The following is a 144,179-nucleotide window of genomic DNA, read 5'->3' on the forward strand; positions in this document are numbered from 1 at the left end:
GTAAGCAGAAGAAAGAAATAATATGAATTAGAGCAGCAATCAATGAAGTGGAAAGACAATGAATAAAACAAAAAAGCTGGTTCTTTAAAAATACAATCAAATTGATAAGGATCTAAGCAGGCTAACTAAGAAAAAAAGAGAGGACACAAATCACTAGTGTTATAAATGAAAAAGGAGACATCACTGTAGGCCCCACGGACAGTAAAAGGATAATAAAGGAATATCGTAAACAACTCTTTGACCACAAATTTGATGACCAGGATGAAATGGACCAATTCTTTGAAAGACAAGATCTCCTAAAACTCAAATAAAGAAGAAATAGACAATCTGAAAAGTCCTCTATCCGTTAAATTGATAGTAATGTAGATATATAATAGGTTAAATACCTGTTAAAGAAATTGAGTCAATATTAATAAATCCTCCAAAACAGAAAGCACTGAGCCCAGATGGGTTCACTGGTGAATTCTACCAAACAAAAATATACAATTCTCTTACAACCTCTATCAGGACAGAAACAGAGAGAATACATCAAACTCTATCCAAATCAAAGATACTAAAGAAAAGGAGACTACAGACCGACATGTCTCGTGAACATTGTTGTGAAAAATCCTCAACAGAATATTACTAAATTGAATCCAACAGTGTATAAAAAGAATTATATCCCATGACCGAGTGGGATTTATCCAGATAGGCAAGGCTGGTTCAACATTGGAAAAGTCAATTATTAGAAAGAACAAAATCCAGAACACTGACACCACCATATGCTGGCGAGGTGGAGCCGGAATGTGGAGGCTGACAAGGATGTAGAGCAACAGAAAGTCTCATTTACTGCTGGTGGGAATGCGAAATGCCACAGCCACTTCGGGAGATGGTGTGGTAGGTTCTGACTATATAAGCTCTTACCATGTGATCCAGCAGTCGTGCTCCTCGACAGGCACCCAAAGGAGTTAAAAACTACGTCCACACAAAAACCTGAACACAGATGTTCATAGCAGGTTTGTTCATATTTGCCCAAACTTAGAAGCAGCAAAGATGTCCTTCAGTAGGTGACGAGTGAGTAGACAATGGAATGTTATTCAGCACTAAGAAGAAATGAGCTATCCAGCAATGGAAAGACAAGGAGGGACCTTAAATGCCTATTACTAAGTGAAAGACGCCAATCTGGAAAGGGTACATACTGCACGCTTCCAAGTACATAACATTGTGGAAAAGGTGAAACTGTGGAGATAGTAAAAAGATCAGTGGTTGCCAGGGATTGGAGGAAGGAGAGTGATGAACAGGCAGACACAGAGGATTTTTAGCACAGGTAAAATACTTTGTACGATATTATAATAGATCCCTGTCCTCACACATTTGTCCAACTCCCTACGATGCACAACACCAGGGAAGGATCCTAAGGTAAACTGTGGCCTCTGGGCAGTGATGACTGTCGGAGTAGGTTCATCAGTTGTAACGGAAGTGCCACTCTGGTTGGGGGTGGCCAACAGTGGGGGAGGCTGTACGTGCATGGAAGAAGAGCCTATATAAGGAAATCTCAGTACCTTACCCTCAGTTTTGCTGTGAACCTAGAACTGCTCTAAGAAAATAAAATCTTGGGTCACCTGGGTGGCTCAGTCGGTTGAACGTCCGACTTCAGCTCAGGTCATGACCTCATAGTCAGTGAGTTCGGGTCCTGCATCGGGCTCTGTGCTGACAGCTCGGAGCCTGGAGCCTGCTTCGGATTCTGTGTCTGCCTCTCTCTCTGCTCCTCCCCTACTCACGCTCTCTCTCTCTCTCTCTCTCTCTGTCTCTCAAAGATGAATAAATGTTAAAAAAAAATTTTTTTAAAGAAAAGAAAATCTTAATTTAATAAACAAAAATACACCCAGCTGTATATCCACCACGAAGCTTTGTCAAATCTTTGCACTAAGAACACTTGCACTTGCTCAGATGTTAAATAATAAATAAGTAAATGGTCAATGTGGGGGAAAAAATCCATCTGGAATTTTGATAGGACATCATAGAATTGACCACACAAAATGTGGATAATCGTCATTTAACAATACTTAGTAACTAATAATAATACCAAGTAATCGTGGAATGTCCCTCCATCTTTAAGTTCCTTCAGTAAATATAAATGTTTTCTCCAGAGAGAGCTTTGTCTTCTTTCTTCAGTCAGTACTTTGAAATGTTGTATATTTTAGTGCTAATGGAGATATCTTTAGTATTATATTTTCTACTTTTTTACTGCTGGTGTAGATGATACCATATTTTTTGTAACTTTATTGCTAGGCAACATTGATAAACTCTTATTTGTTCTAATTTTTGTTTGACTATTTGGCTTTTGTATGTGAAGGACCATATCATCTCCAAATAATGGCTGTTCTAACTTCCTTTCTATCACAGAAGCAGTGAGAGTGAACAGTTTTGACTTGTTTCTAATCATAAAGCAAATAAGTCAGATGTTTTGCATAATACATAATATTTACTGCAGCTTTTTTTTGTTGTTTGTTTATATTGAAGGAATTCAGGAATTTCCAGAACCTTGTCATGAGAACGTATCTGACATGACCGAATTGAGGGGTGTTCTACAAAAATAACTGTCTTCTATGCGTTGAGAACTGTGAGGGTTGAGATTCTACCCACAAGCTAAGATGTTAGCCTTAGAAGACAGAAGCCTTCTGGATCCAGAAGGGTTTTTTAAAACGGTCTTTGATGCAAACTGCAAAACCGCTGTATAACTGAGATAATAAGTATTATGACCTTATTTCACAAAGCAATTTGAGTTGCTATAAAATTACAGATTCAAAGTTTTGCCTTTTCCTTCCAAGTTTTAAAATGTCGCTTCATTATTTTCTTGGCTCCTGTTTTGTCAATCTGATTTTCACCTTTATCGGTGGTCATTCTTTATCTCTGAAGCATTTAAATGATTGTTGGAGAATATGTTCTTCAGTTTTCTTTTAATGTGTTCTTAGTGCAGATTTTTTTTTCAGTTCTCCTTAGTAATATATAAGCCATTTAAATCAGAGAACTTTCACCTCTTTTGAAACAGTGGTTTTCAAACTATGGTCGCCAGAAGGATTCAACTGTCCTCCAAATGCAAATTCTTGGGCCCAAAGACAGACCTACTGAATCAGAATCAGAAACCTAGGGTCTGGTGCCTTGTCGATTCGAAACCCACTATTTGAAAAGCCAAGAAGCCTGTCGTCCTATTGTCTTCAACTATTTCCTTTCTTCCTTTTCTTCCAACTTTACTGAGAGATCGATGACAAAGTTGTGTATATTGAAGGTGTGGAATATGATGCTATAAGATGCAGGTATACACACACATAGAGCCAAATGATTACCCCAAGCAAGTCAGTGAACACAGCCGTAAGAGAGAAGGATATCCTGTCATTTGCAACAGCATGGATGGATCTGGAGGGCACTGTGTTAAGAAACAAATCGGGGGGCGCCTGGGTGGCTCAGTCGGTTGAGCGTCTGACTTCAGCTCAGGTCACGATCTCACAGCCCGTGAGTTCGAGCCCCGCGTCGGGCTATGGGCTGATGGCTCAGAGCCTGGAGCCTGCTTCTGATTCTGTGTCTCCCTCTCTCTCTGCCCCTCCCCCCGTTCATGCTCTGTCTCTCTCTGTCCCAAAAATAAGTAAACGTTAAAAAAAAAATTAAAAAAAAAAAAAAAAAAGAAAGAAACAAATCGGATAGAGAAAACAAATACTGTGTGATGTCCCTTGTTGGTGGAATCCAAAAAAGTGGAACTCGCAGAAGCAGAGGGTAGAATGGTGGTTATCAGGAGATGGGGGGAGGCAAGGGGGAGACGTTGGGCAAAAGGCACAGATCTCCAGCTCCGACACGCGTGAGTCCCGGATCTAGTGTGCAGCATGGGGCCTTTGGTCAACGGGAGTGTCCTGTGTGCATAGCGGAGCTTAACTCTGCCTCTTTGCCTTAGTGTTTCTTTCTTTCTTTTTTTTTTACAGGACTTCTCTTACTAGATGTTGATGTTTCTGCTTGGGAACGTTTATCCCTTTTTGCTGCTTTATTTGAGGATTCCTCAGTTGTGTGCTTCACATCAGTCATTCCGCAGCTTTATCAATCTTGCTTTTGCCCCAGTGCGTGCTGTTTTGATTCCAGTCCCTATACATTGTGCTTAATAGTTCTGTTTGATACTTGATAAACTCTTATTTCTTCTTCAGATGAAAAATACCCATCTTTACTTTGCAAGGAATTTTTTTTATTCTAAACTGTCTTGTCTTTTACAACCTGCCAGGCTTATAGACGTATGTGGTTCACGTATTGTCATTTCCATTATGGTTGTCATCCCCAGATTTTAGCCATGGGCCTGTGAGCCCATTTTCTCTGGGGCTCTCACCGCCATGTCTGGTAAAGTATTTGCAGGAGGGACAAAGGCAGGCCCCAGTCTGTGTGCCTTCAGGTGAGACCCAGTAGAATGGAGAGAATGTGGCCAAGGCAGTATGTGCCAAAGAACACAGAGCGCTGCTGATAACTTATCTCTGCTATGGTGTATCCGTCTAGCCAGTGTGTTATTTTTAAACTTTTAAGGGGATGCAGAATTGACAGGCAGATTTTTGTTTTAGTTTGTGTTCCTTCAGCGTTTTGCCTTTGTGGGGGGACATTTTTCAGGAGGACCTGTCCAAAGGCAGCTGGTCAACCTGTCTTCCTCAGCAGCTTACCCTAGGGTGACTTCTTCTTTCCAATTCCTGTAATAATTGGATACCAATAATCATCCCAATGTAAGATTCAGGCCAAGTAAGAGTGGATTTTTTTTTTTATTCTGCAATTTGTCTGCTCTGTCTAGCCAACAAATATAACACCTCGTTCCCTGCAATCCATACACACAACAGTTTATGCCGGGCTTTCTTCTCCACCAGAGTTTGTTTTTCACTATGTGTGTGTGTGTGTGTGTGTGTGTGTGTTGCCCAGACCATGTTGTTCTCTAACTTTGTAGCTTCTTCAAGCTTCATCTGGGGGTAAGAACCAGTCTAGCAGCATGTGCCAATTCCCCATTTTGTCCTGGCGTTATCTTCTTGAAATATAGATTCAATTATTTGACTCTCCTATCTAAAAACATCCAAATACTGCCCTTCCCCAGTGAATCCAAACTCCTCAGCATGGAATGTGGGGGTTGTCATAGGCTGGGCCAACCAACTTTTATGCTTTATGTCCTGCTACCCTCCCTCATTTGTCATAGAACCTAGCCACCTATATTTTCCTTCATTCCCTGATACGCGATAGTCTGTTAAATCTTCATGTCTTTTCAATCTTATATCTCTCTTTATTTGGCAAAATTATATTCAATACTTAAGACCAAACTCAAAATTTTCATTAAAAGAAATACCACGTCTTAGAGTACTGAAGCGGTTCAGAACGAACATCCCCAAAATGTGCCACTTTGGTGTGTGGATTATTTTGAGCTGAAGATAATCAAAGCCCAAAAGACTCAGGAAAAGCTTTTACCTCCCCCTTAACTGCCCCAAAGGATTTAGATAGGTAGCCTGGCTCAAGAAGAGAGATAGCACCAGAGATGTCTATAAAGAGTCTGGACCAGTTGTGGTAATCTGGGGGCAGCTGGGCAGGGCCTGGAGTTCAAATTCTTCTGTGTGTGTCACTGTCTCTGCATGCATGACAAGCATCAGTTTGCCAAACACCCGCTCTTCCCATCTTCCTGGGAAGTGACTTCCTTTCCTTTGAAGCCAAAGACCCCTGCCCCCTTCTCCTTAGCTCAGAATGGAATACAAGTCTCAACTGCCTGACTTGCCTGTGGGGCTAGTTTTATGGCTCTCCTGTATGTACAAAGTTGGTTTTTCTCCTGTTAAATGTCTGGTGTCAGTTTAATTATTAGATCAGCCAAAGAACCTAGAAGGATAGAAGAAAAAATTTTCCACGCCTACAGTAGACTTATCCTTCTCTTTCTTCATCTGGTCAGGAATTGGGAAGAAGACCATGTCTGGCTTTCTTGGTTTTGTAGCTCCTGCTGAAATTGAACTATAAATTTGCATCAGCACTAAGTAGATTCAGCTCCTAATTCATAAGTGCTGTTATATAATCTTTTAAGTATTTGTTACTTCGGCGTGAACCCAGACTAACTTATCAATATGTTTCTTAAAGTGGATAGACATGGAAAAACTAGGCAAATGTTGGATGACCGAAGGTAGTAGCTCATTCAAGTAAAATAACTATTTAAAAAAATTGAAGTAGGCCTCTTGAGTGTCGAGTTGCCTCAGTAACTGATATCAAGTATAATTCCCAATAAACTCCCTTCGCTATGAATCTCTGCTAATGCTAGATGTAGCCACTGTCATCTCTTACCTGTGCTACATAAAACAGCCGCTGAATGGTGTGTCTGCTCCTCAAAATTCGTCTTTGACACAGTAGACGATATGAGCTTCCCAAAAGAAAATTTTCTATTTTTCTGTGGTCTCCAATACATCGAGAATAGAATCTTTGAGGGCCCCGAGTGACTTGAACCTAGACATACTGGTTTACGCCCAGTTTCTCAGAACTTCTAGCAATTTTCTGCATTTAGGGCCTTGGTACTTTCCGTTCCTTCTATCTGGAATGTTCACGTGCCCAGACCCTCATTTTACGTCAAGTTTCAGTTCACATGTTTGCTTTTCCAAGAGGCTCCACTGGAAATAATATTGAGTCTGGAGTTAGTCCTTTGGGACACTTTGTACTAATTTCACAGCCCACTGAGTCCCTTCATTGTAGTGCATCCACGTTACATGATGGCCATCCTGCTTCCTTGTTAATGTGTCTAGGCTTGTCTTCTCAGTTTGGAATAGACCATTCACAGAGGCAGAGAAGAGCTCATCTGATTTCTTCATTATTTTAAACCCAGTGACAGTCACAGGAAACAGCACATATATAGTCCTAAAGTCTAATTAAATTGTTTTTTACTGAATAAATATATGATACTTAATTGTTCAGAACTTTTGTGAAACTAACTTCCCGCTATCTTTTCAATATATTTGATGAAGACCAGGTTTTACCTTGTATGTTATCTATTGTAATTTCTGGAGCAGCAAAAAAAAAAATCCATTACTTTGAGTCTTTTTTCAGCTGAGTCGTGAAGAGCTGGTGAATAATGAAATATCGTGACCGTCTTATGTAGTGATTTGTTTGAAGGTGCTTAGCACACTCTCTTATATGTGGAAAATATTATGTGAATAAATGTGAAATGTATTATAGATTATTAAATATTCCTTTTTCAGCATAGTATAGAATTCTTGACCAATAATAATCACTTCAAATTATATTTGCTCAAAACAACAGCCACGGGTTTTTAGAGACCGTTATGTGATCTCATAAAGTTCTGCTCTTTTGATTAACTGTCCTGTTCAGTGTTGCTTGCTTGTCACGCCATCCAGACCTTTATTCACTATTACTTCATTTGCTATTAAAAGATGCATCTCTGTCTGGTGTATGTCACATTTGAAACAGAAATACAGCCACAGTACTCTCTTTTTCCTTCTTTGGATTACGTAAGACCAAAAACTGCCTGAGCACACCACACGCTTTTGCACGTAGGTGGAAATGATGCAGGAAATCCAGTGGCTGACAATTTCTGTTGTTTCTTCCAAGTTTTATGTCTTTCTAGGCAGGGACTGAGAAGCCAGAGAGGTGCAGCCCATTGGAACTAGTTCCCAGTTCCATGTGGTGGTAGCAGCCCAACGAGACCCAGGGGCTGTGATGGAGAAGGTGTCTTCCCTTAGGAATGCAAGAGCATGTTTAACATTTATAACTTGGGAGTCACTTTTTCTTTAACATACAGAATTCTTTATTGATGCACTTTGGACATAGAGAAGGCTGTTCATTTATCTTCAGTAAGTCCGTGATTTATTGAGAGGAATAAAATACTTATTAATCATTTGAGTTCAGGATATGAAATAATTTTTCAAGTTGTCCAGATGAGCCTGTCCGGTAAAATTCTATCATCAATTGTAGGCGATGGTAGAAACTTGGCCTTGAATGTCAATCTGTCTTCAGACGCGGTTTTAATTTCAGCCTCTACCAGTGCATCAGTGACTTGACAGTGAGTTATGAATTCTCACTCGCTCAGCTGGACAAGTCGCTCTCAGATTTTCTGATAACATGACCGTATTCTGGAGGAATATTCTTAGATAAATGTGACTTTTTAAATGAAAATAAAAATCTCTCTTCTTCTGTACTACATGAAGATTGTGAGTGTAAAATGAGTCATGAGACATATAAAATGGTAATTGTATTCACTGTGCAATTCTCTCTTTTGAAAATCCTGCACTGCATACTGAAAATCAATTTTCATCAGTGAAGAAGAAAATCCGTGTAACAAAGTAACATCATTCTACTGACAATCCCCACGGGCCAAAGGCAAACTCCATTGTCATTTTACTTCCTAAAGTGACAGTTTAAATGGCAAGAATACATTTAAATACACAAGTTGACGTCCACAGAAAAGAAAATCAATTAATTGCATTGCCCAACACTGATGAGAACACAGGAAAATCCAATAAAATGGCAGGACTTATTTCAAAGAAGGAATTTAAGGTAAGTATCATTTCATGACTACCCATTCTACTAGAAATCAATGGCGGAAAATATTTTTTAAAAAAACAGATCAATTGATTGTGAAAAAAGTGAGGAAAACATATGAGGGTCTGCCAATGGATGCGTCATGTAACTTCTAAGCCGACAGAATTTGAAGTTCTCTGTACACCCTGCCTAGATGTATATATACCTGTGCAAGGCATTTAAGTGTTCTTTTAAGGATAAAATTATGTATGTGCAGAATGTGGCATAGTATGTTGGGCATGGCAGGTGCTCGGGTGAGTGAGCCATTGTAGTTACTGGTAATCATAAATTATTTTCCATACCATCTGATACCAAGCTGTTCAAGTAACTACATGTAAATATATCCTTTCTGAATGTCATTTCTTTACTAGCAGACAATGTCTCTAAACCAGCCATTCTCAAGCGAGAGGGGGTTTTTGTCCACACACATGAGAGTGACAATATCTGGAGACATCGTCTGTTCCCGTGCTGGGGGAGGGGGCTGTCGCAGACGGTTAGCGGTAGAGGACCGGATGCCGCTAAACACCGTACGGTACACGGGACACCCCCCCCCCCCACACACACACACACACAAAGAATCACCCGGCCCAGAGTGTCAGTAGTGCAAGGTCGAAGAATCTTGCTCTAAACCATGTATGTGATTCCCCGGCTTTCCTTAGCTGTTGAGAAAACAGTCATGGTGAAAACTGGTGCGTACCACTTCGGTTCTCCCTCTCCCCGTGCACGCTATGGGCAAGCTGGGTGAGAGGATGTAGCAAAGGAGAGCGGACAGAGAGAAGCAACTTGAAGAGAAGAGAAGCTAACGAATAAACAAGTCGGTTTGCCAAGAAAATTCCATTAATACTTCTCCCTCCAAATTATGGTGGTGAGGGAATGGGCTGAAAGTGAACTCAGACAACTGAAAAGCAAAAATTCAGCAATGATAATAATAAGGCTCAACACAAAGGTGATACCCCACCATTGGCCAGGAGGGTCTGAGAACATGGAAGGCACAGAGATGGACACATATAATTGGAAAATACGCAAATAGAAACCCAAACTAGACCACCAAGGTGATAGTTTTTTAACGTCTCCTGCCTACTCCTCCACTCAGGCTCTGTCACAGAAGACCACAGACTGGGCACAGCAGAGGGCTGTGTGGCGCAGCAGTGGGGTCCAAGCAAGGTCACAGCAGCACCGTTAGTGATGATGCCCCAACGGATATTGACGTGTTCGAACAGATCTTGACGGGGTTTTGGAGTGATGGGGATCCAGAGCTGATGGCCAAGGAAGAATTCTTGAGGCGTCTTTGGTGCCAAAAAACAGGTGATTTTATTAAAGCAGGAGACACGACCCGTGGGCAGGAGAAGCTGCCCTGGGGTTGTGCACAGTGACTGTTTACATACTATGGAGTTGGAGGAGGTAAAGGCCAAAGGGAGGCCTCCAGAAGGACTTTCATTTGCTAAAGAGGACTCCTAAGAAACTGGAGGTCGAGCTATTATCAAACTAAGGTGTTTTTTTCTGTAGCAAAGCATTAACATTAAGACGGTAGGAGTTTCTGGAAGAATGTGTTGCTCTGCCTAGCTCCAGTATTTGTCAATGGGCTGCAGGTTATAAGGAAATTTAGTTTTACCTGCCACTACGCTCTAGTTTGTTCCTCACATCACTATGGAGGGGATGGTGATGCCGGGGCTCCAGGAAACTGAGTCTATAGGTTTTTGGAGATTAGGCTATCGATAAGACTGCCTTTTTCTTGTCACTTATTAAGACATTTGTAAACTGATGGAGACCCCCGTCCTGCACGAGATCGCTATCAGTTAACCATTTGTTTTCTCTCGGTTCTTCTGCAGCCCGGAGAGCCTGAGGGAAGTCACACATCTCCCACCTGAGGGGGTGGGGGTGTTGTTAGCTTGTGCTTTACTGTCAGGTTTCCTTATGCTCCCTCATCAGATATGACAACATGTACTTGGGATAAATTCCCTGGTTTTATGGATTCCAAACACCTGCCCAATTCCACTGTGGCTTCAACGTAATAAAATATTGCATAGACTATTAACATGCTTGGGTGAGATAGTAAATGAAGGACATTTTTAAGATTTAAACATTGGAGATGGATTTTGAAGATTTGTTTAAGTTATGGACACACCCACATATATATATATTTAACCTTCCCTTCATTCCAAAAGATGATTTGTGGTGGAATGAGCATCCACACAGTGGTGTTCCTTCTCCGTGCTCTGGTGGATTAGCACACAGACCTGGGCCGTGTTGTCAGAGCTGATGAGATGCTCAGAAGATACGGCAGTGATGAAGGAAATGCCGAGGGGGCAGAAACAAAAGCTGGCTAGAAGCTCTCCAGTTTTTTTCTTCTTTGGAAGGAGGTCAAGAAGTCTATCATGCATGATTAAAACTTTTAATTAAATATGTTGAAATTCTGGTTCGAAATGTAGTTTCACTCTGCATCGAACACTTTGAATTCTCCAAGAAGATAGTAAATCTCAGTTGCCATAGGAATTTCACTTCCAGAAACGTGATTAGAAGTGGTTTTTGTTATCCAGCAGAACTCATTGTGTGGATTGGCTGTCAATAATGATGGGGAGATTTCCTGCTAAGGAGGAAGGAAATTAGCATTTGTTAAGTCACTAGTATGCCACCCGCTGTTATTTGTTGTTTTTTTTTTTTTTAGGCGTGATCTCCTTTACTTATTTATTATTATTTTTTTATTTTTTGCCAAAATTACAGGTGAGCATTAACACCCCCCATTGTATAGATGAAGACATTGAAACACATAGATAAAGCATTTTGTTCAAAATCACATAGCCAAGAAGGCAGGAAGAACCAAAATCTGTGTCTCTGAAGGCTTTGAACTTTACATGCAACTAACTGGGTTGGTCTCCAATAATACTGAGAAGCACACATGACTTATTTTCTACAGTGGAACTATCAAAATTTAAACATACTATGTATTGAAGGTTGGAAGGATGCCATGCAGCAATACAGTCTTTAGGAAAAAATGAAATGAATTTTTAAAATATTAAACAGATTTTTTCCGGAGGCTATAACTTTGTTGTAGCCTTACTGGGAAATAGGACATCGTGCGTAGACATGTCTGTACACAAGGGATTTGGCCTCAATCGAAGGGAGTTCCAAGAGAAAGGAATCCTGGGAATGCAGTCTCTGGTTCCTTGGTCCAGGGGTGTTTGCAGTTTCTTTTCCTTACAGCCCATCCCTGACATCATCCTCGTCAGAAATGAAAGAGCGCCTTGCCAAATTCAGAACGTACTTGAACTTTATGATTTCATACATGAGAAGTAAATGCCAATCTTTAGAAGTCAGTTTGTAAACTATAAAATAAAGGAACATGACTTCCTTTTTCCAAGAAAAGTGCCTCCCAGCGCCTTCTTGGACATCACATTTCCTCCACAAAACCAGACTCCAATGAGCTAAGTGCGAGTCAATTAGAAACACATGTACCAAATGGTCCCTGGATCTAACAGTCACAAAGGAAACACTCCAAAGCTCCCCTAATAAATACCCAATCTGGGGAGTTCGGTACACATCACACAGGGTTGAAAAAGAACAAGTTGGGGCTCCATGGTGGCTCAGTCAGTTGAGCATTGAACTCTTCATTTCACTCAGGTGATTCCAGGGTCGTGGGATCAAGCCCACATCCAGCTCTGTGCTGAGTCTGGAGCCTGCTTGAGATTCTCTCTCTTTCTTTCTCTCTCTCTCTCTCTCTCTCTCTCTCTGTCCATCTTTAAGATAATAGTTTAAAAGTAAACTAAAAAGTTAACACCCTTATAGGAGTAAAAGTTAGTTGCATTCACCAATCTAATGTTCAGTACTTGTGCTACAGATTTTTCTTAAAAACAAGTCTAAATATAACTTAAAATAAAACATAAAACATTCCCTTGTGACAGTTCTTCCAAGCAGCAAAGCCACCCCAGAATGGGAAAAAACAAAACAATGTGAACATGGCGGGGGCGGGGGTGGGGCTCGGTGGGAAATCCTACCTTTCATGTAGGCACTTGTGTTGAGGCTTATCTGAGAGGTGAAGCGTGCTGGGTTCATTTTACGTTAAAAGTGATGATTAAGATTTTATGTGTGTCTTTGAGAAACTGAAAAAAAGTTGTTTTGCCCTTGATAAATAAGGTATAACACTGTACAAATACAGTAAGAATCTTATAATGCTGCTGTGCTTAAACATCAACACTTTATCAGTGCATCACCTCGTCTCCCAAGGAATTTGCACACTTGACTGATTTCCATGTTGTTGGGAACTGACTGTAGTTCTTTTTGTTTGTATTTGAGAACCCGTGTAGTTCCAAAAGATTTATCCTGGAATCTGTATTTTCAGAGAATTTGCAGTGACAATAGCTGTCATTGTCTTGCTTTTATTTTTATGCATAATTTTATCCATGATCAATAGATCCGAAAGCTATCCTAGGTCCCATTTCTCACTGCATAGGAGTCAGCACACCCAAACGTATGATAGCATCTTTGACAAACCCTGGGTTTGCCCACCTCAGGAGGCATCATCTCAGAAGGATGCAGCCAGCCTGGTGTCTTGCCAGCTGTCACAGATGGGTAGGGTCCTGGGGCAGGTTTGAGGTGTTGGGGCACAAAGGATCGAAACCTTGAGTATGTGCAGGATTTGGAATCTATTTCAGCTCTCATAAAAGCACCAATTTCCCTTTTATTTCTTAAGGGATAAAGGATGGTTCTGGAGCTGAACATAAAGGCATTGGAAGATTGTTTTTCTAATTAGTGTTGTTTCCTTCTAAATGCAGGCACTAGTGTTTTCTTTTGATTGGAACAGGACCTTTCCTTAAGTGGAAGGGAGGGAAATTTGAGAGCCACGGTTCCCGCACGTTTTTGTGCACCCTGACTTTGTCAACATGGGATTGTATTACTGTGACATTTCAGGAGGAAAAAACAGGCTGCTCTGAATTGTGTGCCTCACTTGTATTCTATTTCTGAACGATGTACTATAACAATATTCCTGTTCACAGGGAACCAGTGATTTACCCTCTGGTGGATTCTACCCTTACAGCTGCTTGGCAATAAATACAGTCAGAGCAGAAAGAGAGTATAATTAAAAATTAACTGTACCCAATTGGCTCCACACTGCTTTCATTTTTGCATGCTTGTTTGATGAGGTATTCTTCAAGTCTTTTTAATTGCAATATAAAATTAGGTCTCTGGTGATCAAACGCTCTAAATAAAAGGGAGGGGTGTCGTCCACTTCGGTTGCCCTCAAATCTTCCTTCCTGGATTTCTACTTCTCAAACTTACTGCGCGGTTCATAACTCCTGGGGGAGATTGGTCTAACAAAAAGCTGGTGCTACCATGACCAGATCAAGAATCTAGGCACTCAGGGGCATCTGAGTGGCTCAGACGGTTAAGTGTCCGACTTCGGCTCAGGTCGTGATCTCACAGTCCATGAGTTCGAGCCTCGTGTCAGTCTCTGTGCTGACAGCTCAGAGCCTGGAGCTGCCTCAAGATTCTGGGGCTCCCTCCCTGTGCCCCTCCCCCCACTCACACTCTTGTTTATTTATTCAAATAAATAAGCATTAAAAAAAGAATCCAGGAGCTCCAATTTTTGTACTAATCCTTAAATTGCTGTGGAAGCTTTCTGACAAGGTTAGATAGCTTTCAGAGAAGTGCTTTAACAATTAAATGAAAAGAAGAGGGCGAGTCGGGGGAGGGAGAGGGAGTGGAGAGAAAGAGAAGCATACAAAAGAGAGAAGCAATTGAGTTACTTATATCCATTTCTAAGATAATGGCCGTAAATGTATTCAGTTTCACTCACCAAGGTTGATGAGTTTTAAAGGAGAGACCAATTCTGAGTGCCCTGCTATTACACCATTCCACGAAGGACCAACCATCGACTCTGTGTCAAGTTGATTGCACTGGACTCTTCATAATGAAGAGAGAAACTTTAGTTTATAATATTGATAGAAATTTTCCTTCACTCGCCACAACACTCAAGAATCAACATTCATAGACCTTCAGAATGTCTTGTTAATCACTACCAACAAACACCTCATTTTATAGCAGAGGAAGGTGACAGGGGGCTCACACCCATAGCATTGGCTCGTGTTGTCAGGTGCCTTGTTGTCTAAAACAGCTGATAGAATGGTGGACGGCATGTGGAAGGCTCAGAGCCAGAAGGCAACTCCTCTGAGTTTGGGTTTCAGTCCCCAAGAATTCTGTTTGACTCTCAAGTTCACAGCCAGTGTATTCTGCAGTCAACACAGTAGTAAGACCTGGGAAGCATGGGGCCGAGTAAGAGCAGCCTCTCACACAGTTACATTAACTCTCTAGGAAGAGAGTTATCTCTAGGAAGATCTCTAGGAAGAGTTTTGCTTCACAGCCCCGTAGCCTTGGGCCTTAGAGGCTCTGAAGGCTAATAATGACCAAAAGAACAACGCTTCGCCAGAGCGTGCAGCCACAGCCCATCAGAGCGTGAAACAGGACAGCCCGCGTGGCAAGGCTGGGCTCCTCATAATGTTGAAACCCAGATGGAGGTGGATTTGTACACGATGTTTTTTGTCAGTGTAAATACAGACACATGTATGTAAATATAAAGACATGCAAATTATATGTATATATGTATATATGTATTAAATATGCCTTGGAAGAAAAAGTGAAATGCATCCATATCAAGTCATTTGATTAACTAAATTTTAAGAACACAGTTGGTCCCTGAACAACATGGGTTTGAATTGCACAGGACCACTTACAATGCAGATTTTTTTTAAATAAACACAGTACGGTACTGCAAATATACTTTCTCTTCCTTATGACTTTCTTACTAACATTTTCTTTTCTCTAGCTTACTTTATTGTAAAGATAATGCATATGACATACAAAATATGTGTCAGTCGGCTATGTTATTGGTGAGGCTTCTGGGTCAACAGTAGGCTATTAGAAGTTAAGTTTCTCCAGAGTCAAAAGTTACATGTGGATTTTCAACCGTGTGAGGGGTGGGCACCCCCCCAACCCCTGTGTTGTTGAAGGGTCAGCTGCAAAAACACAGTACTTGCTGCATAAGATCTGTGTCTCCAGTAGGGTCTACCATTTCTTAATAGTCTGGTTCTGGACAACTCACTCAATCACTTTTGACTTGATTTCCTTGACTGCAAAATGGGAGAATGGTAGTAGATATCTTAGAATTGTTAAAAAGATTAAATGATGTAATTTATATAAAGTCATCGTTCATGTGAAGTGCTTAGCACCCCTTTCTGAGGAAGTACTCAGTAAAAATGGTCTGTTATGCTCATATATTTATAAAGATATATTTATGTACACATATGTATATACATATCAAACAGATGATAGATATAGATAAAGTGACCATATATCATGTATTTTTTTAATATTTTATTTCTAGGAAAATCACAGTGGAATTATAAACCTTCCTCAATACGTTTCAATTTACAATTTACAATTTAAGAATGACAAGCATGAAAATAACAAATTGTTCTATCGTATATGTAATTCATTCTCCAAACAGTATCAAGAGGAACAACCAAATATATCTGTGTTTATGAAATTGAAACTTTAAACTTTTGATACATGCTTAACTATTTTACATTCCCCATGTTATCCGCAGAATGATTTTTCATTCCGCTCTGTAGATTCTTGTTAAGTATTAGTAACGACATTAAAATTACCATTCCTGAACGGTTCCTAAGGTTATACATTTTGTCAGCCTTCAGCTTTCAACCACATTTTTCTCATTGTTTTAGAATTTATAGGGCAGAATTTGCTACGAACATATCTAAGGCCATTTTTCTTAATGCTTATATGGCTTTTTAAAAAGTTTAGGTTGAAATTGGTACAGATTTTGTTTGAGTAAATCACTCCCCTTGAATGTCATGACTGGGATGACAATTCTCTCAGCCCAACCTTCTAACCCACAGACTGCTTTCATGTGGGAATTGTAAGGCTATAATTAATCCTGAAGCAAACTGAAATACCCGTGTTCATTTCATGGAATGTTTTTTAGCTGTGTAATTCCTCCCACACTGGTGCTCAATCTGTGCATTTTCCAAATATGGTTGCCAAAGAGAAACACTTATGAAAATAAGCTTCAAATAGACAAGGGAACAGGAAAGTAAGTGAATTTAAAAGTTTGATGAGAACCAAAATAAGCTTAACAGGGTTAAGAATTCTTTGCCAATTTTTGGCTAATTGCGGTTAATCAAGCTGGCTGTTATTAAGACTGAGAAGGGGGAATTTCCTCTCTTACAGATCCTTTAGGCCACACAAAGACTGAATTTTTTTTCAAGAGCTATGGGCTATTAAAACTAAAAGGAAGCTTTAATATTAAACAGCCCAAAACACTGATTGGATAAGTACAAATACTAAAACTTAGAGATGTGAGTGATTTCCCTAACTAACACATCCCCTGCATGTTATCAGTAGAACCAGGACTAAATTCAGACTGAGTTGTCCATCTGGGGTCCACGTGACACAACTCATGCTTCAATGGTTTGGTCGTACCCATCCATCCAGGCATAGATCTACTGTCTGTCCTGGTTTAGCCATAGCATAATCTTTATGAAACTGATTAAGTTTTATACACTATCTTATAATTTAATTTTACTAAATTATCTTCAGAAGGTGGAGGTAGGGAGAGAAAGCCTTCCTTATTCATGGTAGAATTCCAGCTAATAAATGCAGAAGGAATGATGGCGGTAGTCGCATTGCCCCTTAGCAACCACAGTAGAAATAATTGATCCGGGCAAGAGTAATCAATGAATGCTGAAACCACTGGGTAAAATTGGTTGGGAACAGGATAATCAAAGAGCCTCAAGTTGTCTCCCCAGAGATTGCTTATTCATGCACCAGGAACTGGTAACTGCACTGGAGAACACTTGCAGACAGCACCACAGCCCAGAGCCTGAAGCTAACCTCCCACGCCGAATGGGACAGTGGGGTGTCTCTGGTGAGACGGGCTGAGTGCACACACTTCAGGGAACATCACTGCCAGCAAAGCAACAGCCCCTGAGTCTAGTCAGAAAGAAGCAATCGGAGATCCACGAGTCTGTGGACAATTTGCAAATACGCCCCGAAAGATGTGAGTGTCAGGAAAGGCAGAGATGGAGGGGTTGTCCCAGGAAAAGACTAGAGAGACGTGGTGGCTTCAATGAAACAGGTGATACCTGACTGCATGTTGACTGGAACAAAATGCCGGCGAAGAACTTCAATAGGGCAACTAATGAAATACAAATGTAATCCTTTATCACATACTAGTACTGTGTCATGACCAGTTTTCTGAATTTGATAACCGCACCGTAAGGCTTTGTTCTTGGGGGGTTGATGAGGCAGTGTTCAGGGTTGAAGGGCCGTGATGTCAGCAACTCATGCTTCAGTGATTTGGCGGTACCGATCGTAAGAATGAGACCGTACGTCACCTTGGCTGGGCCTCGATGCCCAGTTATCTGGCAGACGTTGTTTCGCGTGTTTCTTTGAGGGTGTTTTTGGATGAGATTTTCGTTTAAACTGGTGGACTTGGAGTAAAGCAGCATCAGCTGTCCTAGATTCTCTAGCAGACTGCCTTCGGACTGCAAACTGGAGCTTTTTCCTGGGTCTCCAGCCTGCTGCCCCAGCAGATTTGGGGCTCACCAAGACTCCACAATCACGTGAGCCTTAAATTCCTTAAAATAAATACTCTTTTTAAACAAATATACACCTCCTGTTGGTTCTGTTTCTCTGAAGAGCTCTGATGAACATGGCTATCTAAGTCACTGGAGTCAGTGCCAAATCTATGTATCATGACTAAATTTAAAAATGCCCAAAAACTACCAAAAGAAAGAAGAGAAAGATGGGGAAATGATAAAAAAAAAAAAAAGGAAGTAAAGTTCAAGTATTTTTATAATACCATTTGACTGTTTTGAATCTTGCCAATATGCTGTTCAAATTAGCCCTAACCTTCCCAAGACGGTCTGGTTTTCAATTCATATAAAAACACACGTCCTAATGTTCTTCAAAGAGAGCAATCTTGATCTCAAATAGAGCAGATGATTTATTTCTTCAGCCACCTTTTCTTCAGCACTCTTTTCATCAGGCGATATTCTGGATGTCCCTGTCAAAAATGGGCACGAGTACTGCTTTAATGAAAAGCCCAGTAGAGTGGAAGACAGGAAGTTTGAATGCGCAAGACTTAGAATAAGAATTGGGCGAGCAATACATTGGGCAGAGTAAGGACCATGGATAAGATGGTGCAAAAAGAAAGAGCTTTATGTGCTCCAAATAGTAATAACAGAAATGGTACATCATGTTTGCAACTATGGGACTCAGGTGATTTGGGAGAACTTGGTTCCACTTCTAGAAAAGGCTCGGTCCCAGCTACGCTGCCAGCTTGTCATTAGCTACTTTGACTATTGTGGTTATCTCCTGAGTGCAGTGGGAAGCCACGGAAAAGGTTTGGGACAGGCCCGTGGAATGGCGATCTGCTTCCAGACGAAGAGTGACTCCCTGAGACGTAGAAACGCAAGGGTGTTGCACAGGGAGCACACAGAAAGGAAGGCTACATGGAATGGGGTTGGGTGAGACGCAGGCGAGTGATGAGAGGAAACAGATTTTAGAGATGACCGAAGAGAGCTCCAGTGGAAGGGTTAGCAAGGGGGATATTCACAGGGGAAAGCTAACCAGGCTCTGAAAGAAAGGTGCACATGGGGTCAGGGTTTTGAGTCATTGCATGTCAGAAGAGATCTTGATTTTCTTCTCAGTCTTCACATCTCATGAGCATAAACTTCCAGGATGAAAATGATTTTCTTTCCCAATGTGAAGGGCATATTCCATTGTATTCTTGGCCACCAGTATTTTTGAGGCATGAGAGGAATCCGTTATTTCCCTTCTATTGTGCATTGACTTGTATGTTGTATGTTGACATGAACATGTTTTGAATTGTGTGTTTCTGCAGGAAAACATATTTTTCTTTCTATAATCTCTTAGAGTCTTTTCAGCCCTAGTGTTTTCAGATTTCACAAAGGCACGCCTCTGTTTAAACCATCGCGTTCATTTTGCTGGGGGCTGTGTATGGTTTTAATGGGGCGGTTTTTAATTTTTCCGTTCAGTGATTTTTCTCGTGTGTTTTCTTAATGCATTTGTGTCCATCTCTATGCCCACACACATACACACAGAGGCACAGATAAGCAGGATTCTGGATGTAACTGCTTAATACTCCTATTTTATTACATACATCTGTTTTAAAAATAGTTCTCCTCTTCTTTTATTTTTATACTAATTCAGAGAAATCGTCCTGATTTTGTCAGCCCACCCTTGTATTGAACTGTCAATTTCTTTCCCTGGTGCCCAGGTCCTGTGGCATCTTTCAGACGTCTTGACTTTCCCTTATTCTTACTATCTTGTTTTTATTTACTGGGTGCGACATCGCCTCTTAATCTTTGGGGCCCATTAACCCATTATAGATTCTTTTCCTGCTATGGTTCTCATGCTGCCCTGAATCCTCCCTTGACTTTTTCCAACTTCACTTCCAGCCCTGTGTGCCCCTGCCTGGCACCGTCCACTAACGGGACCGTGGTCTCTCCCGCCACCATTTTTCTGCACTTACAGCTACAGAGGCCGAGCACAGAGCCTGCACTGCAAAGTCACATCTTTCCGTCCTTCTTCCAAGTTCATTTTTCGAGCTTCAACTCTCCCCGTTTCTCTCTGCTTCTGGATGCTTCCCGGCATCTTTAGATATATGCATTTTTAATCGATCCATTTAGCGATTGTTCCCGTGATCACTTCATGCCTCCTCCTTCAACCAGAAGCCTGATATGGTTTTCGAAACAGATTATGCTAATTCTTTGATTTTCTAGTAGTCTTCATTCAATAAACTGCATGAAAAAATAAAGCTAAAAATGCTACAGTGATCGGTGCTGTAACATCTTTGAAAGGATGCAGACTAAGAAGGCAAGATGGGTTCTTACTGAATTCAGTTTTGCCCACCGTCATTCACCAGGCAATAAATTAAGGCTAAATTAAGTACCATTTAAAAGGATAAACTGTTATTGAACATCAGGGAGAGGATTGAGCGAGTTACAGGTAAAATGGATCCCTCCCCTAAAGATTGAAATGGTTTTCGTATTTTGTACTTTGTGTCATGCTAGTAAGGAATGAGTGGCAGTCTACTGTGTGGTGAATATTGATACTGAGGTTTGTCAGATGCAGAAGCCACTGTTTGATGTTCACCTAGACAGGTTAGGAAGCCTTTTCCAGAATTGATTTTGCTCCCATAGTTCATCCTTCTGTTCAGTGTTCCCGTGGAAACGCTACATATGTCTGCTCCATTCTCTTTTATGACCAGCTTTCCATTCTGTAGCTGTGAACCATTACAAATTGGTATTTACTTGTCTTTTGAGAATTTATAGGGAATGTATAATCCACTAATAAAAGAAAATGGGCCACTTTTATGATTTCTTATTTCAGTCTGCATATTTAGTCCTAGTATTGAATTTCAGACAATATTTTAAGGCTTGATCGTGTTGATTTTTTTTCCTTTATCAAAACAAAGAAAAATAAGCCTATTTTCTGTAATTAAAAAATAAAGCCAGTTTATCCTAGGCTAATCAGAGACAAAATTACCCGAACTGCTATGACCGAAATCTGGATTTCTTTTCTAACAAAATACTTCAGATTAATGGCCATTGTATTTTAATTTCATATTATATTGTGAAGTAAATGCCATAGATTCCTTAAAAGCTATTGGACTTGTGCGTTGCTGGCAACACACCTATCATTTCTGACTTCAACGTCTTAACCACAGCATTCCTCGCTGCAGTCCTAGATTCATGTGTTTAAAACATTATATTCATTTGCTAATCATCTGTAGATTCTTTCATGGGTATGGTCTCACCAAGTATTTGACTCACTTAAATTGAGATATTCTTGCTGTTTTTTTTTTTAAGTGATTTCCTTCCTTCTTAATTTCACTTTTGTTTTTAGTATTACTTGTGTTTCAGATGCGTTTTTAATTTCTAGATCCAATCTTACATATTAGAAACATCTCCTTTACTTGCTTTCAATTTTTTAAAAAGTTTTACTCTCTTGAATCACTTTTGCTTTCTTCTGTTATTTTTAAAATCCTAAGATTTTAGATCCCAAGATCATCTGAGTGTCCACAACAAGTTAGGCTGTGTCATGTATGTGATGACACACAGGTCACATCGGGCCTCCGATCTGTTTTCTAGGCCATGCAGCCTTACGATGTGAATTTTGAGAATAATGTCTAAGGAAAATGTTTTGCAGGCTATCCAGAAATAAGGAGCCTTTGGAATGTGAATGACACCACATCATGTATTCCACCAAGAAGGCAAGTAAGACCGGTTCTCGAGCGACAAGGCATCGCTGAGCAAAGAAATCGACAGTCAGGAGCCTGGCCTGCACACAGGTGGGTCTTGAGCTGGCAGTAGCATGTAATCTTAGAAGGATGGCAATATGATTTTTTCTCAAGAAAGCAATTTTTTACTGTTTGTCTGTTTAACCAGAGTTTTAATTCAAGTATTCATTTACCTGTATGAAAGGAAGGACTGTAAAGCAGAATACAAACTAAGAAAATACAGAAATGTGTACTTGAAACTCTAGGAAATGCCCTAGCAATAGGATGTCTCCATGACTTAAGAGATACAGACAAATCAATTAACCTCTGGAGCTCTATGTAGCACGAAAAGGAAGTAGAGAAAAAGCAGCAGTTATCAAGATGGGTTGGTAACTCCAGAGAAAGTCATGGCCAGGTCAAAACTAACAGTCATTGGCCAGTGCTGACTTGTAGCCTCCCTGGCCAAACACAGTCTGGGTCAATCCTTGCTCTCAGAAGTGCCTCTCACCCCTGCTCAAGGAGAGGGCTGCCCTTTTGCCACCAACGTCTGCAGAAGGGTATGTAATTGGTTTGATTTATGTGTTGTCCACATCCTGATTGATAATGGCCACTGAAATGACCTCTGAAGCTTCAATTCTGTGATTCTAAAAATAACAGAATCAAATAGAAAGTGATCCAAGGAAGTAGAACTTTTAAAAAACTGAATACCAGAAAGTAAATGAGATGTTTCCAGTTGGTTAGATTGGCTCTAGAAATTAAAAACACATCTGAATCTTGCTCTCGACCACCCGTGGTTGGACAGGGGGGCATCTTTCATGATGAAGCATGGTACTCATGGCTGGAGATATTTTCCATCCACATCAACAATATCTCAGGCAGGAGTACGTAGAAAATATAGAAAGTGATATTCCAAGCAGTGCTAATTAGTGGCTTACAAGGAGCTACTATTTGTCCGTCATCTCTTAAGGGTATGTGGGTCATGAGGAGCTATATGAAAGCAAAATTAGGTCTCTGCAGTTGAAGTCCAAATTCTATACATATCTCCATGCTTGTAGTCCAACTTGAGTTTCAGAAGAAAGGGGCCTAAATTTACTGTTTTGCTGTGTTTGCACCCAAAATCCGGACAAAGTATGTGTATGCCTTGGACAGTGTTGTTACTCTTTTCCTGCATAGAACATAGGTGATAAGGAAACACAACTTCATCTCAGTTCGGGGGTGGTCTCTGAATAGACTAAGAAACCAGAGCAGCCCCATCAACTCTGCCAGGACTGCATCCAAATCCAGGTTTACATCAGGCCATACCAGCAACCCACTGGTCCATCCCAGTGGTCCAGGGATGGACATGACACTCACATTGGCCTAAAGTGTCTGAAACAAAAGACTTTCGTTCCATGGTTAGGAGAAACATTTTCTCTCTTTCACTGAATGATGTATGAACTCTTTAGACTAGAAGAGTTCTTTCCACTTTTTTGGCACCTGATTTCAGATTGCTGACATAATTAAAGTTTCAGCCTGTTTGTTTTCATTAACTGTCGCACATTCTGGATCTGTCTAATTGTTTCTCACAGTTACATTCAACTTTAATGCATTTTTGGTACGAATACTCCATAAATGATTGTGTGTATTTCTGCAGAGTCAGCACTCTGCCAAAGTGAGACTGCTTTCCTCCATTCTGACACCAATCGTAAGTTCTGGATCCCCCCAAGACAACAGTCAGGATTGATAATTTGCTAGAACTCACACTGAAAGCTGTTATACTGAGAGTTGTGGTTTGTCATAGCGAAGGGATAGAGATTAAAATCAGCCAGCAGAAGAGTGGTCTGGGAGCAGTGACCAGGATACTCCCAGGCCTAGAGCTTCCCGCCGTCCTGTCCCATGGAACTGTGGGCAGGGCTGGCTTCTCCTGGCAATGACATGTGACAATACACATGGAGTTTTGCCAACCAGGGAAGCTTTCTGAACCTTGGTGTTCAGAAAGAACCTTGGTGTTCAAGGTTGAACTTGAGCTGATACCACATGGCTCATAGCCCCCATGAAAAATTACACTTAGGCTATCAGTGTGGCCAAGGCCCCAGGTAAACAGAGATAGTTCTATCAGACAGGACATTCCAGGGGCTTAGAGATGACCTTCTAGGAGCCCAGGGCAAAGGCCCACCCTCTCTGGGTATGGTTGGTCCTTTACTACACAACTCCCCTTCGCCCGCCTTTAGTGATGTTGAGTCTCTGGCTTTCTTACAGAAAAATGACCACATTTGTCTTAGCATCTACAGTTAGTATAAATTTTATATGAAAGATACAGCGATGGTATCATTCTGCATATGCCTAATGTTTGGAGGATCCAATGTTGCGTAGGGATTAATTTAAAGAAACAAGCGATTCATCCTATAAAGCCATAATTTTTCGTATTTTGTACTAATTTGATAATTCCTTTTCCCCTTTGATCTACTGCTGTTTGGACCTTATTAAGAAGTTTTGCAGAACTGTTTATTCTAGCTCTGTGAAGAATGCTAGTGTTTATTTTGTTAGGGATTGCTACATGAATGTGTAGTTTGCTGTGGGTAGTGTGGACATTTTAACAATGTTTATTCTTACAATCCATGAGCATGGAATGTTTTTCCATTTCTTTGTGCCTTCTCTGATTTCTTTCATAAGTTCTCTATAGTTTTCCGCATACAGATCTTTTACATCTTTGGTTAGGTTGATTCCTAGGTATTTTATGGGTTTTGGTGCAATTGTAAATGGGATCAATTCCTTGGTTTCTCTTTCTGCTGCTTCATTATTGGGGTATAGAAGTGCGACAGATTTCTGCATGTTGATCTTATGTCCTGCAATTTTGCTGAATTCATGTATCAGTTCTAGCAGCTTTTTGCTGGTCTTTAGGGCTTTCTCATAGAGTATCATGTTGTCTGCGAAGAGTGCAAGTTTGGCTTCTTCCTTGCCAATTTGTATGCACAAGAAAAGACCCCAAATAGCCAAAGTAATGTTGAAAAAGAAAACCAAAGCTGGAGGCATCACGATTCTGGACTTCAGTCTGTATCACATGTATCACAAAGCTGTAATCATCAAGACACTATGGTACTGGCACACAAACAGATGCATTGAAACAGATGTTCAATGGAACAGAGTAGAGAACCCAGAAATGGACCCACAAATGTATGCCTAACTCATCTTCGACAAAGGAAAAAAGAATATCCAATGTGAAGAAGACAGTCTCTTCAGCAAATGGTGCTGGGAACACTGAACAGTGACATGCAGAAGAATGAATCTGGACCACTTTCTTACACCATACACAAAAATAAGTTCAAAATGGATGAAAGACCTAAATGCAAGATAGGAAATCATCAAAATCCTAGAGGAGAAAACAGGCAGCAACCACTTTGACTTCAGCCACAGCAACTTCTTACTAGATACATCTCCAGAGGCAAAGGAAACAAAAGCAAAATTGAACTATTGAGACCTCATCATAGTAAAAACCTTCTGCACAGTGAAGGAAACAAACAACAAAAACCAATGAAATGGGAGAAGATCTTTGCAAATGATAAAGGATCAGTATCCAAAATCTATAAAGAACTTAAAAAGCTCAACACCCAAAAAACAAATCATCCCAGTGAGACAATGGGCAGAAGGCATGAATAGAAGACACTTTTCCAAAGAAAACATCCAGATGGCAAACAGACACACGAAAAGATTATTCATCTTCAGTGAAATACAAATCAAAACCACAATGAGATACCATCTCACACCTGTCAGAGTGGCTAAAATTAACAACTCAGGAAACAACAGATGTTGGCAAGGATGTTGGCAAGGAAAGGGGAACCCTGTTACACTGTTGTTGAAAATGCAAACTTGTGCAGCCACTCTGGAAAACAGTATGGAGTTTCCTCAAAAGAGTAAAAATAGAGCTGCCCTGTGACCCAGCAATTGTACTACCACGAATTTACCCAGAGGATATAGGAGCACTGATTTGAAGGAATACATGCACCCCAATGTTCATAGCAGCACTTTCAACAATAGCCAAATTATGGAAAAAGCCCAAATGTCCAGTGACTGACGAATGGATAAAGAAGATGTGGCATATATATACAATGAAATACTACTCAGAGATCAAAAAGAATGAAATCCTGCCTTTCGCACCAACATGGATGGGACTAGAATGCATTATGCTAAGCAAAATAAGCCGGTCAGAGAAAGCAAATACCATATGATTTCACTGATATGTTGAATTTAAGAAACAAAACAGGTGAACATAGGGAAAGGGAATGAAAAATAAAATAGGATAAAAACAGAGAGGGAAGCCAACCGTAAGAGACTCGTAAATACAGAGAACAAACTGAGGGTTGTTGGAGGGAGGTGGGGGGGATGGGCTAAATGGGTGACAGGCATTAAGAAGGGCACTTGTTGGTTGGGATGAGTACTGGGTGTTGTGTGTAAGTGACGCATCACTAAATTCTACTCCTGAAACCAGTACCATATGTTAACTAACTTGAATTTAAATAATTTTATTCTTAGAAAAGAGGTGCCATTTCGTGCCATTTCGTCCAATTTGCAGTGCCATTTAGCACAGAAGTCAGCTGATGGTTCGCTAAATCTGGTTCTCGGTGAGGCCAGTTATTTTCCCTTGGTGTTTCCATTGGTACTAACAATGTTATCAGTACTACTACAGCCTGAGGTGACTTTGGCTTAACTTCCTGGCACACGTGACCACCAGTATCAGTAATCACAGTCTCCCCAACAATACCAGGATTGCACGCAGAGCATCCCATTGGTAGAGTCCCACTGAGTCACCAACAGTTGTCAGAGCTCATCACCATCATGTGACCAAAACGTCTCCCTCAGTGATGTCACCAGTTTTGGGGTTTTGGGGTTTTCTTGGCTTCTGTTTGACCTTTCTGGTTTCCAGAGCAGTGGTGATCTTGGCATCATGAAGCTTCACTCCTGCAGGGATCTGATACAATTGAGCAAGACAATGTCAGCTCTTTCTCTGAGCCTCTCATAAAGCATCAATACATTAGATTTGCCTCATTGCATCACCCATTTATTTATGCTTTTACCCTCAGCTACTGGTCTTCCTTTTCTCTGTTTGTCTTTTATTTTTACCCAAACGTGTCCATTTTTGGAAGGGACATTCGGTTTGGCTACTGTGCTTGTCAAAGTACTAGTCTACCAAGTGCCCCTGCCTTGGTCCATTCCCATTCACATAGGGTCGGGTGTGTAGGAATGGAACGGGTGGCCTGTCCCAATCACCAGACAGCACAGCCGCGTTCCTATCAAACCCAATTTTGCCCAAAGGGGTCAAGTCGCAATCCACCCCACCAGGCCCTGGCACAAAAGTCTAAAGATAAAGTTAGTGGTGTGCACATGCGTGTGAAATATGCTGTGTATTTGTATGCACGCGCGTGTGTGTGTGTGTGTCCTGTGTGTGCATGGCCTGTGTACACGCGTGCTGTGTGTACATGTGTACGAGCGCGTGGTGTGGCCATGCATAGTTGTGTGATGTGTGCCTGTGTATACACGTGCAAATGTCTGTATACACAACACGGACACGTTATATGTGCATATGTGCTGTGTGTGCATGGACACAGGGTGGGGGGGATTGCAGGCAGTGGTCACTTTGACGTTTCGATCCAGAAATAATTCTTGCGTGCTTAAAATAAAGTAATAATATTCTTCACATAAAGTTTTGTATCCTGATTTTTATTTTCACTTAGTCTATATAATGAGATTTTTCTAAATTATCAAATAGTGTTATTATGGAAAACATAATTATCAGTTACTACATAATTACATGATATGAGTAAAGTATTCCTTTTTATGCTGTTTTTCTGTTATTGGAGGTCTGGATTGTTTCCAGTCTGGCTCTACTATAAAACCCCCGTGTGGAACGTCACTTTACAGATACACATTCCGTTGAGGAAGCATCATTTATTTACTCTATTGACGTTAAATATGTGTTTCTAGGAGCTTTCCCTGCTCACTCACCATCTGTGCGCTCTCATCCTAATTTTCCATCATGTCCGAAAGCGCCTGAACCTTGAAATTCCCTACAGCAACTGTCCTCAGCGCCTCATCCCCGGCACTGGCTTGCGGGAGTCATTTTTGCTAATTCTCATCACAAAATTTTATACACTAAGTCTTCTCTATTCTATCTGTTCGTAAGTTGAACGAGGGCGGGGCTACTCTCCAGTGTCCTTCCCTGTCACGTAGAGTTTCGGGCATAGTGCTGCGCTCGGAGTAAACGTCTGACGGACCCCAGTGCCCCGGCAGCACCTCCGCCGTGGAGAGAGCGCTTCCCGGCTCGCACCTGCCAGCCCGGCAGGCCCCCCCCCCACGCGCCCCCCGGTGACGTTGCAGTTGTACACCATGAGGTTGAACTTCCACATGCACCTGGCAGTGATCATCCTTGTGGTCCGCCTTTCTTTCCTTTCCGCGGAACGTTTGGATCCGTGGATTAACCCACAGTTTCCAAACCATGTTCCTTGGGGGGAAATAAAAGATGACTTACTTCTATTTCATTATTAGAAAAAAAAACTTTCCTCTGAGTTGATTAACTTCTGCTCACGGGTTATAAATCTTACACCAAGTTCCCCAGGAAATTTAAATAAACACCATATACACTAAGCTTAAATAGTACATACCTTTAATAATATAAATGCATAATAGCTAATGTGCTTGTATCCACAATACCCTCTGTCAAGTACTCTGCCCCTTGAGAACACGGTATTGCAGGGGCGCCTGGGTGGCTCAGTCAGTTAGGTGTCCGACTCTTGATCTCAGCTCAGGTCGTGATCTCACAGTCCGTGAGTTCGAGCGCCACGTCGGGCTCTGTGCTGACAGCGTGGAGCGTGCTTGGGATAGTCTCCCTCTCTCTCTGCCCCTCCCCTGCTCTCTCTCTCTCAAAATAAATAAATACTTTCTTTATTTTAAATATTTGTTCTTTAAGAACATGGTAGTTTAAGCCCATATATTGTTCTTACGTTGTCCTACACTGTTTCAGACAACTTTGCCTCTTCTCTTTCCTTGCCAGTCCTGCCCTCTGCCTCCAGCTTGATCTGTGTTTCTCTCAGTGAATTATAGGAATAATATCATTTACTACCCGTGGGAGTACTAACCATATTTTTAGGTAATAACTTTTTGTTGTTGTTTAAAAGCAGTGCTTTTACAAGGCTGGATAGAAAAAGGTCAGCAAAAGGTTAAATCAGAGACCTCTTCTTTTTCCCTCTTCTTACAAGAACACCTGTCCATGAGCACTAATTTGTAGGAGGAAACCAAGATAGAAATAAAAGGGATAACTCCAGTCAACCACCCCCCGCCCCACCACCCCGTGCACGTTCTCTCTAACCGCGCAAACTCACGAGGTTTATGTGCACATTTTAGCTCCCTCGAATCAGGATGGCTTCCCACCCGAGGAGCGAAACCTCTTTTGTCATTGTTGTTAAATCACACCCCTTGCTTTGGTATGCCTCTTCTAATTATCATTAACTCTCTCATCCCAAGTATGAGAATTTCATTTAATACACAACACACAAAGAAAACAAACGCAATTCAGAGACAGCTAGAAGCACCGGGACAGAGACGAGTAAGTGCATCGTCGATGACAGACCTACTAAGGGTTTTCAATCAAATCTTCTCCTTTTACCACAGATACCTTTATTTACACAGCGTCTTAATTTATTACTTCAATTTATTTGCTGGCCTATTTTATTTGTAGGCTTAGTCTAATTTTAACACTGTCAAGAATAATTCAAAGAGAATCGGGTAAGTCTGCTTAGAAGAAGGAACCTACGTTAATCTTTTCTGACATTAATAGAATTAGACCTTATTAATTCTGACATGATTTATTTCATATTGTGTAAATACTAAGTGCAAGCATCATGTTCTCATTGAAACAAGTGTTTTACATGCTTCGTATGCTGCGATTTAAAACATGAGTTGAAAGCAAGCCTTGAAAACAATTTGAAATTACTTAAATCTTGTCAAACTTAGAGAGATTATTACTGCCAAATGGGGACAGGCTACATGCCGAACAAACAACGCTCACGGAAGTGATCCAGGCAGGAAGCGGGGGCAGAAATGGAGGTGAGTCCTTCTTACGAAGACACAAAGCAGGTGCCGACCGGGCTTGCCGGGCTCTCTGGGGTCGTCGAAGCAGGTAGTCAAAGAAAAGTCTTCTCAATATGCCTGCATGTGTTCAAGGTGTCTTTATTTTCTTCATTTTATATCAGGAGAACTGAAACTCAGACCAGTTCATATCTGGGCCTCGTTCAGTTGCTCTGTTTGTCCTTCAGGAAGGCATGTTGGTGTCTTGGTTGGGGCCGCGGCCTCCGGGTGTGCTCGGGAGGGTGGGCAGGGCCACGGGGACGGTGGAGGCACCACCTGCCTCCTGGGCTCCGCCTCACTCAACGGTGCCCTTTGTTCCGTCATGGTTCCTCTTAATGAAGAAGGAACTGTGCTTCCCATGGTTTGCCCAGATTCCTGATTGCCCGAGCGAGCTTTCAACAAAATGACCAGGCGCATGGTGGTGTCTCATTCCTGTCCTGCTTGCTGTCCAACAGCAAAGACGGACTTGTCCTCCTCTTTCCATCGACTTGGGCCAATGCCATCGGCTGATTAGCCAGTTGAGTTGGCCCAAACAGCTGCTGGCAGTCCTTTGGACATTTTTAAAGCACGAGAATGGGAGGGTTACATCTTTAGAGGACGTGGTGCGTCTACATCTAAGTTGCAGATGTGTGGAAATAGGCCTGAACTACTTTACGAGCACCGTAAGATTAAAAGGAAATCTTAATACTGGCTTCCTTCAATGTTAAGTGATCTATGTTGTGAATAATCCTTTTAAGAGTGGAAATGGATACTAAGTCTTTGTTCTTTTGAAATGAGAGCAGAGCTACCATTTCTCTTAAGCCTCAATTATTTATTTGCCAGAAACATATGGGGAGAATTATTAGACTAAGATTTCATGTTTCTAGAAGAGTTTACTTAGTAGCTGTCAATTGGGGTGTGAATCACACAGCTTAATATAGTGCATGAATGACTGAAAACAAGTGAAGGGGTTTGCTGCTTTTGTATAGATATTTTTTTAAGTTTATTTATTTTTTTTAGAGAGATGCAAAGACAGCATGAATGGAGGAGGGGCAGAGAGAGAGAGAGAGAAAATCCCAAGCAGGCCCCACACTGTCAGCACAGAGCTCGACAAGGGGCTCGACCTCACGCAACATTGAGATCATGACCTGAGCCAAAACCAAGAGTTGGATGATTAACCAACTGAGCCACCCAGGCACCCATGCTTTTGTGTCTTTCATATACTATCCATGGTTATATTCAATTATATGTTGAATTATATATATATATTGAATTAACATACCTTGTCCAAAGTTCTCAAAGCATAGGCCAAATCAGAGTTTACGTCTATACATCATGTAGGGCTTCTATATAAAGCACTTATGTATTTAAGATTGTCTTTAAAAAGTTTGTCTTTGAAATGGCCATTCCAGGTATCAGTGGCAATTCCCATCTTCCTCAGTTTGGTGGCAGCAATGATGTTATAATGATGTAGAAACAGCACCAATGACCAAAGATTCAGTCCTTAGAAACGTGATACCCCAAATGGAAGATTTTACAAAAGGGAGAGCCAGTTCACTGGAAAACCAGTATTGTTGAACTGGAAGACACTGTAGGGCTCATACAAGCCTGACACGGAGCTGAATGCTGGCCAGGCCAGTGACTTGCCAAAGGTCACATGGCTGGACCTAGAACCCAGACCTCATCTTGAAGTCAGTCCTGCTCTACCACAGTGTATTTCCCCAATGAGCTGTATCTGCAAACTACCCTTGGATATTTTAGGACTACTGAGTTGAATAACACTATGGGGTTAGTATATATGTCTCAAAGCTATTTTATTTGTTGATGTGTTTATGAGCATATATCTTTCTGAAATCCATTTCTTAGTGCTACATAGTGTCTTCTGGCGTTTTTTCCTTCTTTTTTTCAAGTTTATTTATTTTTGAGAGAGAGAGAGAGCAGAGGAGGGGCAGAGAGAGAGAGGGAGAGGGAGAATCCCAGAAGGCTCCACACTGTCAGAGTGGAGCCCAACACAGACTCAAACCCACGAACTGTGAGATCATGAGCCGAAACCAAGAGTCGGGCACTTAACCGACTGAGCACCCCTGGGGTTTTTTCCTTCTGTTTCCATAGCACTTCTTCCCTTTACAGCATAATTTCTAACAGCTCTTGGTTTCTACCACATTTTAAAAAACAACAGATGAAAATGAAGGTGTTCTCTTGTTACAAAATTTTAAATGACCCTTTGAGGGACTGGGGTGTATTATGAAGCCTCCATCACTCTTCGAGATGTTGGTTTCTGTAGGTTGAGCTCAGTTTATTTCCTTTTAAGTTAATGCTACAGGTCTTAGGAGAGACATATGCTTTCTTTTCTCTTGGGTGGATGCTTAGGAATTGAACGGCTTTGTCATATGCTAGGTTTATGTTTAACTTCTAAGGAACTGCCAAACATTTTTCAAGGCAGATGTACCATTTTACGTGCCCGCCAGCAGCAGAGAGCTCCCGCTGCCCACATCCTCATCAACATGTGGTATGATCACTCTTTAACTTAGCCATTATAGTGGGCATGTAGGGACCTCTTATTGTGGTCTTAACTTGTATTTGCATAATGATGAAATATGCTTAACATTGTTTCATGTGTTAATTAGCCATCCTTATACAATCTTTGGTGAAGGGTCTTTTCAAATCTTTGCCTTTTTTTTGTAATTATTTTGTCTTCTGGTCTAATTATTTTGTCTTCTGGTAAGAGTTCTTTATGTTTTCCAGATACAGATTTTCTCTTGTACATACATTTTTCACACATATTTTCTTCTAGTGTGTGGCTTACCTTTTCATTTTAAGTGTCATCTGAGGAGCAAAAGTTTTTGTTTCTGATAGGCACACTTTCTTGATGTGTTTTCCTTCATAATCCTTGCTTTTTATTTATAATTGAGAAATATTTGCCAAATTAAAAGTCGCTAATTCTCCCCTATGTTTTCTTTTAGAATCTTTATGCGTCTAACTCTTACATTTAGATCTACAAATGTTCATAGTAGCTTTACTTGTGATAGTCAGAACTGTAAACCACCCAAATGTCCATCAGCAGATTAACACATAAATACATTGCATATCCATACAATGGCATCCTGTTCAGAAATGAAAATCACTGATGCACCCAACAAAGTCGATGAATGTCAAAATAATTATGCTGAGTGAAAAAAAGTGATCCCGAAAAAGAGTACAGGCTGTGTAACTCCATTTCTATAAACACAGAAAGTGCATGCTAACGTACAGTGGCAGAAAGCAGATTGGTGGCTCTCTGAAGAGGGGTGAGAGAGGGGAGCAGGGAAGGGGGTGTATGAGGCACCACAGACGGGCACAAAGAAATCTGGCGGGAGCCAGATGTGCTCATTATCTTGATTATGAGAATGATTTCACACTTAAAATATGTGCAGTTAATGGAATATCAGTTACACTTCAATAAAGCTGCAAAACATAAATGATAATAAATACCAGCCTAAACAAAAATACAGAAGAAACCAAGCTGCAATGCTAACTCTAAAAGTAAACTCAGTTACTTTGTATTGCTGTATTTTAAGGAAGAAAACTAAAATTTGAAGACTCACCGCATGGCAGGTTTTGTACTAAATGTTTCACATGATTTACCCTACTTACTCTCCACAGCTATCGCATAAAATAGGAATTAATAGGCATCATAAAAGTCAGCACCAGAGAGGGTTGTGGACCGTATGATGTCAGATCCCAGAGCCAGGGATGATCATAATTTCACTACTCACCTCCTACTCTGTACCTGGCATGAAGACCTACTCTGGGAGAGGTGGAAAGCAGTAGGCTCCTCCGATGTTGCTGATCTCACGGTTGTGCCCATATTGGCTTAGGGAGCCCAGCTCTATGTGTCTGTCTTCACAAGAAATCAGACATGACTGGAGAACCAGAAGCCTCCACAGGGCACACGTGGCCACGCTCTTAGGTTAGTCCTACATGCCCAGAAGGAAAGTTCTGGAGACAAGATGAGTGTGACAGGGCAGCCGCAGGCACAGCCAGTGGGGACAGGCTGTCCAGGGCGACCACGGGTGGTCGGAAGGACTGTACCAGGTAGCGGTTCCATTTCGGGCTTGCAGACAACAGCCCCACGGTCAGGGCATTTCATAGCGGCCTCCGGGAGGACTGCTTCCTGATAGGGTTCGGCTTCCAGATCCCTGGAGAGACTTTTTCAGGGCTCCTGCTCCACAGCAGACTTGGGGCCAGATGTCCAATCAAGGCAGAACCTCCAGCCTGGACATCTGTCCTCCTCATTCCAGAAATCTTGTCAGAACCCTCTGGGGGAGCAAGTTGTGCTTCACCGTGACCCTCAGAATGAGACGGAAGGGGCTTCAGATAGCCCTTGGCTACGACGTGGAGGCACTTTCAAGTCAAGAGCAAATTAAATCTACTGGCCAGAATTAACTGGGTTCAAACTTAAATTGAGGTGGTGTGGCAAGAGACAGTATCCACAAATAGCACATGTTCATTCAGTGATAAAAAACAAATAAGACACAAAAGAGGGCAAAGAAAAGTAATTGATATACTTCCACATTCTCTACTTTTTATTTTTGGTAAGCTACTGAAGGGTGGCAGGATATGCCACCGAAAACGTGCCACTCAGGCATAAGGACTGTTTTGGAAAACATCAGGTCCAAGAAGGATGCTCTGACCTCCCCTTCCTCCTCCTGGAAGCAGGAGAAAAGATCCCACATGGACGACGTCCCCGTCACCAAGGACGGGCAGTTGAAGCCGAGAGAACTCTGTACAAACAGCCCTTGTTTATATGATCCCGTCTTCATTTAGCATCCTTGAATGTTTAGTCACTTTTCCAAAACTTCCTCCCTTTGTTCAGCCTGGTGCAAAAGCCTTTGGTTTTTGCCTCTTCTTTGGGTCTTCATCCCGTGTGAAGGCTGCATGTCACGTAAAACTTAGACTAAATGACCCTGTGAGCGTCCCTCCTGCCGATCTGTCTTGTGTGAATTCTCAAGCCCCAGTGAAAACCTTCGAGGGCAGAGGTGAAATTTTGCCTCCTCTACGACGTTAAAATGATTTTTCCCCACTTGCAGTGCTATCTCTTGAGTATATCAAGATTCACTCTGTAAAATAAATTAATCAACACAAATACTGAGTATTTACGAGTGACTGCAGTCCTGTAGTTAGCTTTGTGAACTGACTGAACTCTAGAATCATATGCGGCCAGTGGGTGATCGTCTGCAAAAGGAAATGTGAACAGTTCATGCCATCCTTGAATAATTACTGCTTTCTAGATGGGTGATCATAGCAGTTACGTGACTGGAGGGATCTTGGAGGCCTTCCAGGAGGAGGTGAGGCTGGAACAAGGCCATGACAGTGGGGCAGGAACCCATGAGGCAGACAGCAGAGTCTGCCACACAACTCAAGTAGAAATGAGCTCCCGTTGTTTCAGAATTAAGGCAGAGAACTCTGATGTGGGTATATAAATGGTGTTTTGGTTTCTGAGCAGACAGATTATCTATAGCTGATGGAATTTGAGACCTCATGGATTAACATTTTCATTTAAATGCCCATCTTTTAAATTCTCTTTTGTCCTGAATTACAAATCCAAATCATGTTATGTTTGTACACAAGAGAGACTAGCAGTTTTCTGACCTTGATTCTCACTAACTGTCTCTGAGTTATGGAGCCTTTGTAGTGCAAGGTAAGAACTAACAAAAAGCATGGCACATGGGCCCAAAACCAGCTTCCGTGTTACAAAATCATTTTAGTCAAACTGCTATTATGTGACCAAATATCTCCATTGCCAGATATAAACATACCTATTATATCACAGAGGCTGACCTGAACCTTGAAGTGATAAAACCAATGAATTCATGAAAATACATAAACACTTTAGCAAATGCTTTGTAAAAAGGCAAAAGAAAGAAAAGAAGAGAAGACTCACCATTCTTAATCAGGTGTTAGAGAGAGGCTATAAAGATGTGATATCAAGTCCTCTGACCCTTTCCCAGCTAAGAGTTATCCTGAACCATTCTTCCATTTGATGGGTGTTTCTGTTCCAAAGAGAAGAAAAACAAATGTCCAGCAGATAATCTATCTGGGAGTTAGTAGATATTTTGCCAGAAACTTATGGTTTTGCCCCATGATGAGTTGAATGCAGGGGCGGGGAGGGGGCTTTTCTTTGGAGGGAGGGCTGCCTATTTTTATTTTTTGTAAGACCACCTCCTTGTACTTCCCAGAAAGAGAATACAGAACAAGAAACAGACTGGGTTTCAAACCCATCAACACTGGAGCGTAAAGCACTTAAGCGCTCGGGAGACTTGGCCAAGGAGTTAAGTCCCCACCCACCACAGCCAGTGCTCAGGGCAACTCAAAATCCAAATGTGTGCCTGACCGACACAGACAGAGAATGAGCGAAATTCTGGGACACGGTGCACTCTGTGGATGTCACTGAAAATGGAAGCTGAGCTCCTTTATTAAAAAAAAAAAAAAAAAGCAACCTTTAAAAGTCAAGTATGGGCTACATTAAATATGAATGGTAATAGATCCAATAGATAAATGACGACTCTGTGTGATTTATTACTTACTCTGCTAGTCCCCACTTTCCCCTGAACGTCAGAGCAGAGCCAATAAAGGAAAAGAAAGCACTGGTGATGGTCGCAGGGACGTGGAATAACACCAGTGTGCATTTTGTATTTGTGTCTGAGAGTGGCCTTTGGCTGCTGAATGTCCTTTAGTGTCTCCTGAATCTTCTGGGGATTGTAATTTCAGAGAGAGAACGCTGTGAAATTTGTGATATTTGGGAGAGGAGAGTTAACTGCACTAAATTCACATCTGTTTAATGTTAGGTGACATAACCTCAGAGAACGTTAACATTCTAGAGGTGATGCAGTTTGGTCAGGTGAAAGGGAACTTCACCCAAGTACTGAGTGTCTGTATAGTTTTGTTCATCAAAGGGGATGTGGAAATGGGCATTACTACTGAAGATAAAACCAAAGAAACCCAAAGCAAACATTTCATAAGACCTCTTCCCTCCTGAGGAAATGGATCGCCAGTCTCAGGGTCACAAATAATGCAGACGTTCAACTTTGCAGCATCCTTGCTTCTGTACCTAGCTTGGTCTCCGCTGGCTCCCAAAGGCCACTAGGGACAGTTCCATTTTCTATTTCAAGAGTGACTCCGCTCTCATTACTACTCTGGGAAGGAAACATGGAGGTCATTCTCTTGTTTATAGGCATGGAAGCTCCATTCATGAGAAGGCAAATGACTTGTTGCAGTCATGAGGCTGATGCATGGGGATGACCAGCCTTCCAGAACCTGGGTCTTCTGACAACTTACTTCCTGTTCTTCTCTCCTTTCATAAGAGACCGACAGACCAGAGATAACGTGGATCATAGAATGTGGAAGGATATTACTCATGCAGTGATGGGTTGCTGGGGAAAGGAATTACGAAGAATGAAGGGTGTGCCTTCATTCTCAGCTGGCATTACCCTTAAGCCCTGTTGTGTGGCTAAAAACAAAAAGGAAATTAATTTCCTTCTGTTAGCAGCTACTGTGGCAGCAAATGGATACAGAGTTTGGGTAGTTTTGAACAGTATGAAATATTCTACAATATTATTATAAAATCAATGATACGCTTCAAAATAAATTGGAAGTCATACTAGAATTTTGAATTCGCTGGGAACCCTGGATGGAACAGATTTTCATGTGATGAAAGATCCTTGCTAGACTCTGTGGACCTTCACCTGAGTGCATGAATTTAAGTGCAGACCTGGAAACAGTACAGGGGGAGAAACTGAGCATCCAAATCATCAAGTGACCATGGTAATAACTGACCACTTTTATAGCGTGACGTAAACAAGGCAGCAGCAGACGGTACCGCATTCCCAGTGACCACAAATGAAATATGGTCGTGGAGCCTATGGGGGGGAAAATGCTACTTTGAGACACAAATTTAAATGAGTTATGTAATTTAATCCATTTATCTACTGTCCTTAATGGATTGTGTTTTGCAGAAGAAATGAATAATTTCTCTATCGGTTGGAAATTGAGAAGCTTGGAGGAACTTGGATTTATTGGTGTGAAGAAATGGTAATTATTTTGTGAATTAAAAGAACACCCTAAACGTAGCTTCAGCAGACCGCTAGCGAATCCTGCCACATAAATAAAGCATGATATTCATCTGGAATGGAAGCGTTGGAAGCATTTTAGTAGCTGTGCTTTTGAATAGTTACAGCTGCTTCTCCTACAAACAGTGCAGGTACCCATGAGATTATCAACATCATTCCCAACTTTTTATCAATGAACTGAGGGCATGGGAAGCTGGACTCTTGAATGAGCTGAGTGCAGCCTTTATTTTCCCATTTAGTTATTATACAGGTTCTTCGGACGCCTGGGTGGCTCGGTCAGTTAAGTGTCCGACTCTTGATTTCAGCTCAGGTCATGATCCCAGGGTTGTGGGATCAAGCCCCACATCGGGCTCTGCACTGACAGCACGGAGCCTGCTTGGGATTCTCTCTCTCCCTGTCTCCCTGCCCCTCCCCTGCTCATGCTGTCTGTTTCTCTCTCTCTCTCCCTCTTCTCTCTCTCTCTCTCTCTCAAAAATAAACTTAAAAAAATTACTGTACAGACTGTTTCGCACAAGTGTTCTGAATCCTTGTTCCTGGAGCTGGCAGCTAGCACTTCCTAGTAACAATGAAAAAGCTGCCTGATTACGTGCAGCTCTTTCATAAACATTGTGGTTTATGTCAAAGATTTCTTCGACCCTCCCACTGCTCCCCAACCCAGGATTTTTCCCAAATAAGAGACACTGGAGGATACTGACTCCACCTGTCTTTCACTAGCTCACTATCACCTGGACTGCAGCCCCTTAGTTAAAAATTTGAGATCATCTGACTTCAGCTCAGGTCATGCTCTAGCAGTTGGTGAGTTCAAGCCCCACATTGGGCTTGCGGCTGTGAACCGGTCAGTGCGGAGCCTGCTTTGGATCCTCTGTCCCCCTCTCTCTGCCCCTCCATGCTTGCTCTCTCTCCCCCAAAAATAAATAAATATTTTTTAAAAAAAGAAATTTATAAGACTGCTAAACTCTCAGCAGGTGCTAACTGTCCACATGAGGCCACTAAAAGCAGGGCTGGTTGGGTAGTTCCTGGAAGGAAAACTGAACAAAGTCACCAAAACAAAAACAAAAACTTTGCCAACTTACAGTTAAAATGATGTCTGTTTTTGAACATGGTTTTCCCTGCTTCTAGGTTCTCCCGATTGGGGAAGAGGGCCTACCCTTTCAGTGATGAAGTCCTATGTTATTTTCTCCTTGCTGCATTTTCTCCTTGCTGCTGTTATTTTCTCCTGTCTTAGGCTTGGCTCGGTCACTCCCTACCCTGTCGTGTGTGGCCTGCTGCTCAGGAAAGCTCATTGAGGAACATTAGGAGCTCTGGTCTCTTATTGCATTTGTATCTCCAGACAGCAAGCAAAATGCCTGTCACAATGAAATGCCCAGTACATGCGCGTCAAAATGAAATTGCACACACTGCCTTCCCCTAAGCCCACGTGGAAATCAAAACGTGTTCTTACTGGCAGGAAGGTAAATCAGAGGGCTCAGACACACACTCAGCCTCTCCTTCCCTCTTCTGGGGCTTATCTGCTTGCTGTGGGTTAGGGCCCCAGCTGGCCTGCTGACTCGTCCGAGATCCTGCCTTGGAACATGAGAACTGAACACCACATGCACCAGGTGCGAGGAAGAGAGTGAAATTGACAGCAGCAAAAACAACTTGGTTGTTTTTGCAACAAAATGCAAACAAAATGCATAAATCTACAAAATTTCTTAAGCAATTTTACCGCTGTCTTTGAAACTTAGGGGACCTTTTTTGGTGGCATAACCTTCCAACTGCTGTTCCATTTTAAATCTAAATATTTGGGGAAATGAATTTCAGCTAAGATAGTTCTATACCCAAAGTATCAAGAAAGTTCTTGAAAAAATGGAGTTGACACAGTTTTCCCTATACACCTCGCTAGGTACAGCTAAATACTGTGGGCATTATGTAAGAAACAAATGTGAAAGACTGTGAAAAATAGAAGTCAGAATGCCTAAGGATCTCAGAACCTGAGGGAAAAGATGTATCCTGGAAAATGTGATGGAGAAGTTGGCAATCTGGAGACACCAATGGATGCAGACAAAAAGCCCCAAGAAAAGCATACTTGCCTTAGCAAAGGGCTAAGAAATGGGCAACCACACACGAAAACTTTCAGATACTAACTGTTCCACTCCAACGAGAGAGTAAAAGGAGTCAGGACTTGTACCACTGCACGTGGCATAAAGGTTCCCCCGTCTCTTGATGTCACTGAAGCCACATGGGGGCGGGGGGAGGGAGGGCAGGTGGAGGTCCCTCTGTGTGTTGCAGCCAGAGCAGTCAGCAGCAGGGACCCGGAGCTCCCACCACTGCCCTGCAACACGAGTGCCCTTCAGCCTGGCCGCCTCCCCTGGAAGAAGTGAGACAGACCCACCCTACCCCCAATGCCATATGAGGAGGCAGAGATCCATGGTACATGATGCAAGTTTTAGACCTGAAAATATGAGCGCTGAAATAAAAGATTCAGTGGCTGGACTCAACAACAGAATGGAGAGAACAGAAGAAAGAGCCAGTGAACGTCAAGACAGACCAAGAGAGATTACCCAGTCTGAATGACAGACAGAAAACAGACTGAAAAGCAAGTCACACTGAGCCCCCAGGATCTGCAGAACTGTAAAAAGAGATCTGACACTTGCCTGGGAAGGAACCCAAAGAAATAATGCCTGAAAATTCCCCAAGTTTGGCCGAAGACCAATAAGCTAAATCTGGAGGCACCAAAGAAACCCGTGCCATGACACGTCATAGTTAAACTTCTGAAAACTGAAGACAAAGAAAAAAATCTTGAAAGCATCAAGAGAACAGAGATGCCTTATTGTGGAGGAAACACAGTTGGAAACTATCACACATTTCTCTTTAGAAACCATGGAGGCCAGAAGGAAGTGGCACATTTCCCAAGAGCTGGAAGAAATGAATGGTCAGCCTACAATCCCAGGCCCAGTGAAAATGTCCTTCCAGGCTGAAGGGGAAGTCATTGCATCCTCTGACAAAGAAAATTATACCTCCAGAATACCTCCACTAACATAATGATTAAAGGAAGTTCTCTAAACAGGAAGAAGATAACAGAAGGAAACTTAGAACATCAAAGGAGGAAGAAAGCAAAAATATGGGTAGATACAATTGCCTTTCCTTCCCCTGTTCTGTTTCCAAAATCATGTCTGACAGGTGCGGTGAAACTTACAGCTATCTGTTGTGGCTCTTGGTGTACCTAGAGGAAATACTGAAGACAATTATATTATAAATGGGAGGGGGCAAAGGGATGTACTTTTTCTCCCCTTCCCTCAAACTGACTCAGTCCCTCTGCAATTTTTCCCCCAAAACTAAATATATACATAGCATACAAGCCATCAGTCCCACCCCTGGGCATTTGTCCCAGAAAAATGAAAACCTTTGCCAACGTAAGAACCTGTACATGGATCTTTACAGAAGTTCTGTTTGAAATAATCAAAAAACTGGAAACAGCTAAAATGCTCTACAATAGCTGAATGGCTAAGAAAAAAAATACCATTACATTTATTCCATGGGATGCTACTGAGCTCTAAAAAGGAGAACACTTTTCATTATGTGTAACAATTCATATGGATTTCAAGGCACTGTGCTGAGCGAAGGTTGTCAGTCTCAAAAGGTCATATATGTTTCCATTTATGGAACATTCTCAAAATGGCAAAAATTATATAGATGGGGAGAAAATTCGTGTTTGCTAGGAGCTGAGGAAGGTGGAGATGGGTGGGAGGTTATGACTATAAGAGGCATAGTACAGGGAAGGTATTTGTGGTGATGGAACATTCTGTATATTTTGACTGCGGTGGCAGTTACACAGACTACACTTGTTATAAAATGATACAGAGCTATGCATACACATGGAACCAATGGCAAACCCCTGGTCTTGATATGACACCATAATTATGTAAGCCGTAGCCACTGAGGGAAACTGGACAAAAGTACACGGGACCTCAGGGCGCTATCTTTGCGACTTCCTGTGAGTCTATAATTATTTTAAAAAGAAAAGTGCTTTAGTTAAAGCAAAAGCCAAGGTAATTTTACTGCTAACAACTACACCACAAAACAGATCAAGTATAAAGTATAACATAACCAACATGGTGAATAAATAGGTCTCATTTTGTAAACGCCCAATCATGATAGGAAAATATCACTTTCCCAACGACATCAGGACAATAAACTACGTACGATTAGCACGACTAAAATATCAATGTCCTTATGAAGAAAGCCATTAAAACTGTTGAAGGACTGAAGAATTACAGTCATATCAGCTGATCAGCGATGTTCTTAAGTAAAAATATGCAACATCACAGAGATGTCTTGTCTTAATTCAATATGGAAATTAAAGATTATCCCCTCCCTTCAAATAACAACAGATTTTTAGTGGGAATTAGCTAACCATGTTCAGAAGTTCATGGAGAGAGAAACAAAGGAAAACAAAAACCTGAACTAAGGAAGACTAATTTAAAAAATCATACAACAGTGAAAAGTGATCATCCCAACAGGTATCAGAACATGTTAGAAAGCCTCAGTAAATAAAACAGTAGGTTGCTGCCACATATATGACAGAAAAACTTACGGAACAGAAAGGAAAATCTAAAAACTTGGTTAAGTTTATATAATAATGTCATATATTTAAAAAGATGGCATTTCAAATAGGCAGAAAAAGGCAGCTATGCTTATGGTGATGGTGGACTCAGATATTCAGGACAACTCTTCTAATGAACAGAATAGTGAAAGCCGGATAAAACATCCTAGGAATCAGGCTTAAGTCATCAGAGATCTATGAAAAACCATCATGCCAAGATCTGAGATGATAAGGCATCCCCAAGAAGTGATCTGGGATTTGGGGCAATTTGACAGCAAGAAGCATCTTCTGCTCAGCAGAATATGCACTCAGGAGTCAGAGAGACAGGTGCTTGCACACCATGAATGGTGAAGCAGGGCCCCAAGAATGGAGGTCACTTCTGGTAGATGCCCGGCTTTGGATCTGGACCTCAAAGATCACACCTGAGAAATAAGGCATATTTAGAAAAATACCAAGCCAGCTTTAGGTCATGCCTCTCCCTGAAAGTGCAAGATGTTTTTCAGGTTTGTAGAGTCACTAACCTTCTGTAAGAAGCAAAGAACAGTCCTCTCCAAAGGAGATGACAAATCATTCTACATGTTTCCAGTGTGTTTCACAACATAATTAATAATAATCAGGCAGTCGAGAAGGAAAGACACATACATACCGCAAGAAGCAACAGAAAACAGAAGCAGAGAATACGGATATAAACTTCATGGGCCTTGAAATAAAAGACCTGATGAATAACTTCACCAAAAAAATTAGATTTTATGGAAAAGCAGCAAATGGTAATCTAAAACTGAAAAATATAACAGCAGAAATTAGGGGCTCACCAAATGGGGAAAAATAAGTTAGAGTCAGAAAAAAAATGTGGACTACAAAACTGCTAGATAGATTTGCCAAAAATGTTGTGAATGAAACACAGAAGAGAAAGAACCACACAGAAGCAGTATTTGAAAAAATAAAGACTCGTAATTTTCTTTAAATGAAAAAGCAAATCAGGCTACCAGTTAAATTAGTATGTGAACTGCAGGTAAATAACTATGTAATTTTTAGGTAGTGCTTTGTAACCTCATGGTATCCTCACTGAAACCAAGGGGACAAGAAAGCCTCAAAGAAACCAGAAAAAAACTACAGATTACCTTCAGATGAACCACTGCCTTCTGAGAACAAACACGAGAGTCAAGAAAACAATGTCTTTGAAGTGCTGAAAGACATTCCAAATCTAGAATCATATACCCGACCAAAAATACTCTTCAAAAATGAAGGTAGGGGTACCTGGAAGGCTCAGTCGGTTGGGCGTCCAACTTCAGCTCAGCTCATGTTCTCGCAGTCTGTGAGTTCAAGCCCCATGTTGGGCTCTGTGATGACAGCTCAGAGCCTGGAGCCTGCTTCAGATTCTGTGTCTCTCTCTCTCTGTCCTTTCCCCGCTCACTCTCTCTCTCTCTCTCTTTCTCTCTCTCCCCTTCTCTCTCTCTCTCAAAAATAAATGAACATTTTAAAAAATTAATTAATGAAGGTCACATAATTATTATTTCTTATACAAATCTGGCACAGTTTATCTCCCTTAAATTTGCACTAAAGGAAATACTGAAGAGTGAAAACATGTCCCAGAGGAAGGCCTAAAGTTGCCAGAAGGTGTGAGGAAGAAAGGGTAAAGATTTGGGCAAGCCACATAAATACCAACTACATAAAATTTTAAAAATAATATTTTCTGGATTGCAAAATAAATTTAGAATCAAAAGGAAACACCAAAATAGCTTAGGAGTTTGGAAGAGAGATAAATGGAGTAAGAGTTAATAAGATCTTTGCCTTGTCTTGAAAGGGGTAAAAGTGCCTGTTTATGTTACGTGTCCATAAACCAAGAATGCATACTATAGTGTCTGATAATCTTCAAAATAATAATAGAAATGGTTCAGTTAAAAAGCTAATGGGGCAATGTTTGTAGCGCTGCTGTCAACAATGGGCAACTTGTAGAAAGAGCCCGGGAATGGAAAAAGAAGATGTGGTGTATATAGACACAGCGGAGTATTACTCGGCCATCAAAAAGAATGAAATCTTGCCATTTGCGACCACACGGATGGAACTGGAGGGTATTATGCTAAGTGAAATAAGCCAGAGAAAGACAAATTTCATATGATTTCACTCATAGGTGGAATTTAAGAAACAAAACAGATGAACATAGGGGAAGGGAAGGAAAAGCACTTTAAAAATAGACAGTGAGGCGAACCATAAGAGATTCTTAAATACGGAGAACAAACTGAGGGTTGATGGCAGAAGGGGAGGGGGTCGGAGGGGGATGGGCTAAATGGAGGATGGGCATTGAGGAGGGCACTTGTTGGGATGAGCACTGGGTGTTAAATGTAAGTGATGAATCACTGGGTTCTGCTCCTGAAACCAATACTGCACTGCATGTTAATGAATGAAATTAAATAAATAAACAATAAATAAATGAAATTTAATAAATAAATAAATGAAATTTAAAAATAAATTTATTTAACAAAGAAAGAAAGGGGGAAGCAAGGAAGAAATGAAAAAGCGAATGGGATATAGAATAGTAGAAATGGTCTAAAATATTTACTCTAAGGGAGAAGAAAGAGCATAAAAATAGAAAGTGAATAGTTTGGTGGTAAATCTAAGCACAAATACATTAGTTATTACTTTAAATGTATTACTTTAAATGTAAAAGTTATTACTTTAAATGGTCTACTTAAAAGACCAAAAATCGTCATACTGAATTGAAACACACACACATACGTGTTCACACTCACACAGAAATTCTTTGTTGTTTTCAAGACTCACCTAGAGATTACATAAAGGTTCTACAAAAGATTACACGAGATCAAACAAAGGTTGAAGTAAAAGGATGGGAGAATATTTGTCATGGAAACATTGAACAAAAGAAAGGCCGTGTAGCTAGATTCATCTCAGACCAAGTCGACTTCAAGGTAAGAAGTGGTGTTAGGGATGAAGGGTGACATTTCATAATGTCAAAATGTACAATTCACTAAGAAGATGTAACAGTTACTAACTTAAATGCATAGCCTTGAAGCATTTATGTAATAGCTAGGTAATAGCATAGCCTCAAAATACATGATACAAATAAGTAACTAAAGGAGAACAGAGACAAATCCACATCACAGAAGATGTTAACACACCCCTCAAAGTAAATGATACAATAAACAGACACAAAATGATAACCCGTAAGGACGTAAAAGATGTTAGCAAAGGAGACCCAGCTGACATATCTATGTCATAAAATACATACCATTTTCTAGCACACATAAAACACAAAAATACAGTATACTCTGGGCCACAAATCAAGTTTCCAATTATTGCTAAGGATTAAAATAATACAAAACATGATTCATGAAGAAAATGGAATTAAGCTAGAAACCAAAAAATGAGAAAACACCTAAACATTTGGAAAAGACACAATATACTTCTCAATAACCCACAGATCAAAGAAGAAATTACACCAAAATTTGAAAAATATCTTGAACTGAAGGCAATTTTAAAATGATATGACCATTTCAAAACTTGTGGATAGTTAAAGACATGCTTATGGGGTTTCATTTTCAGTTTTAAATCATGGCTGCATATATTAGGGAAAAAAAAGAAAAGCTTACAATCAATGAGCTAAACATTCATATTAAGAATGTAGGTAAACCACGGCAAATAAAACTCAAAAGGTCGAACAATGAAAAAACAAAGTAAAAGAATAATTAATAAAATACAAAATAAATGGGCCACAGAGCGATCACCAGAGCCAAGACTGTGTTCCTTTCAGAGAACTCATAAGTCCTTGCTGAAGCTGATCAAGAAAAAATGGAGGTGACACAGGAAACCATTACCAGTGATTGACAAGGAGACAATGCGTAAGAGCCTTTAAGTCATTAAGACTAACCAGTAGCTATCTGAAGAAAACAAAAGGAAATGTGATGCGTATCCCTGAATGTAGACCAGATGAAGCTTCTAATGGATAGAGACTTAATTATGAAAAAATGCAACCACGAAAATAATTTATGAAAACAAATAGTACTCCTTTATACGAGTGAAGTAGGCCTTTTCTAATATGGAAAACCTAGTGGACATAAATAAAAGTTGACAAACTTGATTACCTTTAAAAACCTACTACATTAAAAAGGAAGCTCTTCCTATCCAAAATTAAAACAACCCAAGAACTGAAAAAAATGTTTGGGTTCATATTTCAAGAAAAAAAAATGGTACCCCCCCAAAAAATGAAAGGTTCCTAAAAACAAGACAGAAAGTTAATTAGATGGGGCAGCTGGGTGGCTCAGTCAGTTGAGCATCTGACTGTTCATTTCTGCTCAGGCCATGATCTCACAGTCGTGGGATCAGGCCCCGAGTTGGGCTCTGCACTGACCGTGGAGGCTGCTTGAGATTCTCTCTCTTCCTCTCCCTCTGCTCCTCCCCCACTTGCGCGCTCTCTCTCTCTCTCTCTCTCTCTCTGTCTCTATCTTTCAAAACAAAACAAAACAATTTATTAGGAAAAGATCAAGTCTAAAGAAAACTGAGGAAAGGTGATGAGTGAAGAGTCAGTGGGAAGGAAAACACCAGTGGCCCTGAAGGAAAGATACCGATCTCCACGGAGACCACGAGCAAAGGAAAGGTGTGATCCTCTGAAACACCATTTTCCCACGATGGGCACAATGCCAAGTGGATGTAAGCCCTGACGGTGAGGCTTTGGCAAAAGGGACATGTCCGTCCCTGCGTTTGCGTCTGCAAACCTGGGTGGTCATTTTGATGACCCCATCAAAATCGCAAATGCTTAAGTGCCCTTGAACTGGCAGTGTAGCTCTTACGATTTATCATTTATCAGTTGAAATACATGCCATGGGACACGCACGCAAGGTCGTTCACTGTGGTCTTGCTTATAATCGCAAAACATCGTGAACGACCTCAACGTTCATTAATAAGAGATTGGCAAAGTAAATTATGATGGATCTGTGCAGTGCTGAATTACAGAGTGGAAAGTTTGAAAGAATAAAAAAGAGCTTAGTATTAGAGGGAAAACCTTCTAGGATACATATATTTCTAGGTGAATAAAACAAGACACAAGACAATGTGTATTTTATGAAAACATTTTCTTTGAAGGCCTAACATAGCATTACACACTCATATCTGCTTAAAGAGGCATGTGGAAATTCTAGAAAGGCACAGAAGCAGGGAGACTAGAGGGCTAGCTTGGGGCTGCTTAGAGAAGGAGCCAGATGGCCTGGGGACAGTGACCAAAAGACTTTGCTTAGTGCATCTTTAAGTGTCAATATAAAAGGCATAACACATATACACATAGTTATTTATTTTTGAACAAGATTGTTATCGCACACTTTGAACCCCTCTCATAGCAGATTCCAAATGGACAGCACCCCAGAGCAAAACTGGAGGGGGAGTCATTCCCTTAGAACTCCGTGTGAGTAGGACACGAAAGGGCGCCCCTCAGCTCATGTGCTTTAGCACGCCTGTCTTAGAACCATGTGACATATTACATAATTTAAAAGTCACACGGAAAGAGAAAGTAATCATAAAATGAATTAAAAGCATAAGGGTTGGAAAGGAAGGACAAAGCAATCATTATTTGTAGGAGGTATAATTGCCTCTATGGAAAAGGCCAAAGAACCTGCAAATATTGAACTAATGTCCGTTCAGTTTGCTATCACTGCAAACAGGAATACGTTTAATGCCTTGTTTTTCATTAAACCAATAGAAGCTAGTTCAGCCCACACTGAATTCGAAAGCGGGAATAATTCATTCATTTTAACCCTTTGCGGTGCGCTCCCTTGAAGTATCCTGGACTGGTTTTATATGTTAACTTGTTCTATCTACTTAGACTGCAAAATCCCGGTAAACAGGGACTGTATCTTATGTTGTTTTTTAAACCCCTGGGCCATCTCAGCATGTGGGCAAACAGTTTGTGTTCAATAAACGCACCCGTTTGTAAACAATACTTGCACTGAATAAATAAATGCAGCAGGACATCGGCATTCTAGGTGCCGTGAGTGATGAAGATCATGCAGTAATCTGGGACCCAGTGTGATCCCCAGACCAGCATCGGCATCGCTGGGGAGCCTCGAAACACAAATTCTGCTTTCCCGGAAGCTCTGGGGGTGGGTTTAACCAGCTCTCCAGGTGGCCCTGTGCACGCTGAAGTTTGAAGGCTACTGGTCCAGGAGCCAGAGTCTGCGTTACCACGTGAAGAGACAAGGTGACACAGTCATCTTAAAAACTTAATGACGTGGTGACTGGTCTCAGGCAGTAATCGTTTATGTTAGTTTTTGACAGCCTTGGGCTCACTCGGTTATTTTGTGAGCAGTGGCCCTTGACCCCCACAGGTAACATTCAGGCTTAAAACACACGTCCAGGGGCGCCTGGGTGGCTCAGTCGGTTAAGCGGCTGACTTCGGCTCAGGTCATGCCGTGAGTTTGAGCCCCGCGGCGGGCTCTGTGCTGACAGCTCGGAGCCTGGAGCCTGTTTCAGATTCTGTGTCTCCCCCTCTCTGACCCTCCCCCGTTCATGCCCTGTCTCTCTCTGTCTCAAAAATAAATAAACGTTAAACACACACACACACACACACACACACACACACACACACACACACGTCCAGCCACAGATTGTGCAATCCCCTTGGGAGCAGTGCTTTTCAAACCTCAATGTGCAGAGACCTTCACGCGGAGGGCCAGCTCGGAAACTAGCTGGGAATTCAGCTGCCCTGGGTCTGGGGTGAGCGCTTCTATTCTGCATTTATTTTGTAACAAGCCATCTAATTCATCTTGCTTGTGGTCAAGGGACCACATCTGAGACACTTCACCCCGTGACGTTGCTACCCAAATTGTGATTGCAAGTCAGCTTGGCATTACCTGGGAGATGGTTAAAACTCCAGATGCAAGGGTCCCACCACGGACCCTCAGAATCAGAATCTTCATTTTGGCCAGATTCCCCACGCACTCGTTCCACATGTTGAAGTTTGAGAAGCACTTCGCAGGCAATTCACCAGGACGCTGGGGCCCAGGGCTCTGACAGAACATTGGCCAAAGGGAAAGTAAACCAATTTCCGAACAACTTACGTTCTCTTGCCGCTCCTAACACTGGTGAATTAAACGGTGTTTATTCTACTTCTTGATTTCCGATTACATGTTCCTCCTTCATGGCTGCCGTTCTAGGAAAACAACAACAACAACAACAAAAACACTAATATGTAATATGTTTATAATAGCACACATATAAATAGCTCTAATTAAAGCTCAATGGAAAATGTATGGCATTAGAGATGAAATTGATGTAATTAACAATAATTTATGTGGAACCCTTTATGTGTTAGTGTATCAAAATAAATTAGTTGATTGTAGGAAGTTAATAATTAATTTGAGATGTTTATGGTAAGATATTGACCCAATAATGTATTCTGTTTTCTTCCTAGATTTTAATATTTATAAAATTTAGAAGTTGGTTAAAAACAAAAACAGGGGATATTTTAAGCTCTTATAATTGGATCTATTTCTATTAATTTATAGTCAAGAGGAGTACATTTATTTAAAATAGAGAAATACCATTTGCATTGCATTAACATTTACTAAGAGAGACAAAATGTTGGTACGTATTAGTATAAAGGAGCTTATTAGACTTAGAGTATGTGGCTTTGAATTGATTTTTGTATAAGCAGAACTTTTTTTCTTTTTTATCATGGCCATTTGGATACTTAGCCATTTTTCTTACTCTTTGTAGTTATTTTTCTTTAACTGTATTTTTTTTTTTTTTGCCTGTGGTTGTCATAACTTATTCATCCTTTTTTCTATATTTATGCCATAGGGACAGTCCTGTAGCTCTTAGTACTACTTAATGACTAAAAATATCTAGATGCTTCATACCTCGTGATGTCCTTAAGTCTCTAAATGTTGCAGAAGGCTTGCCTAAACCTGTGCAGAAACACTGGCCTCCTTTGGGCTGTGGTATGGCCACGAATCCTTTTGGAAAACAAGATAGGATGTAAACAGCGGATGAATAAGTGTATGTGGCAAAATGGCGGACACCACAGGCAGGACTTTTCATCTGAATTACAGACATGACTATCTGACATGCCATCACTATAGAGGCATTCCTCAAAGAAGATTGCATCTTCAGAATTGCAAATACTTTTGAGAGGGACCCACCTTCAGGCCTTCGGAGTGATCCCGTTTAGATCTCAGAGTGTCTGAGAAGAAGACATCACTGGAAATAAGTTGGGGGCCAGGCCAGGGAGCCATGGGTATGCCACACACAAATTATGCCAACTTACTAGATTTCCTAATTCCACAGTTTTTAAAGTGGAAGGCAGATTTTAACAACAGACCTTTTATTAACCGAGAAATTTGCATTTTTAACTTTACATTTACATAGAGAGAAAAGCCCGACTGAAGAACCCCTGAGAATAAGTTAATATTACAGTCGGTGAGGACACAGGCTGGGGGGAAGGCCCTGCTCTGGACGAGAAGGCCTGGCTGTCCGCTCTGCCACTCACCTGCCGCGTCTTCCCGAGCACGAGCTGGTTCGTCTCCCCAGTAAATTGGGCCCAATGATCCCGACTGTCCCCTCCTTGCCTTTGTTTCCCAAAGAAAAATAACAAGTGAAAAAGAACATGAGTAATTTAAACCTTCCCTTCAACTAGTTTTAAAATTACCACCTTAGGCTTACAGATCTGGAGTTATTTTCTATGATTTCGGTGAATTAAAAAATAAAATACAAAAAAAATTATTGAAGAAAAGGGAAAAATGGTTTAGGCAAAGCAATAAAGTCATTATTTAATATTGAAGCTCCAGGCTTTGTGGTTTTGAGTAGAATTTAAAGCTGGATGAGTATTTTATTTCTTACTGCATATTAACCCATTCTTCAAAAGAGGTAACTTGCTGCCTTCCATAGGGCTGCAGTGAATTCTGACGTCTTTCAGACACCGTACTAATTACATTATTAACTGCGTATGAATTTCATTTTTAAAAGTAGGAAATGAAATAATTGTTAAGTTTTTGCCTGAAGACTCGAGAACATCCTCCATAAATTAATGAATCCCATTAGAATGAATTTCACTGTGAATGCCCACGTGAATAATAATTATTGATAGGAATAAAATAAATCCCACTGAGTTTAAAAGTGCCAAGTGGTAATAATGAATGAGGACAGTCACACCTGGATGAAATTAGCTAGAAAGAAGATTACAAATCGTTATAAATAGAGATTTTAGGAGGAATTTCATCTTTCAAGCAATTTTCTCTGAACAATTATATCTCTTTAAATAATCCCCAGCATCAATATTTTGTTCCTTCAGTATCGTAAGGCTAGAAAGTAACAGGGTTCGGTGTTTGGTCGTAGTGCGGGGTGAGTGAATGTGACTTTATGAGATAAAAGCAAGGAAGGTAGGAAGGGAGATGATCAAAAGCTGCATTTGCACATATGGGGAGTGCCCTAATGGTACCCTCTATCTCAGCATTAGAATGTGCCCTGTCAGTTTGCCAACCAATAGTTCATGACGACGGCATGACAGCACCAACTCCGTAACGAATCACATAAAACTTTAAATGAATTTGTACATGCGCCGTTTTGGGATTTGGCAAAATTAGGGATCTTCTTCACCGACTGACCAGGACTTTCTTTGAGAAGAGTGTTTCAAGATACGAAGAGACAAAGAGTCAGTCCAATAGTCTGTTAGGTGGTGCCTCTTCAAGGCGACTGTGGTAACTCTTCAAAGTTGTTCCTGCCGCTTTCTGTGCTCACCTCAGGAGAGCTGCTCCTGGCCCCAACCCACAAAATCTGCGTGCTCATACAGTCAAAGGGGTAGGGGCAGGGGTTTGCCCACAGCTCAAGGCTCAGTTTAATGCAGAAGACCAGCTGACAGCTTTTTATAAGAGGGATGTGCTGGGAAAGGGACACCTGACCCAATTCGATACCATTAATCTCACTGATCAGTCATGGGAGCCGTCTAGTCACAATTCCCTTATTTAATCTGAGGCCAGTACAAAGATAACGTCTGATTGAAACTCCCTTAATGAGGCACCAAGAGACTGTATTTTTCACTGTTCTCTAATCAAAACATAGAATAGAGGCTTATACATCTCCAAACCAAGAGACTCTACACATTTTGCATTTCTTTCTCTTTATAGAAAGCCTCTGGGAAAGAGGTACATAGATCTCGGAATAATTTACTGCAGAGCAATAGACAATGCTCAAAACCTATTAATTCTGATCCCACATTCTTTAAAAATGAGACATTATAACATGATTGATGCCAGGTTTGTTATAATTTTAATGACAACGAAAGGTATTTGGCCAGCCTTCGTAACAACATCTTAGAAATATTATTGTATTGTATTGATCTTCTGTTTTATATGTGTGATATAAAAGAGACTTGCATAAGAAAGTGTTTATTACACATTTCTGGTCAAATTGCCCCATTCTGACAGCCTTTTGCCAGGGGTGCCTGGGTGGCTCAGCCGGTTAAGTGTCCAACTTCGGCTCAGGTCATGATCTCACGGTTCGTGAGTTCGAGCCCCATACCAGGCTGTGTTGACAGCTTGGAACCTGGAGCCTGCTTCAGATTCCGTGTCTCCCTCTCTCTCTCTGCCCCTCCCCCGCTTGTTCTGTGTGTCTGTCTCTCAAAAATGAATAAACATTAAAAAAAATTTTTTTGATAAACACTTTTTCCATGCTATACCTAACATAGACCATGAGCAATTATGTCGCAGTAGTTTGTTTTCTTTCTTTTATATCATCTCAGATGACTGTTGTCGGGAAGGAAGAACTTCCTCTGCCCCTCACGGTCCTTCTAGCTGGACTAAAAATCAAATGGACATGAGACAGATTCATAGGAGAAAAGCCAATTTAATTTCATACGTATGGGGAATTCACACAGACATGGAAACATTCCAAAGACAGTCAAGCAAAATGAGGTATATATGTCATTCTGAACTAAGGAAAAGGGGGTAGAGACCTGGAACTTAAAAGGTAAGGAATGCAAGCCACAGGAAGATGTAAAAGGGCCAATGTTTGGTAAACAAATGTTTGCCGAGCCACGCAGAAACCATGGGACAAAGAGACCTTGATCCAAGTGGCCTTGCTAGGCTCCTCTCTGTCCAGCATACCTGCTTCCTATCATAATGCAGCTATCTGTGATGGTAGCTCTCTTCCTGGAGCGGGTCCTCTGTCCAGATTCTGTTTAGGCAGTTGAGGGAAAGGTGAAGAGTTTTTCCTGACTCTGCTGGATTTTGATTGCTTCTATCTCACAATAATCTTTATGCCAAAGTTGCCCGTCTTAGGACAGCCTGTCCCTTGGCCCCTACATTATTTGTGAGAATATCTAACTCACTCACCCAGTGACTTACTAGAAATTTGTATACCTACAAATACCTGATGTTTTCATTTTTACAATGAAATTTCCAGAAACAGCCTCATATAGCCAAAAAAACAGAGCTGAAGTTCAAGACAAATTGTGGACCATTATTTTTCCAGTGGGGAAAGAAAAAAAATGAAGAATTTCATATATTCACCTTACTACACAGAAATAACCTATTAAGAAATAACCTCTGAACTTAGTTTATTGATAAGGACATTCTTTTGAGTTTAAAGAATTTAGAGATATGGAATGTATACAGAAATCAGAGCTGAGAGGAATCCTACAGTCTGATGAAAATTGAACCCATTTCTTTTGCTGAATTGGCAAAATCACGGTTCAGTTGGTTGAGGGTGCCCATAATATGACCTTCCTTTTCCAACAGGGGGATTCTGGAGGTTGAGTTGGCAGTTAATCAAATTTGATCTGGAGATGAGATGTAGAAACTGTAAAAGGCAGATGGAATATTCCTCAGCAGATTCTGAAGCAATGGAAAACCCTACCATTTTTCCTGCTCGCCTCCCCTCGCACTGTTTATCAGCCTCTCATCTTGTGAGCAGGTGTAGCTGGAGGAGGGACAGTTGCGCCTACATCGTTATTTCCCAGAGCATCTGGTTCTTTCCAGTCATCTCCTGCTGTCACTTTCTGAAACCACTTTCTCAGACACATTAGCCTGTGGGCAGTGGTTTACTGCTGAGCCATTCTCTGCTAAAAGCCATCAGTAGCCCCATTCCAACTGAGAACCAAAGAGGTCATAACAGTGTATTTCGCTCTAACCAAAGTGGGAGACCGTGGATTTATAGCAATGTCAATGTGCATGTTCCCAAGAGGATTCCTATTAGAAATGTACACAGAGCCTCCAAGCAGGTGTCCCTAGCACTGTCAGTCACTAACAGTAGTTATCTGTGTTGAGTCCTTTAAAGGACACCGTCCCTTAAGCCCTCCTAGACCACATGCTTCCAAGTCCAAATGTTTTCTAAGCTATTTAGAAATGATAGGCCTTAATAGTTTTGAAAACAATTTTGTAAATTACGAAGCTATCCTCTGATTGCAAAAATGCCTTCAGCCCCTTAGCTCCCTTATTCAGCAAAGTGTGGAAGATGTTGGTTATGGTGTGATAGGAATAACACAACTTTTTGTGTTCTGGCCGTACCAGGCAGTCATGGTATCCAGATGGCCCTCAAAATTCATGTGAATGGCATATTCATTGTCGAGACTCATGAAGGCATAGAGGAAAGATTAAGGGTACATTATAGATGGATGGTTATGTAGCAAACGCCTGTAAAAGTGCATGGCACCTATTTTTGACCTGAGACCAGTAACCCATGGAATCACAGTCTTCAAATATTTTACTCACTGTGAAATGAAAAAATTGCCACTAAATGAAAATACTAATATGGGTATTTGACCTCTCCACCTGCCTTTGAAGCTTTGAGAAACAATTCTAAATGAATAGGAAAACACAGTCATACTCTTTTCTGTTTTATAAGCATATATATATATGAAACAAAAGAATTTCTTAATGTTCCTACACATAAAGTAACTCTCAAATCCATTTAACATTTCTATGATTTTGTTCAGAGAGATACATTATGGCTTATTTTGGGAATAGTATTTGGGCATGGACATGGAAAAAACAAAGTGCATAGAATATGCAAAAATTTAGTCATGTGAATATTTTCTATCCAATTCCACTGGACAGAAAAGATAGAATTGTCAACCGTTCATAGAATAGAAAAATAAAACATAAAATACTCTATGTTGGATGCCCTTCCGCAGCTTTGGCCAAACTACACAGACGAGCGAAACAAGCTGATTCTTTGTATATACTTGATATTTGGGTAGTGCTACTTTCTCGCAATTTTTAAAATTTATTTTGCAGTTTCCTGTACTAAAAACTACAGAAGCTATGACTAAAGTAAAATAAAATTTAGAATTAGATAAAAAATATAAAGAACTCAAGAGAAGTTTTGATTGGGTTTCCTAGACTCCTTGAAATTGAGGACCTTCCCATTTTAATTAAACAAATCAATTTCAACATATTGAACTGAATTCTATTCACCTACCCAGGAAAGGAGGTTTTAGGGTCCCAGATTCCCTCAGTCACCCGGTTTGCTTGTGCCTTCGCCCTCCCCCCACCACCCATGGGTGATCTGCTGACCAGCCAGGGGGAAAAGCCAGCAGTGGAAAGTAAGCACTGTGTTTGATATTTTGTTTTGTTGCTAGCAATTCTGATCACTTGCAGGTGCATCCAAAGGAATTGAGATGCAGATGATTTGGGTGGTGAGGACAGTGGTCTCCAAGCTCCAACCTAGTGGACCTCCTAGTGGTCTCCATCCTGGTGGTCTCCGTCCTAGTGGTCATGCTGGTGGTCTCCATCCTTCATCCTAGTGCTCTGTTATTTCCTGACAGATTTTCAACAGCCTCTGCACATCCTCAATTGCTCAATATCTCTCACGTTATCCAAGGTCAGGAGAACCATATGGCTTTATAAAGATCAAAGAGTAAAGTCAGGAACCCACGCTTTTAAAAGTGAAGAACTCCCCCACTACGTAGTTTAGAGTCAAATGCACATAGCACGCTAACTACAAAGAATATATGTGGCCACGTTCACCTACTTGGAAGTAGAATAATGTGTCTGCTAGGGCTGAAAGGACAAGGCTGTCTTCCACCAGGAAAGTAGCAGAGTGCAGACATTAAGGGAAAAGATATTACAGACGCTGGGTTGAGAGACTCCAAATGGTGGGTACAAGTGAGGGAAGATGGAGAAATTAAATGAGAAATTAACCCCTCAGTCTCTAAGGTCATTCTTTGTGTTGAAATTCAGTTGTTTTAAAGAGTCTTTATTACTAGAGACATGATTTTCTCATAGCCGAGGGGGAAAGTTCAATTACTGTGCCCATCTAATCGTCCATTTTAAATCATTTTTGTGTAAAGATTGAGTGTATTGGATGGATTTGTCATACTCAGAATGAAACGGGTACAAATGAAATGCCTGTTAAGGGACATTAACTTTACTATTTTCTCATCTGCTATAAAAGCCTAGTAAGTACCAAGATTTGACATAGACTGGGGCATATTATCAGGCAAGTAGGGAAGGGAGAGGAGCTTCCTGATGGGTTTAAAAACCAGTAGCTTTTGGTTTAGTGTCTAGGGAAATTAAAAAAAAAAAGTGTTCCTTTTGTTTTTGAGGGTTAATGAGATATCACTCTTCTGGTGTTATAACTGACTTGTTTTCTGTATCCAACCGCCCCATATATCTTAATGGGTTTCTTTATGTCAACGCCATTTTTCTAGTCATTACCATCCATGTGCCAATCAAACAATTATCTTGTCATTCCTTTTATAAGACCTTCCGTAAAGACCCACAGAATCCGTTTTAGAATAATGGAGTTACAATAGTAATCAGATCATAAACATTATCTTTACTGAACATTTCATGGATAATTTGAGTAAAGAAACAAACGCCAAAACAGCAAATAGTAAATATTCTATGTAAATAAAGGGAGTATTTAAAAATTATTGCCATTTATTAGAAGCTGACATATGTTGTTTTTATGGCTTTTAGAGATTCTTGGTAAAGAGAGCTGTGAGCCATTTTAATTGACGCGTTTCAACCGTTGTCCAATACTAGTTCACAGCAACAAATGGAGAACGGGCTGGAGTCCAGTTACCAAAAACTGGCCTCTTTATGACGTAGCTCAAATTATGGTTTTACACTTGCCAAATGTGACTCTGTGTTTGACTTGGGAACCGGTCGTCGTGATGCAATCTGTGACAGCCCTCATGGACACGTATTAGTACTACCTACTTTGGAAAGCTGAAGAGACAAAAAAGCGTGGGATGTTACAAAGTACAAACTTATTTCTGATTCTAAATATGTCCCTTGGTGCCCAAATGGCAAGTGCATTTGAACAAGCTACGTGTCCTCCCAGGTTCCATGTTAACATCGGGTACCAGTTTCGGCATTAACCTGGCTCTATGTTGCACAAGTATGTGCCATCACATGCTGAAGCCATCAAATGGCAGGTTTCTTGGCACCCATTTTTGCATGGGGTATTTCCAGCAAAAACAAGGACTTAGCAAGCAGTTCAAGTGAAGTACCCAGGGACGAACATAAAGCTGCAATGGCTTATAGGCGCCCAGTTTGTGGAAATAAACCAATCACCAACCCTAAGCTACGCGAGGAGGAACCACCTTGGAACGTAACATCACAACCAGGAAATGAAAAGCCACTAGCAAAAACAGCCCCTCAATATTAAAGGAAACTTGAGGCTAGGAAAGCTGAAGAGCAGGAGTGAGAAGAGACAAGAGTCCTGACTGGCCGTGCTCCTGCCCACCCCCCCCACCCCGGGGCACATCACTGATGAGACTGCTTCTCAGCCACCTCACCCCTCGAGAGCCGGAGACTGACAAGCAGATCAATAACCTAAACAAGGGGTGCCTGGGTGGCTCAGTCGGTTAAGTGTTTGACTTCAGCTCAGGTCGTGATCTCATGGTTCGTGAGTTCAAGCCCTGCGTCAGGCTCTGTGCTGACAGCTCAGGGCCCGGAGCCTGCTTCGGATTCTGGGTCTCCCTCTGTCTCTCTCTGCCCCTCTCCCGCTCACACTCTGTCTCCCTCTCTCTCTCAAAATTAAATAAACATTAAAAAACAACAACAACAACAAAGAATCTAAACAAGAAGCTCCAACCAATTGAACAACTGACAGAAGAACCAACATGTGGAAACAACTAGAAAAACACCAACCCAAGAAAATGCAGCAAGACAGAGCCTTTCTCCAGGAGCTGGAAGACATGGCTTTGGGGATTTAAAGATTCACGGAAAGCAAGTTAGTGATCAGAAATCAGGACAAACGGGTGCCCGGGTGGCTCAGTCGGTTGAGCGCCTGACTTGGGCTCAGGTCATGATCTCATGGTCTGTGAGTTCGAGCCCCGCGTCGGACTCTGTGTTGACAGCTCGGAGCCTGGAGTCTGCTTCCGATTCTGTGTCTCCCTCTCTCTCTGCCCCATCCCCACTCAAGCTCTCTCTCTCTCTCTCGGTCAAAAATAAATAAGCATTAAAAAAAATTTAAAAAAAGAAATCAGGACAAACATATTTGTTAAATCCATATATGTAGACTATCCATGTGCCCACTCTTAGTTTCATCTATAACTTTAACCATTTATCCAAGATTTCTTTTTAAAAAATAGGACAAGACACCATGAAATGCCTGAGAATAAATCTAAGGAGGGATGCCCAAGAGGTCTACAAAATTGCCCCCCGTGTCAGAACCACCCATTTAGAAGTTGACCTACACGTATATGGTAAACTTACTTTTGGCGATGATCCCAAGGCAATTCAATGAAAAGTAGAACGTCATTTTGACAAACAAGACCAGCGCATTAGACATAGACCCTTGACTCATAACCACACATTTAAAAACATGGAATGGATGGCAGATATTAATAAAAAATCCAAAACTAAAATATCTAAAAGAATATGTAAGAGAGGATAAAAATTGTAGGATTTTGGGTACACACACACACACACACACACACGCACACACATCTGAATCTCACAAGAAAAAAATAATTGATGGCTTGAACTTTATTAAAATTAAAACTATTTTTCTTCAAAAGAATTAAAACCATACCATCAAGATAAAAAGGGAATTAACAGCATGAGAATATATTTGCAATACAACTATCAAACATAGGACTACTCTCTAGATTATATAAAGAATTCTTCCAATTTAGGGGTGCCTGGTGGTTCAGTTGGTTTAAAGTGTCTGACTTCAGGGGTGCCTGGGTGGCTCAGTTGGTTAAGCTTCCAACTTCAGCTCAGGTCATGAAATCATGGTTTATGAGTTCAAGCCCCGTGTGGAGCTCTGTGCTAACAGCTCAGAGCCTGGAGCCTGCTTCAGATTCTGTGTCTCCCTCTCTCTCTCTGCCCCTCCCCTGCTCATGCTCTGTCCCTCTCTCAGAAATGAATAAACATTTTTTTAAAAATTTTTTAAAATAAATAAAGTGTCTGACTTCAGCTCACGTCATGATCTTGTGATTTGTGAATTCGAGCCCCACATTGGGCTCTCTGCTGTCAGTACAGAGCCCACTTCAGATCATCTGTCCCCCTCTTTCTCTGCCCTTCCCTACCTCATGCTTGTGCTGTCTCTCTCTCTCTCTCTCTCTCTCTCAAAAATAAACATTAAAAAAAAATAATAATTCTTACAATTCAGTAACAGGAAAACAAATGACCCAGTAAAGTGGACAAAATATCGAACAGTCCTTCACATAATAAGGTACAAAAATACCACCAAATGCGTAAAAACCCCCAAAATACACAAGAGGATGATGAATGTCATCAGTCAGTAGGGAAATGCAAACTCAAACCACAGTCAGATACCACCAGCCACCTTCTAGAATGGCCAGAAGAGCTGACCTGATGTTGTAGAACCCTGACTCTCTCATACGCTGCGGGTGAGGTTGCAAACAGTTTGACACGTTCTTAAACAAGGTAAACATACACTCACCATAAGAAACAGCCCTTTCATTGCTGGGTGTTTACCCAAGAAAGAAGGAAATGTTTAGAAAAGGACTTATTACACGACTGTTCATAGCAGCTGTATTTGTAATAGCCAAACACTGGAAGCATCCCAAATATCCATTAGTAGACTTATAGGTAAACAAAACACAGTATATTCATTCTGTTAAAAACCACTCAGTAATCATTTGCAACAACGTTTTTTAATGTTTATTTATTTATTTTGAGAGAGAGGGAGAGAGAGAGAGAGCACATGCACAAGCGGGGGAGAGGGAGAGAGAGAATCCCAAGCAGGCTCCATGCTGTCATCCCAGAGCCTGATACAGGGCTCAATCCCATGACCCTGGGATCATGACCTGAACCGGAATCAAGAGTCAAGGTACTTAATCCACTGAGCCACCCAGGTGTCCCAATATGCAACAACCTTTAGATACATACAACAACGGGGGCACCTGGGTGGCTCAGTCAGTTAAGCATCCGACTTCAGCTCAGGTCATGAGCTCCCAGTCCATGAGTTCGGGCCCCACATCAGGCTCTGTGCTGACAACTCAGAGCCTGGAGCCTGCTTCGAGTTCTGTGTCTCCCCCTCTCTCTGCCCCTCCCCCGCTTGCACTCTGTCTCTCTCAGTCTCTCAAAAATAAAGGAAACATTAAAAAAAAAAAAAGGTACATACAACAACGTAGATGGATCTCAAAATAACCAGGCTGAGTGAAAGAAGACACAGAACACTATTGCTGCTCTATGATTGAATTTTGTTAAGATTTCAGGAAATGCAGTCTAATCCCTCATGACAGAGAACACATCATTGATTGTTGGAACAGGGTTGGAGAGAGGGAGAGATGGCACAGGGGCCTGAAGTAACTTTTGAGGTAGATGCAAGTGTTTGGTATCTTGATTACAGTGATGGTTTCACAGTGCATACTTCTGTCAAAATTTTTCAAAGTTTGCAATTTAACTATGTGTAGTTTACTATAAATTAATTATATTTCAACAGAGTGGAAAAAAATAAAGTTTAAGTTGACATTCAATTTACCCCACTGAGGCAAATTGTGGTTTTAGTCCATAGCTTTATTTTCAATTTTGTAAATATTTTTTAATGTTTATTTATTCTTGAGGGAAAGAGAGAGAGAGAGAAACATGAGTGGGGGAAGGGCAGAGAGAGAGGAAGACACAGAATCCGAAGCAGGTTCCAGGCTCTTGGGCTGTCAGCGCAGAGCCCGACGCAGGGCTCAAACCCATGAACCTTGAGATCGTGACCTGAGCTGAAGTCGGATGCTTGACCGACTGAGCCAACTAGGCACCTCTCCAGGCACCTCTTTGTTTTCAGTCTCTGAACAAATCTCAGGTCATGAAATAATCTCAAAAATAAGATTATTCCCCCCCCCAAAAAAGAATAAGATTATTCCTGAATGTCATACATTCTTTGAGGTTACTTTTGGAATTCTTTCCCATCATGTAGTACCATTTAGGATTCTAATATAGTCAGTTGCAGCTCAGAGAGGTCATGTGGTTTCCCAAAATTCCTATCACAGTTTCTAAAATTAAAATATGTGGTTAAAAAAATATCTTTTGGAATGTCACCAGCAGGCTTTAAGAAGAAAATGCTAAAAGAGAAATGTAAGAATAGACACATTTTGGGGGCGCTTGGGTGCCTCAGTCACTTAAACATCTGACTTCGGCTCCAGTCATGATCTCATGACTTTTTTAACAGAATCTGAGAGGCAATAAGTGTACAGATCCCACATTTCAAAAAAAAAGTCTCGATCATGAACAGAAATGTCAACTGCCATCTGATGGAAACTCTCCTGTTGGATAAATACCATTTTCTTGCATAAATTAGAAGCAATCTGATAAGAATACTGGAATTTGGTAAAAACAAATCCTACTAATATCTAGGAAATTTTACTAAAATCCAAATATTTACACATAATACACTCTACAGTTCATATCTGATATCTGAGATCCTGGAGCAGCACTTGCTTCATTACTAGAAAAGTTGACTGAGCTACCAAAGTGGAGAAAAAAAATCAAAATCCATAATATGAATTACCAAACTTCCCAACCAGAACATACACACACACATCCTTCAGTAACACTAGCGATTTCTTAAAATGAATGAGAAGTCCTTTAAGGTGAAATTTTGAGGCCGATAAGTTATAAGTACATCAGTTATCCACTGAAAAATGATGCCATATTAACAAACCACCTCAAAACCGTAAGCTTTTATAAAAGTCGTGGCTTTGTGAGTTTGCAATTTCAACTGGTCTCAGCTGAGCTGTTTTCTTGACTGGCTCTGGGACGTATCTGGGAGTATCTGGGCCCTGTGTCCTTCCCTCATCTTCTCTCAGACTAGCTTGAGCAAGCTCTCATGACAGAGGTGCCAAGGTGAGTGAGCATAATTGGCATGTCCTTTTCTTCTGTTAGCATCACATTTGCTAACTTCCTGTTGGCTAAAGCAAGTCACAGGACTGAATCCAGGGTCAGCCACCCAGTTCCACAACAGAACTAAGTGTGACTCATCTTCTGGATGACGTATTTTGTTCCATTGATCTATTTGCCTATTTTTCCCATGCTGTCTTAATTATTGTTGTATCTGGTAATCATGTGCCATGACTTCTCTGACTTTTCGTCACTTTCAAAAATGTTTTAGCTTATGTAGGTTTTTGCATTTCTACATAAATATCAAATTAGCTTGTCAATTTTTTACAAAAATTTCTGCTGAGATTATGGTTAGGGTTGCATTGAACCCACAGATAAGTTTGGGGGAAATTAAAATCTTAGTATTATTGCACCTTGTAGTCCATGAACATGGTATATCTCTCTACTTATTTTGTCCTCCTTACTCTTTCAGAAATGCTTTCATGAACATGCCTTGTGTCTCTTTTATTAAACTAATCTCCAAGTATTTTATTTTTGCTCATATTGTGAATGGATCTTTTTTAAATTTCTGATAGTTCATTGCTAACACAAAGAAACACTTTGTTTTTATATTGATTTTCTTCTTGTGATCTTGCTAAATTAACTTAATATTTCTAGTAGTTTTGCAATATTTTTCTTAGGATTTTGTATACATTTTATATACATATATACATATATGTATATACATATATACATATATGTATATATATGTATGTATATTTCTAGTAGTTTTGTAATATTTTTCTTAGGATTTTATATATATTATATATATGCATATATATTATATATACAAAATCCTAAGAAAAATATTACAAAACTACTAGAAATATACATACATATATGTATATATATATACATATATATATAAGTATACATGTGTGTGTGTATATATATATATATATATATATATTCACTAATGAAAAAGGAAGTATTGGGGAAAAACCAGCAGGAAAAATCATAAAGCCACTATCTGCATATATAGATATAGATATAGATATAGATATAGATATACATATACATATACATATACATATACATATACATATACATATACATATAATATCATATCATGTGTGAATGAAAATTGTACTCCTCCCCTCCCCATTTTTATGGTTCTTACTTGTTGTGCTTGCTTTGTTGTACTGGCTAAGATTTCTAGCACAATGATGAACAGAAGTTCCGGGAGTAAAAAATGTTTGCTTTACCTCTTTTCTTCCCTAGGAAGCATCCAGTTTGTCACTGTTAATTGTGATATAAGCTATACATTTTTCCTAGATGCCCTTTACTACATCGAAAAAGACTGCTTCTATTCTTATTAGGCAGACAGCTTTTATCACTAATGAAAGTGGAATTATGTCAGTGCATTTACTGAGATGTCATATGATTTTTCTACTTCATATTGTCAATGAAGAGAATTAATATTCTCTGTTTTCTAATGTTAGACCAATCTCCATTCTTGAGATAAACCCCACCAGGCATAGTGTATAGTCCTTTCCACATACTGCTGTTTACGTTTGTTAACACTTTATTGAAAGTTTTCCCTCCAGGTATGCAAGGGACAGACTCTAAGGTAGCCCATAATCCTAGACTATTAGTCTTTGTGAATCTGATGACCTTTGTGAATCCTTTGTGCATAATCCCCTTGCTTGACTGTAGGTGTGTCCTGTGATTTGCCTTTATAAACAAGCAGCAAAGGCGGGGGGAGTTTTCCTGATCACACGTACCTGATCGTGTTTCGAAGGACTGTAGCTTCCATCTTGCCAGGGGACTCTTTCCCTTGAACACTTTTAAGAAACAAGCTGTAGGTTAGGGTCTGGCCTATGGAGAAGACCACATGGGAAGCAGACTAGGACAGCCTCCGTCCTGTGGGCAACAATACACAGAAGCCCTCACTCTGGAATTTGTGTGGAACAGAGTGTGACTGCCACGGAGCTCAGAAGCAGATTTTCCTCCGCTGCTCCCGTCCAGCCTCGGAGGAAACCACAGCTCCAGCCACACTTTGACTGTAATCTTGCAAGACATGAGAGCAGATGAGCCAGAGGCCAGACACCCCGGGGGGAGGACCAGGGCTGGGATGACCGACAACAGGGACGTCGTCTTTAATTCTGAGACCTATGGAGCAGTAATACACTGGCTCACCAGTACCTCGTGCTCCCTTTCGTTTTTAGTGGTTTTTAGTGTCGTTTTTAGTGGTTTTATGATTTTTCCTGCTGTTTTTTCCCCAATACTTCCTTTCTCGTTAGTGAATCAGTGGCCTTCAATTGATTCAATTTTTTGCCGTTTGTCTCTGGTATTTGTCTTCACTCATTTCTTGTATTTATGTTTGCTAATGCTGTGGTCAGCGTCCACACTGGTTTGTGTTTATATATGTGGTTACTTACCAGGCTGCCACTGAGTAGTCTGGATCTTTCCCTTCTGAACTCCTCACGCAGAACTGGATTCAAGCATATTTAAGTGTCCTTCGACCCTGTCACACAGAAAAGCATTCTATTTAAAAAAAAAAATTTTTTTTTAAGAGTAACATTCAACTTTTTAAATAACAGTGAAAATTTAAAGATAATAATAACAATGGGGCGCCTGAGTGGCTCAGTCGGTTAAGCGTCCAACTTCAGCTCAGGTCGTGATCTCGCGGTTCGTGAGTTTGAGCCCTGCGTGGGGCTCTGTGCTGACGGCTCGGAGCCTGGAGCCTGCTTCTACTTCTGTGTCTCCCTCTCTCTCTATCTGCCCCTTCTCCACTCACACTCTGTCTCTCTCTGTCTCTCTCTCAAAAATAAATAAACATTAAAAAAAATTAATAATAATAATAATAATAACAAAATGGTAGGCCAAAAGAATGTTATGGTTTGTTTTCCACTTTTTGATTTCCAGAAAATGTCCCTCCCAACTTAGATGTTCACCTTGCAAAACACGGCACACTTGTCTCTCCTTTGCCCAAAAATTTCAGTCCTGATAGTCCACATTTTTATTACCTGTACCTGTACCTGTTTAACTCATCATTTCTCTCAAGAGTCTAAAATCTCCAAGCACGTGGACTTTCAGTAGCCAGCCGTAGTCTCCAAAAGTGTTAGGGTGGCTTAATAGGCTTTTACTCCAGATTTTTGTGGAAATGAAAATAATTTTCAGCATAGATTTTGAGATCTCATTACTTTTACACATGTGAAGATACTGGCAATATCTTTTACAGCAAACATTTTGTAAAACCAAAAAAAAAATCTGACATTAAGGTGTGGCAACCTTTCCAGTCTGGGTTTCTAACCCCATTCTCCTGAAACACTGGACACTGGGGTTGGGGAAGGGGGGGTTGGCTAGTGCTCACAATTCAGGCTGGACAGCAGGTTCACAGCAGCATGGAAACAGTGATGCTGGAGATGATCAGTGACCCGTCTTCAGGCATAAGACCACTGATAATGGATCCCCTAGTCATCGATGAGTAAGGATGGTGATTTCTGTATGGTAGCATATGCCCTTTTGAAGGTCACAATGTTAAACTTTTACAGGCTGGTTTTCATGATCTTAACGGTGAGCATTTAATGCGTCCAAACAATCTCAGCTTTTTAATTGGTTTTGCCAGGAATCCTTTCTCCCTGACATCAAAAGATGTAGGAATGTGTTGTCGAAAACTGACCTCCGTGCTTCAGAGCCAAAATAGAACGCAGAGGCAGAGTTCCAGATAAAGAGGAACAGTCGCTTTATTGCTTTGCTAGGTAAAGGCGGCTGCAGCAGCCTGTGATCTTCAAAACCTGCAAGCCCAGGGAGGGAGGGGCCCCGGGGGTTAATAGGGAAATGCAGGAGCTAGTCAGTTTCAACAGGAGTTGTAGAAGCACTGACTGCCTTGTTAGTCTTTTCTAGGGTGGTGCCAGGTTCCTGAGACAGAGGCAGAGAAGGGAAGAGGGGAGCTTTGTGGAAGAGAGCAATCAAAAGCTTACTTTAAATTTTTTTATTGATATTCAAGTTGCTCAACTTGCAGTGTAGTCTTGGCTGCAAGAGTAGAACCCAGTGATTCATCCCTTACATATGACACTCAGTGCTCATCCCAACAAGTGCCCTCCTTAATGCCAGTCACCTCTTTAATCACCCCCACAGCCCTCCCCTCCAGCAATCCTCAGTTTATTCTCTGTATTTAAGGATCTCTTACGGTTTGCTTCCCTCTGTTTTTATCTTATTTTATTTTGCCTTCTCTTCTCCTATGTTCATCTGTTGAGTTTCTCAAATTCCACATATGAGTGAAATCATGTGATATTTGTCTTTCTCTAACTAATTTCGCTTAGCATAATACCCTCCAGTTCCATCCATGTTGTTGCAAATGGCAAGATTTCATTCTTTTTCATTGCTGAGTAGTATTCCATTGTGTATATATACACATATACCATATATATACACACACATATATACTATACACACACATGCATATATATATATACTATATATACCATATATATATGGTATATATATAGTATATATACATATAGTGTATATAGGTCTGTGTGTGTGTGTGTGTACACACACACACACACACACACACACCACATCCTCTTTATCCATTCATCAGTCTATGGACATTTGGGCTCTTTCCATAATTTGGCTATTGTTGATAGCACTGCTATAAACATTGAGGTGCATGTGCCCCTTTGAATCAACACACCTCTATCTTTGGATAAATTCCTAGCAGTGCAATTGCTGGGTTGTAGGGTAGTTCTATTTTTAATTTTTTGAGGAACCTGCACACTATTTTCCAGAGTGGCTACACCAATTTGCATTCCCACCAGCAGTGCGAGAGGGTTCCCCTTTTTCCACATCCTTGACAACAACTGTAGTTTCCTGAGTTGTTACTTTTACCCATTCTGACCGGTAAGGTGGTATCTCAGTGTGGTTTTGATTTGTATTTCCAGGATGATGAGTGATGTTGAGCGTCTTTTCATGTGTCTGTTAGTCATCTGGATGTCTTCTTTGGAGAAGTGTCTATTCATGTCTTCTGCCCATTTCTTCACTGGATTATTTGCTTTTCAGGTGTTGGGTTTGGTAAGTTCTTTATAGGTTTTTGATACTAACCCTTTTTGCAATATGTCATTTGCAAATATCTTCTCCCATTCCATTGGCTGCCTTTTAGTTTTATTGATTGATTTCTTTGTTGTGCGGAATTTTTTATCTTGATGAGGTCCCAATGGTTCATTTTTGCTTTTATTTCCCTTACATCCAGAGACATGTCAGGTAAGAAGTTGCTGTGACCTAGGTCAAAGAGGTTGCTGCCTGTTTTCTCCTCTAGGGTTTTGATGGTTTCCTGTCTCACATTTAGGTCTTTCATCCATTTTTAGTTTATTTTTGTGTATGGTGTAAGAAAGTGGTCCAGGTTCATTCTTCTGCATGTTGCTGTCCAGTTCTCCCAACACCATTCACTGAAGAGACTCTTTTTTCCATTGGATATTCTTTCCTGCTTTTTCAAAGATTAGTTGGCCATATGTTTGTGGGGCAATTTCTGGGTTCTCTATTCTGTTCCATTGATCTGTGTCTGTTTTTGTGCCAATACCGTACTGTCTTGATGATTATGGTTTTGTAATACAAGTTAAAATCGGGGATTATGATGCCTCCAGCTTTGGTTTTCTTTTTCAACATTACTTTGGCTATTCATGATCTTTTCTGGCTCCATACAAATTTTAGGATTGTTTGTTCTAGTGGTCTGAAGAATGCTGGTGTTATTTTGACAGGGATTGCATTGAATGTGTAGATTGCTTTGGGCATTATCGACATTTTAACAATATCTGTTCTTCCAACCCATGAGCATAGAATGTTTTTTCCATTCCTTCAGTTTCTTTCATAAGCTTCCTATAGTTTTCAGTGTACAGATCTTTTACCTCTTTGGTTAGGTTTATTCCTAGGTATTTTATGGGTTTTGGTGCAATTGTACATGGGATCGATTCCTTGATATATCTTTCTGCTTCTCCATTTCCAGTGTATAGAAATGCAACCAATTTGTGTGCATTGATTTTATATCCTGTGACTTTGCTAAATTCATTATCAGCTGTAGCAATTTTTTGGTGGAGTCTTACAGTTTTCCATGTAGAGTATCATGTCATCTGTGAAGATTAAGTTTGACATCTTTGCTAATTTGGATGCCTTTTCTTTCATTTCATTGTCTGATTGCTGATCTAGGACTTCCAACACTATGGTGAACAACAGTGGTGAGAGAGGACATCCCTGTTTTGTTCCCGATCTTAAGGGGAAAGCTCTCAGTTTTCTTCTATTGAGGATGATATTAGCTGTGGGCCTTTTATATATGGCTATAAGATGTTAAGGTGTGTTCCTTCTATCCCAACTTTCTTGAGGGTTTTTATCAAGAAAGGATGCTACATTTTGTCAATGCTTTTTCTACATCTATTGATAAGATCAAATGGTTCTTACACTTTCTTCTATTAATGTGGTGTATCATGTTGATTGATTTGTGAATACTGAACCAGCCCTGCAACCCTGGAATAAATCCCACTTGATCATAGTGAATAATTCTTTTAATGTACTGTTGAATTCGATTTGCTAGCATCTTGTTGAGAATTTTGGCATCCAGGTTTATCAAGCATATTGACCTGTAATTCTCCTTCTTAGTGGGGTCTTTGTCTGGCTTTGGAATCAAGGTAATGCTGGCTTCATAGAATGAGTTTGGAACCTTTCCCTCTATTTTTATTTTTTAGAACAGTTTGAGAAGAATAGGTATTAACTCTTCTTTAAATATCTGGGAAGTCGTGTAGCCCAGGACTCTTATATGTCGGATGATTTTTGATAACCAATTCAATGTGTTTGCTGGTTATGGGTCTGTTCAAATTTTCTATTTCTTCACATTTGGGTTTTGGTAGTGTGTGAGGGTCTAGGAATTTGTCCATTTCTTCCAGATTGTCCAGTTTCTTGGCATATAATTTTTTATAGTATTCTCTTATAATTGTTTTCATTTCTATGGTGTTGGTTGTGATCTCTCTTCTTTCATTTGTGATATTATCTATTTGGGTCCCCTGTCTTTTCTTTTTGAGAAGTCTGGCTAGGGGGTTATCAATTTTGTTTATTCTTTCAAAATACCAGCTCTTAGTTTCATTGATCTGTTCTGGTTTTTTGGATTCTATATCATTTATTTCTGCTGTAATCTTTATTGTTTCCTTTCTTCTGCTAGCTTTGGGCTTTATTTGCTGCTCCTTTGCTAGCTCCTTTAGGTGTAAGGTTAGGTTCTACATTTAGGACCTTTCTTGCTTCCTGAGATAGGCCTGAAATGCAGTGTATTTTCCTCTTAGGACTGCCTTTGCTTCGTCCCAGAGGGTTTGGACTATCATGTTTTCATTTTCATTTGTCTCCGTGTATTTTCTAATTTTTTATTTAATTTTCTGGTTAACCCATTCACTCCTTAATAGGATGTTCTTTAACCTCCGTATATTTGGGGTCTTTCCAATTATTTTCTTGGGGTTGATTTCAAGTTTCGTAGCGTTGTGATCTGAAAATATGCATGGTATGATCTCAATCTTTTTGTACACATTGAGGGCTTTTTTGCAACCTAATATGTAAACTGTTTTGGAGAATGTTCCATGGGCACTCGAGAAGAATGTGTATTCTGCTGCTTTAGGATGAAATGTTCTGAATATATCTGTTAGGTCCATCTGGTCCAATGTATCATTCAGAGCCATTGTTTCCTTATTGATTTTCTGCCTAGGTGATGTGTCCATTGCTATAAGTGGAGTATTAAAATCTCTTATAATTGTGGTATTATTAGCAATAAGTTTGCTTATATTTGTGATTAATTGATTTATATATTTGGGTGTTTCACGTTGGGGGGGGTATAAATATTTACAATTGTTAGATCTTCTTGATGGATAGACCCCTTAATTATGATATAATGCCTTTCTTCGTCTCTTGTTGCAGTCTTTATTTTATTTTTTAATGATTATTTTATTCATTTATTTATTTTTAATGTTTATTTATATTTGAGAAAAAGAGAAACAGTGCATGAGTTGGGGGGGGGGGGCAGAGAAGAGACTGAGACAGAATCTAAAGCAGGCTCTGGGCTCCGAGCTGTCAGCACAGAGACCGACGTGGGGCTCAGACCCGCAAGCCACGAGATCATGACTTTAGCCAAAGTCGGATGCTTCACCAATTGAGCCACCCAGGCACCCCCAGTCTTTGTTTAAAAATTTAGCTTGTCTGATATAAGTATGGTTACTTTGACTTTCTTTTGACTTCCGTTAGCATGACAGATAGTTCTCCAGCCCCTCACTTTCAATCTGCAGGTGTCCTCAGGTCTAAAATGAGTCTTTTGTAGGCAGCATATAGAAGGATCTTGGTTTTTTATCCATTCTGATACCCTGTGCCTTTTGACTGAGGCATTTAGTCGATTTACAGTCAGAGTGATCATTGAAAGATACAAATTTAGTGCCATTGTGTTACCTGTAGATTCCATGTTTATGGTGATGTCCTCTGGTCCGTTGTAGTCTTTCCTGCTTTATACTCACAGAGTCTCTCTTAGGATCTCTTGCAGGTCTGGTGTAGTGGTCATGACTCCTTTAGACTAAGATTTTCCCAGACAAACAAAAAGGTTACTTTAAATTCTGGCTTCACTGAAGCAGTGGTGCAGCCATTTTGACTTTTGTTCAACTTTATGCTTTTAAGTGATTACAAATAGACATAAAAAGTTACCGGTTAGGGGCACCTGGGTGGCTCAGATGGCTGAGCGTCCGACTTCGGCTCAGGTCATGATCTCGCCGTTCGTGGGTTTGAGCCCCACGTCGGGCTCTGTGCTGACAGCTCGGAGCCTGGAGCCTGTTTCGGATTCTGTGTCTCCCTCTCTCTCTGCTCCTCCCCCACTCATGCTCTGTCTCTCTCTCTCTCTCTCAAAAATAAATAAACATTAAAAAAAATTTTTTTAAGTTACTGGTTAGATTCATAAAATCTAATTCTTAGACTATGGTTGAAACACACAGATCAGGCTTCGGCACTTAACTGTTTTCAGTCTCCACTGGTATCAGCCCTTTACAAAGATTAATGGTGCTTAAAAACATTATCGCCGTTATTGTAAAGTGTCCAAGTTTTACTAAAAATAAACCCTTTTCTAACCGTTTATTGGGCTTAATTTTATCCTTCTTTCCTCCCTAATTACATTTATAGGTTGTTTCCCTCATTAATTTAACGATGGGTGTCCTTTCGCTTAATATAGCAGAGTCAATACAGTGAGAATTAGTCTGTATCCAATCCATGTCTGCTAGAAATGTGCCATAAGTAATAACGTTGTAAATTCCAGTGCTGTACATTTCCACAGGCTTACACCTATTTTATGTTTTCTCTATTTTTAATAGCACAGTAGTTGAGAAAATTTAATAGCAGTGAAAAATGCAGTGCCACCAATCAGAATCATTATAAAAAAAGAGCTCAGGGGCATCTGGGTGGCTCAATTGATTGGGTGTCCAACTTCAGCTCGGGTCATGACCTTGTGGTCTGCAGGTTCGAGCCCCATGTCAGGCTCTGTGCTGACAGCTCAGAGCCTGGAGCCTGCTTCAGATTCTGTGTCTCTCTCTCTCTCTCTGTCCCTCCGCTGCTCACACACACACACACACACACACACACACACTGAAAAATAAGTAAACATTAAAAAACAAATAAGAATAATAAAAAAAAGAGCTCAATGGTTCTTTTCATCATATCTTTTACAGATGTTTTTACAGAGAGAATGTGGTTCATTATGTCACAGGGTGTCCTTCTATGAGTATCCCCCAGGAAAAACCTACTTAGTTCTAGGGCCACAATGTCATACTTATCTTAACCTTATAAACATTGTTAATTAAGTAGCCTGATCATCTCAGAAACTGAGAGACAGCTCTACGGTTGAGGGTCTCCTGCCTTGGCCGTAGATTAGAGCTGCTTTTGAAATTCTTAACAATCTAACCTTGCAAAGTCCCCACCTCAAAGGACCAGTCAAGTCAGATTTTAAGGGTGAAGAGTCTGGATATCTATACTTTTGAGCTGCCTAAATCACTTTAATCTGCAACTGTGGTTGAGAAGGACTAACACAGTGTTAAGAATATCCATGATCAGGAATGCATTTTAGTCGTATAGGTATGCCCTTACATGTCTCCACTTTTGTTTTACCATCAATTTTAACATTCTTGTTATCATTTATATGTTTTTACAACCTGCCTTATACGGTTTTCATAATTAAATAAACAACATAGCATGATGGATATGAACAGAGATTACTCGCAAGAAAAAAATTGACTTTGAGTTCTGGAACTAGAAATACAGAGTATAGAATTTCCTGTGCTACCTTCCCTGTGAACAAATTAATTTAGAAGAGAAATAATTATACAGTTATTTGAATTTTATGTGCTTGTAATATTTTAAATATTTATTAAAATCTAAAACAGAAATCATAAATGCCACAGGATACTTCCCGATAAAGATTGTACTTATAAAACAGCAAATGGAATTGATCGAGACAAAAGTGTCTTGCACTCCATAATTGATAGCAATAAAACTAGAGCTCGAAAAAATGCCAGTTATCTATTATCTCCTGTAATAATCCTATATGTGGCTATAATAAAGCCACAGATGTACTTGTTGATCCCAGAGAGTAACACTAAGTCCAGGATGCTGAAAGTGACAGCACGTAAGATTCAGGAGAGCAGACGTTGGTCGAACTTTTATTGAAATATCCCCCAAATCTAGAACAGTGCTCGACAAAGTAGGTGCTCAACAAATAAATATTTGTGAAGTGTATGAATGCATAATATCCCTATGTGGTCATGTATAAACACAATAAGGGATCCCCTACATGTACCCAGGTGTATATTTAATATAAATATGTATGCTTAGATGTAAAACAAATATAAGTATATAAATACTTAGACACAGATATACATATAAATATTCAAATCTAAAATATGTAAAATTCAAGTGTAAAATCTAAGCATAAAACATTTATGCTTAGATGTAACTTTTATGTAAAATATACGTACCTACATGTATCCACACACATGTACACACAGAGTTAAAAACGGTATTTATCCAAACCGGAAAGAAATGTAATATATTTAAAAGTGATTATGGGGCGCCCGGGTGGCTCAGTCGGTTAAGCGTCCGACTTCAGCTCAGGTCACTATCTCACAGTTCGTGAGTTCAAGCCCCGCATCGGGCTCTGGGCTGATGGCTCAGAGCCTGGAGCCTGCTTCGGATTCTTTGTCTCCCTCTCTCTCTGCCCCTCCCCCATTCATGCTCTGTCTCTCTCTGTCTCAAAAATAAATAAAACGTTAAAAAAAAATTTTTTTAAGTGATTGGTTATTCAACATGGGATAAAAAGAGAGAAATGTGTTTCCATCGTTTCCTGGGTCTCAAAGTTACTATTCTTCTTTCAAATAATCAAAAAACATCTTCTGTGGCAGAGTATGAATTATGTTCATAACTGGTCATTTTACCATGAAAAGTCAAGGCAAAATAGTTGAAGCATAATACCCACCCACTGATGGTGTTGCTAAAACAGTATTCGCATGAAAGAGGGTCAGGAAGGAAATATCGAGATTCTGTTTCAGGCTAAAAGCCTATTTTATATTTAACGGCCACTTCCTGGGGTGGCCAAGCACTGGCAAAGCACCAGCACTGGCAAAGCAGAGAACATTTGGAACTGGTCACATCCCACTCTGTCATTGGCCTGGCATGCCGGGCATTCTTTACCCTGTACTTGGGGAGTTTCCAAAGGGGCAATTCAGTCCAGCTTCACTTGAAATGAAATTCTGCCCTTGCTTCACTCAACTGCTCAGTGAGTTGTAGCAAACAGCCTTCCAAAACAGAAAAAGAAAGGAAACGAGTAAAACAGAAATGAGCCAGCCCGGGTTCTTTCATTTTTGTAGTTTTTAACAAACCACTCCTTTATCGAAAACTTCAATGTTTAACGGGTGTGTTGGCCTTGTGCCCTTGATGGAGACGCCCAGAACATGAAATCTAAAAACAGGAAAACCTTCTTGGGTTTGTTATCAGCTCAAACACATCAACCCCACCACACTTGGTCTGTCACCTGAGAGTTCATGGCGCCCTCAGAGGATCTGAAATTCGTAAGAAAGCTCGTGATCAATAATGAAGGTGCATGAGCGCTCACTCTGCTGTTTATGCTCAACAGAGAGCCGGGCAAAACCCCTTTTGTTTCTGTTCAGATTTAATGCATCAGCACACAGAGCTGACTGGACCTTCAGAGCTCCTCCACGGCCCACACGAGCGAAACAGGGTCCAGACGAGGAGGCCCCTGGCCGATTTGCACATCTAGTTGCAGATGCTAGGCAAACCTCCTTTTCTTCCATCTACATGTGGGGCTCTTAAGCCCTCCCACGCGCAGAGACCGTGGTTGGGGGTGACAGAGAAGGCCTTCCATGTGGCAGGTTCATCTCTGAGTTCATCTCTCCGTGCCAAGCAAGCCAAAGTAATTTGTTGTTCAGTCCATTCAACAAAAACCCTATCCAGCCAGACGCGGGAAAGAATCAAGCTATAATGAGGATTTATACTTTCACAAAAGATTTCTCCCCGGTACAAACTTAGGGTAACACCGTGCATTCAATTGATTCATGGAAGGTAAGCATTTTAGAGATGGCAGGACCCTTACATGGGGCCCCTTTTCTGATCCATTCTGTGTTTAGTTTTCTGACCAGTGTGTTGGAAGCCCAGATACAGGCGATGGTTTACACAAGGTCCTAATTTTAGTTTCTGATGGAGCCAGCCCTACAGCTCGGAAGGAAATGGGTAGCTCACTTCCTTTTCCCACTGGAACACGAGACAGTACCGAAAACATCAGTAACCCCACCGGAGCAAAACTGACACTTCAAGTGAATTAGAACTTTACGCCATTTCTTTGTTTTGTAAAATATCTCCTTGAGCTTTCGTTAGACTTGAAGAAATTGTAAAGTCATCTCCAGGAGAGGGACTCTGTTTTTCAAGTCTTTACAGATGTGGCATAAACAGAGTACGTAAGAAACTAGGATGTGGAACTGCCGAAACACGCCCTACAGAGCCCTCGCAAGCACACATCACTCACCCAAAGGAGGTTACAAAAACCAACCCTTCAGGAGGAAGTGCTCGTCCAATGATCAGAATGCAAGACGCCAACTGTTGAACACAGAGCTTGAAGTACCAGGATTTGTCACACGTTTTAAATGATGATTCGGAAATGCTCTGAGACGTTGTGAAACACTTCCCGATCCTAGTTCCTTGGGCAGCATCCCTGTGTCATAAACAGACGATGGTCAGTAACGCCCCCTAACACACTCTGCACCCGACAGCTTGATCAGGACGAGAGGCATCCGTGAGTAAGCCGGCGTGGGCTGTGAGGTTGGCATCCCTCACACGTGGCTTTTGGAAATCGAGACCTGAGCTGTGTTCCTCAGCCGCATGAAGGCACCGGTGGTGGAGATGATACCCTTTTGTTCCAGCCAGGAGGAACCTGCCTGTCCTTGGCGATGTGGCCCGTGAAAGTCGGCACGGAAGCAGATCAAGACTGTGGCGTGCCAGCCGGGGACGGGTCTTCATCCCCAGCGTAGACGTGAGGTGGGGGACAGTAAGTGTGCTGGCCGGTAACTTCACCTACAGCCGTTACGGATGAGTGACACAAGGCAAAGAGGAAGGAGGAAAAAAAGTGCTTTTGAGGGTTTTGTGGAAGATGAAGAGCTGGAGGTAGGGAGTTTCCCTGATGTACAAAGAAAACGTTTCCCTGGTGACTGAACAAGAAGGCTGAATATCCGGGTCGGGCCTGCCTCCCAGAACCTCCTAAGCCCCGTCCTTGCTTCAGGGTTTTGTTCTCAATAAACACGTGCCACTTGGCCCTTTTTATGCAGCCTCTTGTGTCACGTCTGCCCCTCAGACTAGGGCTCTGCTCTCCACTCCAGGAAGCAATAGCACCTAATTTAGTTCTAACTACTTCCTTCCTCAAAGGGCTAAACGTACTTCCCCGTTTACCCTGGTACCACACAGGGTCTACTGTGAACAAATTGCTCTCCTACAACACAAATCGGCTTTGCCTGACCACCACTCGAGGTCTCTGCACTGGGTGTTGTTAAATCTCAAAAGCCCCGCATCGGGCTCTGTGCTGACAGCACGGATCCTGTTTGGGATTCTCTCCTTCTCTCTCTCTCTTTCTCTCTCTCTCTCTCTCTCTCTCCCCCCCCCCCACCCTGCTCACTCTCCTTCTCTCAAAAATAAATAAACATTTAAAAATAATTACAGGGGCGCCTGGGTGGCGCAGTCGGTTAAGCGTCCGACTTCAGCCAGGTCACGATCTCGCGGTCTGTGAGTTCGAGCCCCGCGTCAGGCTCTGGGCTGATGGCTCGGAGCCCGGAGCCTGGAGCCTGTTTCCGATTCTGTGTCTCCCTCTCTCTCTGCCCCTCCCCCGTTCATGCTCTGTCTCTCTCTGTCCCAAAAATAAATAAAAAACGTGGAAAAAAAATTTTTAAATAATTACATAAAAGGCCCACTTCTGGCAGGTGCCACCGCATATTCTCATTGGTAGGTCAGATAACGTGGCCCAGGAATCTGCAGTTTTAACAAACATTCCAGGTGCTTCTAATGTGTTGTACCATCATTATTAAATTCAACACAAGGGACTTACAGGCTCTCTATTCTGAAGTCATTTGCCTTATCTTAGAGTGTATTTTGATATCACATGTGAGCGTGACAACTTTCAGAAGTGGAAAAGGAGAGGCTGGGTCTCCATTATGCAGGACCCTGCAACACGCATGAGCCAGTATATACAGTATATACAGTATACAGTATATATAGTAATGATTCCTCCAGTGCTTTGTCAAAGGAGCACACACTTATTTACGTCAGTAGGCATACATGATGGGAACCTTATGAGGAATAGCCAGACATGCTGGGAACCATTGCCTTCATACCTGAGGACCTGAAGCACTGTCATGGAGCTCTCGTAGAGAGGGGGTCAGAGGGTCAGGACCCTCTCCTGTGGGGTCCCTTGGGTCCATGGAACTATTCAGAGGTCATTTCTCTATCTCCAGATACGTACCAGAAACAGCATACTTGACATCTGAATGACATTGAATCTTCCAATCCCTGAACATGGTATAACTCTCATCTTATGTGGTTCCTTATCTCTTGTATCTCTTCAAAGTGTTGTTGTTTCCAGTGGGGAGGTCTTCTATACATTTTGCCAAATTTGCCCCAAATGCTTTATGATTTTTATGCTACTCTAAATAACATTGAAAAAAAAAGTCCCTTCATATCTACAATTGTTCCCAAGTCTTTGCTGCCACACTACAGAAATACAATTGCTTTTGTTTCTTGACCACACACCCTGCCACCATACTATTTTCACTTATTAGTCTGAGAGATGTTTTTTAGGTTTCCAAGGATTTCATATATAAATGATAATGACCCCAGGGAATAAATACAATTTACCTCTTCATTTTCTGTTGCGATGATGGTTTCACTTTACTAAGCCTCATCACACAGCCGTCTAGCACAATGCTGAAGGGAGGCGGTGAGAGCCCACATCCTTGCCTTGTGTCTGATTTTAGGTAAGGTGTTAGCTGAACAAATTTAGTAGGTGCTCTTTATCAGTTGAGAACGTTCCCTTGTATCTCTCCTTTGCTGACAGTGCTTATCATGTGTATTTTCTTGCGTTTTGGCAAATCATTTTTCTGCATCTCTTTAGATTATCATACAGAACTTCTCTTTTTTTCTAACAAGATGCTTATTTGTGATTTGTGAAAGTCAAATGCCTTTATATTCCTGATATAAAAGCCACTTGGTCAAGATGTGTTATTTTTACATTTTGCTGGATTTGATTTGCCAGTATTTTGTTAAGATCTTGCTATTTAGGTTCATGAGTGATACTAGTCTATAATTTTTCTAAATGTCTTTGTCAGGGTTTGATATCAGATTGGTCCTAACCACATACAATGAGTGGGAGCTAGTCTCTATTCCTCTAATATCTTAAAGAACTTGAGTAGCGTTGGTACTATTTCTTTCTGAAATGTCTGATAAAACTTACTAGTGAAACCATCTAAACATATAGTTTTCTTTGTGGGAAGATTTTTAGTTAAGAATTTAATTTCCTTTATACGCATGGTGCTGTCCAGTCCTCTGCCCCACTAATTCGGGCTAATTTTAGCAGTCTTGAAATCAAGTTTCTGTAAGTTCAATGAGAAAGCTATGCTCTCCTGGGGGTCCTTCCCCTCCAACATCCCAGTTTCAAAGTCACATCCTTTGGAGAGGCACCCCCCACCATCATCCACTGCCACTCCAAAGCGACTTTATATCTAATGAAAACAAGCCACCTCTTTTCTTCTCCACTGCCTCATAAACAAACTCCTTGAAAGACTATCCCATCAGCCACCACGTATGAGAACTGAGCATTGAGCATACGGTTTAGTAGTTCCTCAGTCAACACCCATAGACATGAAGGGAGGCAGAGAAGCAGAGAGGAAGATGGAGAGAAAGCAGGGAAAAGGAGAGAGAGAGAGTAGGGCTGGGTGTGGGGAAAGAGTGGTGAGGTACAGTGAGAAGAGAAAGTTTGATGGTGAGGAGGCAAAAAAATTTTTACCAGCGTGATGAAAAGAATAGAAACATTTGTGGTCATTGAATGCTCAACAAGACGTTAGCAGGATGCAATCTTTCTAAAAAGACAACTCTTTTGGGGCGCCTGGGTGGCTCAGTCGGTTAAGCGTCTGACTTCGGCTCAGGTCATGATCTCGCGGTCCGTGAGTTCGAGCCCCACGTCGGGCTCTGTGCTGACAGCTCAGAGCCTGGAGCCTGTTTCAGATTCTGTGTCTCCCTCTCTCTCTGACCCTCCCCCATTCATGCTCTGTCTCTCTCTGTCTCAAAAATAAAAAATAAACGTTAAAAAAAAATTAAAAAAAAAAAAGACAACTCTTTTCAGTGCTTGGAAAATTTGTGTGCCCCGTCAGTGAGTTTTGCCCACTATAAAATACATGCACTGGGCTTTAATAATGACATTCCCATAACAAATTTTCTCCTACAGGTTGTTTGCACGCATTTTTCCACATAGTTTCTAACAGTTTCAAATGAATTAGTTTGAACCATATAAACTTACTGATATTCAATCACTAATGACCTACAAAAGGAGTCGTTACAAAGAATTCAACTTAATACACTAATTCCAGGGTTTTATTTTAGGAAATCTCTTTCTTCCTTGACAACAGAAGGTAAATTTATACACATTTTCCCCCATCTCAGCCAGAGTAAAACTGTGGTAAAATATACACTGGTCTAGTAATCTTGTACATATTACATTATAAGAGTTGGTTTCTTTGACTATAAAATGTGGATAAAGTATCTGTTTCATGGATCATTTTGAGAATAAGGAGAGCTTGGCACTTATGTGCCTTACACATACACTCATAGTAAATGTCAACTGTTACCAGCATTATCATTTTTATTATTATTTGGCTTTTTCCTTTTAAATATACTGAATAAGATGGTTAAACATGGGTCATACATTGATTTTTAAAGTCTTTTTCAAGGAAAAGGATTTTTTTTTCCAAATAAAGCAATCTTTAAAAAAAAAGAGTCTTAAAAAAAAAAAGAGTCTCTACATTTTCATCCCAGTCACTTGCAAATGGGCTCTACTAACCATCTCTTTCCTGACCATTGGTCTATGTAATTTGTCCCTGAGTTCATTGCTCGCAATGTGTCTGCAAAGATTATGATAGAAAACAAGTCTACAATGTGCACAATGTCAGCTTTCTTCCTCTATTTAACTCCCATAAAAATCACGTGAAAAATATCAACATGGAATGAACATGTAAGAAACAGCAAACGCAAGTAAACATGTAAAACAAAGTTTCAAATGTAAACATTCAAATGTAAAACCTTCTATTGTCTTAGCAATAAGAGCTGCAAACTAAAACATCAGTGTAACACAACTTTCACTGGCAAACCAATGTGATTAAAAAGGGTAATACCCCATATTTGTAACAATGCAGGAAAATGGTCATGTACTCTGGTGGCAAAGCTGCAAATTAATACAACTGTGATGGATAGTAGTTGTCAGTATACATTGAAGCAGTAAATATTCAAACCTTTTCGCCCAGAAATACTATTAGGAATATACTCGAAAACAATAAAGAGAAATAGGTGTAATTTTATTTATTTTATACTTATTTTGATTTATATCAAAAGAAGTTCATCAGTATATAATGTGAGTACAAAATAAATAATAATGTAAATGTTTAACAATAGAAAACTGGTCATATAAATTATGATAAAGTCTGAAAAGTGAGAATTTAGAAGACTATCTAATACGCATTAACAAGGATAAATGTTCAGGTACTTCTAATCTAACATGGCAGGATCATTGTTTTTGGGGGGTTTTTTTTAGTTTATTTTTGAGAGAGAGAGAGAGAGAACACAAGTGGGGGAGGGACAAAGAGAGAGGGAGAGAGGATGCAGGGCTTGAACCCACAAACTGTGAGGTCATGACCTGAGCTGAAATCAAGAGTCAGGCACTTAGGGGCGCCTGGGTGGCGCAGTCGGTTAAGCGTCCGACTTCAGCCAGGTCACGATCTCGCGGTCCGTGAGTTCGAGCCCCGCGTCAGGCTCTGGGCTGATGGCTCGGAGCCTGGAGCCTGTTTCCGATTCTGTGTCTCCCTCTCTCTCTGCCCCTCCCCCGTTCATGCTCTGTCTCTCTCTGTCTCAAAAATAAATAAAAACGTTGAAAAAAAAAAATTTAAAAAAAAAAGAGTCAGGCACTTAACTGACTGAGCCACCCAAGCGCCCCTAAAGGATCCTAGTTTTAAAGTTTGTATGTAGTTGTTCACTTGATTAATGCTGTCCCGGTGTGGTGGAATGTTTTCCTCTTCCTCATACTTTTTAGCATTTCATATTAAACATTTTGTAGTAACTGATAAGTTCATGGATGCACACTTATTTTGAGAAGCGTGCAACAACAGTAAGAATTCTGGAGGCTTTCAGATACTCTTTCAGCGTAACAATTATTTCAGTATAACATGATGATGAAACTTCCATAGCATTTATCTTGCATTAAGGACTTATTAGGAAAGATGCTTAAAGAGGCCAGCAGCTCTAGCGTTCGTGTGACTGGGGAAAGGGAAATGGTTCCTCCTATAGTGCCGTGCAAGATACAAAACCAGAAGGCGTTCTGCTGGCCTGAGGGAGTGGTTATTAGCCGGCCAGATCATTCAGTAGACCAGCAGAGTTCCTTCTGGAGAGTCGTAGTGTCGGCATCGGAGCGAAATGTAACATTCACACAAATGGCCCTTTGTCTCAAAAATGGATGTGGATTGGTTTCATATGGTAGCTGTATAACCTAGTTCTACAGAAGGTCTTATAGTGTCCACAGAGTTAATCTCTGGGCATTGAACATCTGCTAAGGATAGAGATCTGTGTGCCTGGTGTGTTTGCAGTTTACGTTATTTCTACCTTGATACGGCGTTTCGCGGTGTATCGCTAAAAACGGAACAAGATGCTGATAATAATAAACACGTCTTTTGGGACCATATTACTCTTCCAACATACAATTTTAATGCTTCATATATTTCTTATATATTTTACATATGTATTCCTTGCCTATTGTAAAAATATTCAGATTTTCTTTAAAAAAATTTTTTTTAACGTTTATTTATTTTTGAGACAGAGAGAGAGCATGAACGGGGGAAGGGGCAGAGAGAGAGGGAGACACAGAATCAGAAGCAGGCTCCAGGCTCCGAGCCGTCAGCCCAGAGCCTGACGCAGGGCTCGAACCCACGGACCGTGAGATTGTGACCTGAGCTGAAGTCGGACGCTTAACCAACTGAGCCACCCAGGCGCCCCTATTCAGATTTTCAAGATGGTGCACCTTCATTCAATGAGATGATGTTTTTGCAAATAATAGGTGATAGAACTCATAACCTCTAATTTCCTTCTGTATAAAACAAGGATAATTTTGCTTACATTATGCAGCAATTTTAAGAATTAAACACAATCATTCACACACACACACACACACACGCGTATATATATGACTGTTAGCACAATGTCTCAACCAATTTTACAAGAATGCTCAACTCTTTTGAAGTCATTTAATTGGCATGTTATAGCAATAAATTATACTGTCTTATCTTTACAATTGCCCAAAGAAATACAATCAAATTATCCCGATGCAAAATTTGAGTCTTAATTCAACTTTGGCAAGTATTATGCTTATTTACAAGGAGAATTTATTCAAAATACGACAGCCAGTATACTGCTTTAGAAACCTCCTATTGCAGTTGCTATAAGACATTATTTAGAACATTACCTACCACATCACACAGTGTCCACACTCTATTTTCCATAAGAAGGATGTGTTTCAAAAAATGTTCTATATTCCTTCATGAATGAGTAAATCCCCCTTCCCCATAGGTTGTGATACATAAGGATTGTCAAAGGATCACTACAAAGAAAGCCGGCAATACCACATCATGTTGCTGGTAATCTGGATAGCCAGCTGTCCCTAGAGCACCGTGAGTCAGAAACAGGATCCCGATCCAGTTCTTGTAGACAGTGATCCAGACAAGATGTCCAGTGGGAAGCTCGGACTTGGGTCGTTTGTGACAGCGTCGTTTGCTCAAGCACGGTGGGGTGGGAGGTGCGGAAAAGGGGAGGGCTGAAGGACTGGCACACAGATTTGAGTTTTCTGCCTGCGTTACCACAAATGATACAAGTCCCCACATGGAATCCTGTGTCCTGCAGATCACGTTGCAGTACATTTGAGTAAGAGACCTTTTATTCAACAACAGCAAAAAATCATGGCTCCATTTTTTAAAGTTCCACTTAATAATAAGGCATGAAATAGGACAATTGCTTCAAGAAATTTATGGTGCATTTTTATGATCGTTACTTTTGCAGTCTACTAGTACTCTTTGACTCATGAGGCAATTGCTAAAGTGGAAAAGAAAGTTGTCATTGTTTCCAGTTACTGTGAATGGGATTATATGTAACAATTAAATAGTAGAATCAAGTGTCAGAATAAAAAGAAATAGCTATTATTAGCTCCCAAAGTTCTTTGTGTGCATTTTCCATTGTAACACATAGCTGGGGTGAGTGTAACTTTACCACCAACCCGTTTGCAGGTAGTTAAGGGTTAAGCCTCCAAAATTGCTGTCTCAGTGCACTGACTTACCATGATAGATGCACGTTTTGTGGCTTGAGTTCCTGCTCTAGTTAACTTGTTTCTATTTTGACCAAAAAGCATTTATGCTAAATATATGGTCACATACTAATAATTCGGTGATATATTTTAGGGTGACATGGATTTTATTCAAGTGGAATACCACACTTCTTAAAACATGTAGGATATTTATGTGTAGTGAATTTTTAATTCTTTATGAGCAAGACATAATGTCCAAGTGTACTAGTTTTTACTCTACTGTTTGAATAACCTCATGAAATCTCCTCGGTAATCCAGACCGAGTTAGTTGCAAAGCATTCTTTTAATCCTTGTCAGTCCTTATCATTTCTTGCTAAAATCGTCAGAGACGTGAAAATAAATGGCCCACCCTCCATTTCTTTAAAACAGTTAGTATATGGTACAAATTCTGCAAACTAAGTCTTTTTACCCATCTACATGTGTCACCTTACAGAGGAAGAGTGTAATTGTGTGTGAGTGCGTGCCCGCGTGAGTGTGTGTGTTTCTATGTAGGTGTGTGTGTGTGTGTTGTGTGTCTGTGTGATTGTATCTGTGTGTGCGCCTGTGTGAGTATATGCCTACCTGTGTATCTACCTGTGTGAGTGTGTGTACCTGTGAGTGTGTGCCTGTGAGTATATGTGTGCCTGCCTGTGTAAGTGTGTATGTGTGTGTGTGTGTGTGTGTGTGTGTGTGTGTGTGTGTGTATACGTGTGAAGAGAGAGGGTGGGGAGAGAAGGAGGTAAGAGGAGAAATCATCTGCTTTGAAGTGACCTTTAACTTGAAAAATGATGGCACTTAATACATATTCAATTGGTATGTCCACAGACACATTCTTCAAAAGCCAAGTTAAGAGTCTCCTACAGCCCATGATGTGATCTTGCGGCTTCCTTCAGCTTCTGTAACACAGGGCACCATCGTTCCTTTCAGTCCTGACCTTGTCGAGAATTCACTGGTGAATGGTCTGAAACAAAAAATACTCCCTACAGGGCAGATACAGAAAGAGAAAGGATAAAATCGTAAATGCATCCTTTTCTTTTTTTCTCTTCTACTCTTTTTTTCTTGCTTTCATATTAAAACACTTGTCACCTTATGCAAAGGAAAACTCCTGCAGTAAGTTTTTGAGTCTTGAAATAATGTAGTGATCCAAAACCTTACTGAATACGTGTCAGATTGAGTCACTACTGATGCTGTTCACGGCGCAAATTACCCCCTCCCCACAGGAAGACAAGTTTGATATTATTTACCTGTTACCGTTTCATCATACTACGCGATACTTCAGCAGACCTAGTAAAGCACATTAATGTCTTCTTATGTAGCTATGTTATATTGAAGAGCCTCGCTCTTACTAAGTAAATGTCCAAAGACAGATAGGAAACAAAAACACATCTACAATGAAAACGTCTAGTATATGGGGGAGCCTGATTCGCTCAGTTGGTTAAGGGTCTGACTCCGGATTTCAGCACAGGTCATGATCTCAAGGTTCATGAGTTCGAGCCCCGAGTTGGGCTCCATGCTGACAGTGTAGAGCCTGCTTGGGATTCTCTCTCTCTCCATCTCTCTCTCTCTCTCTCTCTCTCCCCCTCCCTGACCCTCCTAAGCTCACTCTCTCTCTCTCTCTCTCTCTCTCAAAGTAAGTAAATAAACTTTAAAAATTTTTTTAAATAAACAAAACATTTAGTACCAATTTCAAATATTTTTCTTGACTTTTATTTCACATTTTTTATTTCAACTTCTCACAGTTATTGGATTAGAAGACAGAGTATATTCATAAATTATTCCAGGCCTAAAATTTTTAAGTTTATTTATTTAGAGAGAGAGAGAGCATGCAAGTAGGGGAGAGACAGGGAGAGGGAGAAGAGAGAATCCCAAGCAGGCTCTGCGCTCTCAGCGTGGACCCCATGAACCATGAGATTATGACCAGAGCTGAAACCAAGAGTCAGTCACTCAACTGAGCAAGCCACCCAGACACCTCCAGGCCTGTATAAAACTTAAACCTCAAAGTTAAAAGTAAAAACCAACAACTCAAGTATAAATCCTGTAGGTATAAATTCCTGATCTCGTGCTTGCTTTAGAGCTCAAAACTGAGACTCTTCTACTTTTCCTTGGGTGGTTTTCATTCCTTACTCACTTTAAATGCTTGATTACACATGAACTCCTTTGCCAAATTTATTTTACTGTCAGTGTTGTTATATCATACTTGACTAATGCAATGCTAACATTTCATTGAGTACTATTTGTTGTTGAGTATCATTGGATAGGATTTACAAAAGTTCATTTGCTAAATTTACATATTTTATGCAAATTCTTTTTGCAACAGTAAGAAAAATATTTAAGTAAGAAATAATAGTCTAAAGCAAATGTAAGAATATTGAGGAGATAACAGGAGGGATTACATAAGCATGTTTTCTCCATGCTTTGTCCCTTTGTCCTAAAGGAGAAAGTCGGTGAAAGGGATTGATTTTTTTTTTAACTCACATAGAGGATATCCTATGAGAGATAACTTGACATTAAAAGTGATTGATAAGCTTATCTTTAAAAGTTGAAGTGAAGGATAATTTCAAATAGCTCCATGGAATTGGAATGGATTATGGATTGCACCTAGTTCTCTGACGGACTAAATTCCCTAGTTAGGTATCGAAAGAGCTTTGCAACTCATGTGATGTCAAATGAGGATGACCAAATACTTTGGCATTTATAATAGGATTCTTCGAGAAGTAGAATGACATCCTTAATAATTATACAGAGATACTAGGCGTAACTGTAGATTTTTTCAATCTGAGCTACCTCCAGTGGTTTGAGAAGTTTGTCCCTTCAGTGGCAGAACATACCTCTCTTTGGATGTAAATTACAATAATCCAAATAAAATGCTTAGTTAAGATAAAGTAGAGAAAATATAGCCAAAACAATATTGGAAAAGAAGAACAAAGTTGGGCGGCTCACTCTTTGACTTCAAACAAACTACAGGAATCAAGATTGTGTGATCCCGGTGTAAAGGTAGCCACATACTGCAGTGGAATAGATTCTCAAGAGTCCATAAATAAATTCTTACATTTATGGTTAAACAATTTCAACAAGAGTGCCAAGATAATTCAATGGGAAAGCAATAGTCTGGTCAAAAAAAGGTCCTGAAACAAATTGACATCCACATGTCAATAATGAAGTATGACCTCTGCCTCAGACCGTAGTAAACAATTAACTCAAAGTAGACCAAAGACCTAAATGTAAGAGCTAAAACTAAAAATTTATTTGAAGAAATAATAGCTGAAAACTCCCATAATCTGGGGAGGGAAACAGATATCCAGGTACAGGAGAACTCTCATCAAAATGAACAAAATAAACAAAATAAACAAAGGCAGGCCAACACCGGGACCTATAGTAGTCAAATAGACAACCTAACTTTACACTTAAAATAGTTAGAAAAACAAAAACAAAAATAAATGAAGCCTAAAGGCACCAGAAGGAAGGAAATAATAAAGATAACCTTATTTATTCCCCTTGTTTCTTCGGGAAGATGTTGGAGGCCCACAGCCACCCACTAGTTTTCCTAAGGCCACACAACTAGGAAGTGGTGATGGCAGGATTCAAACTCATGCATTCTGGGGCTAGAAGCTTTGCGTGAACCCTAGGCTATTAATTTCCTAAGAACCACCATGATAGTTTTCTCTTTTTTTAATTTCCTTTTTCTCTTTATCTTTCCTCCCCAGTCCCATTTTGTTTCTACCAGTCACTTGTCACCCTGCCTTTAATTTGCAGCTTTTCAGTTTACCCCTGTATGACACATACACATATGAACATAAACATATTTACACATTTGGATCTATATAACATACACAAATATATACACTTGCATATTAACATATATGCACTTACATATTTGCATGTATATAACACATACACATTTACATTTCAATATATACATCTACGTATTTATATGTATATAACATTTACATATACAAATGAAAACATATACTTTACATATTTAAATATGTATACTATATACACATTTACACGTTACCATATGCACATTTACATATTTGTATGCATTTAATATACACATACACAAAATTATAAAAGTGGGATGATATTAATCTACAAGGTTTCTTTTGTTCCTCAACCTTGTTTTTTTAAGTTTTTGTTTAACTTACAGTTAGTTAACATACAGTATAATGTCAGTTGCAGGTGTACAATATAGTGATTCAAAACTTCCATACATCACCTGGTGCATCACCACGACAAGTGCATCCTTAATCCCCATCACCTGTTTTACCCATCCCCCCCACCTCCCCTCAGGTAACCAGAAGTTTGTGCTCTATAGTCTATTTCTTGGTTTGCCTCTCTCTCTCTCTCTCTCTCTCTCTCTTTCCCCTTTGCTCATTTGTTTTGTTTCTTATTCCAACATATGAGTGAAATCATCTCATATTTGTCTTTCTCTGAAGGACTTATTTCATTTAGCATAATACTCTCTAATTCCATCCATGTCACTACAAATGGCAAGATTTGGTTAGAAGTTTATTTTTGTGTACGGTGTAAGAAGGGGGTCCAGTTTCATTATTTTACGTGTAACTGTCCAGTTTTCCCAACACAATTTGTTGAAGAGACTGTCTTTTTCCCATTGCATATTCTTGTCTCCTTTGTTATAGATTAGTTGGCCATATAAGCATGAGTTCATTTCTGAGCTCTCCATTCTGTCCCATTGATCTATGTGTCTATTTTTGTGCCAATACCGTACTGTTTTGATTATTACAGCTTCATAATATAACTTGAAGTCTGGAATTGTGATGCCTCCAGCTTTGCTTTTCTTTTGCAGAATTGCTTGGTTATTTGGGGTGTTTTGTGGTTCCATGCAAATTTTAGGATTGTTTGTTTTAGTTCTGTAAAAAATGCTGTTGGCATTTTGATAAGGATTGCATTCAATTTGTAGCTTGCTTTGGGTAGTATAGACATTTTAACAATATTTGTTCTTCCAGTCCATGAGCATGGAATGTCTTTCCATTTCTTTGTGTCGTCTTTAATTTCTTTATTCAGTGTTTATAGTTTTCAGAGTGCAGGTCTTTCCCCTCTTTGGTTAAGTGTATTCCTGGGTACCTTATAGTTTTACAATTGAATATAGGATTTATCCCTTAATTTCTCTTCCTGCTGCTTCATTACTAGTGTATAAAAATGCAACAGGTTTCTGTGCATTGACCTCGTATCCTGTGACTTTACTGAATTTGCTTATCAGTTCTAGCTGTGTTTTGGTGGTCTTTCGGGTTTTCTATAGGTAGTGTCATATGATCTGCAAATAGTGAAAGTTGTACTTGTTCCTTGCCAATTTGGATGCCTTTTATCTCTTCGTGTCAAGTGATTGTTGTGTCTAGGACTTGTAGTACTATGCTGAATAAAAGCAGTGAGAGTGGAGGACATCTGTATCTTGTTCCTGACCATAGCGGACATGCTTTCCGTTTTTCACTATTGAGGGTGGTATTAGCTGTGAGTTTTTAATATGTGGCTTTTATTGTGTTGAGGTATGTTCCCTCTAAACCTACTTTGTTGGGGATTTTTATCATGAATGGATGTTTAGTTTGTCAAATGCTTTTTCTGCATCTATTGAAAGGATCGTGTGGTTCTTATCCTTTCTTTTATTAGTGTGCTGTATCACATTGATTGATTTGCAAATATTGAGGTAATCTTGCAATCCAGGAATAAATCCTGCTTGATTATGGTAAATGATTCTTTTAATGTGTTGTTGGATTCAGTTCGATAGTATTTTGTTGAGGATTTTTGTATCTATGTTCATTAGAAATATTGGCCTGTAGCTCTCTTGTTTAGTGGTGTCTTTATCCGGTTGGTATCAGGCCTCAGAATGAGTTTTGAAAATTTCTTTCCTTTTCTTTATATTTTTTTAATAGTTTGAGAAGAATAAGTGTTAACTCTTCTTGAAATGTTTGGTAGAATTTGCCTGTGAAGCCATCTGGTTCTGGACTTTTGCTTTTTGGGAGTTTTTTGATTACTGATTCAATTTCTTTGCCGGTTACTGGTCTGTTCAAATTTTCTATTTCTTCCTGCTTCAGTTTTGGTAATTTATAAGTTTCTAGGAATTTGTGCATTTTTCCTAGGGTGCCCCATTTGTTAGCATATAGATGTTCATAATATTCTCTTGTGTTTGTATTTCTGTGGTGTTGGTTGTTATTTCTTCTCTTTTATTCCTGATTTTATTTATTTGGGTCTGCTCTCTTTTCTTTTTAATAAGTCTGGCTAGAGGTTTATCAATTTTGTTGATCTTTTCAAAGAACCAGCTCCTGGTTTCATTGATCTGTTCTATTGGTTGTTTTTAGTTTCTATATCATTTATTTCTGCTCTTATCTTTATTATTTCCTTCCTTCTGCTGCCTTTAGGCTTCATTTGTTTTTGTTTTTCTTTTTCTAACTATTTTAAGTGTAAAGTTAGGTTGTCTATTTGAGATTTTTCTTGCTTCTCAAGGTAGGACTGTATCGCTATATACTTCCGTGTTGGAACCGCTTTTACTGCATCCTGAAGGGTTTTCCCTTGCAAGTTAATGACTTCTTTTGTCTTGCTGCTTTTAAGATGTTTTTTCTTCATCTCTATAATTTGCAAATTTAACTACTATATGTCTTGGTGTTGGCCTGCCTTTGTTTATTTTGATGAGAGTTCTCCTGTACCCGGATATCTGTTTCCCTCCCCAGATTAAGGGAGTTTTCAGCTATTATTTCTTCAAATAAATTTTCTGGCCTCTTTTCTCTCTACTTCTTCTTCTGGGACTCCTATAATATGAATGTTATTACGTTTCACAGAATCACTGAGTTCCCTAAGTCTATTCTCATGCTGCATAAGTCTTCTTTCTCTCTTTTTTTCAACTTCATTGGTTTCTACTACTTTGTCTTCTAGGTCACTAATTCATTCCTCTGCTTCTTCCAGCCTGCTGTTCATTGCATCAAGCACATTTTCCTTTTTAACTGTTTTATCTCTGTGGTAAGGGTCTCCCTCATGTCTTCCATTCTGTTCTCTAGTCTGGTAAGTACCCTTATGATTGTTGCTATAAATTCTCCATCAGGCATGTTGCTTATTTCTTCTTCTTTCTTTTGGGGTAAATTCCTCTGTCTTCTCATTCTGTTGGATTCCTTGCCACCCTGTCCACAGGCCTTTGCACCATCAGCATTGTTTTTAAGATTTAGGCATATTGATTAATCCTGATCTTTCTAGCTAATGCCTGGTATTTTATTGTGTGAATATTATAACACATTTTATCCTTTCATTCCCAATTGAAGTGTGTTGCAATAGACATTCTCATATATGTCTAATTGGGTACATTTGCAAAAGCTTTTTCAAGAGGAAGTACCCAGCTGACTTTAAAATCAAGAGATTAACCTGGATTATCAGTCAGGCCCAACGTAATCACAAAGGTACTTACATGGGGAAGATGCAGAAGAATCACATCCAGAGAAATAGGATGCTAAGAACGACCACAACAGCTAGTGCTGGTCTTGGAGACGGAGAAAGTGCCCTGAGGAAAGAAACATAGATGAGCTCTAGGAGTTTGAAAGGCAACAATAAGAATCCTTCCTGGAGCTGTCAGAAACAAAGCCCTGCTAACACCTTCATTTTAGCCCAGTGGGACCCCCTTTGAACTTCTGACCTTTGGAGCAATAAGAAAATAAATTGTGTTTTTTAATCTACTGAATTTGTGGTACGTTGTTATAGAAGCAGAAGGAAACTGATGCAATAGGTATTCCTCATATACTATGAACAATATTTTTTTCTTTAATGCAGAAATATTAAATATGTCTTCTTATCTGCTGCTTGTTTAAAGTGTATAAAACCATTTGAATTTTACATTTTCAGTATTTTAAAATATATCCTTTTTGGGTGCCTGGGTGGCTCAGTCAGTTAAGCGTCCAACTTTTGGTTTTGGCTCAGGTCATGATCTCACAGTTTATGGGTTCAAGCCCCACATCAGGCTCTGTGCTGATAGCACAGAGCCTGCTTGAGATTCTCTCTCTCCCTCTCTCTGCACCTTCCCCACTCACTTGCTCTCTCTTTCTCTCAAAATAAATAAACATTAAAAATATAAAAAAATAAATAAATAAATTCTTTTCATCTTTTTCTACCACAAAGCTGTCAGAATTCAGTATATTTTTACTTTAATAGATTTAATGGATTTTTTACTTAAAGGTTTTAATCCTAAATTGCTGTTAGCCGCTTAAGGCTGAGTTTTGCCTCCTTTGTATTGACTTCTCTGCCCTCTTCCTGGTTATCAGCTCCTTGCTTAAAATTAACTTTATGATATTAATTAGTAAGATATGATAATAATGATGTACTCGCTAAGTGCAAAAGCTTAAAATCCCCACAATTATAGATTTTACCCTCCTGGCCTACTGTGGCTTTATTTTGCATTATATTTTTGTTTCGCTTAGTGAAAGTAATTGGATTTATTTGAGCGCATATTCACCCTATATTAAATCCTGTAATCCTGTATTCAGTAAATTTGTTAAGAGAAATTGTTCCACCAATTCTTTTTTTTTTAAATATGTATCTGTTTTTGAGAGAGAAAGCACAAGCAGGGGAGGGACAGAGAGAGGGAGACACAGAATCTGAAGCAGGCTCCAGACCTAGCTGTCAGCACAGAACCCGATGCGGGGCTTGAACCCACAAACCATAAGATCATGACCTGAGCTAAAGTTGGATGCTTAACCACCCAGGCACTCCCTACCAATTCTTAAAAAAAAAAAAGCATAACATTAGATTTCTTATGCGAAAATAAATTCCCGGACATACAAATATTAAACTTTTAAAAATAAACCTACAAAGTTTTAGAAGAAAACATTTATCTATAAACATGAAGGACAGAAGCTCTCTCTAAGTTGGGCACAAATATGCATACCATAAATAAAATATATATAACTTTAATTATACAAACATTTTAACTTAAAAAATATGATAAAGTCTTAAGAAAAAATGCAAATTGCCAAAAACTGCAATCTGATTTTTAGGCAAAGAGCTAATGCTCATATTATAAAATTTAATAAGAAAGGGAAAACAAACCAGTGGGAGTAAAGGGCCCTGGACGTGATTAAGATTTCACACACACACACACACACACACACACACACACACACACACAAATCTATCCAGTTGGGTTTTACAGATAAAGCATGAAATTTGCTTGAAACAACAGGGTAGGACAGTGAAGATTTTTAAGCAACAGAAGATACCATGACTTCCATTTACCCTCTGCCCTTCTCTGCCACAGCCAGAGAGGGGGATTCTCATGAGAGAGGTAACTTCCTTTTGCTACCTCTGTGTTATGGCAACGAGGTCGACCACCTGAACCAGCCCACGCTGCAGAACCCGGTACAGGTTTTAAGATGGGTGGAAATTAAGATGTAGGTTCTGTACCGTTTTGTTTGCACTTCAGTTATCAGAAACCAAAAATGAGCAAGCAAAAAGCAGAAGAGGCACGAAGAACATGCACCAAAGAATAATACTTGGAGGTAAATGGATCCAGCTCTCCAATGCCTTTCTATCTCCTCCCGGTTGCACCCTCAAAATTCTCACCCTCATGGGAGGAACCTTCAGGATCAGGGAGTGTGGCTCTTCATCCTGCTACCCTTTAAAGAATTAGGTCCAGGCAGGAGTCACCTCAAGATCAAAAGTTCTGCTTACGATAATTACGAACATTCTTTCTCGAGCCACGTTGCATTCCTTCTAATAGTATAAGGTCTTCAGCAGGCTTGGCATTGAGCTAGACAACATCTTTACCTGCCTTGGGTGTAAGCAGTGGCCCACAGGGACTCCACGTCGGCCAAGACACAGCAGGAGTGAGCAGGGTCCGTGGGACCCGCGTGGCTCATGACCAAACCCAAGACAGTCACCTGTCCTTCAGGAGTGAGAGCTTCGAGGGGAAATTCCAAGCTGTCTCCATGCCCTCATGCAGAAATCTTCTTCTCACTCCCCTCCTCTGGATCCAAAGGAGTTTTTTTCTGATTTCCCCCTGAATGGAGGAGGGAAATTAAATTTCATCCCGTATTAGCACATAGTGTTTTGCTCTGTGTTGGCACGCACACTTTGCTGGTTGAAGCGTGGATTGTTTGAGCATTAAGCCACAGAAATACATATTCCGGGATCATTTCACCACTTGAGCAACAGCCACCGGTTCTCAGTTTTGGGGCCTGTAATTGTAATTTCCTTGTGGACACAATCTCCACTCCAAAACTTCCCCTTCATTACATTAGCACATTCCAAGAAGATCTTTTAAACACAGAAGCTGAGTAGAAACGCGACTCAGATTTAGGATGTTCTCTTGGTTGACTACGACTCGGCAGGCCTGCTATGCAAAAACTGACAAAGAATTGGAGAAAATGGTGATTGTTTCCGGTGAGAAGTTATCAAGATGCTGTCCTACCATTTCTGGATCCTTTGTATTAACGGATATCTGTGGTTTATAAGCACTAGATTTATACGAGACGATACTGAGTATTAACTATGGAACCCTATTGTTTATTCCTAAATCAGTGCCCATAAAGCATGGAAATAGTTTTCACATTTTGCTGCCCTTGAATTGACAGCGTTGTTCACAGCTCTGTGAAAACATGGCACTTTTGACATTTGTAGAAATAGCAATTACCCATAGCAAGAAACAAAAAGGCCCCAGTCAGCCTGTCTCACTTTAACTGTGTGTCCAATGACATGATCAAAATTGCCTCAGAAACACAGTTACTCAAGTGAATAACTATTAACGTAATAAACCCAAAGAAGAAAATCCATCTTTGCTGAACCGAGTAGGAGTCAAACACCGGGCCAGCACCGCCACGACTAAGCGGAGCATATATTTTTCCCTACAACGAGACGAAACAAACCAAAATGAAGGTTTTCAGCATTTTGCCTTATTTCTCCAAACCGTCCACTCCTGAGACCGAATGTAACGTGGCCATGTGGCTGGGGAAACAGATACGACTTGCTTGTGATTCCCCAGCCCTGGCGTGATGGTCTGGGGTAGAGCCTGCTTTCACTTATGCAGGCGCTTAGAGCCCAGGGCTCGTTACCCCAACGTTAAAGCTGCCGCCCCAAGTCCCGTGGTTCATGCTCCCTGCTGATTTACAAGGCAGTTGTGGCCATTAGGCGCCTCCTCCTACCCACCTCCTCATCTGCGGGAGAGCTCAACATAGTTCCCTCTCGTTCGCTCTCCTAACCTGAAAAAGACGTTAAAATATTCCTCAACCTTTCAGGTATATTGCTAAAAGAATATTGTTCAACTTTAATAAAAGCGAAAAAAAGACGAGAAAAGTCCCTGCTATCGTGTTTAACTCGCTTGCAGAATTTGCAGTTCTGAAAACAGAGGATAATTCGATATTTTTAAAACTCCAGAATCTACTATCAACAGTGCCTAACCTAATTCGTTTAGCTTCTGCTCTCTCTTTTTTTCTCTCTGTCTCTTAACAAAATGCTATACCAAAGGATTGGGCAAATGTTCATTGCCACCAGCAGCTTTCAGCGTGTCGGGCATTTCCCCAGGAGACTCTCCGTCTTGTCGGTCAGAACTGGACACTGTGCCCATTTCTATGCAAGAAGAATGAGGTCCCTTTTGATGAGAATTTCCCACCATTGTGACTGGTTTGCGTCACACGCCACAAAAAAGTTGCAGGTGTACCACACGTTGGCACTCTCCATCTTCAGGACCAGAGAGCTAAGACCTCCTACTGCTTAGGATAGATAACAGCCCTATGTGTCTACCCCAGTGCTCTACGTAATTTCTTATTTTTCTAGAAGAGATTGGAGGTAGTTCCGGAAGGACTGGATTATACTCTTCAGCATCCTTGAGGTGTTATTGTCCTTGACCAGATACCCCCAGAATGTTATGGGCAGGATGTTTGTGTCCTCCATAAGTCATATTTTGAAGCCTAACCCCCAAGGGGATGGTGGGAGGAGGTGCGGCCTTTGAGAGGGCATGGTAGGATTCGTGCCCACGTGGAACCTAGCAAGATGTCGTCTGTGAGCCAGAAGTCAGGCCCCCACCAGACATTGAATCCGCTGGCGCCTTGATGGCGGACTCCCAGCCTCCAGAACGGTGAGAAGTAAATGTCTGTTCTTTAGGAGCCACCCAGTCCGTGGCCTTGTGTTACAGCAGCCCCGAATGGACTGGCCAAAAGTGAGGGGCTCTGTTCCCCAGCATGTGGCAGTGTTACTGGCTGGGCGCTCAGAGCCGGGAACCCCTGCAGGAGCTCCTTCCCTTGTCCGAGTGTATGTCCCATCCCGGGTGCAGCTCACATTCAATGACTGTCCGATATGGGGTGCATGGGCCAGACTCGTCGCCTGAACTGGGGACACCGTCCAAAGGGCCTCCCAGGCTTCCGAGCTCCCCATGGGCTCCGCCGAGGCCTCTGCTGCACCTGTGGGGCTCACGCCTGCTTCCTTCTGTCCCAGGGCGGTTCGTCAGGAGAGCACTTTCCAGTAAGTGCCTGCAGAGACAGCCCTCTGCCTTGGGGTCTGTTTGTCGGGCAGCCGAGCCTCAGACAGGACTTACCCCTGTGTAGGCGATAACAGTCACTTCCCACGTCAGGGAGATTCTTAAGCCAAATCAGTGTTGTGTTCACAAAGAAGAATGCAAAATGAATTTCAGGTAAACAACAGTGTCTGACTTTTTTCTAAAAACTAATTGGTGTCATTGCTAACATAGTTAAACTGGATGGCCTTAACAAACGCATTTCAATCACAATATTAAAGACATTTAGGGGCACCTGGGTGGCCTAGTCAGTTAAGCATCAGACTTCGGCTCAGCTCATGATCTCCTGGTTCGTGAGTTCAAGCTCCGCGTCGGGCTCTGTGCTGACAGCTGGGAGCCTGGAGCCTGCTTTGGATTCTGTGTCTCCCTCTCTCTCTGCCCCTCCTCTGCTCATACTCTCTCTCTCTCTCTCTCTCTCTCTCTCTCTCTCTCTCAAAAATAAACATTAAAAAAAAAAGGCATTTACCCTAGGTCAATTGGTCATCCATATGGGGAAAAAACCCTGAATCCCTCACATCATACACAGAGTCTACTTTTGGTGGGACCAAGGATCTAAACGCTAAAAAGCTTTTGGAAGATAAAATATAAGGGTACTTTTATTACTTGGGGGTAAAGAAATATTTTTCAATATATTTTTTAATTTTTAAATTTCATTTAAATCCAAGTTAGTTAACATACACTAAACAATGATTTCATGAGTAGAATTTAGTGATTCATCGCTGACACACGACACTCAGTGCTCATTCCAGCAAGCGCCCTCCTGAGTGCCCACCCCCCCGACCCACCTCCCCTCCAGCAGCCCTCAATTTGTTCTCTGTGTTTAAGAGTCTCTTGTGGTTTGTCTCCCTCTCTGTTTTTATCTTCTTTCTGCTTCCCTTCCCCTATGTTCATCTGTTTTGTTTTTTAAATTCCACATGAGTGAAATCATATGATATTTTATGAATTCTCTGTTGTTTTTCCATTAGTCTGCGATGCTACCCCTATCATATAAGGAAATGACCAGAAATGTTTGAGTCTGTTTCTGGACACTCTATTCTGTTCCATTAATATATCAATGCATCAGAGTCAATTTATATTTTCTTAATATGATTCTTTATACCTGTTTTCCCACTTTGTTTTCTTCAAGAAATTCTTGGCTATGTTTGACCCTTTACACTTCTCTGTAAATTGTAGGATGATGTCAACTCCTTCATGATCCTACTTCTCCTTTTCAAGCTATGTTTACACATTGAAATATATTATGTTCCTATTATGGAATCTTTATTATTATACAAAATTGGAAACACCCAAAATCATATGTTTTATTTCTCTGTAGCTACAAATGAGAAGAGGTTAATGCAACGTATATGGAATGTATTTTGACCTGTAAGTAAACTACTAAGACTACCCATTAACATTAGAATAATGGGATAGATGAGAATAAATGATCTTTATCTATGTACAATAATGTGAATCAAACACATACACTGTCTCATGAAAAAAGTCAGACCCAAAGGAGTAAAATAGTGCATAATATTACGTAAGGGATAAAAAAGGACAAGACTGATCTATGCATTTAGAGCTCAGAATAGTGGATATCCTAGGTAACTAGACTGGGGCATCAAGGGGACTTGTAGGGTGTTCTGTTTCTTATCTGAGTTCTAGTGTCATGGGTTTGTTAAGTCTATCAAAATCTCTTGAGCCATATAATTACAAACAGTGCACTCTTTACGTGTACTTAGCGTTACTTTAACAACACGCTTTTTTAAAGTTAAAAAAAAGACAACGTTTAGCAACAAGGAATCAGCGGTCATCAAGCCTTACGAGAACTATTATAACCATAATTTAGGTCTGGAGACCATGCCAAGTTTTACTGTTCCTAATTAACTTCAAAGGGCCGGAATTTGGAAACATAATCCCAATTTGACAGATGGGGTAATGAAGGTACAATGGCAGGGTGGCTTGTCAGGGGGTGTTGGTAAGATCGTACATTGTCCATGGCACAGGCAAACTTACAGGTGCTCCCCAGCATCCCTGTTCTGCCTCCTAAGGCGGCCACTAGCCACGTGTGGCTGGGAGCCCTCGCCGTGCGCCAGTCCAGATCGAGGTGTTATGGAAGACTTAGTGCGAACATTGAAAAGTGAGACATCTCGATTGTTTTGTCTTGGCAACCACTTTCTGAAATGCCATGTTCTGGATGTATTGGGTTAAATAAGCCTTGTAATTAGTTGCAACTGTGTGTCCTTCTCCCTTTCTTTCATGTGGCTAAAAGGAAATTTCCGTTTACTTATGTGGCTTCCATTTGTTTTCCAGTGGACAGCCCCATGCTAGATACATGTCTCTCTGTTACGCTCCAAGGACATTTGTCGCCTGCTTAACACACACGCACGCATTTGCACACACGCCTCCTCAGAATTTAGTCTCTCAAAAGAAAAATATACCTATTTTGTGTCTTCTTCTGTCTGAAATTTCGGGTGCCTAATCCCTGGTGTATTTAATTTGTCTACAGTTAGAATTAGAATGTTCTTAGTCTCACCAAAAAAGACATCTTCGTAATCAGTCAGTCCTATTACCATTGTTAGGATAATGTAATTTGGCGTAATCACATGCAATTAAGATTTGGTATTTTCAAGAGGGTTTTTTCCCCCCTTAAATGAAACAATTGCAAAGAACACCTCAAATAACCCTCAAAATTTACATTTAACAGAAAGTCCAAACCTACTGTTTTTCCCCTTATTGAATTGCTGTCTACAGTGCTAGTATTTAGGAGGATAAAGCAGTCATTTAGATTTGGGTATCATTTTTTTAATTGATGAAAGCAGTTACCAGGTTTATGTAATACAGCATCCTCTTAACAGATGACAGTGTAGGACAGAAAGAAAATGAAACAAGGCAAAATAAAATACAAAACAGGCCAAAAGGAATTTAATTGCCTTAACCACTAACAATCGAGTAGTCGGAATATTTGAGCTGATTACATTAAAGGATTTAAATTTGAATTCCATATACTCGTGGAATACATTTTCTTGCCGTGTCCCCTGTCACCAGCATTCTGAGGGCTCAGCTTGCAACACGCTGAGTACATTGCCTGTTTTAATGATAGCGAGGCTTGTCAAAGAAGGTGACCCCTTCACTCTGGCAGCCCAACGAAGCTGGTTTAATTCAGCTCTTTAAATTGTCCTGGATTGTGAATTTCAGTGTGTCACATGTAACAGCTCTCTTTCTAGAAGTCATTGTTGCCATTGGATTTGGGGGTATATTTTCTCTTTATTTTTCATTCTCAAAGGTACTGAATTTATGCTCACTCAAAAGTTCATGATTAATGACACTATTAGCTATGCGATAAAATTTGAAAAGAATGACCACAAACCACTTAACTAAAATAAATAAGACTTTTTTGGCTAATTAACAGTGACATATTAAGGTCATATGCCGTCCAATTCCCAAATCACCCTTTATTTCCATCTGGCTTAAAATTCTTTTCACCTGTTTGATTTATTACTAAGGAAATTTAACACACACACACACACACACACACACACACACACTTTTCTCTTCTTGGGAACTCATAATTTGGGATTTATGGCCACTCAGTAAAATACTTAGGTATCCAGTCATTATGTCAATGCAATTTAAAAGTCCCAACATACCCTTTCCTTATAAAAAGACCCATCCACGTAATATCAAAAGACATATTTTATTTGTTCTAACAGTTTAATTAGTTGTGTGTTGTTCTAGACCCCCAGAATCTCCCCAGCACCCCCAGGAGCCTCATCCTGGTGGTAGGGATGCAGGGAGCATGTTATGATCAATTGCTTATGTTCTGCATGAACAGCACGTTCTTTTCCTAAGAATCTGGTGGGAATTGAAAACAATCGTAAGGAAACATTACACCGTCCCCTAAAGTCAGCAGAAACTGCCTGAACACTTTCGTCCCTTTGTGTGTGTGATTCTGTTGCCCCACACATTTACTCCGTGTAGGAAGCAATCCGGGAATATCAGGAAAGAGCCAAGTGCAGTCCCACACATGCTCTGTGTTCAACCACCGAGACGAGACCTCCCTGGGTGCCTCGGGGTAAATATAAGAGGCTAAACGTGGACCTTCGGATTGTAGAGAGATTGCATTTTAATGATTTCTCATCTTTCTTTGCTTTTACTAATATTCAACTCAAACCTATTTAATTGCTACTCGTCTGGAACTGTAATAGGTGCTGGCATCCTGCCTGCATCCGTGAATTAGCCAAGCGCAGGGAGCTCGGATTCTTGCTGCATGCTTTATGCGTCTGCAACTATTGCCATTTTCAGTGATTCTCCACGTCCGTTTTCTCATTTAACACATGTGGCCAATGATAAATAAAATTACAATTCGATGCAAACACTCATTTTATGTACATATTGTCTATTGGTTAACTACCTCGTTTATTCAAGATCCTGATTGGACCAGATATTTGGTCATTGAGAAGGCCATAAGGAGCACCTGATTCTGATGTCTGCAGACTCCAAATAATGTGCTGATTCGTTAAATGAACTAGCACTTTTTCCCTTCTTCCTTCAGACTTATAAAAAAAGTTGGGGCGCCTGGGTGGCGCAGTCGGTTAAGCGCCCGACTTCAGCCAGGTCACGATCTCGCGGTCTGTGAGTTCGAGCCCCGCGTCGGGCTCTGGGCTGATGGCTCGGAGCCTGGAGCCTGTTTCTGATTCTGTGTCTCCCTCTCTCTCTGCCCCTCCCCCGTTCATGCTCTGTCTCTCTCTGTCCCAAAAATAAATAAAAAACGTTGAAAAAAAAAATTAAAAAAAAAAAAAGTCAAATTGGGTAGGATATAATTGGATAATACATTTGATTTTTCTAACAGGTGTGTTCTTTCGATGTAGCCTCATATTAAAAACTAAAGTTTACTGTATTGTTTATGAAATTCTCATTCCATCCAGAGCTTTCTAAGTGTGTGCACAAAAAAAATTGTATTTTCCTCCCTGAATCACTAGGAAAATTAAGGACTAGGAAAATGACATATGAAAACTTTGGCCATTGTGTGGACTCATGTTTCGTTATGTCTGTTCCAAATCAAAGTGTTATCAAACTCCATCACTCTCAAATTATAAAATATCTTCCAACTGGTCCTTGTCTTTTAAGGAAATTGTAATCTTATTGATCATAGTGAGGTTTATCTTTTAAAGAAAAAAAATCTTTCAAAGAAAATTGTCTTCCTTCATTACCCCCCATAGGTTTCAAAAAATTTCTAAATAAATTTCCATGTACTAGTTTTCCATTCTGTTTACCTCTTTCCCAGCCCAGCTTTTGAATTCTCAAATTTTCATGGGTGGTCAAAGTAAATTAAAATCTTATTTTTAATTTGTTTACAATTAAATCATCCAAACGAGAGCTATTTGATGTTTAGAAAACCCCATAAGCCCCTTGTAGATGTCTTTCTTTGAAGAAGCAAGTTGTCTTTCGCCAAGCTTAAACCGAATTCAAACCCCAAGAGCTTTTAAATTCAGTTTGAAACTCATAAGGACACTATAATGAATTCTACTTTGAAAATGTATTTATTTGCCCTTCAAATGAAGATGACTTTACAGCAGGATATTTGGCCATTTTCTTTCAAATGGAGACAGTATTATATGCATCCTTTCCTACTCATTCTGAGAAAGATGTGAGGTCCAGAAAAGAAAAATAGAAAGAGATGTCATGGTATTTTTCAGGCATTAAAAGACAAAATCTCTGTTACTTCCTTGTGCAAAACATCAGGTTCTGCTTTATTTTTACTTCTCTCTGTTTCTGCATCATCTGTGTCTGCCAGATCCAAACCCAGAAGTGCAAAGTCAGACAAAAGTAAGAAAATAGAAAAGGCTCTTCATATCCCAATCTACCTTTTATTTTAACACGAAGTAGAGGAAAATGTACAAGACCAAGATATTACTGGAATTCTAACACTATTTTATATCGATCAGTTTTCAGTTGTTTTGATGTATTCATTCATTTCTTTTGTAAAATCCATAAACTGTAAAATTCACCTCTTAAGCATACAATTCAGCAGATTTTAATCCAGTCACAAAATTGTGCCATCGCCACCACTAAGTCCAGAATATTTGCATCACCCGAGAAGGAATTTTCATCACACACCCATTTTAGTCACTCCCCGCTCACTGCCTCTCCCAGGGCCTGGCAATCAGTGATTGCCTTTCTGGTTCTGGGGATGTACCTCTCCGGGCATGACACGGAAACGGAATCATACACTGTGTAACTATCCGTGTCTGCCTTCTCTCACTCAGCATAGTGTTTGCAAGGCTCATCCACGATGAGGCTTGAATCTGTACTCCGTGTCTTTGTGCGGCTGAATAATATCCCATTAAATGGACACACCGCATTGTTTTTCCGTTCAACCACTGATAGCTGTTGGCATTGTCTTTACGTCTGGCTGTTATGAATAATGCTCCTGTGAATACACGCACAAGTTTTTGTGTGGACATATTTTCCTTCTCAGATAGGCACCTAGGAACGGAACCATTGGGTCCTGTTACAACTCTATGTTTAATATATCGTCCAACTGCCAGAATGTTTTCAAGGGTAGTTAGTGTTGAAGGTTTTAATGCCCTGTATCAATTGTATATCCTTCTAAACATACCGTCACTATATTTCATCCATATGCTCTATAGGCAGGTTTTTCACGTTAATATTTTGGAGCCTATGTTCTAGCTTTTTAACTGTGGCTGGTATCAGCAGTTTTAAAAAGTAAGAATTTTCTTGAATTAGATTGTAAAAATTACCTTTATTTTCTGAGATAATAGCAGGGGAGGTGATTTTCACAGACTATGGTGACTATGACTACGGTGTCCATATTCATCTGTCTACCGAATACTGTAAAGTTTTATTCCCAGCAAACCATTTCTTTAGACATATACATGCTTTTGCAAAAGTATCTTCTTGGCAACAATTACACGTGAGTTATTTCAATATAATCATTCATTCAGGATAAACCAATAAAAAATTCAGCCCATTTTCCATAATGAGCACAATTCACAAGGACCATAAAGAAGTGCGTGTCAAGAAATTAGCGTTGTGTCATTGACAGCAATGTGAAATAGCACATAACTAATGGAACAAGTGACATGAAACTAATGAAATACCGAGAAGAATTAATATGATGCCCTTCCTGTTTCTAAAAGCATTTAGGAAAAAAGGCCCAAACTCTAATGGATCATACAGGGTGATTATCTCCAGCTTGTAATTTTAAAACAATCATTGATCATGTGCGAGAGATTTGCTAAAAGCCATGCCTTCACTGAAGTTAAGAACCCCTGTGCCTGCAGTGACTTTGAAATATAGGACGTGTCAGCTGCCAGTGATGCTAATTTCAGAGCACAAAGCAACCAGCGCGGATTGCTGGGATGCCCACCAATGTTAGCACAGCATCACCCTGTCAATTTACCAGCCTTGGTTCTGATTTCTGGTTTCATGAGAAACATTAGGTCTCTGCCTCTCTCTCTCTCTCTCTCTCTCTCTCTCTCTCTCTCTCCTTCTCCGTGTGTCAATCTCTCTCTCTCTAACTCTCTCTTTCCAAACATGTCATTATAAAATTAATGTATTAATAGCTCAAAAGAAATAGCTTTCCTGACAATTTCGTAAGTGTTCTTTCATAAAAATTACTTTTCCATCATGACTCTGGAAGAATGAATATTTTGGTAAGTGAATGGGCCAGTGGAGAGTAGCTAGAAGATGCTTTGGAGGAAGCCTCTAAATGCAGAAAGACTTGTCTCTGGCTCCTTCATCATGACGTGAGGATCCAACAGGTCTTTTTCTCCTATATATATATATTTTTTTTCTTTTTAACTTATTTATTTAAATTCAAGTTAGTTAACATACAGCATAGTATTGATTTCCATAGTAGAACCCAATGATTCATCACTTATCTTACAATCATGAATTTTTCTAATTAAAAAAGTTCTATTGGAGCACCTGGGTGGCTCAGTCGGTGGAGAAGCCGACTTCGGCTCAGGTCATGATCGCGCGGTTCATGGGTTTGAGCCCCGTGTCAGGCTCTGTGCCGACAGCTCGGAGCCTGGAGCCTGCTTCCGATTCTGTGTCTCCCTCTCTCTCTGCCCCTCCCGCTCGCCCTCTGTCTCTCAAAAATGAATAAACGTTAAAAATAAAAAACTTCTATTTATCCTCACGTGGAAAAAAACTACCACTTACTTATTCATTGACCTATGCTAGCCTTTCTTCTTTTCCTCATTCTTGTGTATTTCTGGTTTTGCACAGAAAATGCCTCTGTGGCGGTTTTTTCTGGGAAGTGTGTTTGTGACTAACTCCCCACATGGCAGCTGCATCTTTCTCCCGTTTCCAGGGTCTGTGTCATTTCCACTTCCTCCTCCCGTGTCCAGCCAGTTCTCCCGGCACCCAGTAACCCGGATCATGGAGCAGTCATTGACTGACTAGGGGCCTTGCATTGCCGCCAGAAATACCTGGCAGGAAGTCTCTAGAGGACTGAGGTCAGTGTGAATGTTCTCATTTTGAGGCTGAGAAAACAGCAGCTCACAGAGGCTGACACACCTGTTAACAGGCAAGGGCAGCAATGAAACTTGGGTCTTTTGAAATCCTGGCCACTGCTCTTTGTATGGCACTATCTGCCAAGTTCCAGAACTTCTGCAACTTACAGTAATATTTGGCAGGTTAATATTGCCTTTTTTTTTTTTTTTTTTTTTTTTTACTTTTTCTGGACTAGTATCCACATGATCATGATAAGAACATAAAAAGGCCCAACCCTGCAAATCTGCAACGCGTTACGGCGAGTGAGATAGAAAATACAGCAACATCTCAAAGAACAGAGTGTCACATTGAATTCCTGGGGAGCCCCTGAGAGAAGAGCAAAAGTGAAACTTGGATGAATAAAAGAAAACAGAAAGGAGGGTAAATATCGGACATAGAATTTTAAACGGAAGTTAAATGTCACAAAGGTGGCTGCACGAAATGAGGGTCGTTACTTTCCCTTGTCATCGCCAAGTTAACAGAGCCGCTCCGGGAACGTCCAGGGAGGGCTGGACGCAGGGACAGCACCTGAAGCTGGCTGCACGGCCCCGCCTCCCGTCGCTGGGCGTTATCTGCAGAGCAGAGGACATGAAACATCTGGAACATTCAAACATGGGGACCACGGGGTTGGCACGCTTACTTAGCACTTGATTCGCTAAGTCATAATTAGTAAATGTTCTCGTGTTAATTGAACTTGTTGACTTTGCTGTATGTTGGGGGGGGGGGGTGAATTCGACACAATAGCAATATTCCATGGAAGCAGACCTGACTGCTAACAACTATTAACGTGGGTTATGACAGAACTCAAAACCAACTATCATACGGGTGTAGTGTTAAACCATCGTAACTTGCTCCTCCCCTGCTGGTAATGGCAGTCTCAAGAGAATCCAAAAAAGCAGCGGACGCCGTTCTTCTGCTGGGAAATTAGGGCTGCCGTTAACAGGGGAAGGGCACCTGAAATGTTTCGTTGACCCGGGTTGGGGGAGGTGGTGATGAGCCCAGTCTGTGGCCACTACCGTGCATGGGAACGTCTCTTTCCGGACCTCTCCTCAATAAACCCACGTGTGTCCCGGCCAAGCCAGCTCTCGGCCCGATAACACCTTCAAAAGAAACCATATTCTATATGGTTCAACATCCTTGAAAAATGATACATTTATCATCGATCTTCCTAATGTGGTGAATCAGGGGATGACATAGGCATTCACACATCCAAAGTTTCCAAAATTATTCTTCAGACACCTCTCACCTTCCCCCGTGTTTCACACTTGGGAATAAAATTTAACAGCAGCTGTTAAGATTCTCTCCCCCTACTTCTTCTGGTTCCTTAGCTTAAAAACTGCATGTTTTCCTGCCCTCCCTCTGCACCCCTGCCCTTACACTGCTCGCAGCGGCGTCTGCTCTGATAGGCGACCCCTCGCGTCTCTGGCGTCTGGGAACCGTCTTCTGCTCTTACGCAGATGGATTTTCTCACGAGCCACAGCTGTGCTGGACGCTCGTACACTCTGTCCCCCGTCACATCGACTTTCCCCAAAGGGAACTATCTATTGTAACACTGTCTCTCAGAAAGTTGGGGAGGAAGGAGACCAAAGACAGTGTTACTTGTGATAATGGGGGCTCCTCTGGAGCAACCCACGCTCTCTTTTCTTTTCCTTCTCCTATTGCTTGGGCGCTGGGCTGTCCTGGGGATTGGAGGGTGTGGCTCGGCTGCAGTCCTGGAGCTGTTCTGGGAGCAGACGTTTTACCGTGTTCTCTCATGCTGCGCCTTTCACGAGCTCACCCTAAAATTGACATGGTTTCATTTTGTTTCTTGATCGCTGCATGGCACTTCCTGTCAAACGTCTCCAGACCGTTTTGGCAAGCAGACAGCACCCAGGACCACAGCAAGGCTCAGTCCCCAGGGGTCTGGCTTGCACTGCAGAGTGGGAGAAAGCCTGACCCCACTTCCTTCTTCGGTCTGAGAAGAACCTGAATCTTTAAAGCAATCAGCTGGCTATAGCTTTTGTATTAATAACTAATTTCCCAATTGTGACTTCATGAAATAATGTATTAGATGTGCTCAATTTAGGGAAGTTATGTAGTATCTAAGTTTCATTTTTGATGAATGAATGTGTGAATGAATGATGATGTATGGTCCTTGACTGTACATTCTCCCCAGCAGTGCCATTAACATCTCATGGCAGTCTACCTGGTTCCTTTCTTCCTTGGATGGTATTTCAAGGATCATAAAAACTGTGGTCACATATGCCCAGATCTGCCCCAAATAACCCTTCTCGTATGACTGTCGGCAAATAACCCAATTCCAGCGATGTTCCTTCTACAAAGGATGACGTCTACTCATTTGGAACTTAATCACTAGCTTATTAAGGTTTATTAAGAGGTCTTATTTCTGAACTAAAATGAGCAAACTTCTGGAATTTATAGGGGATTTCAGTGAACTGCTCTACTAGAAAATCTGGCCACCTCACCAGTCGGGGAAGAATTCAGTGCCTTCTGCTCAAAGAGTGTGGAGGAATACGTGTGTGGGGGAGTAAACACACTCCGGTCGTGTTTGTGTCAGTAAGTCTTGAGGCGGAGTTTATCGTGGCGGTTCTCTCCCTTTTTGTTAACTTGTTAACATTTATGTTAACAATTAACAATTTTGTTAATTTGATAACATTTATCATTTTCAAGTTACTTGTTGTGACTTGGTTAATCCATAAAGTATGGTATAATCTTGCATATTTTCATCATGTGTTATATCAGTTTTCACTGACCCCTCCTTAGCCATGCATGTGTGGTGGTGAAATTATTCCTTGTCCCTATTTCACTCAAATCATTTTGACATTAGCTCTCCCAAAATGCCACTGGACATGACATCTCCTTGTGTTTCACTGATGTCTGTTTCCAGGCACAGTGAGAAAAGGTGGATTTTCCGATGTGGACACTTCTGCTTCTCCTTAGTGGACCACCACGCAGAAAGTGTGGCATCCCTGTTGGGGAAAGTGGTGGGTTAATAGTGTGAAAAGGTAAACTGAGGCATATTTAAAAAAATTTTTTTCAGGGGTTTGAGCATGCATCAATTTAAAATGGGCAGTGCCTGTATTTAAGAGTCTCTTATGGGTTTGCCTCTCTCTCTGTTTGGAACTATTTTTCCCCTTCCCCCCCCCCCACCCATGGTCTTCTGTTAAGTTTCTCAGGCTCCACGTATGAATGACAGCATATGACATCTGTTTTTCTCTAGCTGACTTATTTCACTTAGCATAATACCCTCCAGTTCCATCCATGTTGTTGCAAATGACGGGGTTTCGTGCTTTCTCATTGTCAAGTAGTATTCCATTGTATATATAAACCACATCTTCTTTATCCATTCGTCTCATGTGTGGAACTTGAGAAACTTAACAGAAGACCATGGGGGGAGGGAAGGGGAAAAATAGTTTCAAACAGAGAGGGAGGGAGGTAAACCATAAGGGACTCCTTATGTATAAATACAGAGAACAAACTGAGGGTTCATGGTGGGGGGGTGAGGGAGAGGGGAAATGGGTGATGGGCATTGAGGAGGGCACTTGTTGGAATGAGCACTGGCTGTTGTATGTAAGTGATGAATCACAGGAATCTACCCCAAAAACCAAGAGCACACTGTATATACACTGTATGTTAACTAACTTGACAATAAATTATATATATATAAAATTAAAAAACTTAAAATGGCAGTGCCGACCCAAAGGCAATTAGCAGCATTCCATAGACAGAAGCTAGGGGCAAGGTTTTTATTCAAAAGATGCTGAAGCAAAGAAATGATTTGCTTGGCTATAACGTAAAGAGTTACCTGATTTGCGAAAGCCTGTTTAGCTGCTGGTGACTGATTGTTCTTGGGTTTCACTTTCTTGATTCAAGTGCATTGACTGGCTTGGGTTTTGGCTTGCTTACATAGGTCCCCAAGGCAGTAAAGCCACTCCAGCCTAATGGCCTCCTTGCTTAATTGCTTGAACACAGTCATAGGAATGGTAGTAGTAGTCATAAAGATCACAGTAAAATCACCTCCGTAAGCTCAGTCCCGCTTCTTGGCACAGCAAAGTGATCCAGGCAGTGATCCTTACCATTGGCAAGAGTCCAGACTGTGCCCTTCTATCTGTAAATTGGATGATGGGTTATTTTGGGTTCACTCACTTTCTCTCTGTCTCGCTCCTCTCTTTCTGCTTGATGGGGAAACATTACTACCCAAACCTCATCTTGGAGAAGCAGCAGAACATTCATTCTGAGACTGCATAATTGATCTTTATTTCACTATTCCGGTTTCCCATGCAACGTTAACGATTGGTTTTGGTGAGAGATTTCCCAATGCTTTCATAACCAGAGGGGAACAAGTGACTCTTAACTTGTGTTAAACAAGAAAACACATTCCAGAAACTTTAACAGGTCACTCGCCTGGAAAACGAAACAGAACATCCCCTTTTCGCAATCTCGCTGGACGTTGCTATGTTTCCCCTTTGCACTAGATGAAGAGATGGTGGCTTGCCCTTCCTGGAAATATAATCCACTTTGATTTACAGGGAAGCGGTTGGGCGGTGAGAGATTTGATTGGGTCAGCATATCTGTAATCAAGGCTAAGTGCCTGCTGAATGTGATATTGGTCCGCATCATGGTCATTTACGGAACAGGAGTACTGCACGGGGCCTTGGAAAAGTTGGGGAGGAGGAAATAGTGGAAACTTGTGTGGTTTTGAGACCTAACACCGGCCCCAGGTCACTTCATGGCTGGCCCAGAGGACGGAGCTGAGTGCTAAGTGCTAAGTAGAAACATGGTAGGAAAGAGACCAGCAAGGACTTTTACGGGTTCCTCGTCCGATGGGGCAAATTCTTGAAATTGCCATCGTGGGTGATATGTAGTCTCGACAAAACCAGCAGATATACTGAAGACTTTGAACCTCTTTAACTTTCTAGTTGAAATCCTGGATATCGGTAACTTCTCTGAGCCTCAGCTTTCCTATCTGCAAACTGTAGGTAAGTCCAGTAAGACACAACATTCTTGTTATCATTACGTGGGTAAAAGCACAAATGCGCACCTCCTGTCAGGCCTGGCATTTGTTAAGCGTTCATTTAGCTCGAACACCTACTGGCCGATGCGGTTATTCTTTGGACCAGGCGGCATGACCAGCATTTTGACATCTCGCACACAAGGATGATTGCCCATTCTGGAACTCTGATTAGGCTGCAGAGTTCATCAGTTAGCATCTGCCTCAAAGCTCCACGCTGTTCTTAATGGCCTGCTTTTGAGGCCATTGTAAATAAGAAGCTCTCTGGAAGTTTGTTTTCCTGAGGAGATTCATGTATTGGAAGTGAGGAGTAGGGAGTGAGAACAGCTCTGAGCCTGGGGGTGGCCCCTCGCTGTCAGGGGACCGTGGAAGCAGGTGGCCAGCTCAGTGGTGGTGTCACCCAGCTCCTGCTGTTAGAAACAGTGCAAAGCTTTGGGACAGGTCTCTGGTAGATGACTCTTCAGCTTAGTCAAAAAGTCCAAAATTATTTAATAAAGAATAATGATAACTCTCTTGAAGAGTTCATTTGGGCAGCTCTCACGGAACACCGCAGTCTGGGTGGCTCATCAACAACAGGTGTTTCTTCCTCTCGGTCCGGAGGCTGGAGTCCGAGATCAGGGCTCCAGCAGGGTCGGTGTCTGGTGAGATCCAGCCTCCAGGTCCACAGACATCGTCTTCTCCTGTGTCCTCACACGCTGGGACGGGTGGGGGTGGGGGGCTCCCTGGGACCTCTTTCACAAGGACACCAATCCTGTCATGGGGGCTCCACCCTCATGACTGTGTCACCTCCCTAAGGGCTTACCTCCTAAGACAATCACACGGGGGTTAGGCTTCAAGATATGAATCTGGGGGAGACACGCACCTTCAGTCTATAGTATGTTGTGAGGACTTAATGGGGTCAGGTCCAGAGCTCAGCAGACGCCAGGCATGTACTGACAACTGAGAGCTGTAGCTTTGTTGTTACCGCTATTGTAGTGTGGCCCCATCCGGTGTCTCTGATACCGCGGCCTGACTCCATGGCTCTCAGCAATACCAGGCCTCACGTCCAGGTCTTCCAGGTCACGGGCCACGTCGGCACACGACGGCCCCTCTCAGCTCCTTGCACACCGGACTCACCCGACGTGAAACCACACGCCCGAATACTTGGCTTTATTTCGTCAAGTTTGTTAAAATGTTTACTTATTTTTGAGAGACAGAGACAGAGCATGAGCAGGAGAGGAGCAGAGAGAGGGAGACACAGAATCCGAAGCAGGCTCCGGGCCCCGAGCGGTCAGCACAGCATTTTTTTTTTTAAACATTTATTTATTTTTGAGACAGAGAGAGATAGAGCATGAACGGGGGAGGGTCAGAGAGAGAGAGGGAGACACAGAATCTGAAACAGGCTCCAGGCTCTGAGCTGTCAGCACAGAGCCCGACGCGGGGCTCGAACTCACGGACCGCGAGATCATGACCTGAGCCGAAGTCGGACGCTTAACCGACCGAGCCACCCAGGCGCCCCGCGAGTGGTCAGCACAGAGCCTGACGCGGGGCTCAAACCCACAAACCTCAAGATCATGACCTGAACCGAAGTTGGACACTCAACTGACCGAGCTACCCAGGTGCCCCTTGGCTTTCCCACCAGGATGAGGGACCTACTATTGTTCTCTACTATAGACACGCCTTTAATATACCTCTCCTCCATGTTATCAGCTCTCCTTACTCAGGCTGCCATGTGGCCTTTTTTTCCTTTTTCCAGAACATAGGACATTGACTGGTATCCCACTATTATTTGTAGAGGTAAGAAATCAGTAGACACAGCTCTCTGTTTATTACCCTTTACAGTAAAACTTGGTATCATGATACTCTGCAAGTGGAATAACAATAAAAAGGATGAAGAAGTAAATATTTACTATCTTTATGATTAGCTAAATTAACAGTTCCAAGTAGAAAGGAGAGAATACACCCCTATTTTTCTTCCCCCCTCCTACCTCTCTGGCACACGTGTTTCTGCCCCTGGACTAGTTCAGTCCTGGGAGGTTGTGTTCACAGATCAAAAGAGAAATGGGCAGAATGACAGCACCGTCGTGAGGTTCTTAATAAATTTGCATTTCTTACACTTAAAAGACAAAAACGTTTTCAGAAATCATGCGCTTCCTACTTTGTAGGTATTACTACATTAACCCTTTTTTGATATAGCTGTGTAAGAAAATGCTATATATGTGTCTTCAAAGTCCTTACTTGGAAAAACACTAAGTTAAGAACATTCCATTCTTTTCTCCAAATTTTGCTCTTGAACATTTTCTTGTCCAGTTGTACATACACAAAATCTGAGTGCAACACCTGTCTTTAAAGTTGTATAAATTAGATCAAATTAAAAAGAAGAGTAGCAGTGGATCGTTGGGGACATCCTTGTCCTAAATTACCTGGAGTCCTTCTTTTCTCTAGAAGACTTTTCTCTGGTAAACACTTCAACTATTTTGAATTATCTGTACAGACAGAAGAAAACAAGTTATCACCGGCACAGGACAGTACAAAGTGCCATTGGATCATAGAAGTGGCAAGCAGAGGGGTGCCTGGGTGGCTCCGTGGGGGAAGCATCCGATTCTTGACTTTGGCTCAGGTCATGACCTCATGGTCATGAGATCAAGCCCCACATCGGGCTCTGTGCCGACAGCACGGAGCCGGCTTGGGATTCTGTCTCTCCTTCTCTCTCTGCCCCTCCCTGCTCATGTTCTCTCTTTCTAGAAAGAAAGAAAGAAAGAAAGAAAGAAAGAAAGAAAGAAAGAAAGAAAGAAAGAAAGAAAGAAAAATACTGTATGTTAAGTCATAACAAAAAAAAAAAAAAACATGGAGGTAATGATCTCTGGCATAAGAAAGAGATAAATTACTGTGGTCGATTCAGAGGAGGGGACAATGCTTCTCTCCAGGAAGCGTCTTCAGAAATTCCCTGGCCGTTTACCCCATGATACACCCTGTAGTCTGGGTGGGAGAGGAGGCCCCAAGACCAGTCCTCTGAGACAGAGCTTCATTCAGTCTTTTGGTGGTAGGTTAATTCGATTCACTGAGCAACTGAGCATTTCCAAAAATGTTTTGGATAATTTTTGCCAGTTTTTGCCATGCTCATCCCAGATGATTGTCTAGTTCTTCAGAGCACTCATTCTGGCTGTTAGCTTTTTAAAATTTCATTATTACAAGAAAAGATGTAGAAGTTACATGTTATAAGAATTTAGTCTTTATATTGACTCCAAAATAGACAGTAACTTTTTTCTTTTCTTCCTTTTTGTTTTTGCTGAGCCCCTTACATAAACAACGTCCTCGTCTGATTTCTCTTAGACACGGGTGGCACAGTTGTCTAGAAGCTTTACCTTTTCCATGTTTAACTGTCGCAAGCCAGCTAGCACACTAACTACTTCTCCCCGACCAGTGGTCACACTCTCCATGTACACAAAACCTTTAATTTAAAGAAGAAGAAACAATGAGCTTCTGTTGTGTTTGAAAGCAATACATTCTTTATTAGCGTTCTCCAGTGTGAATGCCTTCCCTTCTTTCCGTCATCATGGGGCTGTGAAGTCTGACGCTTCCCATACCTGCACGTAGGTTTACCGGATACACAGTGACTCCAGGCAGGTTTATACCCAAGCACATGGAAACTGAGAGTGTCCTTTTCTTTAATGGCTCCAGTCTATGGATGTTTCCACTTGGATGCAGAATGCCTGGCTAATGCATTTTGAAGGCCACAGCACCTGATTGTTTTGACAGCATTTAATGCGAAAAGCAAGAGAAAGATTGACCCCCACAATTCAAGGGCTTTATTAGATTAATGACCAAACTCTTAACATATCTGATAAGCTAAGCTTATAATTGTTATTCATGTCTCTTTTAGAATTTTTTAAGCCTGTGATTAAAAAAAAAAAATGATCTAGGTCCTAAATCATAGAGAACATGGTCTCTGAAGATTTCAAATACATGCTAATTATAAATGACCTAAAGTTAACTGTCCCAGGCACACGTTTTGCATATAATTTGTTACTCTGTTTAACCTTCAACATGAAAACGTAAATAAGTAGGAAAGTGGAAGTGAACTTAGTATTATTTAAAAACCCACACATGCATTTTCCTTTACTTTCCAGCTAAGTAACAAATTTCTAGTGCTAAATAAATTGTGTTAAAAGAAATCTATAAGAAAGAAGGTAGTTTGTAAGTAATAAAATTTAAGGTTTCATTTCTCCTGTAGCGAGCCTGTAGGTATTCAGTAACATCTCACAAACCTAGACGTTAGGAATGCACGTCGGCATAATTGTGTCAGTTTAAAAAAAAGAAAATGTAGTCACAAAGAATAATACACTTCCTTGAAGGTTATGGTGGTAGTTTACTGTGAAACCTGTTTCCTTCCTTCACCTCCCAACCCACCCCAAAAAAGACTGTGACCTAAATTTTGGAGTTCAGAGAAAAGAACAAAAGTTGATTTAAATTTTAATGTTCTTTTGACGGGGGCGAGGGGGAATAGGGAGGAGGGGAAAATGTTTTCCTGTATTTAAATAGAAGAAATGCCACGAAAGTTAATTATTCATATCAATAAACAGTTTGGTAATGGAACCCACCAGCTGAAATGGCAAATCCCAGATCACATGGCTGGGGGCAGTTGCTGCAAGGGGATTTCACATCCTTTGGTGTCTGGCCACCGTCGGTTGAGATTTGAAGTGTGCCCTCCCCGAGGAAGAGGAGTCTGTGCAAAGTCCTGAGAACAACTTGCCTCTAACCCGCCACCACACTTTTGTGTATGTGGGGGTAGCGTGAGACCCACAGTGGCTACCACGGCTTTGGGAGCCCTTCCTCGTAAGCATCACTTGGGGAATCCAAGGATGAAGGAACAGGGGGTTCATGTTTATCTGCCCGGTGGTCGGGGTCCCAGTTCTCTTAAATGAAGTACTGAGCTACCTAGTTGTTTCTCACTGTTGAGTAACTACACTTGACCCTTGAACTGCATGGGTCCACTTCCGTGCAGATTTTTTTTTTTTTTTGATAAATACAGTATGTACTGCAAACAGATTTTCTCTTCCTTGTGATTTCCTTATGATTTTCTTAGTAACATTTTCTTTCTCTAGCTTACTTTATTATCAGAAGACAATATATAATACATACAACATACAAAATATGTCTTAATTGACTGTGTTATTGGTAAGGCTTCCAGTCAACAGTAACTATTAGTAGTTTAGTTTTGGGGGGAGTCAAAGTTACTTGTGGATTCTCAGCGTGTGTAGAGGGCCTGGTGTTCCCTAACCCCCCTATATTTTAAGGGTCACCTGTGCTAATTTTTCATGCTTACCACTTCATTCTGGCAGCCTGTCTTCTTTGAATGAGAAGTTAATAAGTTCACCCAGACCAATGTCAACGTCCACACCATTCCACTCTTCTTCTCTGAACCATCGAACTCTGTGCGCTTACAAGTGTGCACTAAATCCCAAAAGTATCGCTATTCAGGGTAATTATTCCCAGCTTTGAGATAAGGGATGAAGTGACTTTTAGCATCACGCTCAAGCATTTCTGACACACCCACCTTAGGATCATCCAACTTCCGGTAGAGATGTCATTTTGTCTAACAAGTGATTGGGGCCTGGGAACACTCCTATGCTTTCCTGTCATAAAATTAAAATTAACTTGTAGAAAACAAGTTGGGAAACCAATTAGGTGCAATGGTTTTTGTTTTAAGTCTTCTCTTTCTCTGTTTTCTTCTTATGAAATCATCCCAATCAGTGTACGAGCATACTAAAAATAAATAATTGGACAAATAAATAAACCTCTCCTGATCCCGATTTGCCTTCTATCGTTCCACTTTCTGCTCCTTTCTACAGATAATCTCCTTTATTTTTTTAAATTTATTTTATTTATTTAAATTCAAGTTAGTTAACACATAGCGTATCATTGGTTTCAGGAGTAGAATTTAGTAATTCATCACTTACATACAACACCCAGTACTCATCCCAACAACCCCAACAAGTGTCCTCCTTAATGCCCATCACTCATTTAGCCAATCCCCGCCCTCCTCCCCTCTAGCAACCCTCAGTTTGTTCTCTGTATTTACGAGCCTCTCACAGTTTGCCTCCCTCTCCGTTTTTATCTTATTTTTCCTTCCCTTCCCCTATGTCCATCTCTTTTGTCTCTTAAATTACACATATGGGTGAAAATCTCCTTTATACAAGTATATATATTGCTGTCTCCAAACCCTGTCTTCCCATTCTATCAGATAAGTTTTTCCCCACGGTTACAAAATCCTGTGGTCACTTTTTATTCTCATTTTACATGAAATAACAATAGCACTCAGCACAGTGGGTCAGTTGCCCCTCATGGAAACCCACTTCATTTGGTTTCAAAAATGGCACACAGCACTCATGTTCCCAGGGCCTCACTGACTGCTCCCTTCATTCCTTTACTGGTTACTTCTTCTCTCTGCACCTGTTCAATGTGGGGACAAAATGGGGCTTGGTCCTTGGGTCTGTGCTCTTCTCCACCTACCAAATCCACTCCCCTCCTGACCTCTGTTACATGCATGGCTCTAAATACGATCTACATGCCAATGATACCACATTCGCATTTAACCCAGACATCTCTCTGACTCCTCACTTGCATATCAGACCGTCTACAGTTCCACCTGGATGTCCAACAGGTACTTACGATGACAATGCCCCAAACAAATCTCCTGATTTTATACCTCCTCCATGACCCTAGCTCTGACCCTAAAACATCTCATAACAAAATTTCCCGTATCTGTAAATGGGACTCCATCCTCCCTGTTGTTCTTGCCAAAACACAAGAATTCTTCTTTCCCTCCTTCCTTTATCCAACGTCCAGCTCAAGTGTGGGTCCTGCCAGGTCTACCTTGGGGATACGTTCACAAGCCAGCCTTGCCTCACCACACCCTTTGCTTCCGGGTATATGCAAATCACACACAGTCCTTGCCTGTGCTTCCCAAATAATCCTCCCAACTCATCACTTACCTCTGTCACTTCCCCTAGATTCTATTCTCAACACACAGCCAGGGTGATCCTGTTAACCTATGAGTCTTTGCTCAAAGCCTTGCAAGGCCTTCCCACCTCCTCCAGAGTGAAAGCCAGCTTCCTGCAATGGCCTAAGCCTGAGTCCCTTCTGCCTGTCTGTTTCCTCCCAGCCTCCTCTCAACCCCATCCCCTTACGTGCCTCTCCCCTGGCCTCTGGCCTCCTGGCTGTTCCTTCAAGATACCAGCTATATTCCGCACCATCCCACCTGTCTTTGTCTTTCTCGTCCACATGGCGTCTGCAGCATCTCGAGCGGTGCTTGGTGCAGAAGCTTCGTCAACATCTATTGAGGAGAAAGTCTAAAATATGAATGGATGTCCTTAGCTTTCTAAGCATCGATCTCTAATCCTTTTCAAACTCTCCAATATAAATGCAAAACACCTCCTAATAAGGTCAAGCACACTAGGCAATCTATCTATTTCATATTTTCCCTCTCGGGAGGGAATGAAGATAAATACAAGGGTGAAAACTTCCCAGTTTATCCAGAAGTCCCTTTTCTTTGCCACTACTCCAACTTCAACAGATGCTCCTCCATGATGGGGAAGATACAGATACGAAAGTAAATGTTGGGTGGCAGGTGTGAGTAGCTTCCTGAGAGGTTTCCTTCCAGTCTGTACAACACTGTTGACACGGATTCCTGGCATTGGGGTATCTTACTGCATACAAATAACATCTAACATTTTACTTATCATCTTGTACATCATCCCATGTACAACACTGGGAAGAAAAGTATTCCGAGAAATAAAACTGAACATGTTGTCTTCCATTTTATATCACATTACCGTTTCTGAGGCTTCGTATTTCACGTCACATTTAAAAAATATGTTTTATCCTTACAAAGGGCTCTAATTAGGTATACGGTCTTGGCAATTTGTTCACATTATACGGGCCTCAAGTTTATATCCATTCAATGGCAAGGTTTGGACTGCGATAATAAAAATTTTCTTCCATGTATGGAAATAATTTACTCTGTATCACTCAGTTTTCACAACAGTCCCACAAGTTAACACAACAGATCTTTTTAGTGTAGATTGAAACAATAACATATTTGAGCTTGAATATTAAAGGTCCACAAGGCCATGTAAAAGGCTGTATTTAGAAGCTAGGTCTTCTAGGTAGCCAACTCTATTTAAAAACAAAAGTAAGCAACAACAGACCTGGGAAGAGCAACTTTTAACATATAAACCTTTGACTTATTTTCTTCCAATAAGCAGACTGCTATGTGCAGATGTAGGAAATAGCGCAGAACACAAAATTATGGCAAGAGCCCTTAGAATTAGAGCAATACAGGGACGCCTGGGTGGCTCAGTTGGTCAAGCATGTGACTTCGGCTCAGGTCATGATCTCGCAGTCCGTGAGTTCGAGCCCCGTGTTGGGCTCTGTGCTGACAGCCCACAGCCTGGAGCCCGCTTTAGAATCTGTGTCTCCCTCTCTCTCTGCCCCTCCCCCGCTCATGCTCTGTCTCTATGTCTCTCTCTCTCTCTCTCTTTCTTACAAATAAATAAACACTAAAATAAATTTTTTAATTTTTTTTTTAAGTTTATTTATTTTTGAGACAGAGAGAGACAGAGCATGAACGGGGGAGGGTCAGAGAGAGAGGGAGACACAGAATCGGAAGCAGGCTCCAGGCTCTGAGCCATCAGCCCAGAGCCCGATGCGGGGCTCGAACTCATGGACCGCGAGATCGTGACCTGAGCCAAAGTCGGACGCTTAACCGACTGAGCCACCCAGGCGCCCCTAAAATAAATTTTTAAAAAAATTAGAGCAATATATAAAAAGCAAGTATATGAACACTCAACCACTGGATTGTCACATTGCTAATTGGCTCAGACTGACGAAAAGATCCACATACAGATAGCACTCGGGTAAACCAGAAAGGGTGTCCTTATCCAAAGGATACAGAAGGAAGTCAGCAAAGTCAGCATGCACAACAGATAGAATAGTAAGTATTTATCTACAACAGAAGGTCAAGCTTCCAGACCCAAAAATCATCACCAGGAATTGCATCGTGATTCATTATGATAAGGTCTGAGATCTTCTAGACCAACTCTCTCCTTTCCAATCCATATGAAGTATAAAATGCATATCAAATCTGGGCAGTTAGTTCTTCATGCAAACTTGTCGTATGGGTATATGTTGGGGAGCTCTTTATTGAGACCAGTTGTAGGTCATTAATGTATACTCACACTACATGATAATTGTACAGAGTATTTAAAAATACACAGAGTTGATACGCTCGAATAAGAATAGACTTCTCATTGATCACTGTCAGTCTCCCAGGCTGACATGGCCCAAGTAAAGTTCTGAGGTTGTAATTGCACAACTGGAGTTATTTATCTACAGAATTCTTTGGAAGTCATGCTGGTGGGGTCTGGTTCATTGAAAGCAGAGTTCTCTGCTGGCAGGAAACATAAAGAAACGTGGCTATAACAAGGAAAAATGAAATGCTTTGGAAGCACTTGGTGTACCTCAAGTTAGTGAGAAAAAGTCAAAACCAACCTCAGAGAGGAAGGGAAGCAGGACAGCTCTGAAAATTACTGGTTGACCCAAAACAGTTGAAAACATACGTCCACACAAAAACCTGCACACGGATGTTTGCAGCTTTATTCATAATTGCCAAAACTGAGAAGCAACCAAGAGGTCCTTCAGTAGGTGGGGGATCAATAAACTGTGGTCCATCCAGACAATGGAATATAATTAAGCACTACAAAGAATGAGCCATCAAGCCGTGAAAAGATGTGGAGGAAACTTAAAATGCATATTACTAAGTGGGAGAAGCCACTCTGAAAAATCTACATACCATATGATTCCAACTACACGACGTTCTAGGAAAGGCAGAACTATGTAGACAATAACAAAAAGGTCAGTGGCTGCCAGAGTTTGGGACTGGGGAGGAACAAATAGGCAGAACACAGGATTTTTAGGACAGTGAAAACATCCTGAATTAAATTATAACGGTGGATACATGTCATTATCCATTTCTGCAAATCCATAGAACGTACAACACCAAGAGTGAACTCTAAGGTAAACCATGGACTCAGGGTGATGATGATGGGTCAGTGTAGGTCCATCAGTTGTAACAAACATGCCACTCTAGTGGGGATGTTGATAGTGGGGGAGACTGTGCACCTGTAGGAGTAGAGAGTATACGAGAAATCTCTGTACCTTCTTCTCAGTTATACTGTGGACCTAAAACTGATCTAAATTTTTTTTTAATGCATCTAATTATAAATACTAAAGACAGAGTAACAGAGTAAAGCAAACACAGATTCTTTTTGGGTAAATCAGAGTTTATATTTTTAAAAGACTGAAGTCACCCAATTGGGATACAAAAGGGAGAAAGAAGTGTCTATATAAATATAGAATGAGATATGTGTATATCTATTTATTAAGCTCCTGCTGTGTGCACCACACTATGGTAGGCCTTGAATTTCTAATACACTTGAACCTCTGTGCTGGTGATACAGAAAGAATGCCTCAGGGCTTCAGATACGTGACCCCATGAAAAGCAGGGCTTACAGAGAAAGGGAGAAAAAATCCAATGGTTATATATATTTACAATAAACTTCAGGGTAGATATCACCTTTCAGAGGTATTCAATGAGATTTCTTTGTCTCAGTGGGAAATTCCGTTTTATACCCTGTTATCATTTCACAGACAATAATCCTGTTGAGATCAATGTACTAACAGCACAGAAAATTATAGATAGAAACTTTGGATTATAAATTCGCCGCATGACAAAAATGAATTTGCTTTCATTTTTTGTATAGTCTATTTCTAGACTTTTCTACCAATTGTTGCCAAAGTGGTTAGAAAAGTTGTAATGGCAATGTAGTGAAACTCAAATTTATCTAAAGTTTAAGTGCTTTGCTTTTAGTATGATTTAAATTTCTATGATCAAATTTCACTTAGTATTTTTTTAAAAGCCACAAAAATATATGCTTGGTGTGCTCTTAAAAAAAAAATTCAAAATGTGCCTCCATTTTTTGCCAAACAGCATGTAATATGTTTGATTTTTATGAAAGTGGAGGATGAGTCACTCTGGCCAGACCACTGTTTCTCCAAATTAAGGTAATGCAGGCAATGATATGATATCGAGAATGTGCTAGTTAGGGCAACAAACAGAATATAGACACAGAAAGTGCATCTCAGCTTGCCATCAAGCTCCATGCACCATGACAAAACTGACAAAATGAATCTTAAAGTAAGGTAAATTACTTAACTAATACAAATAGGCTAAATTTAAAGAGGAAAAATAGCATACAACATTAAGAGTTTAGAATCGTATCGGGGTCCCTGGGTGGCTCAGTCGGTGAAGCGTCCGACTTCGGCTCAGGTCATGATCTCACGGTTCATGAGTTCAAGCCCCACGTCAGGCTCTGGGCTGACAGCTCGGAGCCTGGAGCCTGCTTTGGATTCTGTGTCTCCCTCTCTCTCTCTGCCCCTCTCCCACTCATGCTCTGTGTCTCCCTCACTCTCAAAAATAAATAAACATTAAAAAATTTAAAAAAAGAGTTTAGAATTGTGTTAGTGTGTTATAATTTTAATAAACATTGGCTTAGTATTAGAAGGAGAATTTGCCATCTGGCAAAGCCTAGTTGAGCTCCGGATGTGCGGGAGTAAACAATGCACAGTGCCGCTTCCAAGGTGTTTGATAAAGCAAATAAGTACATAAAATGTTACAATTATTAAGTTAATCTGAACATTATAGGAGGGACAGGAAAACAAAATGCTGCCCTGCGAAGACCGTGAAGGGTTACAGGGACCAGGAATCCAGGCAGGGTGTAGACGGTGCAGGCGAGCGTTGGAAGAGAAAAGCCCAACATCTGATACCACACTCTCTTTCTTGGAAGAACCAGAGTTCTTTCAGTCTCCCATATTCTAAATTTTTCCCTGCGGATTTCCTCAGCATCTCTCTTTTATGTTCACCCTGGGCTTGTGTTATCATGGATAGCTGTATCACCTCCAAAATTTAAATTGCGAGAATTTGATTCTTTGAGTCCTTCCTCTGTAACTTTCTGACCGTTCTACTCCAATAACATAGGAATCTACTGGCCCTCCCATTAGTTTTCTATTGCTATGTAACAAATTATTACAGCTTTATTTAAAACAACTTCCTTGAGATATCTTTCACATATAAAAAAATGTATATAAAGGAAGAGAGAAATGCAGGCAGTTAGACGGATAGGAGGACCCCAGAAAGGGGACTGAGAGGGAGCAGGAAGTAGGATAGAGGAATGGAAAGCTGTTTTACTGTAGCAACAGGGAGTTAAATAAGATGAAAACGGACAGTTGACTGTTGCGCCTGGCAAAATGGAGGTCAAGGACATTACTGCCCAGCAGCAGGTGCATTGGAGTGGTTGGTGGGGCGACGGGTCAGAGTGTGAAGGAAAGAACAACAAGAAGGTAGACCACTTTAACATGGAGTTTTCCTATAAAGGGCGGGGCAGAGGCGGAGGCCAGTAGCTGGAGGGAAAGAGAAGGCCTAAGAATTTGTTTCGAATTCAAAGTGAGATTAAAAAAAGAGAGAGAGAATGAGAGGAGATGATGTCAATAGGCAGAGACAAGGGAGAAACTGGTGATGCCGGTGATGAAAACGGAAAAGCATTGGAGCAAAATTCTTGAACAGACAGGAGTTTATGGACCTCTAATTCTATGTGTAAAGATACAGTCTATCTTTCTTTTGCTGTTTTCATTCTTTCCCTTCTGTACCCTGATGATACCAAATATGTATCTGGTAACTTAATGTCCTAAATATCAAATACATGAAATGCATGTGTATGTCAAGTATACATATGGTTCCAGATGATATGGATAATGACATCCACGTAGATACACCGTGGAAGATCTCCGCATGGATATCTCGTAAGCATCTTTCACAACAACCCTCTTGACAGCATCTTCCTTCGCTCCTTCTGCACTGTCCCTGCCACACGCACGATCTGCTCATTCCACATTTGTCCTCCTCTCTGTCAGTATCACTCAGTCACTCAAGACAAAACCTCAAATCACTCTGTGTTCTCCTCTTTCCCTCACCACCCTTCTCTGGCCACACCCCCACCCACATACAGCCCGTCAGTCGACAAGGCATGTTGGCCGTACTGCCGAAATGTACGCACGTCCCATCTACTAAAAATAGAACTACTGGGGCACCTGCATGTCTCAACCAGGTAAGTGTCCAACTCTTGATTTTGGCTCAGGTCATGACCTCACAGTTGGTGGCATCAAGCCCCACACCGGGCTCTGCGCTGACAGCATAACGCCTGCTCAGGATTCTCTTTCCCCCTCTCTCTGTGCCCCTCCCCCACTCATGCTCTCTTTCTCAAACTAAATAAAACATTAAAAAAAAATAGAATTACCATATGATCCAGCAATCCCACTTCTGAGTATGTACCCAAGGAAATGAAATCAGTTCCTCAAAGAGCTATCTACACCCATGTTCATTGCATCATTTTTCACAATAGCAGAGACATGGAATCCAACTGAGTGTCCACCATTGGGTAAATGGATAGAGAAACAATGGCATATATATATGTGTATATATATATATACACATATATATATACAATGAAATATATTCAGCCATGCAGAAAAGGAAATCCTGCCACTGGTGACATCATGGATGAACCTGGAGGACATTCTGCGAAATGAAATAAGCCCGACACAGAGAGACAAATAGGGTTATCTGTGGAAACTGGAAACAGAGTGGAACAGTGGTTGCCAGCGGCTGGGGGGGAGGGAGAGAGGGGGACATGCTGGTGAGAGGGTACAGACATCCAGTTATAAGATGATTAAGTCATGGCGTGATGGCTAGAGTTTATAATACTGTATTGTGTACTCGAAGTTTTCTAAGAAAGTAGAGCTTTCATGTTCTCAGCCACACACTCCGCTATGTGGAGAGGTGGGTGTGTTAATTAGCTCGATTGTGGTGATCATTTCACAGTGTGTCCATATATCAAATCATCACGTTGTATGCCTTAACTATACACTTACACTTGTCAATCATTCCTCACTAAAGCTGGAAAAAAATGGAACAACTAACCTTGTCCACCCACCTCATTAGCCTGCTTTTTCCTTTGTCTCCATGGCACTCATACCTGCATGAAATGATGTTCTTTGTCAATCTTTCTCTACTTTGCCACTGAGTGTAAGACCCATAGCAGCATGAAACTGCTATGTGTTTCTCACCAGGATGACCCCTACGTAGAGTAAAACCTTGGTTTGCAAGCATAATTCGTTCTGGAAACATGCTTGTCATCCAAAGCACTCATATATCAAAGTGAATTTCAAGAACCGTTGTCTCACTTGTGATCGTGTGACATTCGGCATCACAAACCACTTGTATGGTAAGACGTCGCTCATCTCTCCAGTTAAAATTTATTAGAAACGTTTGCGTGTCTTGTGGAACACTCGCAGAGCAAGTTCCTCGCAATCCAAGGTCTTCCTGTACTTCCTTGGTGTACGACACATAGTAAGCTGTTCGTTTAACACAAAAATGCGTGGAATTAACAGGACATCGTCGGATACTGGATGTGGGAGCTGAGCCACAGGACAAGGCACAGCAAGGAGCAAAGGGGGGGATTGCACTTTCTGCCCTGCACGAGACTGTTCACTGACCATCCCTTCAGCTTGACCACCACCCGTGTTCACCACTTACCAAGGCTTCCCAATTCCTTGTTTTTCTCCAACAGATACTTTTAAAAAATTTTATGGGCCCATATATTTCAATGTTTATGATTCTTCTTAAAGAATTCCCTCCGTAAGGGGAGGGTGGGTGATGGGTATTGAGGAGGGCACCTTTTGGGATGAGCACTGGGTGTTGTATGGAAACCATTTTGACAATAAATTTCATATATTGAAAAATAAATAAATAAATAAATAAATAAATAAATAAATAAATATTTGTTGAAAGAACATTTAAAAAAAAAAAAAAAAAAGAATTCCCTCCGTAGAAACACAGAGAAAGTCTACTAAGCTTCACCATCTTCTCCACGACACTACTCAGATCATTTGAGCAGAGTTATTGTTCTGTACCACCGGTATTCTTTTTTCTAACCTAATGGATCCCAGGTTTCTTCGCCTGTACTGTGTCTTTCTAATCTCTTTCCATTAGTCTTTTTTTGTTTTTTATCTGAGACAGTACCTTCTATTAGCCATCCAAATTTTAAACCATGCGTTACCTCAACTTCTGTTCTCCAACTGACGTATTCTCCAGATTATATCTCCATTGTGCCTCTCACATCATCCTGTGGAATCATGCTAGAGATTTCGTAATCATCCATTCTGCTCTCACTGACAGTTCTCACCAACTTTATGCTTTTCTCACCGGGTTTCTGGGCCCATGCATTCTCTCTCTTGCATATTCCTCATTAATAGCCGATACAGTTTTGCCCACTGTTATTAAGCGCATGCTGTTGAATTATGGGTACACAGAGAGAGCGTGAGAAGTCTTACTAGTCTGCGGTCATAGGGATTTTTCTCCACTTGCTCTGGGAAGTTAGGCAAACCTCAATTTGAATATGCACCGGTGTGTATTTGTGGGAGCAGAGATTGAGAGTAGAGGAGGGAGCGTTTCCAAACTATCTCCCATGATGAGCTACCGAAATGTCACCCCTGTTTAACACTTGAAGACAAAAAATCGTTTTGAAGATACATAATCTGCGCATAACAAAAGGAGCAGCACACCTTGGTCCCTTGGTTTGGAGAGGCAACCAGCAGGGCTCTTTCACCTTGATGAGCCGCACCTTTGGCCAAGTGGGTAGGCTAAAGGGCAAACCCACAGCGGTAAGAGAATTCAGTGCTGTTTGAGAACAGTGGCTTTGTTGGCACTTTTCTCTTCGAACAGCAGGATGGTTGAAAACTAACAGGCTCCGGAGTGTTTCTTTCATAGAGGCACCAAAAATAGTTCCTTTGTCATCAGTCTTAATGGAGCTGAAAAGCCAGTCCCATAGAAATTGGAAGCAATGCCAGAGCTCGTTTGGATGCTCCTGGCAGGCATGCGGTTGAGGGCGAATGTACGGTCTCCTGCTAATCACATGTTCCACGAGAGTGCGGTGAGGGGGATTCAAATAACTGGTTTCTCAGCAAAGACCGAAAAAAAAAAAAAAGGAAGAACGAAGGAAAAAGAAGAAATTGGAATAAAGAGGCGACACTGGCTCTGCCCATTCTTTCCTCCACCCTGAACATAAAGAGTGTCACACATTCCTTCCTGCTTTGGTGGCTTCCCACTTGCCTACGCATCAGAGGTAGAAGTGGACCAATTTAAACCAAGTCCTCCAGCAACCGATCAATAGAATTAGTGAATCTCAAATGTTAATGAATTCCATTCCTGGCAATGGAAACACATTCCAATTCTTCATTTTTTTTTTATCCTCGACTTAGATGTACCAAAAGATGGAAAACCTGTCTAACATGTAATTCATCTTCCCTGTAGACTTAAAAATGAAAATAAAATATAAAAAGAAAAATTTGGCTCATGAAGAAAAATCAATTTCCTCAATGGCTTTAAGTGCCCTGCATTTTTTTCAGCAAACACACAAGGTTGTTGTCTCAGAGACAATAAGAAGGGTATGGCCAGATGAACCAGCAGGAAGAAAGGCTCTAGATTTTTTATTTCGCCTACACATTTTACTTTTATGCATTCCTATACGTTTCCACATATTTCCTTTAAAAGCCTAATAATTAAGGGTCCGTGAGTCAAGGACTTGCATATGTGTTTGCTTGTTACTCATTCAGGAACCCAGACAGATGAAAACACCGCCGTCAGATAGCTGTGCCGTGTAAATACACCCCAGATGCACCTCTCATTTGTTGTAGGAAAAGAGAAACATGGGGTGTTCATTGTTTTGCTTGGAAAGGAAATACACCCACCCTGCTTATATTTCACTGCCAGGATTAATCACGTAGCATTCATATCATTACTAGCTGCAGTATTACTCTTGGCCTCTCCGAACGGTGGGGGCTCCCTCAGAGTATGGTGGCACATCTCCAAGAGCAAACACCCCAGAAGACAGAGAGAGATTGGGGCCGGGGGTCGGGGTGCCAAGATGCGATGGCTTTCTAGGGGCTAGTTCACTTTTACCTCATTCTGTTCGTCTCGAAGTCCAGACCATCTTCAAGGGGAAGGGTTAGTTTCCACCTCCTGATGGTCCAAGAATTTGCAGACGTGTTTTAAATCCAGTGCTGCAGAGATGAAGTGTCCCTTGAAAACAGGAAGAACGTTGGAAACTGGAACAGAATCCAAACACACAAATATCGTCGTGCAGACACTTCACGGGATTCCATACCACCGAAGATTGTTTCCCTGGAGTTTCTGAAGTGGTCGAATCATGACCATCTAAGACTTGGTAGGATGAACATTTTCCATCCATTTTTCAAACTCTCCAATTCTGATACATCTTAGTCAAAATAAATGACCCGGGCAGCTGTTCTGGAAGCAAAGCCGAGAGCGGGCAGATGGTGGATGCAACCCTCAGCAGGGGGTGAATGGCAGCCAGCCTCCCCCACCCCTCGGAGCCCGGAGAAGGACACAGTCAGCAAATCCCTTGGTCGGCCAGAGATCAGGCCCAGGGAGAATCCAGAACCACTCGTCTCTCGTTTTACGGTTATAACGAACTTTACACATTCAGATCCCTTGCAACAAGTTTGATCTGAAAATACTGCAAATTTTCAAATACAGAAATCCAAAACCAGATGCCTGTTACTACTGTGAAATACTCTGCCAGACTTTGAAAAAAACAGGCATCAGCCGAATCTTTATTAGGAGGAAAACCTCGTAATCGCTCAGTGATCTTCAACCCACCTTCCTTTACCTCTCTGTCGGTATCTTTGGGGGAAATCACGCCACAACTATGATCATTTAAATTTCCTGACTACACACCTCGCAATGTAAACCATGTAAATATAAATAAAATATCCTGCACTGAATTAAGAATATTTCTGCAATTTGTGTTATTTTGAAGGAAGAGTTTTAAGTAGTATGTTGGATTTTATCAAAATGACCAAAATTTGGTTATGACAACCAATGATAGTTTTGAGCCATGTGATATTCATAGGAAACCATATAGAAGTAAAATAAATAATAATACTAGAAATTAAGAATTAGATTAGAAATAATTATTGGAGGTCTGAGAAAAGAATCTAAGGTAGAAATTACTATGATTTATCTATCCTGGAAGGCAAGCGTAGTAGGCGTTTTAGGTGACTTACCCTACTTTTGTGGCTCAAAATTCAGTGTGTGCATACAGCTGCCCAATATTGCCAAACACAATGAAAGTATGAAAACGGAACAGAATGAAAATGTTGAAATATATATACAATCCCTAAGTGATGGCAACAACATCCGTCTCCATTAAACACTTTCAAACAACAGCTCAGGGCCCGGAACAACAGACATTTCTTTTCTTTTCTTTTTCCAGAATTCATCATCAAACACACACAACTTATTTTTACCCATGGAAGTCTCTTGCATGAAGTGGGAATACACATGTGTTCTCCTGCCATTGTTTCCAAAGAATGGGGATTTTCCCGGAGCCAGCGTTTCATTCATTGTAGAAACATCAACAGGAACACGAATGTGTAATTAGGAATGGAGATACCAATTAATATTAGTCATGGCCTACAGAGTAGCAGTTGTGATTTACATCCTTCACATTAACGACAACCACAAAATTACGTTGATTTCATGCTGCCATGGCAACATACTCATTCCAGGAATACGTATGGAGCACCACCACCGGACGCCAAACCCAGGGTCAACCTTCAGGACGCATGCAGCCTAGTGGTGGCGACAAGCAAGTTGATCATTGCAACACGATATGCTGATGGTGTGATAAAGGGTGCGTGTCTGTGGGTCGAGGAGCTTAGCGTCTACACTTCACATGTGCGCCACCAGACAGGAGAGGCACAGCCGGGTCCGGCGACTGTAGACAGCCAGGTGCTGGCAGGTGGTGGGGGGAGCACAGCACAGCCAGGTCACCTGGGAGCAGCTGCTGGTTTGGAGAGAAGTCCGTCTGTGCTGACGGGCAATACCGCTCGCTGTCACCACTGTTTACCCTGTGATCCTTCTCACTGAACGATAGGACTCTTACCTGCCTTTCAGTTTGTGTGTTTATGTGCGCAACTGCCATGAGACCACACACAGCAATGCCACCATGAAACATGTGTGCTGTGCACATGAAGAAAATGCACCGATTCTGAAAATGAAGGGGACTTGTAAGTGGGACTTGTAAATTTCCTTTGCCGCTAATTTTAGGCTTCAGAAGTACATGTTTTACTTAAATGCACAGCACAGAAGGGGGCGCCTGGGTGGCTCAGTCAGTTGAGCGCCCGACTTCAGGTCAGGTCACAATCTCACAGTTCGTGGGTTCGAGCCCCACGTCGGGCTCTGTGCTGACAGCTCAGAGCCGGCAGCCTGCTTCGGATTCTGTGTCTCCCTCCCTCTCTGCCCCTCCCCAATTCATGCTCTGTTTCTCAAAAATGAATAAATGTTAAAAGAAATTTTTAAAAAATGCACAACACAGAGAAGTGTGCATCTTTGTCCTAAATGAGACACGGCTTCCTTTCTTTTTCTTTTTTTCTTTCTTTTTCTTTCTTTCTTTCTTTTTCTTGTGTGTGTGTGTGTGTGTGTGTGTGTGTGTGAGATTGGAGCTTGGAGCTGGGTGGGGTGGTGCTTGCTTGTCCCTTTACTTCCAGAGGAAGACTAACTGACAGGATTTGTAAGTTCAACTCAAGGTGTCTTTTGATTGCAGCCCCAGTGTTGGAGTCATGTGTGGAACGCAGACGCATAACGAGCCCTGGGACTGAGTGACATTTAATAAAAAGTCCTGTTGGTTTCACCCGACTGTGATGTTTTCTGAATCATGAAAATCCTCAGCACTGTGACGGACTGCCAGGCAGTGTTATCTACTGCTTGATTTCAAGGGTCCTCTGTGGGATTTTTATGTACGTCGATGTTTTCTTTACCTACTTCTACAACAAAAAGTAAAAGGATTCAGATTGTTTGACATCGTGGAGTATTCCAGGATTGAAATATTAAATGACTTTAGGGGAAATGTGTGACTTTTATGCTGGAAAGTGTGACACCGTAGAAACCTCTCTATCGCCGTAAGCGGCCCCTGATGTGAAAAGAATCTTGCCACTTATACAGTGTCTGTTTCCATGCCAAGCATAATGCTGTGGCTGACGATACAATGCAGAAGGGTAGTCGGTGGACAGGAAGTGAATAGGTGCATAATGGAAAGATGTCTGTTACCCTTTGATTAGCCCTGACGACGTTTTCACCAGTCTGTCACCTGAAGTGTGTGACTAATCCAGACTCTGACCCAATAGATGGAGAGACTACCTGCTCACAAAACACTCATTTCATGGGTGAGAAGCTCCCTGGATCCCACTCTGGCCTACTTTCCAGTGATTCGAACACAGATTGCACAACCCAAGAACTCCATCTCAGATTACGTTTTCATTTTCTTTTCTTCTGCTTCCCCGATTTTCCAGGACATGTGTCATTCTTTTCTTAAAACTGTCGTGATTGCTGCTTGGCATCTATTTACTGAAAGAAGCTGAAAACTTAACGTTCACGCAAAAACCTGCACACGGGTGTTTCCAGCAGGTTTATTCATCATTGCCAAAACCTGGAAGCAATCACCTTCAATAGGTGAATGAGAAAATAGACCACGGTCCACCCAGACAATAGAATACTATTCAGCACTAAAAAGAAATGAGCTAAAAAAAATAAAAAATAAAAAGAAATAAAAAGAAATGAGCTATCAAGCCATGAAAAGACGTGGAGAAAACGTAAACACATATTACTAAGTGAAAAAAAAATCTGAAAAGCTTACACAGTGTATGATTCCAACTGTATAACTTTCTAGAAAAGGCAAAACTATGTAGAGTAAAAATATTAGTGGTTGCCAGGGACTAGGGAGAAAGAGGGATGAACAGGTAGAGTACAGGAAGAGGTTGCAGGGGAGAAGTCAGGGTATTGCTGTTATCGGTGTTTATTTACTAATTTCCTGTCAGGTGCTATGTAAAAATGTGGACCTAAAATTGGTGGTTAAGAGTTTTTCATTAATAAAAAGTAAATAAGGAAAATGAAAAAAATTTGCAGCTGGATAGCGGGGAAATTAACTATCTCACGCTTGGTTTAATACACGCATATGTGTCTTCAAGCAGATTTAATAGATTTTACTCCCAAATTTGGTCAGTTATCAGGGTAGAACCTCACTCATTTCGTAGGTGATCATTTCATAGGTGATAAGATGGATGAGTTGCCCCATCTTAATATTACTTGTATACAATGCAAAAGCATTTAAATGGGACACAACCCATTGCTAAATGGCACCACATAATCCTTTCCACGCGGCCTGTGTTATTTTCACAACAAATAAATAAAATTTACAAAATAATCTTGACCAGCAATCTCAACAATTTCACTAACACAGAAATTCTGCAAAGCCAATGGTGAGAGCTCACAGACACAACGGCATCATAAAGTCATAAAAGACTTGCTGTTTTCGCAACTGGTTGGTTTCCTAACCAATAATTAAAAGATTAGGTAATTCCATATTGTACTGATGTGGGATGCCTCCCTGGCCCCACCCGGAGGTTTTAGGCTTTGTATAACACTGAGTCATCTGCAGGACCCAGGATCCGAATCTTCTCTCTGAATCTTAAGGCATTAAAGGATTTACCAATGAGTTCATTGCAAGGACTTATTTAAAAAATTTTTTTAACGTTTATTTATTTTTTGAGAGACAGAGACAGAGCACGAGCTGGGGAGGGGATGGTGGGGTGGGAAGTCACAGATTCTGAAGCAGGCTCCAGGCTCCAAGCTGTCAGCACAGAGCCTAACACGGGGCTCGAACTCATGAACCACGAGATCGTGACCTGAGCTGAAGTCGGACACGACTGAGCCACCCAGGCGCCCCAGGACTTATTTTAAATTGAAACTAAATCTTAGAGCCGTTGGTGATGTCTCTTGCCCAGGGTGCTCAGTGGACACCTGGAGTAACATGCAAAGTGTCCTGAGGTGAGGTGAGGGACAGATTCTTAGGAATGGTCTTTGCAAAGGTTTTTGGAATCACACTGATGGTTTTTCAATGCTACCAGACTTGCTGCTGAAAGAGTACGAGACCAAAACTATAGGAAATTGGGAGCTATCAAACGTTATTAAACGGAAATAAGATCAGAGCCTTATTTTCGGAAGATGCTGCTATCATCAAGTGGCTGGTTTTTTTCTTTATTTTCTCTGCACTCTGCAGCCTTCCCTCCATGACAATTCCTTATAGACCTTAACCTGAACACCTTCCTAGCCTCCCAAAGCAAGACAATATCGTTTGGCCCATTCGTTCTAGCCTGTGTTTTTCATTCTAGGAATTACCTCTCATCAGCTCTTAGTACTCCATGGACTCTCCACTATTCTGAGATTATCTTTTACTCCAACACAAATTTGCAATCAGAAAGCAACTTTATTTCTGTTTCGATTGTTCCCATCTCATCCAAAGACACCTAAGATTTCAGCCATTTTCTTTCTCATAGCAAGAGCAGCCATTTTCTTTGATATAAATTTAGTTTGTTTTAGCTCTCGGTTCTTGTGTTGGTAAAGAACACATTGCTTTGAGAATATGTGAACAAAATCATACTCCGTGCAGTTCTCTCCGTTGGCACGTAAATTGTAACTTACATACATAGCACTGAATCCCGTTTCGTAGCTTTGTGTAAATTGTTGGAAAGAGAGACCGAGACCATTTCAACAAACGATTTTAAGAATACAAAAATCCAAGCAACGTATTCTAGTTGGTAACTACACAAAACTATACTCACCTGTTCTGCTAAGGGGCAGTCCATTTATTTCCCAACCCACCCCCACTCTTGTAACACCATGGCATCTTTCGGTTGACCATGAAAATTTCATCTTCAGTGAATTTCTTCTTCTTCTCCTTCACTTTTTGTTCCCCTTTTTAGGTCTCTTCCTGGAGGACTTGTTAGACAACTTTAAATGGTTTGATTACTAATTTCTTATGGGTTATACACACTATCAGTGTATTTATTCTTCCTATCTGTGGCTCGTTATCTTTACTGTGGAACATTTGGTCTAATATTTAACATATTATGTATTTTATTGATTGATGGATTGCCTTCATGATTCAGGATTTGCTTTAAATAATTCTTTTCTTCTGGGGTGCCTGGGTGGCTCAGTCTGTTAAGCATCTGGCTTCGGCTCAGGTCATGGTCTCATGGTTTGTGGGTTTGAGCCCCAGGTCGGGTTCTGTGCTGACAGCTCAGAGCCTAGAGCCTGGAGCCTGCTTCGGATTCTGTGTCTCCCCCTCTCTCTCTGTCCCCTCCCTGGCTTGCACTCTGTCTCTCTCTGTCTTTCAAAAATAAATAAACGTTAAAAAAAATTTTTTTAATAATAATAATAATTCTTTTCTTCCTTATGGATGGAAAGAGACTTTCTCTATATTATCTTCTACATTTTTTAAGTTTTGCTTTTCATATTTAGTCCTACATTAGGTGGAATTTATTTTTTAATATTATCTACTTTTTGCACATGGATATCTGATTTCCAGCAACATTTATTGAATGAGAAACAAGTCTTTATTTTTTAGTGAACATAAAAGTTACAGAGAAAATCATCACTTCCTAGCCATCATTTTCTGAGAGTGGCATTTCACACACAGGCTAGAAAGTTGATAGTCTGCATTGTTTACCATTTTTCCATGAATTAGATTATCATAGCTCCTCACACATTTTTATTCAGAGAAAGAGTAAACTGAACTGATTTAATTTCTGACTATTAGTTCTTGACAGCCTGAAAGATTGTATTAGTCAAGCTTTCCAAGTTACAGGACAGAAAACTAAAATGGTTGAAAACTATTCTAAGTAAATACTGTGGGGCACATGTAGGAAAAAGGCTAGAGCAATCTCAAAATGGAAATCCCACGGGCACAAAATATAAAACACTTACATGCATATAAAGTGAGAGTTTATAGACCGTGAGATATGCTGAGACTTTGACATTCCTGAGCTTGAGTTAAGACTCTTTGCAACAATACCGTAGAATGTGGGTTTGTAATGAGCTCATCATGCCTGGGTCTCTGTGACCCAGATATGCTGAAGAGGAGAGACCCCTTCTATTTCTGTCACACAGCCCGCGGTCATGCAATATTTAATCCCTTTTGCAAAGTGCTTAAGCCTGGTGTATTCTGTAATGAATTTTATCTGTTCACGACCAAAACTCAGCAAAAGAAACAGAAATTATAATTGAATATTACAGAGTGATCTGCATTTTTAAAAACTGTATATGTGTGAATGAAAACGATATATACAATGCTCTTTTGTATTTATTGTATTCATGCATTATAATATTTTGTATATATGCACATGCACACACAAAAATATAAAGGCAAATAAGACAAAATATTATCGAATATTTGTTCCTCGACAATAGGAATTTGAGTGGTTTGTTTGGTTTTGTTTTCTGCTGCTGTACCTCTGGTATTTTCCAAATTTTGTTCTATAAATTTGTATTACTTTTACAATGGTAAAAAGTTACCTGTTTGGAGGCTGGAAAGTAAGAGAACAGACCAGAAATCTTCTTACGAAAGTTGTGACCGTAGCAAATGTCTGAAGCCAAACGGTTTCCGGGACTCCACACAGAAGCCGAGCTCCCCAAATCAGAGAAACCTGGACACCTCTGCCCCCTACCGTCCGCCGTTAGTAAGTTGTCCAGTGGTCCTCAACCCGCTGTTAGCAAGCATCTCTTGTGGCGGAGACTGTTGTGTGTGAAATTACAAACCCTGAGCTAATTCTTCAGAAAGCCTGCGAGGGGGCAAACTCACACATACCCTGTGGGGAAGTGGGCTCAGAATCAGGGACCGACTTGACCACTGCTGATGGAATAATCGAGCAAAATGTGGGCCTCACATGTAGAAACACAGACAGAAACGAAACCAGATCTCTTTCCATTTCTAAAAATACATTAGGATATTTTAAAAGAGTATATATTAGAATAGCATATATTTTAATATGCTACTTAATGCTTCGTATATATGACTGACATTAGTGTGTGAACACATTGAACAGGTTAGTAATGTTCATGTATTACATACATACTTTTATGGTAAATACGACTTCCTATACTTTTATGCACTTTTATAGCCTCTGTATACCTTGAGGTTTTCTTTTCTTTTTTTTTAAAGTTTAATTCCAGCCTCGCTCACATAGTGTTATATTACTTTCAGGTGGACAATGCAGTGATTCAGCACTTGCATAAACTGCTCGGTGCTTGTCAAGAGAAGTGTGCTCTCAACCCCCTTCACCTACTTCACCCGTCGCCTACCCACCGCCCCTCCGGTAACCGGCAGTTTCTTCTCTGTAGTGAACTAAGTGTCTGTGTGTTGGCTTGTCTCTTTTTCTCCTCTTTCATTTGTTTTGTTTCTTGAATTCCACAAATGTGTGGAACCATTTGGTATTTGTCTTTCTCTGACTGGCTTATTTGGCTTAGCATAAAACCCTCTAGGTCCATGCACGTCATTGCAAATGGCAGGATTTCATTCTTTTTACGGCTGAATAATATGCCATTATATATATACCACATCTTCTTTATCCATTCATCCATGGATGCTTGGGTTACTTCCATAATGTGTCTATTGCAAATAATGCTACAATAAACATAGGGGTGCACGCATCCCTTTGAATTAGTGTCTTTGCATTCTTTGGAATGCAAATACCTAGGAGTGTGATTGCTGGGTCATAGGGTAATTCTATTTTTAACTTTTTGAAGAACGTTCATACTCTCTTCCACAACGGCTGCACCAGTTTGCATTCCCACCAACAGTGCACGATGGTTCCTTTTTCTCCACATCCGCGCCAACACGTGTTGCTTCTTGTGTTTTTGATTTTAGCCATTCTGACAGATACATGGCAGTATCTCACTGCAGTTTGGATTTGTATTTCCCTGATGATGAGTGATGTTGAGCACCTTTTCATGTATCTGTCTGCCGTGTGTATGCCTTTGGAAAAATGTCTGTTCGGGTCTTCCGCCCATTTTTAATTGGATTATTCATTTTTTTGCCATTGAAACTTTTAAGTTCTTTGTATATCTTGGATTCTAACCCTTTATCAGATATGCCATTTGCAAATATCTTCTCCCATTCCACAGGTTGTCTTTTAGTATTGTTGATTGTTTCCATCACTGTGCAGAAGCTTTTTATTTTGATGAAGTCCCAATAGTTCATTTTTGCTTTTGTTTCTCTGGCCTTAGAAGACATCTCTAGAAAGATGTTAAGAATGTTGTCAGGTTACTTCCTGTGCTCTCTTCTGGGATTTGCATGATTTCAGGTCTCAGATTTAGGTTTTTAATCCATTTTGAGTTTATTTTTCTTTAGGATGTAAGAAACCGGTCTTGTTTCATTCTGTTGCATGTGGCTGTTCAGTTTTCCCAACACCCTTTGTTGAAGAGACTGTCTTTTTCCCATTGCATATTCTTGTCTCCTTGGTCAAAGATTAGTTGGCCATATGATTGTGATTTTTCCCCCCTGGACTTTTTAGTATGTTCTATTGATCTATGCATCCGTTTTTGTTCCAGTACCATGCTGTTTTGATTACCACAGCTTTATACTATAACTTGAAATCTGGAATCTTGATGCCTCCAGCTCTGTTTTGCTTTTTCAGGATGGTTTTGGGTATTTGGGGTCTTTTGCAGTTCCATAGACATTTTAGGACTGTCTTTTCTAGTTCTGTGGAAAATGCTGTTGGTATTTTGATAGGGGTTGCATTAAGTCTGGAGATTGCTTTGGGTAGTATGGACACTTTAACAATATTTGTTCTTTCAGTCCATGAGCATGGAATGTCTTTCCATTTCTTTGTGTTGTCTTTAATTTCTTTATTCAGTGTTTTACAGTTTTGAGAGTATCTTATGTACTTTAATACACTTTCATATACTCTATATACTTCCTACATATATTTTTATAGTATTCTACTTTAAATGTATGTATATGTTTGTGTGTATATTTATATGCATGTAGTGTTATATACATATAATATATAGTACTGCATATATATATATATACGATACAGTATACAGAGTATACGCACAGAGAGACTTTAATAATTTTTTTTTAATTTCCCAGGTTTTTGTGTGTGATTTTTTTATAAAGAGCCTAAACTGTGACAACCGTCTGCATTGTAACTCTACAGCGGTAAAAGCCTTTCCTCATTTTGAAGTTATCTGAAGTTCCAATTTGTTTTGGAAGTTGACTCAGCCAAGGGGGTTTTTTGTTGTTGTTATCTTTTGCGAAATTCAGCATTTCCTCAGAGCTGGGTTTGATATGATGAAGTCTCCAGATCTACAGGCAATTTATTTACAGTCAGCAAAAGACATCGAAGGCAAACGTCTTTCTCAACTGTTGCCACCAAATTCAGATACACGTGCTGGTTTGGAGGGGAAATGCAGACAATGTGTAAATACAGTCCTGGCTTAGCCATAACCAAGTTAAAATAGCCACATCAGTAGTCACAGCGGCGGATCCAAAGAGATCGAGAAAAAAACAAAGGGGAAATCTGTTTGAAAGCAAATCTACTTTTACTGTATTTCCTGATGGCAGATTCTAGTCTATGGGACACACCCAAGTCAAGTCTTAATGCTTCGGTGCCTGTCGCATTATGGTGTGTGATTTTATCTGTTAAATATTGAAATTTGGTTCAGGCTTTTTTATACCATAGTCTCAAATCTGCTTTAAAAATTTTTTTAACATTTATTTACTTTCAAGAGGCAGAAAGAGACAGAGCACAAGTGGGGGAGCGACAGAGAGAGAGAGAGAGAGAGGGAGACACAGAATCCAAAACAGGCTCCAGGCTCCAGGCTCTGAGCTGTCAGCAGAGCCCCACATGGGGTTCAGACCCACAAACCATGAGATCATGACCTGAGCCAAAGTCAGATGCCGAACCAACTGAGCCACCCAGGCGCCCCTCAAATTTGCTCTAAAAACTTGGGATAATTGCTTTAAAAACGAGTCCAGATATATCATATATGATTCAGGAATATACTAGATTAGGGTTTGTGATACTTAGAAGCAGGGATTTGTCATTTCCAAACAAAACATTGATTCTTTTTCATGGAATGCCTCCCCCCACCGATGTTGAATCTGTCCGTCCCCGCAGAGCATGTAAGCTACTGTGGGAAGTCCCCTCAGGATCCTGCAAGAAGGACCAGCAAGTCATATTTGCCATGGTTGGTGCTCTGTCACTCATGGGGCGATGTGAGGATCAAATGAGATAATTATGTGAAAGGCCGTGAAATGAGCAAAGCTCTGTATAAACATGCGGGGCTAATAATGCCTCACTGCTATTAAAATGAAGGAATTAAGAGCGATATGCGGATTTCAGCAAACTTTCTTCAGCCCTGGCCAATTAAATTTTGCAGAATCGTCTGGTGGCAATATTGATATTGTGCACATATTAACGGAGAAAGTTTCACAAGCTCTGCATTGATTTTCCCTCCACGCAATGGACTTCACGGTGAACTTGACCGAAAACATGTCCTTACTTAATGCATCTTTTTCTATGTATTAACTCACAGTCTGCCAACCTTTCTATCATGTCAGTGGGGAAGAATACGTTCTAGGAGACCAAAAATGTGGTTTTGTTTCTGAACAAAACAGTAGAATATTTACTTTCCCTTGGACAATAACTTCGATTTTTGTGATCTATGAGCCATAGTCAGGCAGTCTCTGCTCTCAAGCTAAACAGATAATAGGTAGCCAGATAAATTCAGGAAGTAGACAGCACTCGCAAAGGGTTTTGCCGAAGAGAGTTCAGCGGGGGACTCACTCTGCAGAAAGGGGCCTGTTTGTGGGGCACCTGGGTGGCTCAATCAGTTTAGTGTCCTACTTCGGCTCAGGTCATGACCTCGTGGTCCGTGAGTTGGAGCCCCGCATCGAGCTCTGTGCGGACAGCTCAGATCTTGGAGCCTGCTTTGGATTCTGTGTCTCCATCTCTCTCTTCCACTAACCCACTCTCTCTCTCTCTCTCTTTCTCTCTCAAAAATAAATAAGTATTTTTTAAAATACTGTTTATACCCTCTTCAGTCTGTTGCTGGCCACCAGCTGTTCCCGAGGAGGAGAGAGTGGCATAACCTTGTGGGCCAGGAGCTGTTGGCTGTGACACTTTTTCACAGCAGAAGTGACAGTGGCCTGCATAGCAGTGGGGGTGCAGTGTGCCAGCTGTGAAGGAATCTAAATGCCCTTCCCGCAGGTGGTGACATGACCAGGGACCAGCAGCCACAGGAAGCCACAGCCACCCCAGGGCCTGAGCGGACAAGATGTGTCTCGAGGGGATGGTAGCCACTTCTGGAACATGGTGCCACAGGGCGTCGGGAGGGAATAAGCACCCCAACATCCCCCCTTCCCATCACCGTCCCTGCCTCCATGGCTGACCCTATAGGAGCCGGAGGGCACAGGCCCCTGGGCAACACAGTAGGCAGAGATCAGTGTCACCAATCGCAGATCAGTAGGAAAGGGCGGACGGTGATCAGCGGTGCCAGAGGACAGGTGACAGAGAATGCAGCCTGCCCACGATGGGTGTTATGGAGCTGTACGAACAGTCAGGAGTAAGCAGAGCCTGTGCGCCTTGCATCGTGCAGATTCCTCCACGGGTCCCCTTCTCGGTGCCCTCCCCCCGCTGACCTCCTCCTCTTCTTCCTCCTCACCCTTTCCCTTCTTTCCCTCCCACCTCCTCTAACCCCACTGACCCTGGGTGACCACCGACAATGAGCAGGCACGTGGTCGCGCCGGACCCTATTAACAGAAAGGAAAGATTGGGTGGGGGTGGGGCGTTACTCAAGTCTGCGAGCTGTGGGCCCGTCCAGGAGCCAAACTGGGGCACCAAATGGCAGAGGAGGCTAAGTGACTCAATATACAAAAGCCATATTATGGCAACTAAACTGCTTTACGTGATGAAAAACAGGCAGATTTTGTTTCTGTTACTCTTGAGAGAACACAGCTTTGCAAAAGTAGCCAAGAAAGCATTTATGCAATATCTCCTTTGCAGTGACTTAACCGAAGGTGTATGCCAGATAGACTTAGGAAGTCACTTCATACTCTGTATCTGGCGGTGGTGACACAGTTCACTGTAACCTTAACAGGAATCAGTCACCCTGGCAGAAACGTGTCCTACTCTGTGGCCAGCGCGCAGATAAGCGGACCCTGCAGCAGAGGTGATCAACCCAGGTCTGCACTGGCTCCTTCTACTCTGTCTTTCTCCTTCTCTGTTCTCTCGCTTCTCAGAAAGAACTAGTCTTTGGCGTGCGTCTCAGGGCAACGCCACAGCTCAGCTCCAAGGGCGCTTTGGGGGCTTCGTCCTACGTGTCGCCTCCGTGGGCTCCTCTCCCAGGAGCCCCGTTGGCCACAAAGGACACCGACTGTGTGAACGGCCTGCGGGATTACGTGTGTCCCATGTCCCGTTTTAACTGCGAGCTTGTGACTCGAAGACTCCGAATGGTCCAGCCTATAAAGGCTCCTCCCCTAACACTGTTTGCAGAGCACCTCCCTCCGGCCGGGCTCTGGGCCCCCCAGTGTCCCCTTTACAGGCAGACAGCTCTATCCCTCTTGTCTGTCTCTGGGCGACATGTACATTCTCGCTCCTGTCCTTCTCTGAGAACAGAGTCGGTGTGGACAGCTTTCTTTAACTCCCACTGTGCCTTAGAAAACTGTGTCATTCAGGGGGGAAAAAAAAAACGTCATTTTACAATAATAACATGCTAAAGTATGGCAAGTCTTAATTATTCTTTCATAGCAATAGTTCCTAAATTTGTAACTCTTGAATTTTTAATAGCCAAAAACTTCTGAAGGTGACCTGAGAAGACAATCTGAAAAGACTACACATGTGTGATCCAACTGTATGACATTCTGGAGAAAGGCACGACTAGGCAGATAGTAAAAAGATCAGTGGTTTCCAGGGTTTGGGGGAGGGAGGGATGAACAGGCAGAGCGCAAAGGACATTTTAGGGCAGTGAAAATACTCCGCACGGGATCATAATGGTACATATGTGCCATTACACAGGTGTCCTGACCCATAGAATGTGACCATTAATGTAAACTGTGGACTCAGGGTGATGATGACAAGTCTGTGCAGATTCATTCTTGGTAACAAATGTGCCATCAAGTAGGGGTGTTGATGGGGTGGGGGGCGGGGCTGGAGGGGGATGTGGGGGACAGGAGGTATATGGGAAATCTCCGTACATTTTGCCCCATTTTGCTGTGACTCTAAAACTGCTCTTAAAAAAATAAAGCCTTGGGGCGCCTGGGTGGCTCAGTCGGTTAAGCATCCGACTTCGGCTCAGGTCATGATCTCACAGTCTCTGAGTTCGAGACCCACGTCGGGCTCTGTGCTGACAGCTCAGAGCCCGGAGCCTGCTTCGGATCCTGTGTCTCCCTCTCTCTCTGCCCCTCCCCTGCTCACGGTCTGTCTCTCTCTCAAAAGTAAACAGTAAAAAAATCAATAAATAAAATTTAAAAAACAAAGTCCTTTTTTAAAAAAGGTTAACCTAAAGCAGTCTTTTTCAGGAAAAGCTTGAATGAACTCATTCAGCATTATTGAACACACCTCTCTATTTAAGAATGGCACAAATAAACATGTTTTTACTACAATGACGTTAACCGCCCCACACACATGCCCAACTAGCCTGGCTTCTGTTTCTTCCTCCTTCACATTTACCAGCCCTGTCCGAGTTTCCTGGATTTTCACGTTCCCTGTAAACACAAATCTCCAGCCCAGCCTAGGGCAGCTACCGCACAGGGCTCTCCCGAGATCCGGAGTTTCTGGAGAAAAGGGCAAAGTCTTTGTCACACTGTGTTCTCATTTGAGTTTCCTTTTGTTTCAGTCCAACTTAAAATCACTCAGGAGTGGCAAGGGCACGGTCACCGCGGTAAGTAAACACTCAGCAGGCATGTCTCCCAGCGGCTGTTTGCAGACAGCAGGGGTGAGTCATGGGAACGAGTCCCCAGGGATTCCCCACCTCCGACTCCGGGTGGAGTTCGGTTTCGAGCCCTGGGTGATGTCAGCTGATCGGGTCCCAGAAGTCCTCAAACAGACGCTGGGTCCATTCAGTTTCCAGTCAGAGATTCCGATGGCACGGCCGAGCGAATCTAGGTGGCGTGGAAAAAAGCACCGAGATAGAAACTCCTGGAAGCCCCTTGTCAACGGGGCTCCCGGCTTTCAAAGAGTTTTCCCTGCCAATATTCTGTCTGCAGGACAGAGCATCACCTCCCTGGGCCAGGTTTCACAGGGTGTTTGCAGCCTCCTGGTGGGTTTTTGAATGCCCCTTCAGGAATCCTCCTGAGGCGTAGACCTGTTTCTGTTCATAATAACTTCTCCACGCGTCTTGGGATTTTCTACAAACAGAGATGAAGTTCCAGCCTGTTAACATATTTGCATCTGTGAACTACCCAGAATCAAAATGTCTTTTTAAAAGAGTAACATGATGGGGCACCTGGGTGGTTCAGTCGGTTGAGTGTCCTACTTCGGCTCAGGTCATGATCTCACGGGTCGTGGGTTCCAGCTCCGTGTCAGGCTCTGTGCTGATGGCTCAGAGCCCAGACCCTGCTTCGGATTCTGTGTCTCCCTCTCTCTCTGCCCCTCCCCTGCTCACATTCTCTCTCTCTCTCTCTCTCTCTCTCTCCCTCTCTCTCAAAAATAAACATTAAAATTTTTTTTAATAAATCAATAAATAAAAGAGTAACATGATGATACGAACAGTCTGTCTCACAATGTAAAAACTGCTAGATATGAAAGGTTCTTCAACCCATTCAAAAGAGGGAGGCATTAAAAATAAAGCTGAGGGAACATTTCATTCACTACAATGAAACCACATATTGGCTTGATTTTTTTTTTTTTAAGCCAGTAGGAGAAATGTTCTCGCCAAGTGTTTAAATTAATGGACACTTTTCTTAGCTGGAGTTCTTTCTCCCTTCTGTGTGTTTGGGAAGTAATTTAAGAATGGGAATCAGGAGCTGGGGACTGCCTCCATCAATGGTGTATTATGATATCTTGAATAGGACCCTCACATGCTCCGCTCTTTGGTTTCCTCATACATAAAATGAGAACAAAAGTGCTGAGTCTAGCTGAAAAGGTTGTTGCAAGGATGAAATGAGGTAATGTGAACAGTATGTAAAGAATTGCCCAAATATGTCAAATCCTGTTATGATTAAGATGGGAACGTTTTGGTGAGGTGCTATGACTACCACATAAATGAGTGGGAATTAAAAGACTCACTGTCTCCACTAAGTCAGTATATTTTAAAACAAACAGTTACATAACGAACGCCGTCGTGGGTTTTGTTACCAAATCCAGATTGCTTGAAATACAGGATATGAGTGCTTGTAATCTTCCTGTGAAAACGGTTCCTGTGTCTAGTCCATTTCTGGCCATAAGTGCTCCTGTTAAATATATATATATGGGTGTGTGTGTGTGTGTGTGTGTGTGTATGTCAAGAGGTCTGTTTCTCTATTTCATGGCTGTGCCTTTTTTTTGCATACATTTTTACAAATGAGATTAAAATACACCATGAAATTCACATTTTTGAAGTGTACCTATCAGTGGTTTTCAGTGTACTTATTCACAGAGTGGTTTATTCATCACCGCTATATACGTCTCAAATATTTTCACTCCAGAGAACAGAAATACCATAGCCACTAGCAGAATGCCCCTTCCCCCCCTCCCCTCAGCCCCTGGACAACACTGATCTAGAGAAATCTCTGTGGATTTGTCTCTTGGACACATTCTACAGATTTGTGAATTTCCTAATTGTTCTTCTGTTGCCGATTTCGAATACCATTCCGCTACGATCAGAGTTGATATCTCACCATTTCAGTATTTTTAACTGTAAAAAGGGTTGCATTTCAGGCTCCTGGGTGGCTCAATTGGTTAAGCCTCTGACTCTTGATTTCAACTCAGGTTGAAATCTCATGGTTTGTGAGTTCAAGCCATGCATCGGGCTCTGCGCTGACAGTGTGGAGACTGCTTGGGATTCTCTCGCTCTCTCAATAAATAAATAAACTTTAAAAAAAAAAGGGGGGGGGTCTCAC

The 144,179-nt window shown here is 41.1% G+C and overlaps 1 pseudogene; it reads left to right on the plus strand.

Moving 5' to 3' along the window:
* The first annotated feature begins 29,932 nt into the window (after positions 1-29,932).
* LOC122240212 lies at positions 29,933-58,793 on the plus strand (annotated as a pseudogene).
* The last annotated feature ends 85,386 nt before the right edge of the window (positions 58,794-144,179 follow it).

This window comes from Panthera tigris, chromosome B4 (genome assembly GCF_018350195.1).
Source record: "Panthera tigris isolate Pti1 chromosome B4, P.tigris_Pti1_mat1.1, whole genome shotgun sequence".
NCBI lineage: Eukaryota > Metazoa > Chordata > Mammalia > Carnivora > Felidae > Panthera > Panthera tigris.